Below are 143,246 nucleotides of genomic sequence, written 5' to 3'. Positions count from 1 at the left end.
ATCCTGACTTGGGCGGGGGGGCGGGGGGGGGGGAGAGTCAGCTGGCTCTCCAAGGCTAGCTGCCGTATGCGACCCTACCCAGTTTAGCTCGGATGTGGCTCGTCCGGGCGCTGCGCTGCTCTGCTACTCCCAGCCCTGCCCTTCTCCGGCCCTGGGCCTGCCACAGCGGCTACAGACTGAGTCTGGCTGCCCAGCTCCTCTGTCAGGGGTTAGGGGTCTCTGCAACATGCTCTCTAGGACCCCAACTCTTTCGAGGCTAGGGCTTTCACAGCTGCCGGCCAGAATAGCCACCTCACTCTGCATTTGGACAGAAACTTTCATAAATAAATATTCCCTAAACTGAATTTGTTTAATTTTATTCTGGTAAAAGTAAAACAAGAACAACCAAAAAAACCCCCAAAACAAAACAAAAAAACACACACAAAAAAACCGAGAAAATAAAAAGAAACGAAAAACAGAGCATGTCAGGCAGACAGCGTTCGGCTGAAACCCTCGGCATTCGATGCCTGTCTCGGAAGCTTCCGGAGACAATGGCCCGTGTCTGCTAGAACGCGAATATCCCGGGTGGGCAGGAGTAAAAGGAAGTAGCTGGGGCTAAGGTCCCTCCCGGACTAGGGGAATCCAAACACGGCTGGCCATCATCGGGATCAAACCTGGGCTCTGTGAGTGAGCTCAGCAGCCCCGGGTTCCCTGAACCTTTACAGGGGCCGAGGGAAGGGGCACCCTGTGCTCGATCTCCTCCCAAGCTAGCCTGGGAAGAGAGAGGCCTTCCCCGGGTAGGGAGGGGTGAATGGCCTAGTGGATCTCCCACCGCTTCGGCCGTATTAGTCGGACTCCAAGTCCAGAGCAGGGTTCTTTCAAGGATACTCAGGTTCTTGAGGCCCCCCGGCTCGGCAGCGGCTTCCTCCCTCTCACTTCCCCCACCCCGGACAGTTTCCCCACCTCCTTAAGCTTTCTAGGGCCCCAAATGCCGGATGGTGGTTTGGTCCAGCTCCCTGGGCGGGCAAACGCGGGTTGGTAGGGCTCTAATCTGAACAGTCGAAAAGGAGAAGCTCTTCCTGGTTTTTATTTTAAAGGGGACAATGAGGGGCGGAGTAGGAACAGTGGGAGTGAGGTTCTAAATACCACGAGGACTGCATACAGAACGAAAACTCCCCACTGCAATCTCTCTCGTTAATGCCAATACAACGAATAATAGTAGTAGTAGTAACAACAATAATAAGAAGCCCTAAAGGGCATTCCTCACAACAATCCTTTGCGATAGAATGTTCACCGACGTAAACCCCTTTTTACAGAAGAAGAAACTGAGGCCCAGTGGGGAAAAGCGATCTGATCAAATGGTCATGCAACTCGAAAAGTGCATTAGAGACGAGTTTTAAACCAAGGCTCCCAGGACAAATCTAGGATTCTTTCCATTCATACCTCTTCCTTTGTGTTCCTCCTGAACAACATCCCAGCCATCGACTCCCGTGGCCAATGTTTTTTTTTTTTAATTGACATTAGTCTTTCTTAAATCGAGTTAAGGGCCAGGGGGCCTGGAATCAAATCTCAACTGGGACATATTGTCTTTGTGACCCCAGTAGTTCAGTCATTTCACTTCCTTCACTCATTTATAAAATGAGGGGTTTAGATTTGAAAATCACTCTAAAGTCTCATCAATCAATCTCTGATCTTTTCTGAGCCGGAAGACCCGACCTTAATCATCCCCGTCCTGCTACAGAGCCCTTGGAACTGTCTGGACATTCAGGATTTGCCCAACAAACACTTGTTGAATGAATGACTTACTGGATATGTGACCTTCTGCAAGTCTTGTCCCTTATCTGGGTCTTGGTTTCCTCAACTATAAAATGTCGTGGCTGGATGTGAGGATCTCTGGTTGGCCTTGTAAATATTTGCATCATTTCTTCCTTCCCCACCCCCAACTGATGGTCAGTTTCTTAAGGAAGGTTATGCTGATTTGTCTTCACTCAAAAATGTTTTTGTTTTGTTTTAATGAACTGTCTACTATGTGGTTTAGACTCTAGAAAATGTCTTCTTCCTAGGAGAGGTTTAAAAAAAAAGAATTCATTCCTAGAGCTCTTCACAAGTCCCTTCAGATAAGCGGGAAGGTATAGTTCCCTAGCTCCACCCTCCACCTGACCGCTTGACCTGCCCAACGTCACACAGAGAGGAAGCATCAGAGCCAGATCTCAAAATCTCCTCGCTGCTGCACTGGGTTCTACAGCACTGTCTAGCTCCTGGCTTAGACATCTACCACTCCCTGTCCCCCTCCCCAGTCCTGAGCAACAGAGCACCCTTGAGCTGTCAGGAATGGACAGGACCCACCAATGATGAAAGCTGCCTGCTACATTAACACCAAATACCCGGTACCAGAAAGGGGAAAAAAACATTAAACAAGCCTCCCACCTTTGCCAAATGATGGGAATACTGAGGACAGGGCAGTAGAAGCCAAAGAGTACCTGGCCGCCTCAAGGCGGAAGACCGTCCAGCACCAGCCTCCAGGGATGGGTTTCCTAACAATTTAGCCTTGGCCCAAGAAGTCTGTTCTGGCTCTACACACACATTCTTGGGGTAATCTAGGCTTCGGAAATAACGGAACAAATAGCGGTGGGTTTACCAAAGCTTTGAAGACTCTGCAGGCCTCTGGGACTTCTACCCAGGAAGCTTTCTCTAAACCCGGGGCAATTCCAATTAGGTGAGAGTGTTACTGCCTCCTCACGCCTCCCACAGACCTTTGCCTGGACTGTTCCCTCGAATTTATCTAGCTTTCCCCCATCAGGGTGATTTGTCTTTCCCCCCCCCCCAGCTCCCCAGGGTGTAAGCTTCTCCAGGGCAGGGCCTCAATTAACATTTGTCTTTATAATTCCAGAGGCAGCACAGGAACCTGAGTGCTTAATAAACACTTCTTGAATCAGATTGAATTTTTACAAAAGAGTAAACTGAGGGAGCCTAAAGGAGGAAATGACTTGTCCAAAGTCACACAGTGAATGAATACCGAATACAGAAGCAAATGCTTCAAACTTTAACCAACAGGACCTTCCTCATTGCACCAGCACCGGCATCTGAATTCCCATACTTCCACATGGTTGTTACCACCACTATCCTTATCATACTCCTTAGCTTCTGATGAGAGCTCCCTCAGTTGCCACCTCTAAAGGGGAGCCTTCTCGTATCTTCCTAGTTGACAGTGCTCTCATACTCAATTTACCTGCAATTTAACGTTTCATTAATGCATTCTATTCCCCCATAGAATAAAAGCTCTTGGAGAACAGGGGTCTCTGCATTCTTTGAATTTTGTATGCCCATTGCCTACGTCAGTGTCACCGCTGGGAAAAAAAAAATGTCTGTTGAATTTATTTGAATCCCAACCCCGATTCATACTAGAGCAGACCCTTCCTGATCGCCAGGGTATGCCCACCCCCGAAATTGCTCTGTATAAATATTGTATTATATTGAATTGAATCGTCTGGTTCTTCCTGAGTCAGGGGCAAGAATTCCTTCTCCCCTGTTTCCTTTCCAGAACCAGGAAGTCTAGTGGTCCTTAGCACTGCCCTCCCCATCTTGGGGCGGCGGGGTTATCCTGATCCCAAAGAGCTTCTCGATCTACTTTTAACGGCTGCCCCTCCCAACACACACAGACACCGACACACCGTCCCTTCCCCCAACTCCAGTTACAAAGCGGTCAAACTCACCTGGGGCATATTTAAAGGGGCAGGCTCCTAGCTGTTGGTTCTCCACCTCTCCCCACTGCGGGGGGCGGGCCGGTAGTGGGAAAGCCTGGCCGGGGTCCTCGGTCTCCACCTCCCTCTCTGGAAGGTAATGGCAGCGGCCTACTCCAGCGCGGCCTGCCAGCCGAGGAGGGCCGGGAGGTTCCAGGAAAGATCAGGGGAAGGGAGGGAGGGAGGGAGGGAGAGAGAGGGAGCGAGAGAGAGAGAGAGAGAGAGAGAGAGAGAGAGAGAGAGAGAGAGAGAGAGAGAGAGAGAGAGAGAGAGAGAGGTCAGTCTCTCAGCTGGTTATCCACGTGTCCCCCTCCAAGCCCCAGGGATATGGACGGATATAGAAAACACGCCCCCCATTGAGCAAAATCCCGCTTCCATGGCTTGTGTATATGGGAAGGGGTCCTTTGGGGTTACTGGGCACATGGACCCCACAAAAGTTTCCAGCCCTCACCAATCAGAAACAGAAGCACCTCCCACCTTAGTGACACCCCAACCTGGACCAGCGTAGGTTAGGAGTCTCAGTGCCCTCGGAGGCCCAGAGGCCCGCGGGGCCAGCCAGGTCTAGCCAGTGCCCTCTGCTGCCCTGGCCCAGCCCGCCTCCCAGGGGCGGGTCCTTCTTTGTGTGGCCGGCTTCGAAAACTGTGTCTGCCCAGTCCAGGGCTATCTGGGGGGGGGGGGGCACCCACTACCTGGAGGCCCAGGGAAGCCCTGCCGTAGTCCCCAGAAGCCTGCTAGGTTGGGGTGGAGTTTAGGCACCAGGGGGGAGATAGGGAAAACAAGATCCCCGGGCCGAGAAAGGGGGGACTTGCTAGAGGTCCATGGGTAGAGCCGGGACTGGAGCCGAAGCAGGGCTTCTCTGCCAGCCTGGTAAGCAGAAGGAGCCCCGGAGAAGGCCGGTTTAATGTAACCAAGCACAGGCTGGGGTGGCTTGGGGGGTGTAGAGAAACAGTAGCCCTCCGAAGATTCACTGACGTCCGATTCTCAGTAAGAGAGCTACATCAGCCTAGCTCTAGGGCTGTTCTTCGCCTGAAATCAAGCCAACCCGCTTCAGACGCCGGGAGACTCAAGGAAGGCTCCCTTGCCTATCAGGACAGCGGTTGGGGGAGAGTGGGCCTCAGAGTCATTACTTGGGTTTATCCTGTCCGCCGTTCCTATGCGATGACTTAGGCAGAAATAATAACTCCCATTTATGGAGCGCTTTCAGATTTCCAAAGCGCTTTCATCAAAATACTGAGGTAAATTTCCCGATACTTCCCCTTCCCTCCCTAGCCTCTCCACTTTCGCAGTTAGGAAAATTCCCCAAACGAAAACGAAAAGAATCCTCTGAATCCCGCCACGGAGAACCCCGCCTTGGAGGCAAGGGCGTCTTCTCCTACGGTGAGAAGCGGAGAGCTGGGCTGGTGGAAGCCATTGTCCGTATTATCTGGGGCAAAAAGGGCAGGGGGGGGGGCGCTAGCCTGCTGCGGAGAGACAAGAGGGTCTTTATTTTATTGGAGGCCTAAAGGTGGCATTTCTGTGAATCAAAATCTCGGGATAATAAAGAGGATCTCCTCCCTGCACCTGTGTAGTCACTGCCTTGCAGAAAATATCTGAATAATTCTTCCCGGGTTTTCCCAAGGAGCTTATTCTCTCTGGCTCTGGATTCACAACGAATATGGGGTAGACTGGGGAAGGAAGCTCTCCTGGCCCTCGGACTCTGCCTCCGGCTCTCTCAGAATCGCCTCCAACCTCGGCCAGAGACCCCTCCCTCCGCTTGGTGTTGGTCCCGGTAGCAATCAGAGAGGATGACCCGGGAGGAAGCGGAGCCTCCCTTCACTGCGGAACAGGAATCCGGGAGAACGATCTCCCCTCACAAAGCGCTTTGTTCTTGGCCAGACTGGGGCCCAGGAGCCACCTCCCTGCACGCCCTTCCAAGAGGACTGAGAAGAGGGGAGAAAAACAAAGCATTCTCAAGCTTTCGTTTTCTTCTGAAAATGAAAATCTCCAAATTGGCAAAGAATTGGCAGCCTCTGCCAGGCAACCTAGCCGCCGCTATCTCCTGACCGCCTTCCAAGACGGATGCGGATATTTCGATCGCGGGGCCAGGGCTACCGCGAACGCCAAGCTTGGGGCGGCATGGGGTGAAGGTGATGGGAAGGAGCGGAGAAAGGTTCTCTGGCCCAGAGAGCTGGTGCATTACACTGAACCAGGGATGCCCCAGGCCGGAGCTCCAGGAAAGCAAGCAAAAAAGACGAAATGGACAAGCCCTGAAATTGACTAGCTGCAGTAAGCTGGCAAGAGCTCAGCAAAGTGAAAGGGCAGAGCAGGGCCTGTCAGGCGGGGCGGGCGGGGGTCCCGATGTCTGGGGAAGGTTTGCTGTGAAGTGTCCGCCAGACTCCGAGTAGAAAGGGTGACTGGAGAGGGGAGGGAAGCACTCCTACCTGGCCCTGGTCCCCTTCTGTCAAATCTGCCCCGCCCTAGCCCGCAGCCCAGGCCCCGCCACCCCCTCCGGAAAAGGATGAATACCAATGTACTGCCCATCCACTGGGCGTCCGACACTCCGAGCTGCCATCGGTCCCCCAGGAAACCGTGGTCGGGAATAAACCAGGAAGCCCCGAGAGGTGCCCTGGGCCCCCCGGCCCGTGCACATACCACAGGCACACACACACACACACACACACACACACACACACACACCAGCACACTGACAGACTTTGCAACCTGATTCGGAGGAGAGAACGCCCTAAATTCTAATCGGGCCAGAACCCCACACCCACGGTCTCCTACAATACCCCAGCCCCGCGGCTGAGAACACAATTGGCCCAAGCTACACAGCCACACACGGACCCACAACCCGACGGCCAGAGGACAAGCCCAGGTGGGCACACGCACACGCAACCCGACCCCTTGGCGGTGGCTACTCTTGTAGCCGGGCTGGACCCGGCCGGGCTGATCCCCCGCACACACAACCCCTGCACAGACCCACACTGCCACAATCTGGACGCACGCACACAACTAAGAAGAAGTAATAAACACCAACCACCGCCTTGCGCATTTCTGTATATTGCGTAAGAGAAAAAGGGGAAGGAAGGAAGAGGGTCTGGGAGGCGGGGGCCCGGTTGTTGGGGGGCGGGGTGGGGGGGGCGCGGCGGTTAAAACACACACACACTATCGAAAGGAAGCTGGGAGAATAGCCCGGGTGCAGATTGAGGAATAAAAGGAGGGGGTGAGGGAGAAGGGGAGGGCGGTCGGCGCGGGGGTGTCCGGGGCTCCTCATAGGAATAAAGGCACGGGTGGGCTACTCACCGTTCTGCGCGGCGGAGCCATTTTCCGGCCTATTCGCGGGTGCGCCCCCCTCCCTTGCCCGGCCTCCCTCCTAGGCGGCCCCCCCTCCCGCCCCCGCCCCCGCGCGCCGCGGCGCTGGTGGCTTTGCCACATCCACATTCGCTCTAATCCCACCTCACGTCCCCTTCCTACTTAGCATGGCGGGCGGAGCGGGCGGGCGGGCGGCCCATGTGCGCGGCCGAGATAAGGCGCCGCCGCGGGCCCGCCGGCCCCTGATAAGCGCCGCGGCCCATTACGGGCCGAATGATTCATTAGACTTTGGCAATTTCATCCAAGGGGAGCGGAAAATGATTGCAGGGCGGTGTGCGGGGCGGGGGAAAGACTGAGGAGGGGGCCCGGGCTTTTCCAGAGGCGCCCGAGGCTGGCACTCACTGGACCCCACAGCCCAGGACTCTTCGTCCTCGACCCCCGCAGTGCTCTGCGTCCAGTGCCTAGAGGCCTGGGCCGCCACCAGCAACACCAACTCTGTGCCCGCAGCCACTCCCGTTCTGAGTAAACGCAGACCCGATATCGCGTCCCTAGGGACAGTCCCTGAGCCTCAATAATTCTCTAGGACAAGGGGAAGGAGGAGCAGCAACTGGATGGACAGCGATGAATGGGCTGGGACCTCTCGGGGCTCAGCCGTGCAGGGCCTAGGCTCACTTCCCCTCCTCGGCATTTTAGATCCTGGAAGGGATGTGGCTGTGGCGGCATCCTGGGGCTAAACCACAACCCAGGAGCTTCAGAGCTTGTGGCAGCAGGGAGGTGAGGAAGCCCTGGCAACTCAGACAGACAGGGATAAGGGTGCAGCCAGGAGTCGTCTGCGAAGCGTGGGCAGTCAGGGGAAATGGCAATTCAGTGAGAGATAAGTGCTCGAAGTCCACTTCACCCCCAACCCACCCCCGAGAATTATCGGGAGGCTGCCCCAAATGTATTCCTAAACGCGAACGTTGGAGATGTAGGCGCCCAGGGAGGTGAAAGGCCAAGGCCAAGGACACAACCCTGGGACCAACAGCTAGGCTAGCTCCCGCAGAAGGGTGCGTACAAGGCAGAGGAGTCAGCTTCAGCACCAGTAGACAGAGGCGTAGACTTTTGGGAAGCTATCACCGACAATGCATCTTATTGCTGCCATGGTTGAACCCAGCCGTGGAAAGTGGCCACTGATTGGTTGGATGGTTGGTTGTCAAATTGATGGTTAAGTGGGTTGGTAGATTGGTGGGCTGGTTTATTTTGCCACAGGAGCACCTGTCTATTGAGCCACGGTGGGCCCGAACTCTGCATTAGTGCTGTCCCCACACGGACAAAAATGGTACCTTTTGAAAGGCCTGAGAGCCTATGTTAGCTTTAAAGCAAACTAGTATGTTGCATTTGCCTACAAATAGAGTTCCAGGCGGCTGAGCAGACCAGTAAGTGCAGTCCAATCCAATCCAAACTTAGTGAACCCCATCTGGGGTTTTCTTAGCAAAGAATCTGGAGTGGTTTGTCATTTTCTTCTCCAGCTCATTTAACAGATGAAGAAATTTCAGTTAAAGGTTAAGTGACTTGCCAAGGGTCACACAACTGGGAAGTGTCTGAGGCCAGATTTGAACTCATGATGCCAGACCTGGCACTTTATCCACTGCACCACCTAGCTCCCTAACCAATACAAACCAGCAAACATTTATTTAGAACCTGCTACTGAGGTGAAGGCTGGGGAATACAAAGACAAACAAAACCAGTTGCTGCCCTTTGGAAGCTCATATACTCCAAGACTGCCCCAGTCTTTCAATGAATAACCTACAGAAGTTCCACCACAAGGACTGGAGGCCTTCCCTTTGGGCCTTTCAACTTCCTGTGGGTAGCAGTGTAGCCTTGGGGTTAGCCATCCTCAGCCTTACATCTGGGCATGCCTACAGTAGAAGCAAAGTGCTGGGATATCTCATGTATAGATAAAAAGTAAGTAACTTATCAGGCCTAGCTAGGAATTTACTAAAGTTGTTTTACTAGTATATCACTGGTAAAGTGTTCTTTCAAATAGGTCTGATCACTAAACACAATGCTCTACAGTTCTTTTATGCCAACTCGACTGCCCCCTTCTCCCTGTGCCACATGTCCCACCTCTGCCTTTCTTGGTAACCTAGGCCTGTAGACTTGCAGTTAGAAAGGACCTCATTTTACAAATAAAGAAACTGAGGATCAGAAAAGTCGAGTGCCTTCATTAAGGGCTACAGGGTTCATCCCAGAGTCAGGATTTAATTCCAGGTCTCTCCTACTTCCAAGTCCAATATCTTAGTATTGCCTTGATGGAACTGCCTTGGGCAATTGAAGGGGAGCTCTCTGAAGTGTTTTGCCACACCAAAAGAACACCAGGAAAATATCAGTCATTATTAGTCCTATGAGCTGGGATGGTGCTGGACTTTTGTCTTCCTTGGCATAGGGAACTTCTGATGAGAAAAATCCTCCCATGCAGCTTTGGACCTGGGTCTTCAAGTCTCAAAAAGTTACCTGAGAGGGCAGCTAGGTGTCGCAGAGGATAGAGCACCAGCCTGGAGTCAGGAGGACATGAGTTCAAATCCAGATTCAGACACTTAACACTTACTATCTGTGTGACCCTGAGCAAGTCACTTAACCCCAATTGCCTCACCAAAAAAAAAAAAAAAAAACAAAGTTACCTGAGGCACCAAGAGAGTAAATTGCTTGCCCAGGGTCCCACAGCCAGCATATGCCAGAGGCAGGATTTGAATACAAGTCTTTCTGACCCTCCTCTAGGTTAGCTTTCTATCCACTCTGCCTCATACAGTGAATCAATATGACTATCGACAAAGGCAAATATTTGAGTGTCAGAAAATCGTGTCCTTAATTTGGGATCAAGCTTTTCCTGGTGCTGTCACACACACACACACACACACACACACACACACACACACAGTCATTTTCAAACCTGTCACCATCCCTCAGCTCCGCTCTGAGACCTGACCAAATTCTGAAAATAACAAGAACCAATAATGAGAAGTGTGGTGGTTTTAAATTAGGGAGCTGGCCACTGAGTCACAAAGACCTGGTTTCAAGTCTGGCCTCTGACACATCCTGTGTGTGTATTGCTCCTAGTAATGGATTCTTAAATGGTTGTTTATTGATTGTGTGACCTTGGAGAAGTCACTTTTTTATGTCCCAGGCAATTCTCCAAGACTATCACACAGAACAATGGTAAACTGCATTGGTAGAGAGAATTTCTTCACTGAGAATTTCCTATATCAAAGAAATTGAGTGCAGAAAAATAACAATACCCAAAATAACAATCACTTGTTTGATAATAATAGTCAGCATTTACATAGCACTTTAATGCTTACAAAACACTTTACAAATATTAAGTCATTTGAGATGTATAACAACTCTGTGAGGTAGGTGCTATTATCTATTTTGTAGATGAGAAACCTGATGCAGATAGAGATTAAGTGACTTGCCCAGCATCATACAGCTATCGAAGTATCTGAGGCCTGATTTGAACTCAAGCCTTCCTGACTCCTGGTCCAGCACTCTATCCACTGTTGCCAGATAGGGCTTCAAGAAAAACCAGGGAAATTTTGCATTTATACAATATTCTAAATGTTTCTACCTCCATTCTCTTTCTGGATCCGCACAACAGCCCTGTGTAAAGAATTAATTGTTATTTGAGGTTTTTATGCCTCAGCGAGCAACTGGCCTGGGGCTCCGCAGACCACACAATGCTCCACCCACTGGTTGCAGCCATTGCCATGGCTCTGGCACCTCACGTTATCACCACTCAAGGACGCCTACATGGGCCTGGCAAAATTATAATGATTGGAAGCCTAGTGAGGGCAATCATGTGACTGTCAGAGCAGCCATCCCATTGACTGGGGCTGTGTGGGGTTTTTCTGGGATTGGGGGAGGAGAATTGGGCATTCTAGCTGGAAGCTGGAAGGCGGACAGGAGTTCTGCTGCATATTCTCAGCTGATTCCTGGGCGGTGGTATTTTTTCAGGTTGTATAATTTCCCTTTCCCCATTTTATTTCCTTTCCCTTGATCCTACTGATCTGTTTGTGTCTTTTTTTTTAAGTTCGTTCTTGTTAAATAAATCCTGTTCTGTTTTGAGGGAGGCTGCTGGTCTCCTTCCTTGCCCCAATATTGCGGGGAGCCACTGAGCTAACACTCCCCAATTAAAAATTGGTCCCCACACCTGGAAAAGTCCTATTTATAGATGGTAAAACTGAAGCTTAAGGATTAGAACTAAATGAGTCAAGTCAAGAAGCATTTATTAAGTGCCTACTGTGTGCCAGGAACTGTGCTACGTGCTGGGGATCATAAAGCCTGCTTTTAAGGAGCTCACAGTCTGGTATAGGGAACAACATACAAACAGCTACATGCAAACCCGTTATAGAGAAGATAAATCATTAATCACCAGAGAAAAACCACTATTGTATTGAGGGAAATTGGGAAAGGCTCCTTATGGAAAGTGAGATTTTTAGCAGGGACTCAAGGGAAGTCATCAGGCAGAAAAGATGGAAAGCACTCTAGGCTTGAGGTATAATTCCAACCAAAGTGGCAGAATTTGAACTCGGGATTTGTGGCACTTAGGCGAGGCCTCTTTCCATCAAAGTTCATGTCTCGATAATTGGATCTGATATATAGGTTATAAACCACAAATAAGAGAGAGAATCCAAGAACAATGAAGCTCCCAATATCCATGAATAAACAGATTCAATCCATTTACCATCCATCTCACAATTGACTAAAAGATGTATTCCACTGTTCTCACTGTTGGTTATGAAACAGCATTCAACTTGTTAGAACAGAATGCTCCCTCACAAACTGCAGCCTTTTTACCACTCAAAAAGTCTCCGATGGCTCCACCTCCCCCATACCCTCTCATTTGTAAGCCCCACCTCCTACATTACCAAAAACAAACAAAAAAAACAACAAAAAACAAAAAAACACCATTGAGTCCATTAGTCAAGAGCTCCCTTTACTCCCTTCTCCCTCATCTCCCATCACTGAGATGACTTCCACTATTATCTCCATCTTCGCCCCTATCTCACATGAAGAGGTGGTTCTCCTTGCTAAATGCAGAATCCCATTCCATCCCATCTTCTCCAGAGAAGATGTACCCTTTATGATCTCCTCTCTCCCCATAGCTATTCCTAGGCTGCCTACAAAAATACCTATATCTCAGTCATCCTTAAAACACTCTCACTTGGGGGCAGCTAGGTGTCAAAGTGGATAAAGCACTGGCCCTGGATTCAGAAGGACCTGAGTTCAAATTTGCCTCAGACACTTGCCACTTACTAGCTGTGTGACCCTGGGCAAGTCACTTAAACCTCATTGCCCTGAAAAAACAAACAAAAACAAAAAGCCACTCTCACTTGGTCCAACCTTCTCTACTACATCTCATCCTCTCTCCCTCTCCCTTCCTCCCCCTCTCCCTCCCTCCTTTCCTTCTCCCTAAAATAAATAAATAAATAAAACACCTACAATCAGTGCCTCCGCTGTCTCCCTTCTCAGGGTCTTTGAACTTTGCAGTCTGACTTCCAACCTCATCTTTTGACTAAAACTGCACTTCCCAAAGTTACCCATTGCCAAGTCTAATGGCCTTGTCTTGATCCTCATCCTTCTTGACCCCTCTGCAGCCTCTAACGCTGTCACTCACCCTCCTCTCCCATGTATTCTCTCAGTTCTAGGTTTTCATGCCATTGCTCTCTCCTGGTTCTCCTCTTACCTATCTGTCTGCCCTCTTTCGGTCTCCTTTCCTGCATTCTCATCTAGGCCATGCTAACTAACTTTGGGAGTAGCACAAGGGTCTGCCCTTAACCTGCTCTCCTTCCTCTCTATTATTTCACTTGATCTCATCAACACCCATGGATTTAATGATCATATCTATGCTAATGATTCTCAGATCTTTTGTAGATCTCAGACCTGACCTCAATTCTGACCTCCAATCTCACACCACCAACTGCCTATTGGACATCTCAAATTCAACACGTCCAAGGCAAAATGTTCTTTTTCCCCAAAAAAGTTTCCCCTTTTCCAAGTTTCCCTATGGATGACACTACCATCTTCACAGCCACCCAACCTGTCACCCCAAATCTAACCTGCTGTTACATCTTATCATATCTACCTTCACAATGTATCTTGTATATGTCCCCTTCTCTCCACTCATATGGTTGCCATCCTAGTGCAGACACTTAGCATATTTCACCTGGACTATTGCAATAATCTACTGGCTGGTCAAGTAACTCTCCACTCTAGACCATCCCCAGCTGTCAAAGTGATCTTATTAAAAAGGACTGAGCATATCACTCTCCTACTCAGTAAAAACCAGTTTGAGAAACACCATTATCTCTAGGTCCAAATATAAATTCCTCTGGTTGCCTTTTAAAGCCTTTCACAATTTGTTCTATTCCTACCTTCTTGGTCTTCCAGGTACTCCATGTTCCAGCAACATTGGCTTTCTTGCTGTTCCTCAAAGAATAATAACAGCTAGCATTTATATAGTGCTTTAAGGGTTGCAAAGCATGCTAAAAATATAATTTAATTTAAAACTCACAACAACCTTGGGAGATGAGCGCTATTATTATCTCCACTTTATTGCGGAAGACACTGAGGCAATGGGAGGTTAAGTGACTTGCACAGGGTCACATGGCTAGGAAGTATCTGGGGCAGGATTTGAACTCAGTTCTTCCTGACTCCAGACCTAGCACTCTATTCAGTGTGCCACCTTGATCCCAACTCCAGTTCTCTGCATTTTCTATTGGCTGTCTTCCATGACTAAAATGTTTATCCTCCTCCTCTCCATCTCCTGGCTTCTCTGGCTTCCCTGGTCTCCATCAAGACTCAGTCCAGAAGTGGAGTCAAAATGGGAGAGTAGAGAGAAGTATAGCTGAGCTCCTCCAATACAAATTTTTCACAAAAATCTAGAAAACATACCAGACAAAGTCCTGATGGAAAATTTCAAGAAAAAATGAGGAGCAATTTTTCTAGTCCAGGTTGGTACAGATAGACAGAGAGGTATGCGGACCCTGATGGTGGAGTCTGACCAAGAACTTGCCACCTGGGCCAGAATGTAAAAAACAGGTTTCAAATGGCAGCTTTGTTGTTCAGGTCACAGATTCAGGGTACACTGAGGAAGGGACCTGTGCCTATGAGGTTAGGGGTGGCAGAGAGGAGTGACAGCTAGTAAGCTCTAGCTATGTACTGAGCAGAGAACAAGTTCAGAAGTAAACAATAGCTTTGTGGAGCAGAGCAAAGATTCCAATCTAGCCTCCAGCCTAGATGGAAGCCTGCAGTTGAATAATCAGGATAGGAATCCCAGACCAAAAGGAAACCTACAGTCTGAACCAGCCAAGCTTCCCAGTTAGCTGACAGTGGCTGAGCCCAGCAGGAGTCTACTGGAACTTCCAACCAGGAGCAAGCCCATAGTCATGTTCAGACTCAGACTTGGGTCAGGAACTTGAAGTGTTCCAGCAATTTGCTCTAGATCATATCATTTTAAGAGTACTGGAAGCTTTCAAGTCCCCAGCCTGTGCTGTTCCTGCAATCCTAGAATAACACAATATTCAATACTCACAAGAAAGCATAAGAATGATCCAAGAGGACAAAAGCTTAGCGCTCTCTCTCTCTCGCTCTCTCTCTCTCTCTCTCTCTCTCTCTCTCTCTCTCTCACACACACACACACACACACACACACACACACACTTCACAGAGCCTGGCCCCAACAAAAAGTAGGTTAGAAAAATGAGCAAACAAACAAAAAAATTCCACCAAAAAGAGTTATTGTGGTCATAAGGAAGGCTCAAGACACACACCCAGAAAAAGAGAACAACTCCAAAACAATTCTAAGCAAGGATTCAAAGAGGAGATAGAAAACCAGTAAGACAGCAAGCAAGAAAGAAGGAAAGAAAGGGTGATTGTTGTAAGCAAATTTGAGAACCGGATGAAGGAAAGTGAAGAATTCTGCATGGTCTGGAAAATAGGGGGCACTATCACCTTCTTTAAGTGGAGGAGAGTAATTTAGGGTGGGCTTGGAGGCTGGAAGAAAAAGAATGAGATTTGGGGCAGTCACTGTGAGGAATGAGACATGGAATCATCCCATACAAATGAAATAATCAGGACTGTTAAATTCAGAAGACAGAGGCAACCTACTGACTTAGAGTGGTCTGGAGAGACTTCCTAAAGGAAACACTTTGATCTGTGTTACCTGCTATGGTGACACACATCTGAGCTATCAGAGAGGCTAAGACTAATGGATTTCATGAGCTCATGAGTTCTGAGTTGAAGTAGAACATGCCAATTGAGGGTTTGAAAATTAGAGTTAACTAGGTAGAAGTTAATTAATCCATGAAATATCAAGAAATATTTTAAAAAATGAAAAGATGGGGTAAATAGAAGAAAATGTAATGTACCACACCACAAAAAAAAAATGACTGACCTGGAAAACAGAGCAAGGAGAGAATATTTAAGGATAATTAGACTACCTGAAAGCCATGACCAAAATTAAAAAGTCTGGGCATCATATTTCAAGAAATAACAAAAGAAAACTGCCCATATCTCTTAGAAAAAGAGGTCAAAGTGGAAATAAAACTGGCCAATACTTGAAAGAAACCCCCAAAATGAAAACTCCCAGGAATATTATAGCAGAACCCCAAAAGTTCCAGGTAAAAGAAGAACTACTGCAAGCATCCAGAAAGAACAAGTTCAAGGATTGAGGAACCACAATCAAGATCATACACAATTTAGCAGCCACCACTTAAAAGGAATGGAGAGCTTGGAATATAATATTCTAAAAGGCAAAGGATATAAGCTGCAACAAAGAATAACTTACCCAGTAAAAGTGAGTATAATGCTACAGGATGGAAAGTGAATCTTTAATGAAATAGAGGATTTCCAATCATTCCTGATAAAAAGATCAGAGCTCCATTGAAATTTTGAAGTGGAAACACAGGGCTCAAGAGAAACAAAAAGAGGTTAAAATGAGAATAATCATAAGGAACTTAACAAAGATAAACTGCTTACATTCTAAGGAAGAAAGATAGACATGTGTCTGCTCTGAACGGTATTATCATTAGAAGACAGAGAAGGAATCTAATTAAGCAGAAGACCTGAAAGTAGTTCTATTATGTCTTAATAATCTTAAAACAAAAATGGAAGGGGAGGGAGAAGGGAGAGGAATGTGAAAGAAAATTATCTCACATTTTCAGGATGTACAAGTAGAAATCTAAACAAACAAGGAAGAGGGAGAGTGGATGATACTTGAACCTCATTCTCATCTAAACTGTTTCAATGGAGGGAAGAATACATATAGAATGGAGTACAGAAATACATTTAACTCAACAGGGAAATAGGAAAGAAAGAAAGAAAAGAAGGGAGAATAAGAGGGAAGGTAGATTAAGGGAGGGATTACTCCTAAGCAAAAGAAACTCTAACTAAGGATGTGCAAAAACATTTCTAGCTCTTTTGCATTGGAAAATAATTGGAAACTGAGGATGTGCCTACCAATTGGGGAATGGCTAAACAAGTTATGGTATACAAATTCAATGGAATACTATAGTGCTCTAAGAAATGGTGGAAATGGGTTCAAAGAAACCTTGGAAGGATGATATAAACTGATGCAGAATGAAATGAGCAGAACCAGGAAAAGAATTTCTATAAAACCAGCAATATTGTAAAGTCATACTACTTTGAAAGACTTGGGAATTCTGAACAGTGTAATGACCAGCTATAATGCCAGAGGACTAATGATGAAACATGCTACCCACATCCTGATTAAGATGAAAGACTCAGAGTACAGAAACAGATAATTTTTAAATACATGATTAATGTGAAAATTGGTTTTGCTTAACTATACATATCTGTATCTCTACATATTCTAATTTGTTTTTATTTCTCAATTGATGAAAGGGTTGGAAGGGAAATGAGGCTGATTTCTGAAGAGCGAAAAAAATTACTTAAAAGGAGGACCTGAATTCAAATCTAGCTTCAGACACTTGACACTTACTAGCTGTCTGACTCTAGGCAAGTCACTTAACCCCAATTGCTTCACCAAAAAAGAAAAAAAAATGTCTAACCATAGTACTCTCTGGCTCAAGAACATTCATTCAGTGATTCTCTATTATAAATACTTCTTCCTAAAAGCTAATTAAGTCTGGCAGACTAGTTGATATCAACTGATAATCATGAGAAGGAGGAGGAAGAACACTGGTGAAAACTCATGAGGTAGCAATCACATTAAGAAAGACACCTGGGGCGGCTAGGTGGCGCAGTGGATAAAGCACCGGCCTTGGATTCAGGAGTACCTGAGTTCAAATCCGGCCTCAGACACTTGACACTTACTAGCTGTGTGACCCTGGGCAAGTCACTTAACCCCCATTGCCCCGCAAAAAAAAAAAAGACACCTGGGGGCAGCTAGGTGGCACAGTGGATAAAGCACTGGCCTGGATTAAGGATGAACTGAGTTCAAATCCGGCCTCAGATATTTGACACTAGCTGTGTGACCCTGGGCAAGTCACTTAACCCTCAGTGCCCCACAAAAAAAAGAAAGAAAAAGAAAGACATGTCCTAGCTCCTCAGGGCTAGCCCTAGACTCTGAGAAGATAAGTAGTGGCTAAACTCTGAACACCTGACTTGCCAGTAAGAATAGAAGTTTGTGAGGTTGCCTCAGAGCTTATATGTAATAGATTTTAAAGTATAGCTCCAATCTCTTCAGTAATATTGAACAAAAATTCCGTCACATATTTTTTGGCCAAGACAAACTGCCCTAGTTGTTCCTCTCTGCTATCTCCCTACCACTTAAAAACATACCTATGTCTCCTCTATCCTTAAAAAAAAAAAAAATCTCTCATTTTATCCACCCTTTCCTGCAAGCTATCATTCTATATCTTTCCTTTTTCATAGCCAAACTCCTTCAGAAGATCAGCTATTGGGGCAGCTAGGTGGGGCAGTGGGTGGAGCACTGGCCTTGGATTCAGGAGGACCTGAGTTCAAATCTGGCCTCAGACACTTAACACTTACTAGCTTGTGCGACCTTGGGCAAGTCACTCAACCCTCATTGCCCCACACACACAAAAAAAGATCATCTATTGACTTTTCTCTCATTCTACTCTTAGTTCTCTGCATTTTGGCTTTGTAGTTCTCTAAAGTTATCAATCGTCTATTAATTGTCAATTCCAGTGACCTTTTTCACTCCTCATCTCTCTGCAACTTTTCATTTCACCCTCTTCTTGTGACACTGTTCTCTCCTGGTCCTCCTCCAACCTGTCTCACTGCTCTTTCTCAGTTCCCTTTATTAGATATTCATTCAGGTCACACCTGCTAATTATGACTGTCTTTGGCCAGTTTCTCTTCTCCCTCTATACTATCTCCCTTGATATCATCAGCTCTTATGGATTCAGTTAGCTTCTCTTTGCAGATGATTCTCAGATCTATTATCCAGCCCTAATATTCCTTCTGAGTTCCTCTCTCACATCTCCAATTGCCTATTGGACATCCCCAATTGGATATCACATAGACGTTTAAAATTCAACACGTTTGAAACTTAACTCGTTCTCTTTCCCTCAAAACCCCTCCCTTTTCCCAACCTCCCTATATACTAGAGAGTATATTACTGGCCTCTCAGTAACCCAGGTTCACATCCTACATGTCTTTCTTGATTCCTCAATCCCTCCCTCACACACACCCCATTTCCAATTTGTTGCCAAGTTCTGGCATTTCTACCTTTGCAACATCTCTATGCCTCCTTCTCTCCTTTGACACTATCACCACCCTCACAGAGGTGCTCATCACCTCATGCCTGGACTATTGCAATAACTTTCTGGTTGGTCATCTTTCTGCTCCACTTCTTTCCATTTCAATATCTCCTCCACTTAGCTGATAAAAGTGTTGAAACCTAGATTTGATCATGTCATCTCTCTATTCAGTAAAGTACAGTGGCTCCCTATTACCTACAGGATCAAATAGAAATCCCTCTTTTACTTTTAAATCCCTTCATAATCTGGCTCCTTCCTAATTTTCCAGTCTTCTTATACCTTATTCCACCCCTCCCATGCACTCTGACCTAGTGATATTGACCTCTGTACCCTTCCTCACACAAGACTATCTCCCAATTGTATATTTTCAGTGACTGTCCCTCAAGCCGGAATTCTCTCCCTTCTTATCTCTGCTATCTTGAGAAACCAGAGCTCCTAGCCCCACCTCTTAATCCAGATGAAATCCAATTTGATCATTACGTGAACATTACAGAAGAACCTACTCTCCTTGCTGTGTCCAAAAGACAACATTGCTACCCTTACTATGTCATTCAGTATAAGTATGCCAGGGATACAGTTTATATGGCTAACTGACTTGAAGGAGCACAGTAATAGAGGGGGACATCCAACCCCTGCTGATGAATTCCACACATCACAAACTCCTCAAACATTTAGCCACTCCTTTAATTCTTGGAGTCTTGTTTTCAGACTATCTACTATCTGAGATACTCCTGAAGTCTTCATTCCCTATGCCATCCTATTGTAATATTCACTTCTTCCTTCCTTTTCCCACCTTTCCCCCTCTTTCCCCCTTCTTTCCCCCTTTCTCTTTTATCCTTTCCCTATCTTCTCCTCTCTCCAACTAGGGCTTCAAGAATCAGATTAAGATGACTGGGATTGGGGCAACTAGGTGGTGCAGTGGATAGAGCACCAGCCCTGGAGTCAGGAGTTCAAATCTGACCTCAGACACTTGACACTTACTAGCTGTGTGACTCTGGGCAAGTCACTTAACCCTAATTGCCTCAAAAAAAAAAAGATGACTGGGATTGTACATCCTTAAGTACAAATTTTATACGGCAGCACCTTTTGCAAATTGTCAACTTAAATATTTTTAATCTTTGGAATAAATTTTTGATACCAAAAAAAAAAAAAAAAGCAAACAGCATTAAATGACTTGCTTCCCTGGCTTCCCTGACTTTCTCTGCATTTCACCTAAATTCCTACCTTTTACACAAAGTGCCTTATCTATTTCCAATTTATCCTGTCTCTATCTTTTTTTTTTGTACAGAATTGTTTGCCTCTTGTGTCTGCCATTAAATTGTGTCCATCTGAATACCCTGAAATGTTTTTGCCTTCCTTTGCATACCCAGCAATTAGCACAGCATTTGGCTCCTAGTAGGCACTTTAATAAAGACTTGTTGACTGACTGGCTTGATTGTTCCCCTCATGCCACACTGTGTCCCATCTCCATACTTTAGCACAATTTCTGTTCCCCATGCCTGATGCACTCCCTCCTCACCTCCAACTCATAGAACCCCTAACTGATCCTTGGAGACTCAGTTCATGCTTCACCTCCTATTACATTTTCCCATATCCCTTTAGTCATTAGTGACTCAGTCTACCACCACCAGCCTTCTACATATTTATCAGTTGTATTCTACATACCCCCAGCCACAAGAGGATTATAATATGCTCCTTGAATGTAAGGATGGTTTTTATTTTCATTTCTGCCTGCCTACGACAGTAACTGTTTGCTTAATAAATACCTGCAGGCTTATTTTTAGATATCTTCCTGCAGTCACCCCCTCTTTCTCATGTATCTTCAATTTGGGCTAGATACCTCCTGTGTGTTTCCAAACATTCCCTAGTTTTCATGATTCCTTAAAAAGTGGTGCTTCCATCCTTGTCAAGTAGCAGAACCCTCTCCCATCTCTCCTGTCACTTAACTTCTTGGAAAGTTGATGATACCCAATGCCTCTGCTTCATTACCACCAATGCCTTTGCAATCCAGATTCTAACCTCGACACTGAAATTCCTCTTTCAAAAGTCCCCATTGACCTTTTGACAGTCTTTTATTTTTTTAGTTTGGTATTATAACATTTATTAAAATAATGCTATGGGGAACAGCTAGGTGGTGCAACGTATAAAGCGCTGGCCTTGGGTTCAGGAGGACCTGAGTTCAAATCCAGCCTCAGACACTTGGCACTTACTAGCTGTGCAACCCTGGGCAAGTCACTTAAGCCTCATTGCCCCACAAAACAAACAAACAAAAAATAATGCTATGGGTTAATAGAAACAGCAAAGGACCAAAGAATGAAAATGCAAGCTATGTAAAAGAAAACCCATTGTGTCTAATGTATTCATTCAGTAGTTAACTAAAAGCCAGAGAAAGACAACACTTTCAATACAATAAAGTACTGCAAAACAATTGGCAATTTTCAGTTATCACAGTTGTGGGGTTTGCATTTTATATATCCTTTTCTCAGTCAGGAAAAAATTCTTTTTTAATGTTATGTAGTATACATATAAAACAAGATAGAAAAATACATTATAAACTTGTAACAATGGCTGTAAATACATTATCTTATATGTTCCTTATAGGCAATAGGTTGGTTATGGTACATACATAGCACGAAACTTCTAAGATAATAAAGAATAGACAAAAGACACATCAGTTGTATGGTAGCAGACAAGCGACACACCCATCTATACACTCTAAAAAAAATTATAAATTGCTATAGAAAAAGGCTTAACATTACATATTTTAATAAGAAATTCAATAAAGAATGATAATACTGAGAACCAAGACATTCAGAGATTTCCAAAGTCTTTTTTCAACAGCCTTTCAAAGCCTTTTCTCAAGCCTCAGCCTCTTTGACTTTTCAGCAGAACTGACAAGTGTTAGCCATGTTAGCTACCAGATGATATCCATCAACAAATATTGATTTTTAAATATATTTTTACTTATTTTGTCCAATATTTACCAATCACATGTACAAAAATTTAACATTCATTTGCCATGCCTGACTACCAGATATAATCCATCAACAAATATTGATTTTTAAATATATTTTATTTATTTTGTCCAATATTTACCAATCACATGTACAAAAATTTTAATACTCATTTTTTAAAATCTTGAGCTCCAAATTCTCTCCCTTCCTCTTCTTCCCCACCCATTGAGAAGACTAGCAATATATATGAGATCATGCCAAACATTTCTGTATTCCCAGAGTAAGCACTTCTTATGCACCTACTCTGAGCTAAGCACTGTGCTAACAGCTGGGGATATGAAGAAAAGGGAAAAAAACCAGCTTTCAAGGAATCTATGATGGAACTAATGGTGGAGACAGGGTAAAAGCAAACAATTCTGTACAAAAAAGATAGACAATAAATGGGAGGTGATCTTTAGTACTAAGATGAAATAGGATTTGACTTTTGCTCAGATTCATTCAACGTTTCCTCGTCTCCTTAATAAGGTGGATAAGTCATAAGAATCTGTTCTAAAAAAAAAAAAGAATCTGTTCTCAACTGTGGATTCTGAATGCAGATTGACCCATACTATTTCTACTTTTTTGTTGTTTTTTCCCGTCTTTTTTGAGGTTTTTCCCTTGTGTTCTGATTCTTTTCTCACAACACGACTAATGCAGAAATGTTTAATGTGATTGTACAAATATAACCTATATCAGATTGCTTGCTGTCTTGGGGAGTGGGAGGGAAGGGAGGGAGGGAGAAAAATTTGGAACTCAAAATCTTGTAAAAACAAATGTTGAATCATTTAATCTGATTCAGTCAACACATTAATGCTATGAGTCTTGGTTTTCCCATCTATAAAGCAGACATAATAACACCTATGAGAAGCAGCATCATATAGTGGAAAGAGAGCTGTCCTCATAGTCAGGTGTTCCTGGTTCAAGTCTTATCTCTGACACATATTGCTGTGTGACCCTGGGGAAATGACTGAACTTCCAGTGCTCCCAGGCAACTCTTTAAGGCTATAATTGGCTAAGATGCCCATCAGCATTGGTTGAAGGGATGGGGGAGGGGAAGAGAGAGAGAGAGAGAGAGAGAGAGAGAGAGAGAGAGAGAGAGAGAGAGAGAGAGAGAGAGAGAGAGAGAGAAGAAGAAGAAGAAGAAGAAGAAGAAGGAGGAGGAGGAGGAGGAGGAGGAGGAGGAGGAGGAGGAGGAGGAGGAGGAGGAGGAGGAGGGAGGGGAAGTGAAGCAGGAAGTGGGGAAAGAGGACGGGTCAGGGAAGGAGACAGAGAGACAAAGAGAGAAAGTGGAGGGAGAGATAAGAGGAGAGAGAAAGCGTAGGGGTGGGGAGATAAACAGGGGGAGAGAGCAGAGAGACAGGGAGATGGGAGGGAGGAGAGAAAAGGGAAAAGACAATAAATAAAACACTTCACAAACTACAAAGTGCTGAATAAATGTCAGTTATTTTTGTTGTTAGTTATATTCCCTTCTGTTAGCTGGAGTCAAAAGATATGAATTTAAATCCTTTCTCCAATTCAGTGTAACCCGTGTGACCTTGAACAAACCACTTCACTTATCCAGGCTTCAGTTCCCACCTTTATAAAATGAGATGGTTGGATCGATGGACTCTGCAGTCCCACTCAGTTATAGATATATAAAATTCCTGCTCACTTCCCAGCTTCAAGAAAGGCCTTTATGCAAATCACCATGTGCAGACCTAATGTGTCTTCTGAGCTGCTAATGCAGCTCTCCCCCATCTCTAGCTGCCCACCTTGGATGCCACCTCTAGCACACCTCAAACAGCCCATGCTAATCTGAGCTCTTGTCTTTACCCAACATTCCACTTCTCTGCACTTCTCTCTTTTTGTCCTGTCCTGGATCTTTGACTGTTCCTGTCCCCTCGTTTCTCATCTCTCCTGTGCTATAGGTTCCTGTCCATTCCTTCTCACTACTTTGGCACCTGTCCACTCTCTTAATTCCTATAGGCATCACCTAATACAAGCCCTCATTGCCACCTACTCAGAATCCTTCATTGACCTCATAACTGGTCATTCCTCCCTCCTTCTCCCCTCCCAATCCAGTCTTCATACACATAGTCCAAATAATCTTCTTTATACACAGTTGTCATGCCCCTACTTGGCTACAAACCTTTCTATGGCTCCCTCCCTCATTCTAAATAAAAGTCAAGGTCATTAGCATAGCTTTTAAAACCCTATAGAACTTGGCACTACCCTATCTTCTCTGATTTATCTCCCACCCCTGCCCTCCAGGCACTCTATAGTTTGCCAAACTGGACAAATCTCTGTCCCCAGCACTGACCCCCACCACCAATCTGTTGAATTCCTATTTGGCCCCAGCCCTTAAAATCCAATTCCAGGGGCAGCTAGGTGGTGGATAAAGCACTGGCCCTGGATTCAGGAGGAACTGAGTTCAAATCTGATCTCAGACACTTGACACTTATTAGCTGTGTAACCCTAGACAAGTCACTTAACCCTCATTGCCCCCCCAAAATCCAATTCCGGTGGCTGCTCATCCTGGAATTTACCACAGCTGGTAATAATCTTTCCCCTCAGATCTTGATCAGTACCAGGTTTGGCCCCTTCAAGGGTTCAAATCACTTATTATTATGGATTAAAGCTACTTAGGCCAGGGGAAACACTGAAGTTGATGGAATTAGGCAGGGATCCACTGAACTGCTTCCCCTCTTTGCCTCTCTGCCCCTGCCTCTGCCCCAGGTACTCCCAAGGTCTCACACATAGGCAATGCCATTGAATATCTGTATAACAATGTCTCTTATGAGAAATCAGTCCTGTCTCTGTGTCCTTTCATCCTGGAAGGGTGGTATGACTTGGCGGAGGGGGGCGGGGAGAGATAGAGGGGAGTGAAGAGGGGAAAAGACAGGGCTGTGCTCAGCCCAGTCCTAAGTTCCTTTGTGGGTTACAGAGTCCTTCCTTTGGAAGGACGTTCACTGTCCCTCCCAAGTTACTCCCCGCACCTCCCCCCATCCCACCCCTCCCCCATCCAACTCTTCGCCCATCCCAGGTCTGTGTCCATCATTCCTCCCCCCTCAGCCCCTTCCGGGGCCCATGACAACACCTAACTCCCTCCTCACTTTCCATCGCCAGTGGAAAAAAGGAAACACCGACAGGTCCCCTGCAGAGCAGACAAAAATAGCCTCTGGGAGGGGGGAGGGGGTTGTGATGTGAGACCCAGGGGCACTCCAGGAAACATGCACCCCTCTCCTTTCTCCGCAGGACCCTGGACAGAGGTGAGGGCTGGGGGAGACAAAGGGGGATCGCCCTTCACTCATTCCCCCACCCCAACGCCTCACAGCCACTGTAAAATCTGAGGGCGTGGGTCCCCACCTACCACCACCCTTCAGCTCCTAGAACCTGCCGTCCCCAGCCCAGTCCCTCTCCCAGGTGGGCCACAGGAAGCCAGACAGGACAGGAACAGGAGAGAACGGATGGACCGGTGGGCAGCTTAACCCCGGACGTGACCCAGCTGACGGAAACGCGTCCGAGGAGGAGGGGGGGGGAACCCGAGCCCCAATTCTCCCCTTTCCTCCTCCCCTTTATCTTTCAGGCCAGCCGGAAGCGGGAGCTGTTTAGAGAGCTCTGGTCAGGGCCCCTGTCAAACCTCCCATTTATGTCCCACACCCAGTGCCCCTCCACACCTCTTCAAAAGTTGTTCTCTTTTCCTGGGAGCTGTCCCCCAAATCCTGGAAACCCCGGATCTCTCCAGGACCACGACCACCTCCCCTCCCCACCCAAACACACACACACACACACACACACACACACACACACACACACACACACACACACAAATGCCCAGTGCAGGATGATCCTGGGGCAAGGCACTATGCCTCTCAGGTCTCTGGCATGAGCCCTGTGCATATAGGGCCATCAAACCTTGGTCAGGATTCTGCTCTATGCCAGACAGTGTGCTGGGCACCTGGGCATTCAGGGACCAAGAACAGGCAGGCAGGCAGTCCTTGCCCTCAATGGAGAACACCCAACAAATGATCACAGTCTCCTGTGATGTGACAAGACATCCTGGACTGGCCTCTGAGCAACGTGAGCTCCTTGAGGGCAAAGACCATGCTTGTCTTTTGGGGATCCTCAACATTTAGTATAGTGCCTTGAACACAGCAAGTGCTTAATAAATGTTTGTTGACTAATTCATTCCACTAACTTAAAAAAAAAATAGGGGTTTTTGGGGTAGCTAGGTGGCGCAGTGGATAGAGCACCGGCCCTGGAATCAGGAAGGCCTGAGTTCAAATCCGACCTCAGACACTTAACATTTACTAACTGTGTGACCCTGGGCAAGTCACTTAACCCCAATTGCCTCACCAAAAAAAAAAAAAAAAAGAAAGAAAAATAGTGGGTTTTTTAAAAAATGTTGTTTGTCTTGTTTATTCTTGTTTAGTCATGTCCAGCTTCTCCAGGGCAAAGATACTAGAGCTGTTTGTTATTTCTTTCTCAAGCTCATTTTACAGATGAGGAAACTGAGGCAAACAGGGTGAAGTGACTTGCCCAGGGTCCCATAGCTAGTGTCTGAGGCCAAATCTGATTTAAATTTTTTTAATAGTTGTGTTTAGAATTTTATTTTGAGGCCAAATTCGAACTCAGTTCTTCCTGACTCCAGACGTGATGCTCTACCCACTACACCACCTGGTCGCCCGGGCACCACCTAGCTCTCTTTTTACATCCTCACAATATCCCCCAGTATTCCCCCTTTCTCCCTCCCTAAGAGCCATCCCATACAAGATATAGCATTTTTAAGGATTAAAAGGGGGGAGGAAAGAATAGGAAAAATCAGTATAACTGATCTATACATTGAACAAGTCTGAAAATATGTGCAATGTACAATATTTGTGGACCTCCCAGCTCCTCCAAGGAGTGGTCCACCAACAGTTATTTAAGTGCCTGTTTAGTGCAGAGCTCTCTAGTGGCCGAAGTGGAAGATGCAAACAAAGTTTAGATAAAACTGGGTCCCGCCCTCCTCAACCCCTTGTCGGTAGAAAACGGAAACATAAAATAAACTGTATGAGGAATACATAAAGAAGAGAAGAACAAATAAAGTGCCCTGGGGCAGCTAGGGAGTACAGTGGATAAAGCACTGGCCTTGGATTCAGGAGGACCTGAGTTCAAATCCAACCTCAGACACTTAACACTTACTAGCTATGTGACTCTGGGCAAGTCATTTAACCCCAATTGCCTCACCAAAAAAAAACAAACAACAACAACAACAAAAAACAAATAAAGTGCCCTGTGGGGTCTTCAGGGGAAGGTTATTACTGACCAAGAGACCAAGGCAGGCTCCCTGGAGGAGATGGCATTGAAGCTAGGCTTAAGTATATGGATAGGAATGCCACAGGCAAAGAGAGGAGAGGGTAGTATCCCAGTCCTAGCATACAGTGTGAGGAGGGGCACAGAGGAAGGAAACAAGCAGTGTTTACTACGAGCCAGGCACTTTACAAATATCCCATCCAACCCTCACAACAGCCCTGAGAGGTAAGTGCTGTTATTATTTTTTTTTTGGCAAGGCAATGAGGATTAAGTGACTCACCCAGGGTCACACAGCCTAGTAAGTGTTAAGTGTCAGGCTGGATTTAAACTTAGTTCCTCCTGACTCCAGGGCTGGTGCTCTATCCACTGTGCCACCTAGCTGCCCTGGTAAGTGCTATTATTATTCCCATTTTACAGTTAAGGAAACAGAGGCAGGCAGCTTAAGTGAATTGCCCAGGGTGGCACCCCTAGTAAAGGTCGGGCTGAATTTGAATTCAGGACTTCCTGACTCCAGGCCCAGCTCTCTATCTACTTTGCTATCTCGATGCCTTGGGAGGGCACCTTCAGGGCTCTAGATAGGATAGAGGATGTGGGTGAGGGAGCCCTGGGTGGGGAGCAGGGTGGGGAGAGCGAAGGGAGACAGGAAGACTTTCAAGGAGGCCATTGCCATAGTCCAGGCAGGTCCTTAGGAGGGTGGTGGCCTTGGGAATGGAGGAAAAGAGTGAGATCCTGTATAGGAAGCCACAAGAGCAATCTGCCCAACGAAAGCTCAATTCAAAATACCCAAAAGAAGTACATGTGCCTTTCTATATAGCTGTTGTGGGTTTGGGTTTTTTTTTTTTGGTTGGGCAATAAAAGTTAAGTGACTTGCCCAGGGTCACACAGCTAGTAAGTGTCAGGTGTCTGAGGCCGGATTTGAACTCAGGTCCTCCTGACTCCAGGGCCAGTGCTTTATGTGCCACCTAGCTACCCCCGACACATGTACTTCTATGGTGTCCTGTCCTAGGCAAAGGAAGGAGTCGGCAGATGAGGAGGGTGGTGACATGCAAAGTGATGATGTATCTGTCCAAATTAAAGATGTCCATTAGAGTTTTTTGGAGTACAAGGGTACACTTTGGCACATTTGGGCTATAGTATCAGTGGCCCTAGGTTAGAATTCTAACTTAATACCTGCTCGATTTTGGACAAGCTCCTTCACCTCCCCAGGTCTCACTCTTTTCCTTTGCTAAATGACAGGGTTGAAATGGATGATTTTTAAAGTCCTTCCTAAAGCTTATATAAGCAAATGTTGAGAACTATTTTTGCTTGTAACTGGAAAAAAATACTTTTATCAGAAAAAAATAAAAAATAAAGTCCTTCCTAGATGTATTCTTATGACTCTTCAAATGTGTCCTAATAAGGGGAAATGACCTATTTGTCCAAAAATATTTCTAGCTGCTCTTTTTGTGATGGCAAAGAATTGGAAACTGAGGGGATGCCCATCAATTGGGGAATGGCTGAACAAGTTGTGGGTGTATGAATGTAATGGAATACTATTGTACTATTCAAAATAACAAGCAGGCAGATTTCCGAAAAACCTGGAAAGACTTACATGGGTGGCAACGAATTGTGGTATAGCAATGTAATGGAATACTATTGTGCTATAAGAAATGGTGAGTGGGGCAGCTAGGTGGCGCAGTGGATAAAGCACTGGCCTTGGATTCAGGAGCACCTGAGTTCAAATCCAGCCTCAGACACTTGACACTTACTAGCTGTGTGACCCTGGGCAAGTCACTTAACCCTCATTGCCTCACAAAAAAAAAGAAAAAAGAAATGAAATGGTGAGCAAGGGGGCAGCTAGGTGGTACAGTGGATAAAGCACTGACCCTGGATTCAGGAGGACCTGAGTTCAAATCCAGCCTCAGACACTTGACACTTACTAGCTGTGTGATCCTGAGCAAGTCACTTAACCCTTATTGCCCTGCCCCCCTCCCCCAAAATGATGAGCAGGCAGATTTCAGAAAAACTTGGAAAGACTTAACATGAATTGATGCTGAGTGAAATGAGCTGAACCAAGAGAACATTATCAACAACATTGTGTGATCAACTGTGCTATACTTAGCTCTTCTCAGAAATACAATGATCAATTATGATTCAAAAAATCCCCCCCAAAAAAAATAAAAGAGAAGAGAAATACAATGATCCAAGACAATGTCAAAAGACTCATGATGGAAAATGCTCTCCTCATCTAGAAAAAGAACTATGGAACCTGAATGTAGATTGAAGCACACTATTTTCACTTATGTTGTTGCTTTTTTAGTTGTTGTTGTTTCTTCTTTCTTGTGTTTTTTCCCCTTTGTTCTGATTCTCTCACAACATGACTATTGTGGAAATATATTTGACATATTATAATGTATAACCTACATCAGATTGTTTTCTGGCTTGGGGAAGGGGGAGGGCAGGGAGTGTGGGAGAAAAATTCAGAACTCAAAATCTTACAAAAATGTATGTTGAAAACTATCTTTACATGTAATTGGAAAAATAAAATAAAATACTAAGAAAAATTTTTTTAAAAAAGAAAGACATGAACTGATGCGAAGTAAAGTGAGCAGAACCAGAACATTGTACATACAGTAACAATGTATGATGATCAACTGTGAATGATTTAATTATTCTCAGCAATACAGTGATCCAAGACAATCCCAAAGAACTCATGATAAAGCAGTTTACAGGAGTTTAAATGCAAATTGAAGCATACGATTTTTTACTTTATTTTTACATTTTTTTCTTTTGGTCTATGTCTTCTTTCACAACATGACTAATTTGGTAATATATTTTGCATGATTGAACATGGATAATCTATATCAAATTGTTTACTCTCAAAGAGAAGGGAGGGGAGGGAGGGAAAGAAGATTTAGAACTCAAAAAAATTTTAAATGAATGTTTAAAATTGTTTTTACATGTAATGGAGGGAGAATAAAATATTATTTAAAAATAAAATTAGGGGGCAGCTAGATGGCCCAGTGGTTAAAGCACCGGCCCTGGATTCAGGAGTACCTGGGTTAAAATCCGGCCTCAGACACTTGACGTTTACTAGCTGTGTGACCATGGGCAAGTCACTTAACCCCCATTGCCTGAAAAAATTAATTAATTAAATTAAATTAAATTAAAATTCACCAACTGTATTTTCAGCACCAAATAGGAGCTTCTAGGGTGGGGCCTGTTCCAACATTGATGGAATGAGCACGATAGGGGTGGCCTTAGCCAAATCCCTTCTCCCCAGTTCCTTCATCTGCCAAATAATGGGGTTCAGTCTCTAAAGTCCCTCTCAAGTCTAATGGCCTCTCTCCTAAGTTCTAACATCCCTCCCATCTTTTACATTTTTGATTTTCTATCCAAAGGCCCTTCCCACCTCTCACACTGAATATTCTATAGTTTTCTAAGTTCATTATGGGCAAGTAGTACTTAGAGAAGCTAAGAGTTGGGAAAACACCTTGGTGAGAATTAAGGCGAAATGTTTTGTCATTTATCTGCCACCACCTCTGTGTCTTTCTCCTGGCTTTCCTTCTTTTCCTGTTTCCATTTCCTGTTTCCAGTTTTTGTCTCCATTTCTTTCTCTTTGGCTTCTTCTCTTTGCTGTGTTTCGGACTGTTTCTCAGCTCCTTTCTGTCTTCACCTCCCTCCATGGTTTTCTCTTTGTAGCTTTCAGTCTCTCCAAGACATATCTATGCTTGTTACCTATCTCTGCTTTTCACCACCCAACTTGTCTGTTTCCCTCCATCTCTCTGTGTATTCCTGTTTCCTATCTCCAGGTTCTGTTTCCATCTTTATGTCTTCTCATCTCTGTCTCTCTTCCTGTCTCTCTCTATCCCTGTCTCTTATCTCTTGTCTCTGACTCCATCTCGATTTTTTTCTGTCTGTCTCCATCTTCCTCATGTCATTTCCTCTCTCTATCCCTCATCTATTTCCTTGTTCCCTTCCTATCTTGATCTGTGTGTCTTGCCTTGTGGGCTTCATTCCTCCAGGTAGTTTAGGAGCAATTATGGGCACTTCATGAGTGTTGGCAATATTTTCCTTGAAATCATGGGCAGGGCTTGTCTATGTCATCCATGCACAGAACATGGGAGAGGCAGCTGTGCAGATGCCCTGTGACTGAAGCCACAGACCACATAGGAAACTTATCTTACAGCTCATGCCTCATGCACTCACATACATTCACACACATGTGGCATTGTCCATCCTACCCTCAATTTAAAAAATGCCCTGCACACTTATACAAAGACGATAAAAAAGAAATGGTCAGATACAAAGAAAGGCAGAAAGAGACAGGGAAAGGGGAAGGGAATAAGCATCCATGTTGTGTCAGCTATGTGCCAGGTACTGTGCTAAGGACTTTATATAAATAGTCTCTCCTTTGATGCAGAATGGAAGGCAGAGAGGTAGACAAAGAAAGAAACCAAGGGAGAGACCTAAGGATAGGTAGAAAGAGCTATGGCTCTGTGGTTAAAGAAGGGAAGATGGAGAAGGGACAAGAGGGTGGTTTTTAAGCATTGGAAGGGCTGTGATGCAGAGGAGGGATGAGTTGGGTTTTGTCCAGCTCCAGGGAACAGAACCAAGAACAATGTGGCAGAGAGGCAGCAAGGTAGACCTGAGGTGGGGGGGGGGGGAGGCTGTTAGATAATGAGAGCCTTTCAAAAGTGGAATGGACCACTCCAGCAAGGGGTGAGTTCTCCATCACTGGTGGTCTTCCAGTGGTGGCTGGATGTGTACACATTGAGAGTGCTGAAAAGAGGCTCTAGGGTTAGCCACAAGTTGCACTAAATTATCTCTGAGGTCGTTCCATTGCTCAGAATTGGTGACTCTGAAAGAGACTGGAAAGCAAGACAATGACAGAGTGGGACAGAGAAAAAGAGTCAGGAAGAGAGGAAGAAAGGGGGTAGGGAGGGGAGGAGAGACAGAGGAGAGGCAGAGGAAGACAGAGAGAGACAGGTGGAAAGAGAGATACAGAGAGACACAGAGAGACAGAGACAAAGAAAGAAGAGAAAGAGAGCGAGAAAGAGAAAAGGAGAGACAGAGAGAAAGGATGGAGAGACAGAGAAGATAGACAGAAAGAAAGGAGCATGCAATATGATCTTAGAGGAGACCATCCCTCCCTCTAAGCTTAGATTACAGAGGGCATCTTGAGAAATCTTGGTGAAGGGCCGATAAGGGTTTGTCGAATAAGCTGATTACACAACCTTGGAGTCTCTGCAACTTCCTGGAGCAGCCCGGACATTGGACTAGTCAGGTGCTGGGCCAGGCTCCCTCTGGGTTCGTATCCTGGGGTGGTCTGGGTAGGGAGGAAGGTGGAGAGAGAAAGCCATATTCCAGAAAGAAGCAGCTGACCCCCCAGGAGGGTTAGTTGGAAGTAGTGGGATGGAGTCAGTCCACCAACATTTATTAAATGGCCATGACGGGCCAGGGGCCGTGCTAAACACTGGTGGAGGGGCCTCCTATTGCACAACCCCACTGCCCTCACTTTCTGCCTGAATCACAGTGACCCAAGGCTCCAACTTCACCACCTCCAGGAAGGCCTCCCAGAATAAGCCCATCCCGCCCATCTTGATCGATCTCGTGTCCCATGCCTCAGCCATCACAAAGGGTCTGAGGTGCTCTTTTATGACATCGGGGCTTAGAGTCAAGTGTGTGTATGCACACACACCCAGAATCAGTGTATATGGATCTACACATATGTGCAATGATAACCCAGGGGCACAAAGTATCTGTCTATATGTGAAAACATATATTTGTGAGCCACCTGACGTGAGCGGTTCCTTTTCTTTAACTGTATCTCCCAGAAGTGCCTGGTGCAGACACTGTATCAGTGAAAGTGATGTCAGTATGTATCCAGCCAACAAGGCAGGGGCCAGGGGAACGAGGTGTCTACCCCCCTCTCGATGGGCCACTGAACAAATCGCTTAGTTCGGAGCCTCGGTTTTCTTCCTCAGAAAATGAAGGTGTCAGACTCAATGATCTCCAGGTCCCTCCCTGATCTGCTATTCCATGTTCTGGGTTCGAAAACCTCTTCCAGCTCTGCCACATCACAATCATAGCCAGCACTTACATGGGCTTTAGGGCTTACAAAGTACTTTACAAACATCTCATTTGACCTTGTGAGGGAGATGTTCTTATTAAACCCATTTTACAGATGAGCAAACAGAGGCTGGTTGAGATTCACTGATTTGGCTAAGACCAAGCAGCTGAGTATCTGAGGCAGGATTTGACCCCAAGGTCAATGGTTCTCTAACAAGCTCCTTCCCTGCTTCCCCCTCCCCTGCCTTGACATTTCAGGTCCCAAGTATTATCACGCCCTTTGCTTCTCCAGTCTCCCTCCTCCACCTCCCAGGACTCCAGCCTCCTGACAAGCTCTGGGGAAAGGGGATCTGAAACAAATTTCTCTTACTATTCATCCCAACCCCACGTTTTCCTGTTCTTCTCTTCATTTTGGCAGACTTTTCCCTCAGCCAGGAAATGGGAAAACAGGATTTCCTTCTCGTCCTCCTCATCCCTTCTCCCTCTTTTTCCTCCCTCTTGGAGGCGGTGAGCTCCAGGCCCCTCTGGTGGTGACAGTGGGGGATGGGCAGGGATGTAGGAACACCACCAAGCTGTAACCCTAAGCAGGAGTCTAGGGTGCTGGGAAATGGGGTAACAGCAGCAGCAGCCTTCATCTGTGCCAGGCTGCTCCCTAACGGCATCCTTCCCCTCCCTCCTCTTGGCTTATCCAAATGCCACCCATCCTCTTAGTCCTATTTCTTGCCCTGGCTCCTCCAAGAAGCTCCATGAGTTACCTCCCTTTGACTTTACACATTACTAAATGTCTCCCTGGGAAGTAGAAAGAACAGTTTGTTGATCTAGAGTCAGAAAAGCCAGGGAGCCTGGGCCCTGGACCAGCCACGATCAGAGATGCCTGGAGCTGGCTAGCAGGGCCCTGGGAGATCATGTAGTTCAAACCCCACCCCCCTCATTTTACAAAGAAAACTGAAATAAATGAATCTTTGACTGGCTTCTTTCCGTGTCACCCCTGGGACCCTTCTGGGATCCTTCTCAGTCCTGTACTTATCCATGCATCCATTCTGAGCAAGTCACTTCACTTTTGTCTGCCTCAATTGTTGTTTACTTGTTTTCAGTCATGTCTGACTCTTCCTGACCCCATTTGGGGTTTTCTTGGCAGAGATCCTGGTTTGCCACGTCCTTCTCCAGCTCATTTGACAGATGAGGAAACTGAGACAAACAGGGCAAAATGACTTGCCCAGGGTCACACAGCTGCTGTTGTTGTTTGTCTTTCATTCCCGAAGAGGACCATGACATTGAGGTGATGTCATGACTTGCAGGGAATTGGATTTTAGCGAGGGAGAGCTGTGCAAGGCCACCTACCTCACTCTCTCCTCTAGAGTCGTCTGGGTCCAGTGGCCAGATACGGATCAAGATGACCGGAGATGGCCCTGGATACAGTGGGAGACCTTGGCCAAATGTCTAAAGTCAGATTTGAACTCAGGAAGTTGTGTCTTCCTGACTCCAGGACTGTCGCTCTGTGCACTATGGAGCCACCTAGGGGCCCCAATGTGCACTTAGGTTGCATTAAAAGTTTTTTTTTTTTTTTTTAAATAGAGTACTGGCCCTAGAGTCAGGAGTACCTGAGTTCAAATCCAGCCTCAGACACTTAACACTTACTAGCTGTGTGACCCTGGGCAAGTCATTTAACCCCAATTGCCTCACTAAAAAAAAAAAAAAAATTTAGGACTGAGGAACTGGTCGCCTGCCCTGGCCAGACCACATCTGAATGACTAGGTTCCAATCCGGGCAGCACAGTTCAGGAAGGACACTGATAAGCTGCAAGTGTCCAGAGGAGGGCAGCCGAGTCCTTGCCTCCATCTCATACAAGGACCAGTTGGAGGGACTGGAGATGTTCTATGTAGAGAAGAGAAGAAGACGGGGAGTCGTGATTTTGGCCTCCATGTATCTGAAGGCCTGTTGTTGTGTGGGAGGGGGGTCACACTCATTCTGCTTCCTTCCGGTGGGCACGGAAGCAGGAGCGATGGGGAGAAATCACAGATTTCACAGATTCAGACTCGCTATAAAGACAAACTGAAAAATCAGAGGTGCTCAAAAGTGCAACAGGCTGCCTCTGGAAGTGGGAGGAGGCATCACTGATGGCCCTCAGGCTGGCTGTGCTTGCTGTCGAGGCAGCCCAGAATCGGGGAAAGGGCCGGGCTCAGAGTCAGGAGGACCTGGGTTTGGAACTGGCCTTGGAGACTTAGGAACTGAATGATCCTGGGCAAGTCACTTCATCCATCTGGGCTTTGTTTTCATCCTCTGCAAAATGGGCATAACACCCACCCACCCACCGGGTTTGTTGAGAAGCTCAGACAAGGTGATTGTAAAGTACTGCGCAAACCTTGAAGTGCCACAGACATGTAAGCGATTATTGTGATTTCAAAGGATTCTCCTTCAGGTCCAGAGATGGACAAGGGGCTCAGTTCTCTTCTGGCTCAGATCATGTGGGAAGGACCACCTCCCTAGGAGGCCTTCCTTCATTCCCCGAGTTCTTTGGAAGACTTCTTTCCTGCAGGGGATTTTTTGTTTGTTTGAACTATGATTGTATTGGCATAGAGAATTCCTAGTGAGGAAACTAGGAATGCAGACCAGCAACTAAAGGGTTCTATACCCTTGTCTTACTGAGTTGGTTGTTTGGGGGCATTGAGAAGTCGGGTGACTTGTTCAGCCATTCCCCAATTGATGAGCATCCCCATAATTTCCAGTTCTTTGTCACCACAAAGAGAGCCGCTATAAATATTTTCAAATATATAGGCTCTTCCATTTTTCTGAATCATCTTAGGAAACAGTCTTCATAGTGGTATTGCTGGGTCATAGGGTGTAGGCAGCTTTATAATGCTCTGGGCATAATTCCAGATGGCTCTTCAAAATGGCTGGATCGGCTCATAATTTCACCAACAGTGACTTGCCCAGGGACATACTGCTATGTATCAGAAACAGAACTTGAACCCAGCTCTACTCTCTGAGGCTGCCTATCCTTGAGCCCTGCTAGACCGAGCGCTCCATCGAGTCAGCCAGTTGGCAGAATGCAGAGGGCCCTTGACCAGAATTCATGTCCTGCCTGGAATACTTATTGACTGTGGGCATGTAGGCAAATAAACTCGTTAGGCCTTCTCATCTGCAAAATGGGTTTAATAATCTGTATTATAAATAATACAACATCTACCTCCCACCATGGTTATTGTGAAGCCCCAATGGGTTAACATAGGTAAGTGCTTTACAAGCTTTAAAGGACTCAAGTACAATAAGTGCTAGCCATGGTTTTGGGGCATCTAAACTCTTGCAAGTCTTTTGCACATAGAAGGTACCTAATGTTGGCTGAATTGCTGAGTGGGAAAGAAGTGTGAGGCCAGGGGCCCAGGGGCCCCTCATGAAGCTCATAATCTTTAGGGAGAGATTTGCATCCCTGGAAACAAGTCCATGGTCAGAACAAGTTGGAAAGGAGTACAGACAAAATAGAATGGCGTACTCAATGATAGCCAAGCACCAAAATACATGGTACCGAGAAATGAGGAAGGGGAAGGCAGCTGATACTGACTGTGGGCTGGGGTGGGCAGCCAAGCCTTCCTAGAGTTGAGGCAAAGATCTGGATTGGAGAAGATTAGGTCGAAGGGAATTCCAAAGAAGACTGAAAAGTGGAAATGAATGGGCGGGGGGGGGGGGGTAGGGGGGGAAGAAAACAAGGAGGAAATCAGCCTGGGTAGAGGGTCTGTGTGGAGGAGAGCAATGAGAGATAAGGTTTGATAAACCCAAACTGTGAAGGACTTTGAAAGTCAGAGGGAGGCATTTGGACTTGATCTGGAGTGATATGGCAGGGCTGCTCTAGGAAGATTAGTCTGGGGCCTGTGCAGGATGAAAAGAAGGGAGAAAAGCAGCCAGGGGGGTGGGGGGTGGGGGGATGATTTCTAGAGGTCACTACAATCCAGGCACCAGGTGATAGGTTATGGGAATGGAGAGAAAGAGGTGAACACGGGAGACATTAATAGATGTCTGGGAGACGTATTGAATGTCAGCTAATTGTCGAGAGGAGATAAGGTACTGAACTTGGGCCACAGGAAGAACAGCTGTGTGGCCCTGGGTGAGAGGTGGCATCTCTCAGCTTCAGTTTCCTCATCTGTAAAATGGGGAGATTAACTACACCATTCCCCCAGGATTGTTGTGAGAATCAAATGAGACCTTTTTAAAGTCCTTTTCAGACCCGACAATGCTACATGACTGGTGGTTATTATGTAACAGACTTTGAAGATAACTCCAAGCTTTCAAGTCTCAGTGAATAAACCTGCTGGTACCACCACAAGAGATAGGGACGTTGGAAAGGCGGGAATATCCCAGAAGGAAGAGGAGTTTGATATGAGATATGTTGTGTTTTGAATTGATAATGGGATATCCAAGTGGAGATATTCCCTAAGTAGTTGAAGATGGAAGTATCAGATGGGGATGTCTCACAACTTAAAAGAAAATTGTAGTTGGACCCTTTGATAAAAAGTGAGGAATTGACTGCAATGAAATGTTCAGAGATGTCTTACGCTTAGGTGAAAAAAATCAATTTCCCAACTATCCCAAATACAAGGTAGGGGAGGTATGCTAGACAACAGTTCATCTGGGAAAAGATTGGGGGGTATGGAGGAAGACTAGTGAACAGAAAGGCCGTTGTTTCAATACTGTGATACACAGCAGTAAAAAAAAAAAAATTATTCAATTTTAGTCATTGGGATCTAGTGATCTGCAAGGTCTATGACTTAATAGCATGAGCAGCAGTTTCCCCGCCCCCCACCTTACTTTGCCCTAAAAGACTAATATTCTTTTTGGAGGGGGCTGAGGAAATGAGGGTTAAATGACTTGCCCAGGGCCACACAGCTAGTAAGTGTCAAGTGTCTGAGGGCAGATTTGAACTCAGGTCCTCCTCAATCCAGGGCCAGTGCTTTTTGTGCCACCTAGCTGCCCCAGACTAACATACTCTTAGCCACTAAAGATAGTACCAGAACTGGAAGGTGATAATCTTGCTACCCTAGTTGGGCCACATGTGGGGTCCTTTGTTCTGTCTTAGGTGCCACAGTTTAGAAAGGATGGTGATACATGGGAAAACATGCAGACATGAGTAATGTCGAGTGAATAGGCTGAGGGACATGAGAATCAGACAAAAGAGCTAGGGCTGTTTTGGCCAGCTGGGAGCCAGAGCTGGTACCAGGTACTAGAAAGGCTATTCTCTGGATGAGACTTGTTCTGTCTCTCCAGAGCCAGAGCACCTTCTCAGACACCTAGTCAGGCACGGTGCTAACTACTGGGTGTACTGAAGAGTCTAATTCAGGTACAAATTGAACTAGACAGCCACCAGGTCTTTTCCAATTCAGATTCTATGAACCATCCATTTCCATGTGTGTGATGTTTTCAGCATTGAATTTTCTTAAATAGCAAAAGGTTCTTACCCAGGCTACCTCCATGAAGAGTTGTAGACCATGGAAGTTCTCCTCAGCCACGCACACCTGCGCAGCGTCATGCTCCATCGCCAGTTCATCCTAGGAACCCTTTTCTTTCTTTTTCTTTTTTTTGTATTTTAATATTTTCCAGTTACATATAGAGGTAGTTTTCAACATGTTTTCATAAGATTTCTAGTTTCAAATTTTTCTCCCTCCCTCCCTCCCCCCCTCCCCCCCCCCTCCCCAAGAGAGCAGGTAATCTAAGTTATATATGTACAATAACACCAAACATATTTCTGCATTAGTCCTGTTATAAGAATCAGACCAAAAAGGAAAAACCTCAAAAAAGAAAAACAACAGCACCAAAAACAAAAGAACTAGCATGGTTCGATCTGCATCCATATTCCACAGTTGTTTTGGGGGTTTTTTTTCTGGATTTGGAGAGCATTTTCCATCAAGAGTCCCTTGGAACTGTCTTGGACCATTGTAGTGCTGAGAAGAATCAAGTCTATCACAGTTGATCAACACATAATGTTGATGATACTGTGTACAGTGTTCTCCTGGTTCTGCTCATCTCACTCAGCATCAGTTCACTCGAGTCCTTCCAGGTTTCTCTGAAATCTGCCTGCTCATAATTTCTTACAGCACAATAGAATTCCATTACATTCATATACCATGACTTGTTCAGCCATTCCCCAATTGATGAGGAACCCTTTTCAATTCATTGGTTTGAGGAGGGGGTTGGCAAAGAACTATGGAGGAAGGAAGCACATCAGTGTTGGACCCAGGATCAGGAAGACTTGGATTCACATCTTGCCTCTGACTCTACTAACCACATGAACACGGACAAATCTCCTGAAGATCTCTGAGACTATTTCCTCATTCATAAGATGGTAATCACACCTGGAATATCTACCACACGTAGGGGCTCAAATGAGGTCATTATTGAGAAGGCATTAGAAAAGGGGACTTTTGTTTTTTTCTGGCTACTATTTACAAGTATCTACTAAGGTGTCAGGGGGTTTTGATTTGTATTTTTGGAGGAAGCAAGTAACCGAAGTGATGAAACCATCTTAAAACACAGCTAGATGGCAAAGAAAGAGAAAGAGGAAGGAAGGAAGGAAGGAAGGAAGGAAGGAAGGAAGGAAGGAAGGAAGGAAGGAAGGAAGGAAGGAAGGAAGGAAGGAAGGAAGGAAGGAAGGAAGGAAGGAAGGAAGGAAGGAAGGAAGGAAGGAAGGAAGGAAGGAAGGAAGGAAGGAAGGAAGGAAGGAAGGAAGGAAGGAAAGCAGAAGCTGAGATTAGCTTCAAGGAAGAATTTCATATTGAGTTGTCCAAAAATAGAATGGGCTGCCTTGGAAGTGAGTGAGTTCTCTCATCACTAAATGGAGTCAAGAAGGTAGAATGATTCCTTGCTGTTTGGGTGAAGAATTATGATCCATTGGCAGAAAAGCATGCAGCATTTCCCTAAGGTTCTCACGAGCTTAGTCTCTCCTCTCTCCAACCCAAGAATCTTCAGTGGCTCACTAGTGCTTCTAGAATACAATAGTCTTCAGCTTAGGGTCTGTGAAGTCACATTAATCTCCACTTACTCCAGGTTCTAGCTAAACTGGACTGTTTGATGCCAATCAAACACACGCAGCATTTCCTCTCCTATCTTCATGCCTGGAACGGATTCCCCCTCCTCATCTCTGCCTCTTAGAACCCCTCCATCCTTCTGAGGCTCAGCTAAGGAAGCACCTCCACCTCCCAGGGAAGCCTGTCGGGACCCTCTCAGTTTGGGGTGTTCCACTTCCCCCTCGGATTCTTTTATATTTATCTGTGTAAATGATAGTCTGCATGCAGGCATTAAGCATGCATAACGAAGGACTGAGAATAAAAAGCAAGGCGGAAAAAAAAAAAAGTTCCTGCCTCCAGGGAGGTCATAGTCTAATGGGAGAGATAGTATGGAAACAATTACGTCCAACCGAGATGCGGAGTAAAGAGGAGGTGACGTCAGAGGGAAGGCGCTAGCAGGAGGCCAAGGGCATAGGGGGCTTGAACCTTCCCTAGCCCTCAGTGTGATGCAGAGTACAGGGGCTTTGTCCTTATAGCCTTGCACACAGAAAGTGCTTAATAAGTGCTGTTTAGCAACTTAGGGAGTTACACGACAGACCTAACATCCTGCCATCTCCTTCATGAAGCCTTCCCTGAAGTCTCCAGTTGAAGGCAACCTCTCCCTTTGATGTCAAAACTTTTGAGACTAAGAAAAAGGACCTAGTAAAAAAAAAAAAGACTTAATGAGCAGAACCAGGAGAACACTGTACACAGTAACAGCAACACTGGGTGATGATCAGCTGTGATGGACTTAGCTCCTCTCAGCAATACAATGATCCAAGACAATGCCAAAGGACTCATGGGAAATGCTCCCCACATCCAGAAAAAAGAACTGTGGAGTCTGAATGCAGATGGAACCATACTGTTACTACTTTTTTTGTTTTGTTTTTCTTTTTTGAGGTTTTTTCCTTGTGCTCTGATTCTTCTTTCACAACATGATTAATGCAGAAATATGTTTAATGGGATGGTACATATATAACCTATATCAGATTGCTTTCTGTCTTGGGGAAGGGGGAGGAAAGGGAGGGAGGGGAAAAAATTAGAACTCAAAATTTTATAAAAAACAAATGTTGAAAACTATATGTAACTGGAAAAAAATAAAATACTTTTAAGAAAAAAAGAAAAAGGACTTAGGTGTGACCACTCCATTTAGACAGGGAAGTTGCTGGACATAGCTGCTCCAGAGGTTGGTGGTGGTGCCTCCAAGGGAACATTTTAATCTTGTCCTCTGCCAGCCTTAGGAATGGAGGTATTCTACCAGGATTCCTCATAAGGTGGTGAGAGGGAATGGTTGGTGGTGGCCCATTACAAACTGACTTGAACCAGTCATTTCCTACAGCTGAAATGTCCTTTGATCCAAGTATTTAGCACACACGTCCTATTTAGTTGCATGATCCCCAGTCAACAGAGGGTTTTGGGGGACATGCTGATATTTAGTGCCATGCTTTGGAGGCCCCTAAGTCCCCCAGGGGATGGAGTTAGCCTTGGAAGGTCCAAGGTTCTGTCCTTTCACTGGTCAATCTTGGCACAAAAGGTTGAAGAGACTTTTTGGTGTTCGGCTGGACAGGACTGTCAAGTTATTTGCTTGTTTTTTCACCAAACTCTTTTACGGCATTTTCCAATCCTGCACAGCCCTCACTCACAAAACAGGAAACAGGTTTGTCTCAGGGCTGAGATTAAGCACAACAGGCAACTCCATTCCACTCATGTATAGTGGGAAATTCCCAGGGGCCCTTCCCAGGAAGATTTCTAAGAAGTGAGCTCAGACAAAAATCCCTCCCACAGACAGACAGTGTAAGAAGGTGCAGGAGATGGGGACCATCGCCCTCATCTCAAACATAGGGAATGATGCTCAGCTTTAATTGGTCCACATCTGTCTACCTGGCCCAACCGACGACATGTTCCTTGGAAAGGAGTCTTTACCATGGACTTGACTGAAATCCTGCACTGTCAGATCCTTGCCGGACCACAATACTCGAATTAGGAAGCTTACAGGGACCTGCAGTTATGCTGCTTTTATTTGTTTGCTCAGACTGTTTTCTCTCACAACCTAGCTAATGTGGGAATGTTTTCCATGACTACTCATGTATAACTTATTTTGAATTGTTTGAGTTCTTGTGGGTGGGAATGGAGGAAGAGAAGTTGGAACACAAAGTTTTAAAAAATTGATGTTAAAATTTGTTTTTACATATATTTTGGAAAATAAAATTCTATTAAGAGAAAAAAAATTTTAATTTTTAAAAAGGGGGGAGGGGGGGGACTATTCCTGAGGACACACTGGGTTATCAAATTCCAAGAAGGCATAGTGAAGTTTTCTTTTTTAACTGGAGAGTAGAAAAGATCTTATGAGAAAGCGGGCCTTTTCACTAACTAATTCAAAAATGCCAAATGTTCCTTAAACCAGTTTGAAGGATGTTCTTTCCCAACAAAGAGCTTCAGAAGGCAGTTTTAGCAGGTGGTCAAGGCAGACAGCCTGCATATTTTTATTAAGTTACGCAAAAATGTTCAAACACTTGAAAAACTCACTCCCAAGTCTACAAAGCACACGCACCATAAATGAATGACTGAAATAGAGTGACACATTGAAGAGATGTCACATGAGCCTCCACCAAGGAGGACCCCAGTAGTTTAACTGCCTCGATTTTTTTAACAAATGAGCATTCCAATTAAGAGGAGACAGAAAGAAGGTCCTTAAATAAAATGTATTTTCAGATAAAAAAAACAAGCGGAATTCCCCAGCTCTCCAGGGGTTAATTCTGATCCTCTTTCCTAGTCTGAGATCCCTTTATTTCATGATGCTTTCAAAGTAACTCAGGGCAGAGATGGGAATTAGCTGAGACTGAAACAACTTTAACACAAGGTGACAGTAAACAACCTTTACCAAGACATTGGATAAAATGATTTTCCTTCCCAGCATATCTGATGAAAGAAAAAGTTGGACCAAGGGCATTCAACCAAGTGAGCGTTCCCTCTCTGTCACTCTGGATGTGACTACGCAGGGCCCCTCCTCAGAAGCCAGTGCTCTGTCCCCAGCAGCTGCCACTTCCAGGGTAGTGAGACCACTGGCTCAGGCCTCTGGGCTTGAGAAGGTTCTGGAACCACCTTGGCTCCCTGATCCACCACCTACTTCATTCTCCCCAAGGGCCAGCCCTTCGGACCAGCACTCCGCCCCAACCTAGGAAAGGTTTGGCAGCTACATAAATCCCTAAAACAGTTTGGGCAGCTGCCTGAGACGACTGACATCTAAGAACGTGCCCACTGAATTCATGCTATTCATCTCTCGGAGAGTGTCAGAAGGCTGCAAGCTTTCAGGAAATACCTGAATGTCCCTTTGATTTTCCTTCTTGGGATGCTGAGTAAACTCAGGCCTGCCAGTCAGTAACTTGAATGAGGGGTTCTTCTTCAAGTCTCTCAGGATAAAGGCAGAGGAATCATTCTCAGGTGACGGTACGGCTCTTGGCTGGGCCACTTCATTTGTGATGTCTCTTAGCATAGGCATCCCAGGCTTTGGCTGCCAGTGGGCACTCACCACGTCCTGGTTGTAGCATTTAAAATCTAGAATTTCACAGCCTTTCCCAGGGCTAAACTGGTCAGGGCCAGAAGCCAAGGTCTGATCCAGTGAATGTTCACTCTTCATGTCTTCCGTCCTATTCAGAATCTCTTCCTCATCCTCACTACTGTCACTGCTTTGTATCAGTCCATACCTCTTCATATATTTTCTGGTCGCAAACGACATGTTTGGTGAGATCAAACTAAGTCCCACCATGTTTTTGTCTGTGTTGATATGGAGAAGGCTGAAGGACGAGTCCTTCAGCAGATTTTGTTTTGCTCGACTGAAGGAAAGCTGTGACAGCTGGTTTTCATTTAAGTATTTGAGAGCGATGGCATTGGCCTCCATGCTCAGATCTACCCCACTGGGGCTTATGCCACTCATGCCGACATTAGTAAAGGACATGTAGTTTAATCCAGAGATGACAGCTTCGGGACTGATGCACGCTAGCACACTGAAAGACAGAAGAACAAGCCATGATTCAGTTTGCACCTCGCACCTAAGAGAGTTGAGCGCATGGAGAAGGTTCCCCCATCTAATGCATCTCCCCTTTCACGTGTCCCCACTAAGATGTGTGTGGTGCATAAATACAATTTATCAACAGAAGCCTCGGCCTCTCCAGCCCTGGTCTCCATCACACCCTCGTGGCCAAGGGAACAATCCTCACCCACAGAAAATCCATGGAATCATTTTTCACCAAGGCTGTTAGAAGCCCACGTCAGCCCGGCCTGCTGCCTTTCCCATGGGCTGTGAACCTCCCGCCAACCTCTATCCCATTACAGGAGAATTTATGATTATCACAAGGTGGAAAATATAGGAAACTGCACCCTGAATGCCTTCTAACCTCCCTTTCACTTCCTTGAGAAAGTGAGTAGAGCCACGTGGGACAGCACTGAGAGGTTCTCTAGGCATTTCCATCTCTGTGTCCTGTTCTGCGTTTAGATCAGAATAAAATGAGAGCAATGAAGAAAGGGCTTTGGTACATCTTGTCTTCTCCTCCCCGCGAGGTAAGACCACCCCTCCCGGAAGCAGAAGGGTCTGGGAAATATGGGTTAGTTGATGCTCTGCCCCGTGGGACAGCGAATAACAGGCTGCTGGTCTCCCAATCCTCCTCTCCCAAGGGTGACTGGGTGACCAGCGATGAGCACGAGGAGCCCAGGAAGGATCAGTGCCCTTGCATCTTGGCCAGGGCTACTGGCAAAAGCTCCGAAATGATCGCCATATCTTGGCATCCCCAGTAAAAGGCATGTGGACCCCTGTCTCAGAGACAGAAAAGAGTTACCTGGCTTGATCCACTTTCTGTGCACTTCTCTTCATTTTGCTTGGGGAGTCGATGGTTACCCCAAGGTTTCTAAGCTGCTCGAGGGTGGCATGAAGGACGCTGTCCTTGTCCGGCCGGCGGGGGCCAGGTCTCTTGGTCTTCCCCTTACCCGCATTCTGGGTCCTGCTGCCACCACTGCTAGGAGTCACTGCAGGCTCGGTGTCTTTGGCAGAAGTATTATTTGACAAGTGGTTTGCTGGACCCTAATGAAAACAAAAGATTCAAAGCACAGAAAATCTCATCTCAAGAGCGTCATCAGAAAAAAAAGTAAAAAATAAAAACTAGAAACCAGTGGTGTTCACTCCTCGTGCACTCCCTTGCTCGTTCACCTGCACAGGCGGAGAGGACAAGGGGAAGTCCCAAAGAGCTGAAGGGCAGAAGCCCTTAGCAGCCCCAACCCTGAGCTGAAGCCTGGGCCCTTCTCTACCCATGTCCCTCACTTGGTGAGCGGGACATAGTAACTGACCCGGCATTTCTCCTCCTCCGATCCACAAGCAGAGCTAACAAGTGCTCCCTTAGCTCCCTGGGAAGTCAGGGCTGTGTGCTGCCCCACACATGAGTTCTCCCTGGCTTTCAATTTTGCTTAACTGGGGTCAGACTTATACAGGCCAAACTCACATTTTAGGAGCCAGCCTATGTTTCCAAGAGAGGTGGTCCCGATAACTACTATGTTCACAGGGAGCACGAGACTGAGCCCAGCCGCCTGGTGTACATTGCGGGCAATGTGAATGGTGCATGTGGCCCTCAGCACCCACAGATGGCCTGAGGAAGGCGGGGTGCTGGGTGCCAGACAAGCCTCTGAACTGTGGTTTCACCCAATGAGCAGCCCAAACCTAGGGAAGTCTGTCACCCAGTTCATGACAGACATGTGTTTACTGTCCCAAACGGGGCAGCAGTTGGGAATGCTCTTACCAATAAATCCTGGCAAAACTTCTGGTTGTCCAACAGAAGAGGCAGCAAGGGCTCCCTCACTTGGGTTGACTCAGCTTGGGGTTCACCCACTGCAGTGGCTGAGGACTGGCTGTTGGCCCCCTCTGTGGGTCCTGGCTGTAAGCTCCCGCTAATGCCTTCTCCCAACATGGGGTTTGGAAGAAACACTGGTAGGTCTGGCTCCTTTCTTCCTGCAGAGGAAACACTGAAAAGAGAGCCCCCAGCTGAGTGTCAGCAGGTCAGTGGTCTCCAGCCCCACATCCCAGCCCAGGGCAACCGTTATGGAGCTGAGGCTGCTCCCTGGGATGAGTGACCTGCTCAGATTCTCCTTCTCATAGGCCTTTGCAAGTGTGAGCACATGTACCCTAGGAAATAGTGGTCAAAGTCCTTCAGTGGGAACACAACTGGAAACATCAATCCCAGGCCACTGGCCCGAGATTTCCAGCCGGCGTCAAGCTTGGATTTCGCCCCTTGCCTCAGAGTCAATGTTAGCTCCAACATCAGGCTCAGTGCTCGGTGAAGAGCTCTGTCCCTCACAATTACATCCATTACTTTGAGGGTCCCTGCCCAAAAGGCAGAATGTAGAACATAGCTCTTCCCCAAGTTCTTTCTTCCCAAAGGAAACAAGATGGAGACTGCTCATCGCTAAGAACTCTCAGATAAATGAATGACGAAGTGGATAAGGTGTAACCACCACAGGTACCAGTCTTCTGGGGGATGCAAATAGGTGGGAGAGGAATGACCAGACATCAATAGCGTTTGACTGGACTGGAGAGTGAGACCATGAATTCTGTGAGAAACCTTGGGCAGCTCAGTGGTGCTGGACCTGGAGTCAAGAAGACTGAGTTCAAATCTTGCCTCACACACTCACTGGCTGAGTGACTCTGGGCAAGTCACTTCATCAGTCTCAGTTTCCTCATCTGTAAAATGAGGTTAATAAAAGTGCCTCCCTTAAAGGATTGCTGTGAGGATCACGCGAGATAACTCACGGAAAGTTCTTTACAAACTCTAAATGCTGCCTTTTTATCATTGGTTATTATGTTTATTATTACTAGAGTTATTATTATAGTGATTCTAATTACTCTTCCCATCTCTAGGCCTCAGTCCACATCTGACCAAGTGGATGATTGGGCACCCCACCTAGTACATGCCATTTATCTTCTTTCAAAGGCAGAATTTCATGGGATCAGAATTTTAGAAGAGGAAAGGCCTTTTTTTTTTTTTTTTGGCATGGGGCAATAAGGCTCACACAGCACTAGCTGTGCCAAGTGTCTGAGGCCAGATTTGAACTTAGGTTCTCCAGAATCCAGGGCTGGTACTTTATCTACTGTACCATCTAGCTGTCCCCAAGAAAAGAAGTCATTTTGTTAGGATCCACATGTACAAAAATATTTACAGCAGTTCTCTTTGGGGTGGCAAAGAAATGGAAATTATGGGGATGCCCATCAATTGAGAAATGGCTGAACAAGTTGTAGTAAAGGAATGTAACAGAATACTGCTATGCTATAAGAAATGATAAGCAGATGGATTTCAGAAAAACCTGGAAAGACATGAACTGATGCTGAATGAAGTGAGCAGAACCAGACACATTGTACACAGTAACAGCAACATTGTACAATAATCAATTGTGACTTAGCTCTTCTCAGCAATACAATGATCCAAGACAATTCCAAAGGACTCATGATGGAAAATTCTCTCCACATCCACAAAAAAGGATTTTGCTAATGTAAGGATTCACAGATTCATAATGGGGCATAGGAAAGGGAAATCAGGAATATTCTGACAACTCTGGCCTGTGCTTCTCCTTGTGCCATTGTCTGAAGCCAAATGGTAGGCTGGCTGGACCACTGGTCTGACCAAAAATGGATATATCACGCACGCTGAAATCTTATCTGCGATATTCAGGCTCAGCATAATTAAAAACTCAGTTGCAGAAATACCATTTCCCCACAAGGTGGCAGTGTAGCATAGTGGAGAGAAGGGAAGATTAGGAGTTGGAGAATTTGGGGTTCAAACCCTGGCTCATTCAGTCAGTAAATAAACTTACTTATGAACCCCCTACTACGTGCCAGGCTCGGCCCCCGCAGAGTTCCCAGTGAGCAGGCACGGCTCTGCGCCAACAAGCTTCAGGCTCCCCAGAGGGAAGGTCCTAGGGATCAGAAGGCTGGGGAAGGCTTCTTGAACAAAGGGAGATCTTAGCTGAGGCCTGAAGGAAGCAGAGGATGCCGGGAGGCAGAAGGTACCAGACGTGGGGGATGGCCAGAGAGGGTGCCCAGAGCTGAGAGCCAGCATGCTGGGGAGGGAGGTCACAGAGGGCTGTGAGGGCCAAGCAGGGCACTTTGGACACATGAAAAAACCCCAAGCTAGGCAGAGACACCCAGATTTACATGAGAATCAAAAGAAGCATCATCCCAGCCAGTGAGTCAAGACCGGGAAGAACTGTAGTATGATTTCTCAAGTCTGTGGTATGGATCCTTCCTGTAAAGACAACTAGGTGGTGCAGTGGATAGAGCACTGGCCCTGGATTCAGGAGGACCCGAGTTCAAAACTGGCCTCAGACACTTGCTAGCTGTGTGACCCTGGGCAAGTCACTTAACCCCAAATGCCTCACCAAAAAAAAAAAAAAAAAAGAGTTAAATGAAACTAGGAGTAGGAATTAGCAAGTTTTGTCATCCCCAAGGGGCAGCTAGGTGGCGCAGTGGATAGAGTACCAGCCCTGGAGTCAAGAGTACCTGAGTTCAAATCCGGCCTCAGACCTTAACACTTACTAGCTGTGTGACCCTGGGCAAGTCACTTAACCCCAATTGCCTCACTAAAAAAAAAAAAAAAGTTAAGTCATCCCCAAAGGAACAATGGAGCTACAGCTACGAATAATCCAGAGTCCATATTATCTTCAAGTCATCAGATGAACAAGTTCAAAGCTTCTTAAACTGTGGGTCACGACCACCCCATCTGGGGTCACATACCTGAATGTGGAGGTCACAAAAAATTTGGCAACAGTAAAAGGTTATGTGTGCCTACACCCAGGGTAGAGTCATTTCTCAGGCAAAAAGGGGTCACGGAAAAAGGGGGAAAAGTTTAAGAAGCCCTGAACTAGTTAACTTGGAGAAGAAGGCGAAAATGTCAAAAATCTGACACAAGTCCCACATGACAATGTTTAATTAGGCACTCAGCAACTAAAGCTTCCAAGTGGCACATTAAACAAACTGACCCCGTGATCCATAACTAGATCATCAAATGCAAGCATTAATGGGGGCTGGAGCATTAGTGCTCCACTTTGAACTACAAAACCCCAGCAATCAACAACGATGGAGATTTCTACTTGTCACCCATAACAAGACAAGGACAAGAAGCCCCTTCGACAATCGGGGACAGATTGTCCAAAGCTTTTTCATAACCTGGTAACAAGATACCCTTGGCATGTACAAAATGCACACTTTGACACATGACTTGGCAGACAAAAGCTAGAGTTTGAAAAGATAGAAGTCAGAGAACGAAAATATTTGACGCCTCAAGAGAATTCAAGATAAAAAAAAATTCAAAAGGTGATTCTACTGGGACAAATATTAGTCCATTTGTCCAAGCAGAGCTTCTAAAGAAAAGTGAGAAAGAAAAAGTCTCTAAAGACCATGCAAGCTCCTCTGCTGGGACAATGCAATCAATAACCAATCAGGCTTTGAGGCGTTCAGCTGGAGAAATTTACCCTCCAGAGCCTGCTTCCACATTAGGAGGAGAGAGGCCGCCCCGTGAGCCCACTGAGGGTCACTAGGGGCTCACATATCCAGGGGTCATCCATGTATACATAGCAGGGGGCGCCACAGGCATGAATGATACTACAGAGCTGGGCCGGCTCCCTCGAGAACCCCCCAAGCTGATGTGTGGGCAGCACTGGGCACACAGCTTGGATCCCCATCAGTGTATTATGCTTGCTTGGGGAAGATCAGAGTTACAGCAAGCGTGCTGCTGGAGATCAATATGGATGATGAATTGCTCCTAAGAAGTAATTAAGTGTATTCTATTAATGGGACTCCAGACCAGATTTCTAAAGTTAAAAAGCACACATGCACATAATCCAAATGGAAGAGAGCATGAGCTGACTTAGTTCCCTTTGGAAAAAGGTCTCCAGCTTATAGGATCAAATTAGTTAAGATAAATAAGGCCACTGTGAACTTTTTCCTATCCTCTGCACACATATTACGCCAAATAAGGAGAGAGCCCAGCCTTTGCCCCAGATTGCTCCTTGCTAACAGGAGGCATCTCTCGGCAGAGGTCCGTGAGATGATTAAGCTGCACTCCCCAGTGACCCGACGGGTCATATGTGCTCCTAATTGCTACAAGCAAGCATCCTCTAAAACGTGCTTTACTTATCTGCAGGGAGTCTATTACAGGGTCAAATGAAAAGAACCCAAGCCCCCTCCCCCCCATCTCTCAGCCAGGATCCTGGGGCCTGTGGGCTGCAGGCTCATGGAGGAGGGCAGCAGGCAAGGCCCACAGGGTTCTGGTCCTGGAGGCTCTGCTACTTGCTACCCACCCCTGGCTCTCAGTTTCCCCATTTGTAAGATGAGGGGGCTGACCTCAATGGTCCCAGAGTAAGACCAGGAGAGTTCCTGCCCTTCAGCCTAGGCTGCTCACCCAATTACTCTGTACAGACTGGCCTGGCAGTAAGACCCTGTTGATGGTATTGTTGACCTGGTGTCAGAGGGAACTAAGTTAGACTAACTAAGCTCCCATGGGCCTCCCCTCCCCTACAGAGTGCCTCCCTTCACCCTCTCCTCAGACACAAGCTGCCCCTCACCCTCAACAAGTAATCAGCATAAATATGTGTGGAGTGTTTAATTCGCTAAATCCTCTTGTTTCTTTCCAAACAAATGGTGTCCCTCCACTAAAGCTCCCCAAGGCTGTGCCACTCCAACACAAGCCCTGGCACATTCCCCCCAACAGGAGAGGGTACAGGTCACTCAGGGGGCCTGAGGACCAACAGATCTCTCTCAGAAGAATGTGAGAAAAGACCTGACAAGAACCTCCTGGGGCGAGCAGCTGTGCAGGGGCTGTGTCCTCTGTGGAGAGGGGACAAAGCCTTTGGAGGTTCAGCTTGGGGACTCCCTTTTCCATGAAGCTCTTCTGATTCCCCCCCACCAAAGCCAAGTCTTCCTCCCCATGCACAGCTCCCAGCTGTCCCCATGCACAGCAGGGCAGTGGAGAGAGGCTCAGTCACAGAGGCCTGGCTTGGAACCGTGTCCAGGAGCAACCTGCCTAATCTTGGTGAGCCTCAGTTTCCTCTTCTACAAAACGGGGATAATACCCTACAGGAGCTACCTCACAGAGCGACTGAATCACATGAAACAATGCACTTACAGAGCTTTGCCAAGTTTACGATGCCATCTAGATATTAGATATCATTACGCTGACCATCCCAACACATCTCTGTATGCAGCCGACCTCCTCAAAGGCCAAAAATGGTGTCCTTTCTTGTGTGTTTTAACGACTCACATTTGGGCCACGTCCTGAGCTCTCCACACAACAATGCTATGGGGCCATCTCACAGCAAGGCCAAGTCATTCAGTCACAGTCACATGATGAGGGCCCTAGCTCAGGTCTCTTTCTGGGCCCTGACTTTGGCTGACAGTGACTGAAGACTTGAATTCAGAAACTCAACAATGGCTCAGAAATGGAGGTGTCAACTGGAAAGGCAAACAGATGTGTCCCATCGGGCCTCACCTGGAGTAAGCTGAGGATGGGTGAGTCTCTTCAGCAACACGGCTGCTCTCGTCAAAACTGGGAATATCAACTGCTTTTAACAAAGACAAGCTATTTGTGTGGTCTGTCCCTTCGTTATTGATCTCCACGGACAAATGGATGTCTTCACTCAAAAGCTTGGAGTCCTCGTCATCATCCTGCTGCAGGGGAGCCGCAGGCTCATGGTTCTCACCAGGCGAGTCCCCAAACAAGCTGGCTCCTGGGAACAAAAGACCGGCATGGATGGTGCTGAGAAGGGCTTCGTGGGGGCATCGTCCTGATAAGGTCATTACATTGGGCACACAGAAGCCTTGCCAGGAAAAAACAGTGCCTTCAGGGCATTGCACCAGGGCTTTGTTTGACTAGTGATGAAGGTCACCGTTCCTCCGGCTTCAGTGCTGGCTTCTGGAGTCCTAATGTCATTGCATTATTTAAAAAGACAATGCTATGGGGCAGCTGGGTAGCGCAGTGGATAAAGCACTGGCCCTGGATTCAGGAGGACCTGAGTTCAAATCCGGCCTCAGACACTTGCCACTTACTAGCTGTGTGACCTTGGGCAAGTCACTTAACCCTCACTGTCCCGCCAAAAAAAAAAAAAAAAAAGACAATGCTGCCCCAAAGCAGGAAAGCTTGACAATCCAGTTGTGGTCGTGAGAGAAAGTTAAAGCTTGCAAATGGTGGACGTACTTTAAATATGCTTTTAACAAATTCTGATCAACTTTCAGAAAAAGTTATATCATAATAATAACTCCTCACAACCCTGGCAGGTCGGTGCGATTGTTATTTCATTTTATAGTTGAGGAAGCTGAGGCAGAGTTTAAGTGACTTGCCCAGGGTCACACAGCTAAGAAGTGCCTGAGGCTGGATATGAAGTCCAGGACGGCTCTGTCCACGCTGGTGCCTCCAGCAGCCTAGTTAACCTTCCTAAATACATTATCTTGGAAGGAGGGTATCTAGATGCCAAGCAGGCCCAAGGATGTTGAATAAGCAGGAGGCTCGTCACCAACGGCCTGTCTGGCTCAGTGCTACGTGCCCCAACAAGAATGTGCCCAGCAGCAGAGCCAGGGAAGAAGAGGAGAAGGGGCACCACCCAAGCCTCCTGGCCCTTCTAGGTTGGGGAACACACTGTCTCCCTGGAGGACTGAAGGAAGTGCTTGAGGGAGGTTGGCTGAGCCAGGCCTGTATGGGCCTGGGGCACAGAGAGCAGCCTCGGGTGAAAACAGAGGAGAGGACAGACATGAGGGGTTTTGCCAAGGATTCAGCAAGATGCCACAACTGCTTACATATGGAAGGGAAGGGAGAGGGGAGGTCCCAGCTGAACCCGAGGTCCTGGGGCAGCTGCAGTGCTCCAGAGAGGAATAACACAGTCAGCAGAAGCCTCCTTCAAGTGTGGCCTCTGACCTAGGCAGTGAGAGGTGCCCGTGGGCCAGCTAGGCCTGGGAGGAGCTGGGGGGAAAGGCTTCAGGCCTCCCGAGCCAGGACAGGCCCAGCTGAGACACTGCCCAGAAGCAGTAACCGGTGACCACCTCTGGAGTCCTAATGCCATTGGCCAGGGCAGAGAAAGACATGCGCGTGACGGGGCCGAGAAAGGAGGAGGAGCCCAAACAGGAAGAAGCAGCCTTTAAGAGGGTCAAGGCAAGAGAAGAGGAAGGATCAGTCAAGTAGGAGGGGGGAGCGCTCAGCGTTGTCAAACAGAAGCCCTCTCCCCCCTCACTACAGGCCTCTAAGACCCATCCAGGTACCCACTGTCACCCCTTACTCAAGACACTCCAAGGGCTTCTCATTTCTCCTTTCCAGTGTTCCCTCTCATCTCCAGCTTGCTTGGGCAGCTGGTGGTGCTCCAGGGGCCAGAGCGCCAGGTCTGGAGTCAGGAAGACCTGAGTTCAAATCCAGCCTCAGACACTTCCCAGCTGTATGACCCTGGGAAAGTCACATAATCCTCTTGGCCTCATCTCAGTTTCCTCATCTGTAAAATGAGCTGGAGAAGGACTCCAGTATCTCTGCAAGAAACCCCCAAATGGGGTCCCAGGGAGTCCGACAGGACTGGGATGACTGAGCAACAAGCTCTCGCTTCTCCAGAGCTGACAGCATATTGTCTCCCCCACTAGACTGAGCTCCATGAGGACATTATCTCTTCAGCACTTAGCACAGGGCCTGGCACACTGTGGGTGGTTAATAAGTGTTTGTTGGCTGACTGACCTGCTGGGGATGTTGGACAAAGGTACAGGTTGGCCGTGAGATGCCTCTTCTGACACTGCAATTCTATGATTAAGAGTGACCCAACAGGAAGGCCTTATCACCAGCCCCTGGGGCTTTGGCAGGGGGATAATGGGGTGGATTCAGGCATAGCAACAGTGTTCTTGAGAGAACAGTGCAGTCAACAAGTATTTATTAAGCACCTACTGTTACAATGAGGCTTAAGATGACACTCTGATCTGACCGTGAGGTCTAAACTTCCTCTATAAATTGTAAACTGAAAAAAACCGAAAAAACAAAACACAAGGGGGCAGCTAGGTGGCGCAGTGGATAGAGCACCGGCCCTGGAGTCAGGAGGACCTGAGTTCAAATCCGGTCTCAGACACTTAACACTTACTAGCTGTGTGACCCTGAGCAAGTCACTTAACCCCAACTGCCTCACTAAAAAACAAAACAAAACAAAACAAACAAAAAATTGTAAACTGGACTATAAGAGGTTACTCAGACAAAAGCACTCTGAGTCAGTAGTTCCGGATACAAATCCTGACATTGGTTTTTTCTGATCATTTTTACTCCATACACGGCAATCTCAACACGGTATGTTGTGCTAACAACTCAGAACGATTCTTCCAAGCCACAAGATGAGGAGTTACCTGTGCTCACAGCGATGCTCACACTCTCCTTCAGGTGCAGGCCAGAAGATGCTTGGGTCTCCATCGAAACCAACTCCACCTGCTGCTCAGCCTGCACGGAGCCATCGACACTGGCTGTCTTTGGGGAGGAGTGAAGAGACTGCGCTTCTAACAAACGCTGAATCTGTACCAAGTGAAAAAAAGACTAATTAACTGGCCATTCAGTCAACAACAAATTGGGGAGCAAGGTTACCTGAGTATGATGATTTAATATAGAAACTGAAGCCCTGAGCACTTCTCAGAGATGGGCATTTCATCCTCAGAGGGACCTGCCAGGAAACATTCATTCACCAAGAGTTCCTTCTACTCCAATGACCTGCCTGTCAATTTAATACAGTCCTATGAATTTATTGGGAACCCACTCTCTCTTCCCCCAGAATAAATTCAAGAACCAGAGAATATGATCATGTTGGGGCTCCTACAGAAGTTATATGGAGAGGCTGGAATGACAAACAATTTCATATTTTTCTTTATTTAACCCAAAGGGGAATGGTGAAAACAAGGAGTTGTCTCAGAGACAGGAAGACCCGGGTCCTTGTCCTGCATCTGCTAACTCTCAGGACCTGAGCTGGTCACCTAAGTTCCCGATGCCCCAAACAAATCCAAGTTGCAGAGAAGATGCCCATATACACTGTGGTCCTGATGGACAGTTCCCGGATCCTAGGATGGTCCAAAGGGGGAAAAAAAGATTCACCCCCAAAGGAAACGCCTCCTATTCCCCAGATACACTGATGTTGGACAACAGGTTTTAGAGCTAGGAGGAGTCTTAGAGATTGTCCAGCCCAACACCTTTATGCTAGAGGCAGACGTGGACTGAGAAGTGGCTTGCCCAAGGTCACCCCAACAAGGAGTTGGGATTGGAGCCTAGGTCATCCACCTCCAAGACAAATATTCTGTCTCCCCAAAATACTCTGATATATACAGCCCCAGTCCATTCAACTTAACAATGTTAAGTGCCTGCTGTGTGCTAAGTCATTGTGCTCTGTGCTGGGAAAACAAAGGAGGGCCTGCCCTCCAGGATCTCACTTTGGCTGGAGGATTAAGAGCACTTGAACAAGTAAATACAGTCCTTCATGACAGGGGGGGCTAGTAATGGGGGATCCCAGAATTCCAAGGGCTGGAAAGCTCCTCAGAAGCCTTCGATCTAACCCACACCTGGAAGGAATCCCCACTAGAACATGTCTGACAAGTGCTCATGCAGCCTCTGCCTGACCCCTCTGCCCCTGCCCCAGCTGCCCATCTCCTTCTGCGACGGCTCTATCTTGACATCCAGCCTAAGCTCCTCTGCAATGTCAGGAAAAGTCTGAGTAGGCCACGACCCCTGAGCTGGGCTTTTACCCCAGTCCAAGATCCAAGAGGGTCAGGTGAGGAGACATTCCAGACCGGGGGGACTCCCTGGGCAAAGAGCCAGAGACCAGAGGTAGAATGGTATCCATGAGGAACAGCCGGCAGCACCAAGACGTGCCAAATCACCAGCACTTCTTCACCAATGGGTGTGGTTCATAACACTATCATGAATTTGGTTATGGAAAGAGGACCATCATGTATTACAACTGCTTAGTGATCTGTTCTAGTGACTAAGGGACTGTTACACTGATCCATCTTAGTCATTTTTCTTTAAGTGACCAGCATATTTCTCTTTCCCAAGGTCCACAGTCACTGTACACAAGGTGAGCTGGCACATGTACTCAGGGCCTGGATGAAATCTGTGTGTTTAAGCACACTTTCTTCTATTCTTTTTTCCTCTGGCATCCTACCCCAAACCACATCTATGAGGAAAGTGTTGCCCATCTGCAGCAGAAATACCCAGGAACCACAAGCTCTCCAGTCTGGGGGAGACTCCAGAGGCCCCGGAGTCCATGCCATCCTTTGGCAATTATCCCTCCACCAGCAGCCTCCCAAGGGCCACCCAAGAGCCTCTCACCAGAAGGACACCACTGCCCCACAGTGGGGGGCAGTGGGCAGCCCACTTTGGAGCCTCTCACCAGAAGGACACCACTGACCCATGGCAGGGGGCGGGAGCAGCGGGCAGCCCACTTTAGAGCTTCTCACCAGAAGGACACCATTGCCCCACAGTGGGGGGCGGGAGCAGCGGGCAGCCCACTTTGAAACAGCCCTTGCTGTAAGCCCACGTCTACCGCCTTGTCAATTCCCACTGAAATGAGCTATGTGTCATGTGCTCAGCACAGTGCCTGGTGTACAGTAGGCACTTAAATGCTTGTTCCCTTCCTTTCCACCCATTCCTCCTGATTGTGTCCTCAGGCAGCCCTGCAAATACTAGAATACAAAGAACTTGGCATGTGCCTTGCCACTGCCCATGTTCCCCACCAGGAAGGGTGACCCTCTAGACCTGGACGTTCAGAAATCCTGCCTGTCCATCCCAGGAAGCTCAAACCACTCAGTAGCAGGACTTCCCATGGTGCAGAGCTGCCCGACCGGAAGGCACCCGAGTCTCACTGAGGCAGCTCCAGACGAGCCTCCAGTCCATCCAGCTCTCCCCCACGAGGGCAGCACTTGCCCCCTGCCCGGCTACCAGCTGTATTCCTGCCCCTCCCTCCCTTCCATCTTCTGCTCAGGGAACAATAATCCGAGAATGTGACCGTTCCTTCTGGCATGCGCACAGCGGCCCATAGCCCTCTGGGTCCCCTCACAACAACTTCCCTTGGAATGGTTGGCATCCCTCGAGGTGGTATATCTCCTAAGGGAGTGTGAGCTCCTGGAGGGCAGAGATGCCAGCACTGATACGGAGGCATTGTTAAAAGGGCAGGCAACCTTCCCGGTGCCCTCAAGCCATCTCCACAAACCACGTGCCCAAGAAGCTTGCCCGTAGCTGCCGAGCTCCTCTGCACTCTGCAGCTCATCAATGCTCTTCCTAAAACGTGGTGCCCACGACAGGGAAGAGTGCATGTCTCTGAGAGTCAACATGGAGCGAGAGCATTTGAGATGTGAAACCATCTTCAACATTTCCCCTTCAGTTGCCCAGACTCTTTCAAGCAAGGCCAGAGTTTGGTGCACCTTGGAAACAAGCACACAAGCACCGAAGGACAGCATGCGGCCCCTTTCTAGAGAAGCTAATCATAGTGACACCAAACCCACCTGAGCCTGCAGGAGCTTCAGCTGTCGGTCCTGCTCTTTCAGTAAGCGGTAGGCGTCTGGAGAGAGGCCCATCATTCCGTCATCAGCTTGCACCTTGGGGGTGGACATGCACATTGGGCAAGGCTGTGGACTGCCGGACGAGGGGGCAAGTCTGCCCACAGGGGATAGGTCTAAAGCGCTACAAGTTCCCATGCTCCCTGGCTGTCGCAAGATCCCAGGGCTGCCTGAAGAACTTGCTGGATTGTGGCACACGGCTGGACAGGCGTTCAGATGAAAGGGGTAGGCGCCATCCTGAAAAGCATTGGCCTGGCCTTCCTGAAAGGGCACGTGCTTATGGATCCCCGACCACACATTTACTGGACCGTACTGCACATGTCCATGGTGCTGACAGCAGCTGCAAACGCTGCTGGGGCAGTAAGAGGGGGCTGGGGGGGCAGGCACCTGAAGCTCCGTGGGTCTGCCAAAATTCTGGGGTGAAAGAGCAAAGCCATGGGGGAGCCACTGTGGAGAAGGGCATGCTGCGGGCAGGGCCCCTTGCCGGCCGTCTCTGTCCTGCTTTGGCTTATGCCCTGAAGCCTCAGGAGACAATGGCTTAGGAAGCCCTGGGAGAGCCGGGGGAGAGGAGCAGAGCGGCCCTGCAGGATTCCCGGGTTGGGGGCCGGTTTGTCTGGGCGGAGGCGACGGCTTTTCTCCGAGTGCCTTCCACGAAGGGGCTCCGGGGCCTGGGTGACTCGGAAGCCTCCCCAGAAGTTCCTCAGCTTCCTGTGGCCCCTCACAGTGCTGAGGGAATGAGTACATCTGTCCCGAATACTGCATAAATGAAGGGCTGGGTTTGCGATTCGCCATTTTCCTATCATTGGGCGGTGGGCTTGAGTCTGTAAAACTGCCGTCCAAAACTAGAGAGAGCTCGGGAACTGAAGGATGGATGGTAGATACCTGGGAATATAAAAGGGGGATGGGGCAGGAGGAGTGGAGACAGAATTAATCACTTTACTCAGAGACAGCAGCTAAGCTACACAGCTTCAAGGGGCCAGAGGTTAGCATGATTAAAATGAATGGCCCTTCACTGCCTGCCCTCACTCAGGACAGGATCACTGGGCACCAGGCCCACCTTCATCAAGGCCGAGACAGTGGCTGCCCGCCCCTCTGGTGGCCTCAATGCTGTCGAGAAGGCGGAAACAAAACCAGCCTCTCATTGGAGTAATTTAATCTAAATGTCATGCCAGCATCGATGCCCTTGCCCCACCGCCTTCCCCTAAAAGAACCTATCCCACTTCTCTGACTTGACCAGCTTCCAATTTTGTAGTTCTTCTAAGGGTGTTTTCCTCAAAGAACCAGATGACATGGTTAGGACAAGTATTACCATTCCCATTTTATAGATGAGGGAGCTGAGGTGCACAGAGGCTGTGACCTGTCCAAGGTCACACAAGCCTGAAGTCCTGCTTCCAAGGGGAGTGGAAGCAATGACATCAGGAGGTGATGGGGACACACCTTAAAGCATTTGCCCTTACAAAGACCTAGACCCCTCTTTAATGTCCTCTGGGCAATAACTTTCCAGAGAGGATGGCTGGCTCCAAGTGGAAGCCCAAGACCACAGCCTGGCAAGAATACCTTCTGACTCACTGGGTGAGGATTAGGGACTGGTCTTGGTGACAAATCTTCATCTTCCACGCCAGAATCGTGGTCGCTTACAGAGAGCTGCTGTCCTGGGGATACCTTCTGGGAAGCCCTGGTGGTAGGAAATGAAAAAGAACAATCAGCAATACATGGGACGTCATGTCTCCAGAGGTGAGACCAATCACACAAGCAGGGACAAATCCCCTCTGATGACCGGTCACCATAGTAGGGCAGTACTATGGGGCCTTAGTACCAGGGGTAGGACCAGGCATGTTCCAAGAACTGGAAAGAGGCCTTCCTAGACCTTCCAGAGCCTGCTAAAGAGGTCACATCAGCAAGCTCTTATTAGGCACTGACTATAGGCCAGGCACTTTGCTAGGTACATTCAAAGAAAGGCAAAAGGCAACCAACCCTTAATTTCCTGGTCAAACTGAAAGAATAGATTTAATACTAAATACTAAATGTAGTGGAAAGGACCTGGCACTTGGACTGAGACTGACATGAACCTGGGTTCGAATCCCAGCTCTAACTCATACTGGCTGTGTGACCATGGGTGAGTCACCCGACCTGTTTGAGCCTCACTCTCCTTATCCATAAAACAGAGCCATGAACCCCTACACACAAGTCTGTTGTGAGGAAAGGGCTTTGTTAACTTGAGAGCACTGTAGGAATGGGGACTGCTACAAAGTTTGGTTAAGAAGCATTCCTTGATGTGCACTCCCATAAGCAAGGCCCATTCCAAAGCAGATCGATCAGTCCGTCCATGCATCCACGACTGAGCAGTTCCTTAGTTTCTGAGGGCTAGGGTCTGAGGACACAGACACAAAGACACAGATGCCTGCCCTCAGGGAGCCTCTGTTCTATCACACGCACAGGTGTCGATGAAACACACATCAATAGCTCCAAGGTGATGGGGGCGTTTTCATCAGAAATGTTTAAGCAAATATTGGGTATTTAGGGGTTTAACTTTTCATTAGGAAATCTTAATCTCATGGTAACCAAAAAACCCTCCCTTACCTCTTCATGGCATGATTCCTGGACACTTGGTTAAAGAAGGCTGCTTCCGCACTTGGGTTTTCTGAGCTCAGTTCAAACTGGAGAGAGCTCTTCTGGGAAGGTTCAACATTCTGAAATGGAAAAGTCACAGGTGTTAGTTCAATTCTGCATCCCGAGGAAGAGAAACTCTATCATACTCACACGTCTCCTAAGTATAGGCTTTCTGGGTGGCACAGATGACTGACTGTGTGGGGCGCTGCTCCCATAAAAAGGAGACAAGGAGACAAGTGTTCCTGCTTCACCACCACCCTTGAGTGCCAGGCTTGGTCTGGCTCTGAGAAACCAAAAGTGGCCATGTACCTGCCACCCAGAAATAAGAGAAGAGAGACATCGACAGAGAGAGAGGGGGAGAGGAGACAAAGAAACTCAGAGACAGGGAGAGGAAAAGAGAGGATAGGGGAGGGGAGGAGAGGGGAGGAAGAGGAGCATGAAGAGGAGAGAGAGGACAGAGAGTATGATTTGGGAGACAGGTTAGAGGGGGTACGTGGGGATCCATACTGAGTAGACAGAGGGGGTCCAAGCCTTTTCTAAATGTACCAGTTCAGGGTAAGCAAACAGCCCTGAGCATGCCCTCCCTGAGTAGGCCAGATGAGACTCAACAGTGATGGCCCTCCTCTGCTGCCAAGGGTTATTCCCAGGATGTGTCGGTCATCTTGGCTATTTTTAGCTCCTGGTCCTGCCCTCCAGCCTCTGAAAGTAGGGGCCCAAACCTGGCCTCAGCGCTGCTTACTTTTAGATCTGACCAGAATAAAAATGAGCTTTTCTCTGACAGGAAAAGGCTCCTCGGCTCTCTTTGTCCCAGGGAAACGAAGGCCCCCAGTCTCTTCCAGATGCCCCTCTGTTCCATCCTAGGCTCCTTCTGGCCTTGATGTTCAGTGAGGCATCCGCACTGTCAGTGAACCACCTGGCACAACCTCAGGAGACTTGGGCCTTGTCTTCTGGCACTCTGGCTGCCAGACCTCTGAGACTCCCACCTGCCCTGCCACTCAGCTTTCATGAACATATTGTCCCCTCCAGTTGGAGGGTGCCCTTGCTGAGGGCAGGGCCTGTCTGGCTTTCTCTTCTTTGAAATCTCTGATGAGCTAAGTCGAGTGTTTGGCACACATTAAGAGCTTAATAAATGCTCTGTTACCCAACTTCAAGAGCAGAGGAGTTAAGGGAAAAGGGAGAAGGACTGACCCGACCTGAGTAAGCACGACCATTTCTTATCTTCAAGGAGAGGGCGGCCAACAGTGCTGAAGGCTGCACAGAAGTCAAGGAGGACCACTGGGAAGAGGCCACGGGTAACTCTGAACATGGAGGCTTCAGCTGAGTGATGGATGAGGTCAGAAGTGAGACCGCAAAGGGTTAGAGTGTATGTGTGTACACGTCTGTATACACGTGTACACTGAGCATATGTATGCACTGCATATATGAGTGTGGTGTGTCCATGTGTGTGCTGAGTGTGTGCACTGATGTGTACATGGTGTGTACTTGTGTGCACTAAGTATGTGTTGCGTGTGTGCATGTGTGTGCATTTCCTACCTTCACCTTGCCCATGAGCTCCGTGACGCCTGAATTCCTGTGCAAGTGTCCAGCCTTTTTTAAAGCCACAGCTGCTTTCGGGAAGCCTGACAACTTTAAAGTTCCCTCTCCTTCCTCAGCCTCCCAGGTCAGGTCTTGTCGTCAGTTTTCAGCCTTTGGATTTTGGGGCCGTATTTCTTTCTCGCCACTTTGCAGAATCACTATCTCTGGCGGATCTGGCCCTGTTTCCCAGGAGTCCTAGCCTTGGGTAATATTCACCACGTTCTTTTCTTGCTGAGTGACGCCAAGTCTCTCCTCTCTGTCTCTTGCTTTCCTCCCGTCCAGGGATCCGTTTGTTCCTTGTGGAAGATCACATTTCCTTTTGTGTCTCTACTTGTTCTGAGGCTTCTTTTTGCTGGACCGGGTCTGCTTGGAGTCACGCATCTCACAAGCATCAGTTCTGGACCTGGAGCTTTGGGCCTCGGCCAGCCCCTACCCCTCCTATGCTTTTGGGTGGGCCATCGACCCTGCTCAGTCCTACCTTGGGTCCCCCAGGCCTTTCACCTCCTCAGGTTGGGCCCCACGGGATCCTTGAGATTCCAAACACTGGATCTTTAGGAATTTCTAAGGCGTCTTAGGACAGTGTGTCAGGCCCTCGCCTAACCAGGCCTTGTGGCAGTAGCTGCCAGTTCCCAACAGTTCCATTACTGGTTTACATACACCCCAGGGCTCTCTCGGCAGAACCCTCCACTCTGAGAGCTCTGGGCCTTCCCCAGTGATGATAGGACCCCATGGGCTTGCTTGCTCCCGCTGGCAGGGATTTGCTAGTGGCCCCCTTTCCTATTTCCCATGGATTGCTTTCTGACTTTCTGTGCAATGTTAGGGTCCAAGAAGTCACTTGCTGCAGCTTCTCGTTGCTTTGGGGGCCAATTCCGGGTGTTTGCTAAACTAGAGATGGGGGAACTGGGCAGCCTTTCTCTGTGGGGCAGCCACCGCCATCTTGTCCACGTCTCCTAGCTGTTCTTCTATGCAGGCTCTAACCAGACAGTGCTTTGGTTGTGTGGGTTTAAATTATGCAAAGTCACACACTGACCCAAGTGAAAAAACAACCCTCAATTCCTTCAATATGAGAGAAAACATTCTAACATGTCAAAGCAGGAGAATGGCAGGCAGTAAAGGCCCACAGCCTGTCCTCCTCTTGTCCTCTCCACAGACATACATGTGTCCCAGGCCTGTTTTTTAGAAAAGCCAAGCCAAGGGTCTATGGGGAGCAGCCCCAGTGATGCTTCCTTCTGGCCTCAGCCACCTCCCTGAAGAAGCTATTAAGACTATTTTAAGTGGACATGGAGGTAACCCTTAATGGCCAAGGATACCAATATAACACCAAAGATATTTCTAAAAGGCCAAACCCTCAATTCTGGGCTGCTAACTGCTACCATAAATACTGAGTAACATGGTGACCCTGGACAAGTCACTTAACCTCATTTGGCTCAGTTTCCTCATCTGTCAAATGAGCTGGAGAAGGAAATGGCAAGCCCCTCCAGCTTCTCTGTCAAGAAAATCCTGGGGGCAGCTAGATGGCACAGTGGATAGAGCACCAGCCCTGGAGTCAGGAGGACCTGAGTTCAAATCCAGCCTCAGACACTTAACACTTACTAGCTGTGTGACCCTGAGCAAGTCACAACCCCAACTGCCTCACTAAAAAAAAAAAAAAAGAAGAAGAAGAAGAAAACCCTGACTGAACAGCAACAATGGTAAGTAACCAAACCACTTACTTTGAAAAGATGTGAGGTTTCCTTGTTAGTTAGTAGCTGAAAGCGGAGATCACTTCCCGGGCCACTTTGGAGAACACACTCATAAAACTCAGGCTCCTTGTGTGTCAGGGAATAGAGAATAATGACAAAACTCCCAGATTCGGAAAAAACCCTGCAAATGACACGCCACGGGATTAGGATGAATTTAGTACACTTAAAGCAGTTACCCAATTAAGAAGACTGATTGAACACTGTCATCAATTAAAGCTCAAAGTGGATTTTTGTCTACTTATTACATTCGTGACTGATGTACTACTCAACCAACATTATTCACTAGACCATTTAAAATATGTAAATAACAGCAACTTAAAGTTGTTTTAAATGCCCGGTCTGAAGCTTGCCTTTTTTGGCCTATTGGGCATCCATGGACATAAACACCCCAAATACCACATACCCCAAGAAAACTACCCATAATTCGAATGTTTTTCTACCTAGTAAGAACCGTGGTCTGTGAGGATGATGATGCTGAAGAAGAAATAGCATTCACGTAACTAATTACAAGTTATTCTGAATCTCCTTATTTCTAGTAACAAAGTGATTAAAAGAACATAAAAATGACTTTTAAAGCCTCTTGCAGCCTCAGCTCCTTCATCTGTAAAATGAGAGGGATTAAGCTATTTCTAAGGGCTTTCGCAGCTCCCAAATCCCACAAACTGACGAACCAAAGATCCTTCAGGCACATTTTGGGCTAAGCGGGTTAGGGGGCTTTCGCTTACACTCAACCTCATCCTATCTCTCATGGCCCTCTCCTAGCTTCCTGAAAAGCAGGGTCTCGCCCTCCCACCCCACCCAGCTGGGGTCTGAGCAGGGCAGGGGATGGGGGTACTGGCACCTCCCTTGTTCTGGGAATTCTGGCTCTTTTCTTTTTTTTTTTTTTAGTGAGGCAATTGGGGTTAAGTGACTTGCCCAGGGTCACACAGCTAAGTGTCTGAGTCTGGATTTGAACTCAGGTCCTCCTGACTCCAGGGTCAGTGCTCTATCCACTGCGCCACCTAGCTGCCCCAATTCTAGCTCTTTTCAACTGGCATCAGACCACATGAGCTTCAGTGGTTGCCTTGGTGGATCAATTGTTTACAATCAGTCTCTTAAGTCCACTAAATTCCCCAAGTTTTTCTCACACAGTTATCTGTAATGGAAGCATTTTAACTTAGGACATTTGTTTTGGGTGCTGTTTTTTTTTTTTTTCTATTTTGAGGTTTTGCATCACTGCTCTGATTTTTTCTCTTGTAACAGGGTTAATGCAGAAATAGGATTAATGTTATTATGTGTATATATATATGTGTATATATATATATATATATAGATATGTATATAGATATATAGATATAACCTATATCAGATTACCTGCTGACTAGGGGAGGGGGGAGGGAAGGGAGGAAGAAAAATCTGAAATTGTAAAGCTTGTATAAACAAAAGTTGAGAACTATCTTTACATGTAACGGAAAAAATAAAATACCTTATATGTAAAAAAAAAAAACTTAGGACATCCTCAGATGGCCTCTGTGCCACATAACAGGATACATATGAGGCAAATGTGAAATTGAATCAATGGATGCTCCTAGCAGCCGACTAAGTGCATTCCAAAAGACCATCCTGGCTATGTCCAGAAATCACTAACAGCCTGGCCTCTCAGTGTCCCCTGGCCATGGCAAATGATGGCCTCTTGGCGGGGGGAGGAACAGTTTGCAACTTAAAATGGAACCAAAAATATTAACTTAATTGGGAAAAAAAGAAGTGAATTGGAAGGTGTTGGACATGGCAAACACTGATTAACATCTCACACAAACAAAAAACCCCAAAGTGATATATCAACAGGTAGGGAGACAACTCATTCCTGAATCACTTATCTCTGTAGTTACATGGTTAACTTGTTGATAAAAACTGAGAGAAAATTAGAAAAACAAAAACAAGATGATTTTGTGTGGAACTAAAACAACTCTATCTGGAACAATTTAAATAAGTTATTGGTGCCAAAAATTAGAAAATGAATGGAAGAAAGGACATGGACATTGACCAATAATAATTTCGAATGGAGTTTAATCAGTGAAAATCAATGGTCCTGGGGCAGCTAGGTGGCGCAGTGGATAGAGCACTGGCCCTGGAGTCAGGAGTACCTGGGTTCAGTTCTGGCCTCAGACACTTGAACACTTACTAGCTGTGTGACCCTGGGCAAGTCACTCAGTCCCAATTGCCTCACCAAAAAAAAGAAAGAAAAAGAAAAAGAAAAAAAAAGGAAATCAATAGTCCAGGGGCAGCTAGGTGGCACAGTGGATAAAGCACTGGCCTTGGATTCAGGAGGACCTGAGTTCAAATCCAGCCTCAAGACACTTGACACTAGCTATATGACCCTGGGCAAGTCACTTAACCCTCACTGCTCCACAAAAAAAAAAAAAAAAAAAGAAAGAAAGAAAGAAAGAAAGAAAGAAAGAAAGAAAGAAAGAAAGAAAGAAAGAAAATCAATGGTCCACTGCAAAGAGACTAAGCATCTACAAAGTGACTAGTCAGCAAGCACGACCTCTTTGCCAACAAGCCCGCATCAAGGGCATGCTGGATGAGGGTCTGAGAAGGGCCCCTGCAGGCTTTGGCAAATGATGTTCTACAACAGACCCACCTCTTTGCCATCCCACAACTGCATGAAAGATGTGACACCTGGTTCCAATACATAAGCCAAAGCTTTAGTTACAAGAAGATCAATAACTTCTCTCCTGACTTTCTTTAACATGTTATTAATGTGTCAGATTGAAGAACAGGACAAGATGTGAATTAAGACTTTGGGTACCAGTTTTGTATGAAGGGAGCAACCCTGCTCAGGTCCAGGGTGGACCCGATTATCAAAGGTCACTTCCAATACAGATTCTGTCTATAAATATTTGGTGGTTAAAGTCAAATCTCAGGAAAAGCCTCACTTACCTTTCTTGAATTGCAGCACTGAACACATAGCGCAAGCAATACGCCCACACCCGGGGGCTATAGATGTGAGTGATGCCAGACAGCCAACTGCAAAGGGGGAAAGGAAAAAAAATGAATCCCTATAAGGCACAACAAACATTTATTATGCCCAAAGGCACTGTGCTAGGCACCTAGGGACACAAATAAGCCACAGTCCCCCTTCCTTTGTGGTGTTTACAATCAGGGAGGGGGGTGGGGGAAGGACCTCTCTCTCTCTCTCACTCACACACACTCACACACACACACACACACACACACACACACAAATACAAAAGAGTAAAAATAATTAAAAACCACACTCCTGACATATGAGGGCCCCATATCTGTCGGCCTTTACCACTCTGACTGCCTAGGGATGCATTCTTTGGTCACAGACATTCTCAAACCCCCTCCCCCACCTCACTCCCATAGCCCCAAGCCACAAAATCACAGATCCCTAAAGTAGTGAAGACCCACTGGGTCCTCAGAACAAGGAAATATTGGAACCTTATTCTGATGATGAAAGAAGGAGGGAAGATGCAGGGGGCCTGTGTCTGGAGCCCCTAATGGCCACCACCTGCAAGGACCAGAGGGGGAAGAAACTGCTAAACTAGAGAAATGGGACATTACCAGCCCAGATTTAGGTCTGACCTTGTGAATGAGTTTTAAAGCCTTCTACAGCAGATGAATGCAGGCATCAACAACTTGGAGCTGTCACAGGGGCCACCAGGGGGCGCAGCTGTGCACAGACCCCAGCCCCAAATGCCTCTTTCCAGTCCTACCTCAATCACTCTGCTCATTCCTTTGCACTCCCCCACCCTCCCCTGTGCTGACTTGAACCAGTCAAATCCTTCAGGGCAAAGATCAAGGCCCACCTTTTCTTCAAAGTTTCCTCCTCAGTTACATTCCACAGTAACTGCTACCTTTACAAAAGGCAGAGAGGCTCCCAGCTAGAACTGAGCTGGTCCTTAGTTACAGGTAGCAGTATAATAGCCATTCACTTTTCTTTTTTTTTTTTCGGGGGGGGGGGGGCAGGGCGATGAGGGTTAAGTGCCTTACCCAGGGTCACATAGCTAGTAAGTGTTAAGTGTCTAAGGCTGGATTTGAACTGAGGTTCTCCTGAATCCAGGGTTGGTGCTTTATCCACTGCACCACCTAGCTGCCCCACCATTCACTTTTCTCCATTGCATTATGGCTTACAAAGGGAGGTCTGGGGTGCAAATGTCATCCTCACTTAGGAGCTGGGTCACAGGGGCTATGGGCAAACAGGTCCAGGGGTTCACTGGTGATGCAGTCGCTCTGGAGGGACCTTGGAACTGTCTCCTCCAATGAGATTATCCAGCTCTGCTTGCTGTAACTAAGGGTAGCCCATCTACTCAGGGATGGCCAAACAAGTTACGGTCTATGAATGAGATGGAATATTATTGGGCTACAACAGAGAAACCTGGGAATTCTTGTATGAACTGACTGGGAGTAAAGTGAGCAGAACAATTCCTACATTGACTACAAGACTGTAAAAGAAAACAACTTTGAAAGCCCTAAGCTTTGATCAATTCAAGGACCCACCTTTGGCCTGGAAGGTGCAGAAGGAAAGACATATTATCAGACGTGGCCAGTATAGGAATTTGTTTTGCTTGATGATACTTAGGTATACAGGATGTTTTGGGGAGGAAGAGTTATGGAGAGAGGAGAAAAATAGTAGTGATAGTTCTCCAAAAACAAAAGAAGGGGGAAAAAGCATCATTGGAATGTCTTAAACTGTGGAGAAGGGAGCAGAAAGAAGTTCAGAAGGGGGCACAGACAAGCAGGGTAGTGTCAGAACTACCAAGTTAATTTTAATATATACTTTTTAAAAACCCAACTTGTACATAATCGATTCACAATTTCATATACAATCCTCTTTTTCTGCTCTTCCTTGTCTGGAAATGCTCATGTTTGTTGATATTTGTCTAGTTCATAATAATTTTTTAAATATTTTCAAAGGAGAGGGACTTAATATTTTAGGGACTTAAAAGACTTCATCTTTGAGAGATAAAGTTTGTGGTTGGGCCAGAATTTGAACCCATGTCCCCTGACTCCAACCTCTACACTCTTCTTCCACTGACACCACAGTTGTCTCCCCTACTTCTCTTTTCATTTTTCTCTTGGACTAGATAATAAATCAACTCAAGAGCAAAGACTGTGTCTTGTACACTCCTCTGTGTCCCTCACAGGTGCTGGCAACATGTCCTCATGAGTACTCAGTAAATCTTTCCTGAATGACTATATCCCTATGACAATGACCCGATATAAAACCCAGGATGATTAGTGAGTGACCTCTTATGGATGTCTCTCTATGGGTTTGGCATCTGATCTGTGAGAAAATTATTAACAGAGGTTTTGGGACTTCCAGGGCCCCCAAAACTACACCTACCTTGAAAGCCTTGTCCCCACCAGAAGATCTGAGCTATGACATTAGCATGACTGCCAAACTGCCCTCAAATCCAGTGAACCAATAGATTCGAGTGATGTTAGCCAATGAGCTTTTTGTTGAGGCAGTTGGGGTTAAGTGACTTGCCCAGGGTCACACAGCTAGTAAGTGTCAAGTGTCTGAGCTTGGATTTGAACTCAGGTCCTCCTGAATCCAGGACTGGTGCTCTATCCATGGCGCCACCTAGCTGCCCCATAATTTTTTTTTCTTTTTTTGCAGGGGAACTGGGGTTAAGTGATTTGCCCAGGGTCACACAGCCAGTAAGTGTCTGAGACCGGATTTGAACTCAGGTCCTCTTGAATCCAGGGCCAGTGCTTTATCCACTGTGCCACCTAGCTGCCCCCAGCCAATGAGCTTTTAACAATGTTCATGGGTGGGCTCTGCTCCTGCCCTCAGCGAGCTTGCACAGAGACCAGCTCTTTGACTTGGAAACGGGATGAGTGCAGACGCAGCCCTCTAGGATTCCCCATTTTCTCTCTTCTCTAGGCTTTCCTATCTTTTAGAGGTACATGTTCTCTCTTTACTAATATCTAACATACTTTAATAAATGCTTAATGTCCAAAATTGGTGAATTAGCCTCTAATTTCTAAATAACAAATATATTAGAAACCCCGGCTAATTTTCCCTACACTAGGGACAATAAATAGGTGACCACACATTAAATTTTAAATGTCACAGATCCAAAGAGTAACTAAAACTTTTTGGCCAGCTGTTGCTATTTGTTTCCTTTTAAATCAGTCAGAAGCACTTCTCAAATCATTATTTTGCCGCAAGTTCATCTGCTTCTTACATGTGTTTTGGCAAAAATGTTTTCCATAAATAATGCAACACTTACATTCCAACTAATGGCAGGGAATAGACCTTGGGGTCTGATTCAAGCAACAGTAACAGCTTGCGTGTTTCATCCATTGTAAGATACCTTCAAGAGAAGAACAGTTATTTCATTTTTAAACAGAAGCTACCGTGATGTGTGTACCTTTAATCGTAAAGATGCTTTACCTACTAGAGAAACTGTAGACTTCAAGAAGGGAGAGTGTAAAATACCCACCCAGCAAGGAACGATGTAAGCGGATCAGAGTCCGGACACATGTTTTCCAAGTTCTCTGATCTCTAAAGGTGATATTGTTAAATCTTATGGGATCCTGACTATGAATCCTTGGTACTTGAATTCTTTCTTTCTGGCTGTTTCCAGTCTTTTTTCTCTGAGCTCTCCTTCCAACACGCCTCATCTGTCTTCTAGCCCTAGAATATCATTCCATCTCTACAGTCCCCTTCTCCCACTTTGGGGAGGGGCCCCAGGCCAGCTGGCCTTCAGTCCTTTCCAGCAGATGCTCTCCAAGCTCTGCTTCCGACTCTTTGGCCTTTGTCACCGAGTCCCTGTGTGTGGGCCTTTTCCTCCCACTGCTCTGGGGAATTTTCATGTAGGGGCTCCTTTCAGGAATTGATCGATGGGTTCTCCCTATTTTTACTTTGTCCTGTGATTCTAACAGATCCAAACAATTTTTTCCAATGATTTCTTGAAATATAATTGTCCAGGTTTTTGGTTTTGGTCACGACTTTCAGGCAATGTAATGAATCTTAAATTATTTCTCCTTGACACTTCCTCTTCCCTCTTCCGGTGACGGACTCGACAGAAATTAAAAATGGTTCAGCGTCTGACATATTGCTGTAGGTTGTCCTACAACACAGCTTCCAACAAAACTCGGCTGTCACGAACCCCAGGTAACAGAATTATTTACCTTTATACTAAGAAAGTTGGAAAAGCACCAAAATCAGTCTGTGGTGTGTGTCTAGGAAGACTTCAAGGTATTCGTGCAGTGAGACCTAAAGTTCTTATGAGGCTATCAAAGACCAAAAAAGCATGTCAGCAGGGCTTATGGTGGCTCCATGTGTGCTAAACGTGTCCATGACAGGATCAGGCATGCTTTCCTGATTGAGGAGCAGAAAATTGTTGTGAAGGTGTTGAAGGCACAGGTACAGAGTCAAAAAAGTAAATAAAAAAGATATGTTTTTTTGAATAAAGAAAATTAAAATGTGAAAAAAAAATATTTCTCCTTGATCTGTTTCCCGGGTTATTTTTTTATATTAGATCCCTACATTTTCTTCAGTTTTTTTCTTTTAGCTTTCTTTTTTTAAAATATTTTTTTTTACCTTGTGGAATCATTAATTTCAGTTCATATCCTAATTTTCAAGGAAGCTGTGGATAGAGAGCTAGGCCTAGCATCAGACATTGAATAGCCATGTAACCCTGGGCAAGTCATTTAACCTCTCTCTGCCTTAGTTTCCTCAGCTGTAAAATGTGCTTATTAGCACAGTGCCTGGCACATAATAGGCACTTTATACTTATTCCCTTCCTTTTGCTTGGGTGTGGTTTTATACTTTTTGTGCTAACCTCTTAACTTTCCCCAGTCTTTCCTTCATAATTCTCATTTCTTTTCCAATTCTTTTTTTTTTTTGGCGAAGCAATTGGGGTTGAGTGACTTGCCTAGGGTCACACAGCTAGTAAGTGTTAAGTGTCTGAGGCCGGATTTGAACTCAGGTCCTCCTGACTCCAGGGCCGGTGCTCTATCCACTGCGCTACCTAGCTGCCCCCGTTTTCCAATTCTTTTAACATTCTTCTTGCATTCATAAAATCAATCTTCAATTCTTTTTTAAAATTCTTGTTTTACTTCTTCCAGAAATTTTAGTTGAACTTACATCCAAGCTGTGCTTTTCTTTGAGGCTTTGCTTGTAGATATTTAGAAGCCACTCTATTCCTCTAAGTTTGTATCATAGACAACACAATATCATAACAGTGGAATATATCTGGGAAAATAGGGATACTAATACACCATTAGTGGAGCTGTGAATTGGTCCAACCATTCTGGAGAACAATTAAGAATTATGCCCAAAGGGCTATAAAACTGCATATTCTCTGATCCAGCAATACCACCATTAGGTCTGTATCCCAGAGACCAAAGGAAAAGGATCCAGTTTCACCAAAAGGGCATTAATATATACTTGTTTTCTAGTAGTGTCTTCAACATTTGTCATTTTTCTTTTTTGCCAACTTTGCCAACACAACAGGTGTGAGGTAGAACTCCAGAGAGGCTTTAATTTGCACTTCTCTAATAACAGTGATTTGAAGCATTTTTTCATATGTCTTGAGAGCTTGGATTTTTTTCTGTAAACATTTGTCTGTTGTCTCTTAGACCATTTAAAAATTGGGTAATGGCTCTCATGTATCTAAATCGGTTCCTTCTTTCTATATCATGGAAATGGGGCCTTATTCATAGTTTTCCCGTTACCTGCCTCTCTTGGTTTCCCAAACAATCAGATTAACGTGGTTTAGAAATCCAGGTGACAAGGATGAGCCAGATTGACGGGGAATAGTACAAAGAGCTCCAGGCTGGAAGTGAGAGGACTCGGGTCTGAATCTCCGCTCACACCCCTGCACAATGCCGCATGGGGCTGGTCCCTTTCTGCTATGTTGGAGGAAGCTTCTCCCTCTGTAAAGAGTGGGGAGGTTCAGGGAGGGAAAGGAAGGAACAAGATGATCCCTTCCCAGTTCTGGTCTGGACTTCAAGTGTTTGTTTATGGCGTCACTCACATAAAAAGACACAAGCAGATGGTGTTCTCATCACTGCCCCTGGGGGGCTACCTAGTTCAGCAAAGTAAAGCCCAACATGGAAGTCAGCTTGGCCATTAAGATGGGTGCCCTGCAGATTTGGGCCAGGGCTGGTTTTACTCAAAGGCGTGCCAAGAGCCCACAGGCCTTGACGGACCCGCCAGCCGAGGCCAAGCACTTCTGAATACACCAATCAACAGCAGATCTCTTTGGATGCTAAGGGCTAAACGAACGAACCTGGGAATCCTTCTAGCTCTTTGGTCCATTCATCTCCCTCCCACCCTCTGAGAGGGGCCTGCCAGCACCAGATTCCAAGCTTCCTTTCACCTACAAATACTGGGTCCATGAATTCCAGAATATGAACGTTGTCTATTAGGAAGCAAATGTAATATTCTTTTACCACTCCCTGACTTTTCTTAAAGGACAAATGAAATACATAATTGTTAAAAAGCCCCAAACTCAGTATAAATTGACTTAATTTCCATTTGCCTCCTTTCACCATTGCCTGGACTACAGGGAAATTGTTCATTACTTGGGTAGCCTGTCACAATACAAACATTTCAGATGAAGATAGTTCTTACTCACCCCCACTTACAGGTCCCCTGAATTTGAGCAATATTCATGTGACTGTTCAAGTTTCTTGCCAGAGCTGTTGGAATAATGGGGAGAGGCTTCACAGGTGTGCATCGAAAAGAACTGGCTGGAGTCACTGCTGACCAGTGAAAGTCAAACTGCAGGTTGTCTAGGTGCTCCCTGGAAGTGACGTGAGCTCTCAAGGGGAGCAGCTTGCAGAGGTCCAGGGTGTCTTTGCTGCCCAAATGCTGCTGCAGAGTCTATGGGGAAAGACGCCATCAATGTCTGGTCAACATCTGCCCTGGCAGGAGTGACAAGGGCCCATTGGCCCATCGCCCTTAGGAGCTGCCTTGGCTAGGAGTGATGACTCCCAGCACGATCAGGAAGCACCCAGGGACTGGGGGCCTACCACCTCCCAATTCTCCATCATTTCTTCCTTGTAACCAAGAGACATTGCAGTTAAGAAACATTGCACTGACATCTCCCCTAGATATTCCCATTTGTGTGTCTTCCGAACTAGTCAGGCCACACCTGGAGAATCAGGTTTAGTCATGGACACCACATTTTAAGTAAGACCGATATATTGGCAGGTAGTCAGAAAAAGATGGCTCTCATTGAGAAAGATCTGGGAAAATGATGCCTGGAGAAATGAAGACTTAAGAGGGAGATAACAGCATTTTGGGGAGTTGGGGGGGGGGAAGTAATTGAGGTGAAGTGACTTGTTCAGAGTTACACAGCTACTAAGTGTCTGAGGCTGGATTTGAACTCAGGTTCTTCTAACTCCAGGTGATGGAGAAGGCTAAAAAAGGGTTAACAGATCACTTAAAACCTGAGCTCTAACTTAAGACCTGAGCTCTAACCATCTGTTAGCTAAAAGGGGTTAACAGATAACCTAAGATTTGATCAAAAGTAGACAAAAGGATTAACAAAGAAACTAAGACCTGAGTAACCAGAGGGTTACAATCAACCAGCACCATCAACAGAAGCTTAGGGAAGGTAGCCAGGGCCCATTAAGCATTAATAGCTATTAATATTCCTAGATTACAAGACACCTGGAAACTAGATCTTAAAGTAAAGAGAGATCAGAAGCACGAGACCCTTAGGGTCTGACATATTTAAGCATGTCTTTATGAACATGTGCAGAAAAGGCCAAATGTGTCTTTAGGGTCACTTTATGATGTTTAAATCCCAAAAACACAGCCCTAGGGAAGAAGATGCCCGCCTTGGAGGAAGTCTTAGGACCCCAGGAAGTCCAAATTAGGACATGAACCTTCCTAAGGAGGAGATTAAGATGAGGAGATAACCTACTTTTCTCACTATAAATGTAACCATTTTTCCTCTCCCTTACTCCTTGGGTGTTCTCCCTTTGCTTATCACAGTCTGATAAAACTTGGGAAACTGAGGCAGACTCTTGTAATTCTTTGGGATGCCTCATGATCAATTTGATCGATCAAACCCATCCCCCACTACATGGGGTCAGTGCTCTATCCACTGAGCCACCCAGCTGCCCCAATATTCTTCAAGTCCCTGAAGAGCACTCAAGTGGAACACAAGTAAGGCTTGCTCTGCGTGGTTCCCAAAGGCCGAAGCAGGATCAGTGGATACAAGTTACAGGGAAGCAGATTCTAGCTCAATATAATAATTTGCTACCTAGTGAGGTAGTGGGCTCCCCATTAATGCAACGTTCAAGCAGAGTTTTGAAGACCATTGGTCAGGGATGCTGCAAGGGGCGGGATGGGGGGGCATCCTTATACACCATAGGAGACTGCACTTGACCACTGGAGCCCCTTCGGGCTCTTTGCCTTATTTGCCACCTCCCAAATGTGCCTTCTGTTTTTCAGGCCTTCCCAGTGAAGTGGACTGGAATGTCCCCCTCCATGACAATGGCTCAGTTCCCCTCAGCCACTGAATAAGTGTGTGTCTGTCAAGCTGGAATGGAGTCCCTGCCCTGGAGAAGGCTACACTCTGGGGGAGGGAGGAATAACAACACCAACACAAACAGAAGCAGCAAGCATAGACAAAGTCACTTCCAGGAAGAAGGGCAGGCACTCTCTCATCCTTAGGGACATTACCAATGACTGAGAATACACACCTACGAAGGGCAAATTCTTACCATAGAGTTCTCCCCAGATGCCACTTGGGGACAAGTCAGAGATGGGCCATCTCCCTAAGGGCAGAGGCTCACCATCCAGCCCAGGGCCAACCCAGGAGATGGAGATCATCTCTGACACAATAACTCACTAAGCTGGAGAAGAGCTGCCATCAGCCTCAGGGAAGGGGAAGCCACACTCATGAAATCCTAGGTCCCATCTTCCCCCTGGGAAGGGAAGGGCAAGCCTCCAAAAGAGCAAGCAGCTCAGTGTGCTAGCAAGGGCACCCGTCCACCTGTGAACGTCTCCGAAATCTCCCTGGGATCTGGGGACAGCCCTGGCTGCTGTTGGAAATGGGATGCCAGCCACCCAGCTGTCCTTGCCTCAAAGGGTTAAGCTCCCATGTTACTGTTCAGGGGTCAGAGGGCCACACCCAGTACTGGAGCCTCACCCCTACCCCCAGGAGTGCTTGAGAAAATGGTTCCTAGGACATCGTTTTCAAAGCTCTGCAGTTATCAGGTTTCCCTGGTTCTTTCCAAATGAAAAGAGAGAATTTATTTGCTAGAAAACTACTTCAGAAACCAAATTCAGCCTCATCTTAAGCTGGACAGAAAGGAGTTGGGCCCAGAGCTTGTTTCCATCCAGTTTCTATTTTGGCCCTTTCTCTCGTCATTGAGATGAATCCTGTCTAATTCACGGAAGGACGCTCACCTTCAAGACCGAGCTCAAGTCTTCGGGGTCGTGGATGATCATGTCTGCAGGGCAGAGTCCCTCCGTGTTCACTGTGCATGGAATCACAAAGTCTCCGGGCAGGGGAGCGCTGGGGACTTTCCGGAGGCATCCCGGCACTTCCCGACCAGGATCAAAGCGGTCTATTTTCAGCCTCACACCCTCCTCACCTGAAGAGCCGAATATGGACAGGCAGACCCTTCATTAACAATGCACGTGCAGGCAGCATCCCCATGAGGAGCATTTATTAAGTACCTACTATGTACCGGCAGTGTGCTAAGTGTGGAGGGAGGATACAAAGAACCAAAAATGTCCCTCTCTGCCCTTCGGGAGCTCCCAGCAGACCAGAGGAAAGAACATGCAAACATTATTTAGAAACAAGATAGAGAGAAGGTACTGGGAGATAACCTTGGAGGGAAGGGGGAGAGGAGATGAAGGGAAGGGAGAGAAGGGGAGGGGAGGAGGGAGGGGGAAAAGGGGAGGGCCTCTTTCAGAAGGTGGGATTTCAGCGGATACAGGGAGGAAGCTAGGAGGTAGATTAGATACAAGGGAGGACATTTCAGGTATGGGGGTCAGCCAAGGAACCAGGAGATAGGGAGAGTAGGGAGATGCAAGATGTTCAAGGGACAGCAAAATGCCAGTGTGGCTGGATGACAGAGCACTGGGGAGAGAGTGTAATGGGTTAGAATTCCGGAAAGGTAGGGTGTTGTTATGTTCCATCATGTCACAGCATGTTTTGAAATCCAGACAGAGGATCCTAAAGGCAACAGGGAGTGCCTGGAGTTAACTGAGCATGGCACTTTAGGAAGATCATATTGGCCCCTGCAGGAAGGACCAACTGGAATGTGGAGGGACTTGAGGCAGGTGATCTACTGGTGGGATCCACCTCTGAAATAGCCCAGGCAAGAGGTGCTGAGTGCCAGCACGAGGGGGAAGAGGACCCGGGGGAAGGTGGACATGAAAACCTTGGTGACAGGCTGGATATGGGGTATGAATGGGTATGAGAGCCTGGGTGAGTGAGAGGATGAGAAGATGGACGCCCCAAGCGGTGAAAGCCAAGTCGGGGGGACAGAGGTTGGATTCCGGGGGGATGTGTTGTACTGAGGGAGGGATATGGGCCGACCGGTTTGAGATGTTTCATAGGCTAGCGCTGAAGCAATAATGGAACTGGGAATAGGCCTGGATAAATCAACCTGAGCCTCAACAGCCTTGGGAACATTGAATCTTGAGAGCTGATAAGACCCCCAAGTAAAATGCTATAGAGTAAGAAGAGAGGAAAGCTAAGGGTGGACCCTTGTGGGGTTGGGAGGATGACTTGGGTGAAAGTCCAATAAAGGAGCCTGAGGAGAAGAGAGAGGTCAGCTGGGAGAACCTGCACAGAGAAGGTCACAAACACCAAGGGAGAAGAAAACACAGAGAAGATAATCAACAGTTTCAAAGCCTGTGAAGAGGTCAGGAAGGAGAGAGAGATTGACAAAGGGCTATTAGATTTGGCAATTAAGGGACTGCTGACAACTGTGGAAAAGCAGTTTCATTTGAAACATGAGGTCAGAAGCTAGACTGAAGAGGGTGTAGGAGACAATGAGGAGAGGGAACGAAGTCACCTAGTATGGACGGCCTTCTCCAGGAGTTTGGGCACAATGGGAAGGAGAGATATGGGACGATAGCTAGCAGGGATGACAGGGCAAACACGGGCATGTTTGTAGGCCTGTAGTCAGAGAGAGACCGAAGATCAGTGAGTGAAGATGATCAGAGGGGCAATCTCCAAGAGGAATCATGATGTATCTGACAAGGAGAAGATGGTAGCCGGGAAAGGCATCTGAGTGACAAGGGGAGGAGGAGAGACAAAGGAGCTCCCAGCAAGTGGCTTCATCCTTTCGGTGAAATGAGGCAATTTTCTCAGCCAAGGCCAGGAAGGGAAGCCCTGGGAGGTGGGGTAGGGGGGTGGAAAAGGATTCCTCAGCACAGTAAGGATCCAGCTGAGAGTATGCAACATGAATCACAGGGGATCTGTCAGCAGTTTCATGGTTTTTCCATATCAACAGTAAACGAATAAGAGCCACAGCAGCAGATGGCCAAGGTGATCCACATCTGGGACAGCAGAGCTAGACTGTTTCATCCTGTGGTCAAGATGGGGAAGGGAAGAGAGTCTACCCAGAGCAGAGATGACCTGGGAAAGGCCTGAGGGGTGGAGAGCATGGAGCTCACAGCGAGGATGAGGACTGGGCTAGGGGTCATAAGGCAGAGGGGAAGCTAGAAGGATAAAGGACGAGAGCAGAGGGCTCCATCTCAGAATTCACAAACGTGGGCATGGAACTCTTGGTGGCGATGGTGAATTCAAGGGCACGAACCTCTCTGTGGGGGCTGAGGTGGGTGGAGAGTGGAAAAGCTGGGAAGTGAGCGTGTTTGAGGGAGTGTCAGTACGGAGGCCAAAGTCCCCGACAATGAGAGCAGGAGATGGGAGGGGAGAGAGCCTGTGAGCCAGCAGTCAGTCAGTCAAACCAGAACGAAGCATCACCAAAGCCCATCCAAGACACCCATTGTAGCCCAAAGTATAAAGTTGTTTTTAAGCATTACCTTCATCTATTAAGAGAGTCCCAAGCAAAAAACACGACAAATTTGGGTCATTCTGCTTAGCGTGCCGATAAGCAAGCCGCACGGCCTTCTCAGTCACCACAAGTCTGGGATTCCTGCAAAAGACTGACATGCATTGGCCATCTTGATGTTTACGTTCCTCGAGTCTGATGCTCTGAGAGCCTTTGTAGCACCTGCAGCGCTAAAAGCCAAGCAGCAAGGCCAACAGACGGGCTGCCGAGGATTCTTAGAGGGAGACGGGTGAGCTGAGAGCTTGGAGAGACAGAGGGGAGGAGGAACGGAAAAGCAGTGGCCAGAGCCTGCCCCACTTGTGTAAGGCCTCTTGATCCTGGTTTGCTCCCAATTACATGAAAGAGAACCAAAGGACAGCACTTCATACCTGTAGTAACTGAGATGTAAATACTTGACATCTCCCATCGGGGTTGGATCCCAGAGCATGCTCTTTGACGGAGGAAAGCTGAGAGGCACCATTCTGTTTGAAGTGATCCTTTTAATCAAAGTACAAATAGATGTAGGTTTGGTTAAGGCATGCTTATCTTTTTAAAGGTCCCTTTAATCTAAAGCAGAGAAAAAGGACTAAAAGATATTCTTGATGTACAAGCAAGGACTGATTCTCTGATCACTAAGATTAAACTACTGATGTCCCCTAAAATACAGGGGGTTTATAAAAGGCAGCTGAGTGGTACAGTGGGTAAAGCGCTAGGCCTGGAGTCATGAGTTCAAATCCAACCTCAGACATTTAATAGCTCTGCTAAGTGCCTGGCACATAGTTTCTCTTCCCTAATATTTTTAAACGATAACAGTCCTGAATCCCCTGAGAAACGCCTTCTGTCAGCAGGTGCAGAGAAGCATGCTGGGAGAAGGCCCGCCAAGGGCCAATCCCAGGGTGGGAAGCTCTTAGAAGAGCTCTCCAAACAGAACTTCAGAGATGCCTAAGACAAACATCTCTGATGTATTAAAGCAGACAACACTCCCAAGGATGGAAACAAAGAGGGAAGGCCACCACAAGTCAAGCTCGTGCCTGGGGCAGTAAGACTTTAGGTAGAAGTGTCCTTAGCTAACCCCATCCACGCACAGTGAGCCTCAGCCTGAAGGCCACTAAAAGTGACTTGATGAAACGGAGGCTCCTCAGAGCTCAGGGAAGATGAAGAGTCAGCCGGCCAGCTGGCATCACCAACCAAAGGGGCAAAAGACTCCTTGCTCTAACACACCTGAGAGGCCACCTCTAGCCTGCACTCAACCTCTGAAGGGAGCTAGCTGGATCTCTTGTTCTACAAATGAGTTGCTTGTGTCAGGTATAAATTGGGCTGCGCAAACAAAGATGCCCTTCCAAGAACATCTAATTAGTGCTTTAATGAGGAAGACAGAGGTTATGGGGAACAGAGGAAAACTGATCAGCCTTCTGGGGGCTTGTTTCAGCAACCCTACACCAAGAACACCTGGCACAAAGAGAATCTGAAGACACAAGCCAGCTGATCAACCTGGTCCCCAACTATTCCCACATACTGAGAAATCAAGAGACAGGTGTCTTGCCCCTCCCTCCTCTCCCATCCCATTGAAGGCCAACGGCAGAGTCCAGAAGGCCAGGGATATCTGAGCGTTCCAGGGAGCCAAAGCTGGACTCAGGTCAAGAGATTCTCAGAGCAGGGCGAGGACAGGGGCGAGGGGGAGGGGATTGCCTATCTGCATAAAGGAAAAATTGTCTTTTGTGAACACTGGGGGCTGGTCTGTGTATTCACAACGTGATTTGGATTTTTGTGTGTGTGTGTGGAACAATGAGGGTTAAGTGGCTTGCCCAGAGTCACACAGCTAGTAAGTGTCAAGTGTCTGAGGCCATATTTGAACTCAGGTCCTCCTGAATCCAGGGCTGGTGCTCTATCCACTGTGCCACCTAGTTGCCCCGATTTGGATTTTTTTAAATGACAGGAACAATTTGTCTGCATTTCCTTGACTTTCTCTCGGTCTAAATAGGTAAGAGATTGAGGCCACCCCATCCCAAGAAAGAAAAAAAGGCAGAGTCAATCCAACCCCCAACCCCCCCCCCCCCACCAGAATGCAAGGTCTACCTTCCCAAGAGACAGAGAAGACCCCCAGCCCAGCCCAGACACAGGGAGAGCTTTCAAAAAATAAACTTTCCAGACAAAGATGCCTCTTCCCCCTACCACTGAGCTAAAGATATGAATCTCAGAAATACCATGTCCCAAGTGCTCCAACTCTCCCTGAGAACAGACATAACCTGTCCCACTCTGCCATTCCCAGACCTTTATCTTCCCCAAGCTCCCCCTATAAATTTAAGGGTCCGGGAGCAGCTAGGTGGCGCAGTGGATAGAGCACCAGCCCTGGAGTCAGGAGGACCTGAGTTCAAATCCGGCCTCAGACACTTGACACTTACTAGCTGTGTGACCCTGGGCAAGTCACTTAACCCCCATTGCCCCTCGCAATAAATAAACAAATGAATGAATGAATGAATAAATGAATGAATGAATAAATAAATAAATAAGCAAGTAAGTAAGTAAGTAAGTAAATTTAAGGGTCCTCCAAAGCGGGTCCAAAGAGATGATTGGCTGGTTCCAATCCTCTCATTCGCACTGCAGCTGGGTGGAGTCTCACCTCTCCTAAGATACGTATTGCTGTGTCTTTGGTTAATATGTAATGTGGAAGGTCCATGGATAGATAGGGCCATCTGTGGTGACTATGAGGCTTGGCAAACCACACTGTGCCCTTCACTCCCCCCGCCCCCCAAAAGGAGTTTCTCTCCTTGAGGAAACCAGTAGAGATGGTCCCCACAATAGTTCTTCCTCTCCTCCTAATCTACAGTCTCTCCCTCTCCTAGCTCATTCCCTGCTGTCTACAAAGATGCCCAGGCCTCCTTCATGGCAACAAAACCCTCACTTGACTCTGCCATTCCATTAAGCCAGAGAAATTGTCTCCCCATGTTGCCTCCAATTCTGTTCCTCTCACTCACTTTCTGCTTCATTAATCAGGTGGAACTGCTCTGACTAAATGGCCAATCCAGTGGCCTTTTCTAAATTCTAGCCCTTCTTAACATTTCTGTGGCATGTGAGGCTCCTGGCCACCCTGTCTGCCTTGAAGTTCTCTCTTCTCCGGTTTTTATGACACAGATCCCTGGGTCTCCTATCTCCTTAACCATTCCCCCTCAGTCTCCTTCCCTAGAATGCCCTTAATGTGCACGTATGGGGTGCTCAGGGATGACTAGCACCTCTGGTGCCAAGCCCTTTTCAGGGTTGTTCATCCACCTTTGGTGTCCACCTAGCACCCAACTCTCACCTGTGGCTCCAAGAAGCTGCAGCATGGGCAGTGGCCACACCCAGGTAAAACCGTCCCTGAAGATGGACTGACTACACCAGGTTGAGGGTAACCAACAGGCCTCAAACCCATTGGTGAGTCACAGGGGTGTCTACCCAAAGCATGTGAAGATTTTCCTCCAAGGAATAGGTGAATGAGAACAGTGTGTTCTAAGGGCCGTGAAGGCAACTGAAGCAGATGCTTTGGAGCACTCAGAACTTGGTCAGACACCTAAGACACCAAGGTCACCCACTTCATCCCAGGCCATCGACAGCTGCTCTGACTTTTGTCTGGCCACTGGAATTCAATGACTCTGGGCAGAGAGAGTGAGGCTGATGGCTTTGTGCAACTCTGCCTCACTTAAATCCAATTCATGAGCAAGTCAAGACATCATGTCATTGGTTCTCTTCTATATGAGGGACGAACAACAACTGTGGATATGGTGCAAGGTTATATCCTGGGCCTTCTCTCACTTAGAGACTTCATCAGTTCCCATGGGTTTAATAATCAGATGACTTCCAGATGTACACATCTAGCCTTGTTTCTCTTTTGAACTCTAGCTCCATAAGCTGGTAAACATCCCAAGAAGGGCAACCAAGATGGTAAACTCTGCCCAACTCCACATGCCCAATGCATCAAGCACAAAGAGATTCCCAGACTGAACTCTGGGGAAGACTCTAGGGACACCCAATGGCAGTGAATCAGCCCAAACCCCAGCCCTGACTCTGAAAACACAAGAAACTCTCCCAATATAAGACATCCTGTTTACCCAATGTTATTTGACCTAGTACTAAACATGTCAGTGATAGTAATAAAACAAGACGAAAAAAATGAAAGGCAGAAAGATGGCTCTATGACTTACTTACGAAACCCCAGAAAAGGTGCAGGTGAATTAAGTGACACAACTGATGGCTTTTGAAAAGTAGCAAGACATAAATCAAACCGAAAACTCAACAACTCTTAACAAAATTCAGAATAACAATAACAAAATTCAAGAGAAAAGAATAAAATGGAAGCACCGATCCAAAGAATGACCAAATGCCTACAACAGTATCTGTGAGCAAACTGCACGGGAGTCCCACCGTGTCACATAAACATACCTGGGATTCATCTGGTGCCCAGAGGGGAAATACACAGGCTCCATGATAGGTCAGAACCTAAGGAAAAAACAAAAATGAGGAAACAGGAGATGCTATTTTAAAATCAGTTTTCAGTGATATATCCGCACGTGTATTCTTCCCTCACCCATGAAGCCACTATATATAACAAAGGATGGGGTGTTTTGTTTTTCTTAAAGAAAAACATCAGTAGAATCAACCAATCAATCCCCTAAATTCGATGATATGCAGTGTTCTAGACCCACAGAACAGCCCTCTTTGCAAAGGATTGGGGGGAGGTTCCTTCTCATATGGGAGAAACTATTTAAACCCTAATTGCCATTAACTAAAGAGAATTATGAGCCGTGATGTCACACAGAATGTGTGATTATTATGGCCCATTTATGGAAGTCTCATTTTATAGCCTTACTTGATAGAACCATCTCAGAAACAGGAGCTTGCTTGCCTATAGTGCTTTAAGATTTACAAAGCCCTTTCCTCACAACAAGTCAGTGAAGTGGAGAGTTGCGTGTGCTATCCCCAATTTTACAGTGTAAATCCACAATACAAGACAGAGCCCCCACACTGTAAAAATGTTGAGAACACCAAGTTAAATACTTGAATGCTAATTAACATTCAGAGTTCCAACCCCACCCGACTCCACCCACCCAATGCAGAGAGCACAGAGATTCCCAGGCTGAACTCTGGGGCAGTCTCTAGGGGTACCCCATGGCAGTGAGCCTCTGAGTCTCTTCTTCTCCTAATAAACTGCTTTTCATACCCTCAATAGGTATCCAATGCTTGCTATTGATTGATAGTAGAAGGGCACAAAGAGCCCAAGCTGTTTCACTGACAATAGGGTGTCAAGCATATCACTTGGTATCCTCAGTTAGAATAGAGCTAAGTAAGGGGGACTGTGATGGAGGTGCTAGTAGGACTGATGGCACAAGGCAATGAGGACAGGACGGCTCCGGATGACCTACATTAGGTCCTGGTCCAGTAAGAGAAGGTGATATACAACCACCTGTCCCACTCCCACCCCAAGGAGGAAGAGTCCATGGCCAAAGTCAATATGTACTGCTACAGGAGGTCATCTCCTGCAGGAAATCGAAGATTTGGTCCCTGACACTTCTTGGGCAGGGGACACACCGTCAGACATAAGCTTTAGGGACATCAATTGGCAGCTCTGTGGAAAATGGGCTGGGAAGAGAGAGAGACCACTGCTGCAGGGGCCCTGTGAGAGTTGTGGCTGAGTGAGCGAGGAGATAGAAATATTGTTGCAGTATAATGAATATGACTTGGTAACTGACTAGATACACAGGATGAGAAAGAGCAAGGACACAAGGATGGATCTGAGCTTGAGTGTGGCTGGACTGGGAGGATGGCGCTGCCCTGGACAGCATCCTAGGGAAGCTCAGAAGAGGCATGTGTTTGGGGAAAAAGAGAATGATCTAGTTTGGACATGATGAGTCTGAGGTGGATAAAGGCAATCCAAGGGGAAATGTCCAGCAGGCAGTTGGTGATGCAGGAGAAGAGAGAGATCTAGAAATCACCAGCACAGATTATAAGTAAATTCACAGCAACTGAGATCAGGGCCTTGGTGCGGTAGGAAAGTGAAGGAGGACCACAAGACCGGAGAAGTGACACAGGGAGGAAAGTAGAACAGGCTAATCCCCAGGATAAAGAACAATCAATCACTGATCTACATGGGAAAAGGGACATTGCTCAGAGGGTGTTCCCTAACCAATTCAGGGACACACATTTCTCCATCCCTAAAGGTTTAAAAAGGCTTTCCCAACAATCCAGCGGGAGAGCTATGGAAAGTATCATCAAGCTCCCATTTTGCTACAGACCACTTATATACCTCTTCTCTCGGTGACCTCATCAGCTGTGGGAGCAAGCCCCCATTGCAGTGAAGTACCGTTTGTTTTCCTTCCAAGTCATTCTTTCCCCACTACGGTCCATCCCCACTCATCTGTTAAAGCTCAAATCTGACCATACCACACCCCCCCCAACACTCAATAAAATGCAGGGGCTCCCTCTCAGTTCCAGGATCAAATATAACATCTCTATTTGTCGTTCAAAGTCCTTCACATCTGCCCCCCCCCCTTCCATTCTTCTTACACTTTATTATTCTGAGACCCCGGGACACCAGCCTTGCTCAACCTCCCCGCTCCGCGCCTTTGCACTGGCCGTCCCCCCGTGCCTGGAGTGCACGTCCCCCTCCCCACCTCGGCCCTCCGAGATTACCGCTCGTTTGCGCCGAACAGATCCGGTTACTGGCACGCCGTCTCCGCCCCCCACTTAACCGGAGAGCCCCCCGCGGGCAGGAGCCGCGTGTTTGCCTTCCTCGGTATCCCCGGCTCTGAGCCCCGGGCCCGTACACAGAAAGTAAGCTGGCTGACTGGGTCAAAGACCCACGCGGATCCACCCTTTCCCCAGGGTCTTTCCCGCCTACCTCCGCGCTGGGCGCCTGCGGCCAGCTGATCCGCTCCGTGCCGCAGTTTTCCCCTCGGTCTGCAGGGCCCCGACTCCCGGCGCCCCCGGCCCGCCCGGCGGTTGCCTCAGTCACCTGGCGGCGGCGGGGGCCCGGCGTCTACCCGTTGGCTCGGCGGGAAGCGAAGCGGCAAAGCGCGGCCGAGCCGGGCTGGAGTTTGGATTCAGCCTGTAGCTCTACTGACATTGACAAGGCGGTGGCGGCGGAGGGAGGGGCCCGATCGGACCGACCAATCAGCGCCAGAGATCGTCCCGCTTCCAGCCAATCGAGAGCCGTGGTGGCGACCGCTCTGCCCGCGCGCCCAGCCGGAGCGCTTCTTTTCCCACTCTGGGCTGCCCCCTAGGCTGTCTCTCCAAAAGAAGTCCCGCCCCCGCGCGCGGAGGCATTTTAAACTCTCGGGCTTCTGCCAACGGTCGGGGCCGCTTGGCGCGTGCGCAGAAGCGGGTTGGGGGGGAAGCAAAGGAAGCCGGAAGTTCAAGCCAGCTTGCTGTTGCCTGGGAAACGGCGTCGCGTTCTCGGAAACAGCCTAACAATCTAAAGGGGGCGGGCACTCTTCAGCGCAGGCTCAGACTATTTCCAGGGGCGGGCAATCTTCATTCCCAGATTTCCTTACAATGGCGCAGGCACTTGATAGGATGTATCTCGGCAAAGCTAACAAAGGACTTTAAATACTTTGTCTCTTTGCCCTCCCCCTTCCCCACTCCCTTCAAAAAAATAAGTTTAGAATGTTGAGCTATGGAGGAGTGAGAAGAGCTGGTGGAAAGGGCCAGGTACATTCATTAATTCAAATCCAACTAGCATAGTTTAAACCCCTACTGCATGCAAAACGGGCAAGTAAGTGACACGGTGGAAAGAGCGCTGGGCTTCCTGAGTTCAAATTCGACCCCAGACACTTACTAGTTGTGTGTCCCTGGGCAAGTCACTTAACCCTGTTTGCCTCAGTTTCCTCATCTATAAGATGGAAAAGGAAATGGCAAACCACTCCAGGACCTGTGCCAAGAAAACCGAAGAAAGGGTCATGAAGAGTCGGACATTCATTGGAGCCTCGTTTCAAATATCTGAACCTGGGCAAACCACTTGACCTCTGTGTCATCTGTAAAATGTTTGTTCTTCCAGTCCGACTCTTTGTGACCCCATTTGGGCCTTTCCTGGCAAAGATACTGTAGTGATTTGCAGTTTCCTTCTCCAGCTCACTTTACAGATGAGGAACTGAGAGTAGATTAAGCTTTATAAAAGATAGAATGGGGTTATGTCAAGGACAGGCAGAGCCCAGGCTCAAGGAAGTCCCCAAAAAAACTTTCCTCTTTCCCCCACTTCCCCTCAGAATCAATGCCTTTCTATCCACAGACACTAAAATGTAATATAATCTGCTGTTGCCTAAATGCTTGCAGTAAACTGAATTTGGCTTCAAAAGTCCTGGGTTTAGTGAGAGATAGGCATAAAGAGCCCAACCTCTGCCTACGGTTTTGGGAATTTTTCCTAACTGGTAAAGGTCTGGGGTGATTGGGAATTCTCATCTAAAACCACTTCAAGGCCAAATCCAGCTTGCTGCTTGTTTTTATAGGGGCCAATAAAACTTTATTTAAAAAAAGTAAAAACCATTCCTTGCTCTTGGGCAGTACAAAAGTAGGCAAGTAATAGTTTGCCCACCCCAATCTAATATAAATCCCTAAAGCTAAAGACAGAATCAAGTAAATTTTAGAGCCATTATATTTCTCCCAACCTTAAAACAAACTAATTATTGTAAAAGCTTGTTACAAATTGAGGCTTGTCTGCAATAAATTTTTCCTTACCTCTATTTTGTAGTTTAAATGGTGTCCTAAAATGTTAAATCATTATAACAGAGTTACATATAATTAACTATAACCAGCAGGTGTTGCTATCCTGCAAGATTCAGAGGTTAATGGTGAAAATTTGGGGCAGCTAGGTGGCACAGTGGGAAAAGCACCAGCCCTAGATTCAGGAGGATCTGAGTTCAAATCCAGCCTCAGACACTTGACACTTACAAGCTGTGTGACCCTGGGCAAGTCACTTAACCCCAATTGCCTCACACCAAAAACACAAAACCAAATGTGATTTGAGCCAGATTAAAATGTAATCAGAAAATACCTAACAAAATAAATAAAAATACAATAAAAACGGGGGCGGCTAGGTGGTGCAGTGGATAGAGCACTGGCCCTGGAGTCAGGAGTACCTGAGTTCAAATCCGGCCTTAGACACTTGACACATACTAGCTGTGTGACCCTGGGTAAGTCACTTAACCCTCATTGCCCCACAAAAAAAAATGCAATAAAACATAGATAACATTCCATTTAAAAACCAAGTTAATACTTGGCTAATAGTTAATAGAATCCTTATGGGATTCTCCATTTCTATTTGACTGATATCACTGGTGCAGACATTCTTTCTGGAGCACACATTTAATAACGCTGTTTGATTGATCTAGTCATCCTCTGGACAACCGGATTATCAATGATCTCCCAGAAATAAATACAGTATTCCAGACCAGGACTGACGAGCAGAGTTCAATGAGAATGTCCCTTTCCTATTAGAGGAAAGTTATGTCTTTTTTCTGAATCGCTACTTTGGATTTCTAATTCTCCACATTGACTAGATAGTTGGGGTTCTACCTCATATCCATCGGACTGGCAACGACGAAAATGCAGCACAGCTTCTCCCTTCCCCCCATTCCCCCAGAGGGGAAGAAGGCATAGCCTTGGGCTGTGCTACAGATGTAGGGGAAGATGTGACTCCTAAGTGATAGAATGTTGAGCACAATGCTACAGACTTGTCGCTGGGCACCTACTTAAACTGTTTCTAGACGTTCTTTACTTTTTTTAAAATAATAAACATTTTAATTTAACGTTTTGAGTTCTTAATTCTATCCCTCTTTCCCTCCCTCCCCTGCCACCTCCCTAAGGCACTAAACAATCAGATAGATGTTACCTTTATTCTTTTTTTTTTTGGTGAGGCAATTGGGGTTAAGTGACTTGCCCAGGATCACACAGCTAGTAAGGGTTAAGTGTCTGAGGCTGGATTTGAACTCAGGTCCTCCTGACTCCAGGGCCGGTGCTCTATCCACTGCACCACCTAGCCGCCCCCGGAAGTACCTTTTGATTATTTTTCTTTTCAGTTTTCAAACATTCATTTTTTTCTCCCCTTTCCATCTCCCTCCACCTACCAGAAGGAAAAAAGGCAGGAAGGAAGGGTGGAAGGAAGGGAGAGAGGGAGAAAGAAAGGAAAACAGAATCCCAGTATCATATAAGCACAGTCAAACAAAGCATATTCCCACATTGGTCATGTCCAAAAGTACTGTTCTTATTCTTCATAATAGTTCATCATTTCTCTGTCATGAGGTGAGCAGCATTCTTCTTCTTCAGCCCTCTAAATCATGGCTGATCACTCAGTGCTTGAGTCTTTCAAAATTATTCATATTTATTGTTGATGTTTATAGGATAAATTGTTCTTCTGGTTTGCTTAATTTACTCTGCATAAGTTCATTCAAGTCTTTCCCTGTCTTTTTCCTCATTTCCTACAGCACACAATAGTATTCCATCACATTCATAGACCACAACTTGTATAGTCATTCTCCAATTGAAGAGCATCCCTTTAATTTCCAGTGGTTTTTTTTTCCACCACAAAAAGAGCTGCTATGCACACATACACACACACATAGACATAGACATATACATACATATGTGTGTATTATCTTTTCCTTTTTCTTTAATTTCTTTGGGGTATAGCCCTAAGAGTGGTAAAGCCAAATCAAAAGGCATTTACTGTTTAATAATTTTCTGTGCATGATTCCAAATTGCTTTCCAAAGTGATTGGACTCATTCACAGCTCCACCAACAGTGGATCAATATCCATGTTTTCCCACACTTTGTCCCGTCCTTCCATCCATCCATCCTTCCTTCCTTCCTTCCTTCCTTCCTTCCTTCCTTCCTTCCTTCCTTCCTTCCTTCCTTCCTTCCTTCCTTCCTTCCTTCCTTTCTTTCTCTTTCTTTTCTTTTGGCCATTTTTACCAATCTGATGGATGTGAAGTTGAACCTTAGAATTGTTTTAATTTACATTTCTCTAATTATTAGTGATTGCTTTTTTTTTTTTGCATATAGCTTTAGATTGCCTGTACTTCCTGTATTCCAAATTATTGGGTGTATTGTTAAAACATTTATCAACTGGGGAATGGTTCTTATTCTTACAAATTTGAATAGGTTCACTATCTCTAGAAATGATACCTTTATCAGAGAAACCTACTGCAAAAACTTTCCCAGTTGTTCCCTTTCTAATCTTAGCTCTATTAGATTTTTTGGTGCAAAAACTTCTAAATTTTATATAATCAAAATTATCCACTTTTATATTTCATGAGCCTTTTATTGTTTGATTATTAACTTGTTTTATTATTAACTCTTTCCCTATCCACAGATCTGGTAGGTAATTTCTTCCTTGCTTCTCTAATTTGTTTATGACGTGGCTTTTTCGATTTAGGTTATTTATCCATTTGGAAGTTATCTCGGTATAAGGTTTGAGGTGTTGATCTAAATCTAATTTTTTTTCCATACTGCATACTGCTAATCCAATTTTCCCAGCAGTTTTTATCAAATAGTTCTTTTTTCCCCCAGGGCAATGAGGGTTAAGTGACTTGCCCAGGGTCACTCAGCTAGTATGTGTCAAGTTTCTGAGGCTGGATTTGAACTTAGGTCCTTCTGAATCCAGGGCTGGTGCTTTATCCACTGGGCCACGTAGCTGCCCCCTCAAATAGTTCTTGACACAGTATCTGGGGTCTTTGTGTTTATCAAACACTAGACCACCAGGCTAATTTGCTTCTGTATATAAAATACTTAATCTGTTCCACTGATCAATCTTTTTCTTTTTGTTTTTTTTTTAAACAAGAACAAAATTGTTTGGAGAATGGCTGCCTTGTAGTATATTTTGAGATCTGATACTGCAAGGGCCCCTTCATTCCTACCATTTTTTCATTATTTCCCTTGAGATTTTTGACCTTTTGTGTCCAGAAAGAATTTTGTTATTGATTCTCCTAGTTCTATAAACTAATCCTTTGGAAGTTTAATTGGTATGGCACCGAATTAGTAAATTAGTTTAGTATTATTGTCATTTTATTACATTGATATTATATTAATATTTCTCCAATTATTGAGGGCTGTCTTTGTGCTGAACCTATTGGGCCTTTAGACCAGAGATATTGGAGAGAGTGGCAGATGGATGTAATTCTAGCTCAATCCTTCTCTTGACTGTAGGAGAGATTGTTTAGTTTAGACTGTCCTGAGACTTGTCTTCCCCTTTCCCCACTTAGTGGGCTGGCAGCATAGAAAAGGCCTTTGGTTCTACTCTCCACAAAGATGGGCAATCCTTAGATAATATCTATCTATGCCACCCTCGGGCAACATCTATTTACTGAGACAATGCACATGTAAGCCTATGTGGGGACACATCTTATATAAAAAAGGGAGAATGACAGTTGTTGTAGAGATTGCAGTAAATATATACATTAATGCACTGTTGGTGGAGAATTACTGTTGTGAGTTGTTTTCTTTGACTATAAATATTTGGTACTAGGATTTGGGATATTTTCAATTTGGGTCGAGGAGGGCAAGGTGGGTTTAGAATAGGGCTTCCTTCCCCCCCCCCCCAAACAAAGAAGAGAATAATGAAGTATGACATCTTTTAAAGTTACATGTTGAATTTATTTTGTATTTTTTAAAAAGCAGGCCCTACATAGTAAAAATTCAGAGTTTCATGTACAATCCTCTTCTTCCGTTCTATAATGTATATGGAAATGTTCATTTTATTTGGCACTTAAGTTCAGAATTTTTTTTAAGTCATCATCATAATTATAGTAGTGCAAAAAGTAATAATGATGATGATAACAACAACACATATCCTTTGACCTAGCTAACTCTCCATTTTCCATCAACAGTTCTGTTATGTTTAGACTGAATGTTATGTTCTGCTTCCTTCAGGATAAGCTGATCATCTGAAATCTCATCACCTTGCTATTTGACTGTCTCTTTTATATTCAACACTCAGTTTCCTCTCCTCTGATTGGAGGGCTGGAGTATGGAATAATAAGCTCCATCCAAAGCCTTCCTTTATTGAAGGGCTCAGAATTTTCTAACTCTCCATTTTCTTTCTTCCTTTCTTTTTTTTTCTTTTTCTTTTTTAGTGAGGCAATTGGGGTTAAGTGACTTGCCCAGGGTCACACAGCTAGTAAGTGTTAAGTGTCTGAGGCCGGATTTGAACTCAGGTACTCCTGACTCCAGGGCCGGTGCTCTATCTACTGCACCACCTAGCTGCCCCCAACTCTCCATTTTCAATCAGCCGCTCTGCTTGTTTTTGACTGGAAGCATCACGCCTCCTCTTCTCACCCGGGTCCCCTTTTTCAGTTTCTTTTTGTGTGATGTCTTCCCCCATTAGACTGCAAACTCCTTGAGGACAGGGATTTTATCGTCAGCACTTAGCACAGTGCCTGGCACATGTTGTCCTTAGGTCTTTGTGACATGGGATCTTCTTGGCAAGGATAGTGGAATGGTTTGCCATTCCTTCTCCTGTTCATTTTACAGAAGAGGAAACTAAGGCCAATAGGGTGAAGTGACCTGCCCAGTTAAGAAGTGCCTGAGGCCTTAACACTTACTAGCTGTGTGACCCGGGGCAAGTCACTTAACCCCAGTTGCCTCACGGAAAAAAAAAAAAAGTGCCTGAGGCCAGATTTAAACTCAAGAATATGTATTTTCCTGATTTCAAGCCCAGTACTGTATCCACTGCACCACCCAGCTGCCCCTGGCACATAGTAAATGTTTAATAATTGTTTATTGAGTTGAACTGAATTGACCCAGTGTTTGGGACAAAAATGCCTCAGTTTACCCAAATAATTCGAGTAGACCACCAAGTCAAGAAGAAACAGATGTTAAGGGCTAAAATTCTAGCTAAACTGTCTAAAATATCTAATGAGTGGTCGCCAATAAATTATAAGCTTTAGCAAGAGTTAGACTTTTAAGCATTTATTAAGGAGAATAAGAATTTGGTACAGAGAAAAAGACCTAGATTCCTATCTATTAAAGGGAGAGCGCATTTCTAGCTCCCTTCTCCACCAGTGTCCTCAGGAAAGAGAGTGAGACCAAGCACCCGTCTCTTCCTTCCTCCTCCCACTAGCCCGCGTCACTTCCTGACTCCTGGTCTTGCCCTCAAAGACCTTCGCTTCATGGGTGGAACTCTTCTACAGTAAGTCTCCAGCAGGTGGCGTCATTCCAATCTTTACACAGATTTATTTCATTCTCATGAGAATGGGCAACCCCATGACCCCATGCCAGGGATCCCTCATGCACAGGGTGAGCTCACAATCGAACATCCAATCCTGTCTCACCCAGGGTGGGTGTTCAGCTTGTGATCAGGGTATGAATGCATGCTCAGCTATGTTTGAGAGCTGGGGGGAAAGGGGAGGGGGAAAAGGTCAAACCATGGGAGGGGTGAAACTACCCCAAACCAATCCACCCCGGTAAGGAGGGGCAAGGGGGAAGGAGGGAGTGATGGTACCAGGATCTGGTACCGGGGGAGTTAGGACTTAGGAATGCAAAACGGGAGAGGTAGTATCTGGGTGGGGCCCGCACTAGCAAGAGACATCTTCTCCTGCCTGGTATCGACAGTATAACTAACCCATAACAAGGACTGGGGTTTAGAATGTAAGCAGAGGGGGCGGGAAGGGGTACCAGGGTACATCAGGTTCAGTAAGGCAAAATATATGATTTCTATTATAATCTATGGAATAAAACATGAACAAAATGATTTGACTATAACAGGGACTGGGGGCTGGGTACTTTCCAGACCCCATCCTCAGAATCTGAACTGACTCAAGTCCACCTATCCCATACACCCAGTAATACTACTTGGCCTATACCTCAAAGAGATCAAGGAAGAGGGAAAAGAATCCATATATACAAAAATATTTATAGCAATTATTTTTATGATGACAAAGAACTGGAAACTAAATAAGTGAATGCCCATCAACTAAGGAATGGCTAAAGAAAATATTTTAATGGGACATTATTGCACCATAAGAAATGAAAAAAGTTTCTGAAAAATCTTGGTAGACATATGAATTAATGCAGACTAAAGTGAGCAGAACCTGTTTAACAATGTATACAATAACAACATTAAGGGTTTTTTTAAAATTATAAACTTTGGCATCAAATATGTGTCTTCTAAGGATATGACAATTTATATATGGTATTGTAACGATTGGAATGACGCCACCTGCTGGAGACTTACTGTAGAAGAGTTCTGCCCTTGAGGGCAAGACCAGGAGTCTTTTCTTTGGAAAAGGAAGTGACGCGGAATAGTGGGAGGAAGAAGGAAGAGACTAGCGCTCTGTCTGGCTCTTTTTTCCTGAGGATGCTGGTGGAGAGCGGGACTAGAAATGTGCTCTCCCTTTAATAGATAGATGAATGTAGGCCTTACTCTCTCTTTACCAAATTCTTATTCTCCTTAATAAATGCTTAAAAGTCTAACTCTTGCTAAAGCTTATAATTTATTGGCGACCACTCATTAAGTAGTTTAGACAGTTTAGCTAGAATTTTAGCCCTTAACAGTATAAATAGTAGAACAGAGGAGATTGTACATAAAATAGTGAATCTATATTATGTTTTCCTTCTAAAATATAAAATTCAACATGCAAATGTCAAGGCTGTTCTGTTTGTCTGGTTCTTTCTGAACTTCTATTCTCTACTATGCATTTTAAAAAATGCTTCAACCTACATGTACAAAAATATTGATAGCAGCTCTTTTTGTGGTGGAAAAGAATTGGAAATTGAGGGGATACTCACCAACTGGGGAATTATAGCATAATAGAATACCACTGTGCTATAATAAATGAACAGACAGATTTCAGAAAAACCTGGAAAGACTTAGATGAACTGATACTGAGTGAAGTGAGCAGAACCAGGACAACATTGTACCTAGTAACAAGCTACATTATGTGATGATCAGCTGTGATGGCCTTAGCTCTTCTCTGCAATACAATGATACAAGACAATTCCAAAAGACTCATGATGGAAAATGCTCTCCACATCCAGAAAAAGAACAATGGAGTCTGAATGCAGATTGAAGCATACTATTTTCACTTTTTTTTTTCATTTTTTTTTCTTATGGCTTTTCCCTTTTGTTCTGATTCTTCTTTCACAACATGACTAATGTGAAAATATGTTTGATATGATTGTAATGTATAACCTATATCAGATTGCTTGCTGGCTTTGGGAGTGGAAGCTGGGAGGGAAAGGAGGAAGGGAGAAAAATTTGGAACTCAAAATCTTACAAGATTGAACATTAAAAACTATCTTTACATATAATTAGGAAAAATACTATTAAGTGAAAAAGGAGAAAGTTATCTATTAAAAAATGTTTCAATGATGACCTTATTTCCTTTTTTCCTTTTCTTCTTTTTTTTTTTGATTGGCTATCCCTATCCCTAACCCCTCTCTCTTTGAAAAAAAAAATGGAATCCTTTGAACAAATATTTTTGATCAAGCAAGACAAATTTCCAACATTGTTCATGCAAAATAAACCTATTTTTGGATACAGCTAGTGTGAGAATCCATTTTACTTGGCTATGCATACTTGCTAAAATATTTTTTTTTTCCATTTTGGGAGAGATCAAATGGAAAGGTGGGCTTGGGATAGGGCCTCTACCCTTGCCAAAAAAAAAAATAGAGAAGAGAAAACTTGTCAGAAGAAATATGATAAAGGCAGGTCAGCTCTGAAAGTTAAATGTTGAATTTATTACATACTTTAAAAGAAAATTGAAATCTAATTTGCAATTTAATGTATAATTGCTTCCTGTTTTACAATGTACATGGAACTCCTCATTTCATTTAATATTTATTAAATTCAGAATAAAAAATATTAAATGAAAACTTCAAAAAGATGGGGGGAAAAGCCAATTCAGGGTGCCTTCTGGATTCCAATAGGAGCAGCTAACAGGAAGGTTTGAGTTAAAGCACCCAGACTGTGCTGCCCAACTTTCTGGATTTGCGTTATGACTATGGACTGGTATCAGGGCTGCCTAGGTGAGGCAGGAGCCCAGGCATATGGCCCATGCCATTGCCCAGTGAGTGAGGGCCCATGTCATAAAAAACTAATTAAACACATAAGCTACATCATGAGATTAATGAGTCAGGCACTACCACCCACAAGACAAAGTTAGGAGACAGAGGTTACCAGCTCTTCAGGAACCATAGAGGGCATGGCATTTTGCCCAAGTTCACCCTGGTATTGGGGAGAGCCCTTGCCCCCTCAATAGAATCTGAGCAGTAATGTCCTCCAGGCATTAAAGAAGTGTAAGGCTGTGCATCTAGCCCAAGTCACCTTCATCTTAGTCACAGCCTCAGGTTTGAGGGCTTCCCAGCTTTGTGACAGCTATGAATCTGATAGAGATGCCATTTTATGTCTTTGTCTACATCACTGATAAACAGTGTTCAGTAGAAAAGGGCACGGGATCCTCTAATAAGGCAGAGAATTCCCTGTCTGGGTCTAGTAGGAAACATAGCTCTTGTGGGGTCTCAGCTCTGGTGATGCCATAGCTGATGGAGGACTCATCCACTCACCTAGGTATGTTATTTCCCCTTATCCCCCTCCCCCCACTTTGTCTATTCCTAATCACAATAATTTAATTAGGGAACAGGGTCTCTATAGTGCTTCTACTCCTGAAAGGTCCTTGTCACCAGTTCCAGGCTCAGATGTAATGACTCCAAAGTCTTGATGTCTCTTTTTCCCTCTGTCACCTGGGAAGAGTGGCTTCCACTTTAGGGAACCTTCAGTTCAGGAGCTGAGAAAGCTGTGTGACCATCAGCAAGTCCCTCAATGTCTTGGAACCTCAGCTCCCCTATATATAAAATGGGAATAACAATATTTCTGTTATCTGCTCCAGACTTTGCAGACCTTCCACTGCCATAGAAATGTGGCTCCTTATTAGTTGTGATTATTATAGGACTTGGCATCATTTTTAGAGGAGTCAGCATGAGTGTGTGTGTGTGTGTGTGTGTGTGTGTGTGTGTGAGAGAGTAACTGTGCCAGCAGGGGGAGAAGTGTGCATATCACTAAGGTATGAAAACTCCTGGATGGAGGGTGTGGCCATTACTCTCCTCCCCCACAAATTTAGGAATGAAGCCTAGTCTAGTTCGGACTCCTGAATAAGGTCCTATCTATAGTAGGGGACATTATGGCTAAAGGCTGATGCGTCCAAGCAGACAAGAAAAATATGAAGTCCAGGCCATACACCCATGGCTTGGATAGCCCAGCCCGGTGCTTGTTCTGAAGGGAGTGGGTGGGCCTGTGATACAAACACAAGGAACCGTAGCTAGGCAAGGTCCATTTTGGTGGCCTTTAGACACACAGGACAATATTCACATGATGCAGCAGATTCAGCACCAGAGGACCTGTATGTGACTAAGTCCCTTCTCTGTACCTGTGGCTTGAGTGACCTTGAACAAATCATTTCTCTTCTCTGGACCTCAGTTTCCTCATTTAGACTGGGCACAGGGGGAGATTTTTTTTTTTTAATTAGACTTCTTGGTCTCAGGGATCTTTCATTCTATTGGGGGATATTGGATAGGAATATCAATCAATAGCCACAATAGAAAAGGGAGCACAGTGGGTATATGAGGACAGTACTGGGCTACTGAGGCAGCTCTGTCCCCTTCCGACACCCCTGTGAGAAAATTTTCCCTATCAGAGTACGCCCAAGTACAAACAAGGTGTGTTCAGGTTTCAGGGAGGAAAAGATCTGAACAGCTTGTGGATTCATGCCATGTCAGCTGGCACCAGGTCCCCTACTTGGAAACAGTCCAAGGGCCCTTGGCCTTCATTGCAGGGCTATCTCCATGACTGATTTCTGAACCTGCCCTGAGAGCTAAGTCTGGATCGCTCCCCAGGCTCAGCATAGGACTGACGACACTCTGCAAGGTGCTGCCTCTGTAAGTGGCTGCCAAGTCCAGCATCTTCTTCCTTTTGTCTGTTCTCTCCCCACCCGCACATGCCCTCTAGACCACCAGGGTGTGTTTCCAGGGCAGACTCACAAGAGGAAAGAGGACATATAGATTAAAAACTGGGGTATGGGGGAAAGGTGCTTAAAAGGGTGAAGAAAAGAAATTGACCTAGTGCTGAAGGAAGGGCAGTGGTCTTTAAACTTCCTAAGGAGTTCTGTACTATGGACTACCGATACTCATGAGATTTTCTCCCATAGCTGGAAGGCTTGGAGGGTTACAAAATCCTTTTCTTACAACCCTCAGAGGTACCTAGTGTAAGAATTGCTGTAGTCATTTTCCAGATGGAGAAACTTTTCTGAAAATTTAAGGGACTTACCCATAGCAGTGTGATGTGTTAAATAGCTCATGTCTCAGTCTCAACTTCCTCATATATAAAATGGGCCTCATGTATTTCTATCACTTACCCAGACTTTGCAAACCTTCTCTTGCCATAGGAATATGACTTCTTATTAGTTATGATTATTATAGGACGGCATCACTTTTAGAAGAATCAACATGAAAGAATGTGTGTGTATGTGAAATCTGTTAAGTTGAAACAAATTGCCCATCTCACACAGCTAGAAAGTGTTAAGAGTTGGGACTGAAACACAAGTCTCCTAGATGCAGGTCCAAGTGTCTTTTCAGCTATGTTGCTTCTCCGGTTTTATTTACCTACCGTTCCTCCCCCCCTCTAGGCCTCCCTGACTTATCACAATATACTTTAGTTTTCCCTCATGGCTCCCTAATGAGAACCGGGCTTCCAAACATTTCTTAACTATGTGGACTGACCTCACTGACCTGCTCAGAAGATTCTTGGTTACTTCCAAGACAATCTGAAGACCTTCTGAGTTAGCTGGCTGTCTCCCCTCTTTCCAAATGTCACTCCACTGGGGCAGCCAGGTGGTACAGTGGATAAAGCACTGGCCCTGGATTCAGGAGTACTCGAGTTCAAATCCAGCCTCAGACACTTGACAAGTACTAGCTATGTGACCTTGGGCAAGTCATTTAACCCTCATTGCCCTACAAAACCAAAACCAAATGTCATTCCACTGCTGGCTGGAGTCTTGTTTTCTCTGCTGGGCTGGGTCCAGAAGGTTGTTCCTTGTTCCTTGGGACACTGATGCTAGGCTGACTTTAAAACCTATCATGGGGTGCAGTGGATAGAGCACTAGCCCTGGAGTCAGGAGGACCTGAGTTCAAATCTGGCCTCAGACACTTAACACTTACTAGCTGTGTGACCCTGGGCAAGTCACTTAACCCCAATTGCCTCACTAAAAAAACCAAAAAAAACCCCAAAAAACAAAACCTATCATGAACCCAACTCTTAGCGTCTAGGACATAAGGTGGCTTGCTCTTTTGAGCTTTTAAAATTCCTTAGTTTCAAACTCACTTAAATGAAAGAGCAAATGCCAAGGCAAAGAATTGAGGCCTATATTCACAGGGCACACATCAGCCTCAGAAGAAGAGAGCCAAAGTCTCTCACCAGATATTGAGAACAAGGGAGGAATCAACTTAAATTGGGATCAAGGGATCCTAGATCTACCTCCATCCCTTCATTTTACAACCAAGGAAACCAAGGCCCGGGGAGCTTAAGTGACTTAGGATCTGATGGGATCAGAACTAGCAATGGAAAGGACCTCAGAGGCAATCTCAAATCTCTCCCTGATCCCTGAGGCCCAGGGAGGTTAAGCAGGTTGCCCAGGTGGTGTCAAATCTATGTCCTCTGTCTCCACCACAAGTGGTCTTTCCACTATTTACATTCTCACTACCATTATCTTTAATTATAGTCAGCAATAATAACATCCCTTTCAAAACCTCCAGGAACTGGAATGTTCCTGGTTCCTCGGTGGACACTCTGCTCATCAACACAGAGCACTACACCTCTGGGCCTTTGGAGTGGCTATGATAGCAAGAATTCAGCACCTGGTGGCGGGTCCTGGTGATCCAATCTGACAAGGAGCTGGGATACTAAGACAAAAGCTGAAGTGCATGTCCCAGGCGCTGCGCTAAGTGCAGAGAACTGTAAGTGCAAGCAGAAAGACAAGCCCTTGGGGGCAGCTAGGTGGCGCAGTGAATACAGCACTGGCCCTGGAGTCAGGAGGACCTGAGTTCAAATCCGACCTCAGACACTTTACACTTACTAGCTGTGTGACCCTGGGCAAGTCACTTAACCCTCATTGCCGTGGGGGGGGGGGGGTGGAGATTCTGGAAGGAACTAATTAACTGGAGGAAGGGGCCAGAGGGGAACTGTATACTTCCCGTATGGAAAGTCCAAGGGGGTAGAATGAACTTCCAGGGAAAAGAAGTAGCTGTAGCCTTGTAGAGAAAGTCCAGAGAGTCAGGAGTGGGGCCCACAGAGGAATATTCTTCTGTTCACCTTGGTGGGCTGATGATGGAAAGATGGACCCAGATTTTCCTGGGGCCCAGCACCAAAGCCTTCCCCAGCTGGCTAGAACCTGAAGTAAGCTGTCCCTTCAGGTGTAACCTAGGGTTACCTCCACAACACAGTCAGGACCTGATGGAAGACATTTCTTTATATGCTTCAAAACTGTCCATCTAAACGGCAACAGGATGATGATAATAGCAGCTGGTGGCAGTGCTCTACACATTCCCTTGCTTGTTCCTCACAAAAGTCTGGGAGGCAACGTATGCCAGTATGATCAGCTCCATTTTACAGATGAGAAAACCAAGGCTTTCCTTATCAACTCCCATAACATCATATGGCTAAAATGGGCCTGGGACCCAATTCTTCTGACTCCAAATGCAGCACTCTTTACATCGTCCCAATGGGCACTTAGGTGTTCTTCAGTTTATCTCGCTTACATGATTTTGCTATAAACAGTTGCCAGGTTGTTGTTGTTTTCAACGACAACTCAGCTACAATGGAAAAGCACTGAAACCAGAAAGAGGAAACCATCAAATAAAGGAAGCTGAGGGCTTGCAAAAGTTGGATAAATCAAAGCTATTTCATGGGGTTTGACTAAAATGATTCATAGAATTGGTTTTTTAACCTTTGGTAGGGAGATTCCTGGATGAGTCCCCTGTGATTACCTGGCTCCCTGAGAGGTGTTTTGAGACTTCTGGAGAGATGTATAATATACCTAACAGGGGACCACCAAAAAACCACCCTTTAATGTGTAACAAAAACTCAACAGCCAAAGTCAGACTCGATGAGAATGTGAAATATTATATTCTAAGCTGGTTGGCATGGTTGGTGACAGTGCTGCTCATATTACTGAGATCATAGATCTACCACAGCCAATATACTAGCTGCCTAGGAGTCATCTCTAAGCAGGAAATGCAGGGGGTGGATTCCTTTCCCCTCACTACCATAGAGAGAGGTGTAGAGTAAGTGCTTAATGAGTTGAGAAAGGAGAAAAGTTATTATACAGTTTGTTCAGACTCCAACAGACCTTCTCCCCATCTGACTCTGCTCTGTAGAGTACTTGTTCATAAAAGAACTTACAAACCAACTTAAATATCCTCACAAAGGTTAAGAGATGCTTCCCTGAAGTTGAGAATGGATAGAGATACAGCTCCCGGCATTAATGAACTGACAATGGTGGGAATGAAGCCCATGAAATTGATGAGAACTTATTCAGGAAGTTAGAATTTTCAGCTTTATGGAATCAGGGCTGTCTGGCAAATATTTATGGATAGGGCAGGACTGTCCCTAGGACAGTTGTAGATTTGAGGAAAAAGGATCTCATTACCTACCTACCCACCCAAAGCAAACTCCTGTCAAACCACAGGATGTTAATATCCGGTGTGCACGGAGTAACCAAGCAGTGATATGGTGGTTATTTCGGGGACACACCAAACAGGCTACGATGACTGTGCACAACAGGCAAAACTGAGTGCTGGGCATCTATTTCCCTTTCAGAATTCCCAGATAATGCTCAGTTTTCTCCCAGCAAACAGTATAGTGCTTTTTATGGCATTAAAAAAATCCTTCACAACTTTGGTTGTTCTTATCACTAGGTCGACATTGAGGATGAAAGGACTAGTTGTTATCCCCAGTAAAAGAGACGTTGGAATGTTTCTTTAACCCCTGTGCCTAGTTCTGTAACTCATTTTTTTGTGTGTTTTAGAATCGTGTTACTTAATTTCTTGTGGCTCTCTTTATACCTATCCTTCTATCTGGAGTTAGGCTTAATCAGAAAGTTCTGAATTCAAATATGTACCTCTTACTGGTCATGTGACTTACTAGCCCTCCTTTTGTATATTACACGTTTGTTCCATGAACCTAAGGTTACAGTAGTTCTCTTGGTTTCCATGTCATACTTTTGGTCCCTCAAATTATTTTTGTTGTTGAGTTCTTTTCAGTCATGTCTAACTCTTTGTGACCCCGTTTGGAGTTTTCTGGGTAGATACTAGAGCAGTTTGCCATTTCCTTTTCCAGATCATTTTACAGATGAGAAACCTGAGGCAAACAGGGTGAAGTGACTTGGCCAGGGTCACACAGCTAGTAAGTGTCTCAGAATAGATTTGAACTCAGGGAAAGGAATCTTCCTGATTCCAGGCCCCGAACTCATCCACTGTACCACCCATCTCCCTCAAGTTATAGTCCATTAGAAACCTTAGGTCTTGGGACAGATAGGTGGCGCAGTGGATGGAGCACGACCCTGGAGTCAGGAGGACCTGAGTTCAAATCCGACCTCAAACACCTAACACTTACTAGCTGTGTGACCCTGGGCAAGTCACTTAACCCCAATTGCCTCACACACACACAAAAAAAGAAACCTTAGGTCTTTTTCATATCAGAAACTTCCTAGACATGTGTCCTAGACCAGTTGTTTTGTTCTAAAAATTTGTTTGATATTACTTGCAAAGCTTAGCCTAATTTTATAGGATCAGGAAATTGCAGCAAAAGTCATTTGCCCAAGGAAAGTGAGTCAGTGGCAAACTTTGCATAACAATCAATCAAACAACAAACAGTTATATTAAATGTCTACTATCTGCTACAATTCCTGGATTTCCCCCTTCTTCTCCTAGAGAACCATCCAAATAAAGAATTAAAAAGAAAAAAAAGGAAAAGGAAAAAGAAAAAAAAATTCAGCAAAACTGATCCAATGTCAAGTGTAATTCTCCAATTATCTAAGTATTGGATTATTCTCCTTTGTTTTGCAGTATTTAGTCATAGATGTCTCCATGAATTTGCTAGATCTGGAGGCCATATTTCCTTCTGTTGTTACTGTTTTTCCTGTTGATTTATCTGCTAATGTTCAAGGTCTTTTTGTTTTGTTTTTTCCTGAAATCTTTGGTATTTTTCCCTATGACTCACTTTCTGATTCCCTCCCAATTGTGGTTTCCTTGGGGGGTTAGGTCTTTTTTTTTTTTTTTTGCAGGGCAATGAGGGTTAAGTGAATTGCCCAGGGTCACACAGCTAGTAAGTGTCAAGTGGCTGAGACCGGATTTGAACTCAGGTCCTCCTGAATCCAGGGCCAGTGCTTTATCCATTGCACCACCTAGCAGGGGATTAGGGGGTTAGGTCTTAAAGCCTCTTAATCACTTCCCACACTGGGCAATTCACAATTCACCAGCCTAAATCTCTTCCCTAAGTGACTTTTGGGTGGTCAGAATCAGCCCCACTTGGATGTTATGCTTTCTCTTAGACTTAGTGGAGTGGTCAGCAACCATCTCCTCACTCCTCCAAACAGTGTTCTGTCCTGGTGTCCTATCCTGCTCTCTCTGTTCCTTAGTTCTTTAGGTTGAGACCAGCAGTCTGGAGCTTTGAAGCATTGTTGTTACAAGGTTGTGGCCCCTGGCTCATATCCTTGGGTCTGCTAGTGCAGGCTCACTGCTGGTGGCTTGGGAGGTAGAGGAGGGGTAACAAATGAGGTCAAAGGGAACAAGTATCAGTTCATGGGTTTGGATTTTTTTTTTAAATTTCTTTTGGATTCCAGGTGTCCTACACCATGGAGACAGCAGACACTGCCTTATTTTTGACGCATAATTTGTTTTAGAGAGGTTTGAGAAGTTGGGGATCAGACAAAATGTAAACTTCATCTTGCTGCTCAGGTGAAACATTTACAAAAGTCAATGGAGGGGCAGCTAGGTGGCACAGTAGATAAAGCAGGGGCCCTGGATTCAGGAAGACCTGAGTTCAAATTTGGCTTCAGACACTTGACACACACTAGTTGTGTGACCCTGGGCAAGTCACTTAACCCTCCTTGCCCCGTTTAAAAAAAAAAAAGCCAGTGGAGAAGAATATTAACATACCACTCCATCCATCAATTACTTTTTTTTCATCCATTTACATAGGGGGAAAGAGGACACAGACTTATAGAACCATAGCAGGGAAGCCCAAACAAGAGATATTAATCAATCAATCAATTAATTAATTAATTGATTGATTTTTGTGGGGCAGTGAGGGTTAAGTGACTTGCCCAGGGTCACACAGCTAGTGTCAAGTATCTGAGGCTGGATTTGAACTCAGGTCCTCCTGAATCCAGGGCCAGTGCTTTATTCACTCAGCCACCTAGCTGCCCCTGTTAGATGTTATTTAATTAATTAATTATTATTATTTTTTTAAGCCGAAACAAGAGAAACACAAGGTTGTTGCCCAGGGTCACACAGCTATTAAATGTCTGAGGCTAGATTCAAACTCAGGAAGAGGAACCTCCCTGATTCCAGGCCTGCACTCTTATCCATTGCACCACCCTTATCCACTACAACAGCCCTGTGCCCGGCACAACTGACAATTCCAGGTGATGAACATGATACACTTTGCTGCCTTCAGGAACAGTTTGAACAACTTTATAGTGATGGGCTCCTCTCCTGGGCCTCTTTGTTCTCCTGAGTGAGAGTGCTGGGTCTCTCCTCTGCTGGGGCCACTGGACAGCTACATTCATTCTCTCAGAAAGTTTTGGGAATCTGAAGCACTTTTCTAGGTCTTTCTTCTTGGTTGGTTCCCTGTGGGGGTAGGCAGACGGATCAGTTTTTCCAGAAGCAAAATCTTTTCTTTCCCCTACTCTATTCTTGCAAGCAGTGGGTGAAAGGGACCAAATTTGTTACGCTCTTTCAAGCAGGTGGCAGTGCGAGCATTGATTCTGAATCAGTTCTTTTGGAGTCACCCTCTTAGTCCAAAGCATAGTCCCCTCAGCAGAATGATTCACTTCTATCTTGTGGTTATAAATGGAAATCCACATTCCTGCCAACTAAGCCATAACTGGGCAATATACAATTGTCTCGTAGTCACCAAATAGTTGTAGGGACCAGTGTTTCCCAGATATTAACTCAAAGTCCTCGTGACAGGCACTTGCAAACTATATGCCTTGAAAGAGGACACTTGGGACATCTTTACCCAAAGTAAGTGTATTTTCTCCATGGGGCTTTTTTTTTTTTAAAGCATTTCTCTCACGACTGTCTTTGTTTTTACCCCTTTCAATCACAAAACTGTCCACATCTGAAAGGGACAGTCCATTGTACCAGGATCTACAAAATAATTACAAAGTAATGGTAGGGGGGGGTACTAGTAGTTGGGAGAATCAGGAAGCCTTTTTGTGGAAGGTGAGGAGGAAGTGCCTTCCAAGCAGGGGAGACAGCCCCTTAGGGAGGGGAAATGCAATGATCTGTATGAAGTTCAGTAAGGCTAGTCTGCCTGGACCACAGAAGGCATAAAAGGGGGGTAAATGTATCCTAACATTGGAAAGGTAGGCTGGGGGCAGCTGAGTGGCGCAGTGGATAGAGCACCAGCCCTGGATTCAGGAGGACCTGAGTTCAAATACGGCCTCAGACACTTAACACTTACTAGCTGTGTGACCTTGGGCAAGTCACTTAACCCCAATTGCCTCACCAAAAAAAAAAAAAAGAAAGAAAAAGAAAAAGGAAAGGTAGGCTGGAATTATGCTGTTATGGGATCCAACCACTAAACTGAAAAGTCTGTATTTGATTCAGGAGGTAATAATGGCCAGTGGATTTTTGGGGGGCACTGAAATGGTCAGACCTGCGTTTTAGGAAAATGAAATCAGCAGTTTTGTAGAAGATGGACTTCAGTGGGGAAAGACCAGAGGCAGGGAGGTTCATTGGAAAGATATTGCCATAGTCCAGGCAAGATGTGATGAGGGTTAGGGTTAGCGGCTGTATGAGCGCAAAAGAAGGGACGAATGGCAGAGATGATATGGACGTGGAGATGCCTGCCAGTTCCTTTGGCACAATCTGTCTTTTCGGGTGATTCATCATTGTGCCCATGCCTGTGCTTCCCTTAACTGGTCATATCTGATCCCCTGACAAAGGTTCTTCTGTGAAACCTATTACAGTAATTAGTATGAAAGCTCCTGTGAAAAGGGCCTTTATTATAAAAGGTACATTTAGAACAGATTAGTGATAAAATGGGCTGGGCATCCATCCAGTGTCAACAGATTGCCACAGATACAGACTGGCCTCATGGCAGGGGAGAGAGCTGGAATCAGAGCCACGAGGCTTCCCCTGGCCCTGACTGGGGCAAGTCATTTAATCTCTCAATATTTCAGGCAACTCTAAAACTCTCAAAAAGTAGCAGGGGAGGCAGCTAGGTGGCGCAGTGGATAGAGCACCAGCCCTGGAGTCAGGAGTGCCTGAGTTCAAATCCTGCCTCAGACACTTAACACTTACTAGCTGTGTGACCCTGGGCAAGTCACTTAACCCCAATTGCCTCACTAAAAAAAAAAAAAAAAAAAACGTAGCAGGGAAGGAGTAGCTGAGCTTTCTTCATCTAGGAGTTCTCGACATCTATTCAATAATTAAAAAAAAAAATAAGTGCCTACTATGTGCCAGGTGCTGTGGATACAAAAAGAGGCAAAAGACAGTACCTACCCTCAAGGGCTTAAAATCTAATGGAACTGGACTGGCTTGGATTCGCTGGACCAATGAAATTACAGGCCCAGTCCGCCCCCCCTCCCCTCCCAAGAAAATGCTCCCTTCCAAGGGCCTCAGATGACATTCAAGGAATCCATCCACAAGTTCATGGTGGGCCTGACTTTCAGCATCCTGACTGCTTGCAGAAGGGCTGCCTCGAGGAAGGGGGGTAGCTCAGGGAAGGAGGTAGTTAGAGGCTGGGTGTATGGGGGTGGGGTTCAAGGAGGACTGGCACCTCTGGGGTGAGGGCTGCTCACCCACCCTTGGGGGCTGACCAGTCACCCAGTTCTCATCTGTGGCTCCAAGAAGCTGTTGCCTGGGCAGTAGCCACACCCCAGTAAAACCATCTCAGCAGATGGATTAAACCTGGCTGAGAGTAAAGACAGGCCTCAGACTGGGCAGTGAGTTAGGGGGAGTCTAGCCCAAGCATGGGAAGACATCCCCTGGAGGGATGGGCAGATGAGAGCCACTTGATCCAACAGCCAGGCAGGTGCTGGGGAGCTCTCAGATGACACCAAGGTCATCCGCTGCCTCGTGGGCCCTCACCAGTTGTCCTAACTGTTGTCCAGCCACTGGACTTCAATGACTCTGGGAGAGTGGAGCCCATGACTGTTCAGCTCTGCCACTCCAATCCAATTCACTGACACCTGTGACGTCGTTGGTCCTCTCTGGAGCCAAAGGACAAGTCAGGGGCTGAAGCAGAAGGCCACTTCCTTTGTAGTTGTCCAAAAGGGCAAGGAGAGTGCCTGGAGTCAGGAAGACTCCTCTTCCTGAGTTCAAATATAGCCTCAGGAATTTACTAGCTGTGTGACCCTGGTAAGTCACTTCACCCTGTCTTCCTCAGTTTCCCCATCTGTAAAATGAGCTGGAGAAGGAAATGGGAGACCACTCCAGTTTCTTTGCCAAGAAAACCCTAGACGGGATCAGAAACAGTCAGACACAACTGAAATAATTATTTTAAAACTTTAGGTTGTTGGTTGTAAGGTCCCTCCCAGTGCTGGCTGCTCATCCTATGTAGGAGGAAACTGAGGTCCTGAGACGAGCAGTGACTTGGCAAAGGTCACACAGCCTTTGGCTGGCAGTCCCGGGTGCTGAACGCCAATCCTGTGACTCTCAAAGGGAAGGATGGGGAGGAGTGCCGACACTGTGTGGAGGCTTGGCCGGGGAGATTTGCCCCCTCAGGACTCCTCAGGAACTGGATCGCGCCCCGCGATCCAGTTCACCTCTTCTCTTCTGTCCCGCCCCCTCTCCCTCGAGGCCCCGCCCATCGCGCGCTCTCCTCCCCTCCCTCCGGCCCCGCCCCCTGACCGCCCGCCCTCGCGCCCCTCCCCAGGCTCCTCCTCTTTCTAGGCAGCCAGAGACTCGGGACTCGGGAGTCGAGGTTTGGCGCATGCTGAGCTGCTGCCTCCGCCTCCGCGTCTCCGCGCCCGGCTTCGCGCTCCCGCTGCCCTTCCTGCTGCAGCCGCCTAGGGCCCCGGGTCCGAGCGTCCGCCGCCTGCTCCACCCGACCTTTGACTTCGGCTTCCGCCATTCTCGCCTCATGAAGCCGTTCGTCGTGTTCGTGCTGGGCGGGCCCGGCGCCGGCAAGGGCACCCAGTGCTCCCGCATTGTGCAGGTGAGAGCCGGGCCTGCCTGGGGCCTCGGGGACCCCCGAACTACGGCTCCCGGCGTGCCCCGCAGTGCCGCACCGCATCCCGAGCGTCCGGGGCTCGAGGGGCATGCCGGTACTTGTGGTCCTCCGAGGGCGGGAGAGGGAGGCCGGGACCCTTAGAGCCCAAGCCGCCCGCGGGGCATGCCGGGACTTGTGGTCTAAGGGTGGAAGAAGGGCGGCTGGGACCCTCTCCGAGAGTGCCGTGGGCCCGCGGAGCATGCCGGGACTTGTGGTGCCTAGGACCCACCGCCGCCTCCTCCGCTGGAGGGAGGGGCCTTGGAGCAGCCAAAGGTCACGGGCTTATCGCCACGTAGGGAGCGCTTGGCTGGCCTGCGGAGCCCTTTCCCCTCCCCCAGCCTCAGTTTCCCCTCCGTGCAGAGTAGCGCATGGCCTAGGTGGGCTCTAGGATCCCTCCTGGTCCTGACATTCTACGATTCTGCTTCCCTGGGCCTCAGTTTCCCCTTTAATCCTGGCGTTCTATGGGGCCTCTTCTCTGGGCCTCGGTTTCCCCTTCAGCCCCGGCAGTCTGCTCCAATCCTGGCCCAGCCCAGCTGGTCCATGGGACCTCAGTTTCCTTCTTTGTAAGACAGCAGCAGATACCCTGTACCCTGCAGCTCTGCCTTTGCCTCTGCCAGGGCGGGTTGCTCTAGGACGTCTTGGGGGTCCCTCCGGCCCGGCAGCCCCAGCGACAGGCTGGTTGCTGGTCTCAGTAGAGCATAACCCCTGCCTGACCGGAGATTCTCCCTGTCCCCTCGGAGGATCCGCCTCGGGGCTGGGTGTTGTGCCTGATCCCTGGAGATGGAGCCTTTCTGGAGGGTGGCTCCGGGGGTCTCCTCCCTGCCCCGGGTCAGGCATGCTGCGGGTGTGCGGGGCTCCTGCTCTTTGGAGGGCAGCGTGCTCACCTTGCGTTCTTGGGGTTTGAAAGCTGCTGTAAGTAGAACTCTGGATTAGAGGTCGGGACTGTGGAGGGCCAGCCTCACCCTGCCACTGATCGGCCAGTAACTTAAGTACTTGGTTATAGTCTTATCTCCTCAAGTAATTCCTAGTTACATTTTCATCTGTTTGGACTGCAGGGGACAGTTGTGCACACCTTGAGTTTGACCCTGTGATCCAACCCAACTCTTCCATTTACTACATTAATATATATTTAATAATAAAGGATCTGAGACTCGAAGACAAGAAGTGACTTGTCCAAGGTTACAGTTAGTCTGTGACAGGATTTGAACCCGTATCCTAACTCCCATCTAGTCCTCTTTTAGTGGCAGCACTTCAAGGGCCTGCTGAGCACAGGATCACAGAGTTGGAAGGGTCCTCAGCGGACAGCTGAGTCAGGATACCTGTGAGACATCCCAGACCAGGACTTGCCACATAGTGGCCATCTTTCTCTCTGAAGGGATTCATGGTAGTGGGGCTCAGAAGCAGGGTGAGCTGGAAACTGGGCAGCTCTGATTTTGGGAAGGCTTTTTCTTAAGCTCAGCCACAATCTGCCACCGAGGAGAGATGCACGAATGGGGTCAGCATTTGCTTCTGGGTGTGCGTGGGCTGACTCGCCTAGAGGCAGGCCTCCTGTGATTATGGGGAAAGATCCGAAGCCTGCCGGCCACTCTCCCCCACAGCCCTGGATGGGAGATTTGGGAGGCTGCGGTTTTCTAAAATCCTTTAGTCTTTGGCCTCTCTGCCCCACGGCCTATGCTGAATTGGGATTTGGGCTTGACTGTCAGTGATACTGTCCCGAGCTTCCTCTTGGGTTCTCTTTTCATCCAAACAAAGTTGCATTGTTCCGACTCTGAGATGAGAGAGTCACCCACAGAGACAAAGAGAGAGAAAGAGAGAGACAGACAAGAGAGAGACAGAGACAGAGAGAGAGGGTTGGTGCAGGAGTGTGCACAGGTGTGCTTTACTGGGTTAACGATCAGAGGTGGGGCTCCACAGCTGGGTTTTTAACCGCAGCCACTTTTGGTGGTTGTTGTTTTTTAATTTAAAGAAATAAAAACTAAACCCCACATGTTGACAAGGGAAGTACTATGTAAATTCCATTTTTTCTTAGCCTCTAGATAATTTTTGCCTCTTTTTTTCTTCCCCTTTTTTAAAGGGGAAGATTGGAAAAACAGCCTGATAGCCCTGACAGAATGTTACATGACTGACAGCTCACAAACATAGGTTCTAGGTGATTTTCCTGGTGCTTCAAGGCCAGGGGCAGTATTTTCTAGAGGAACCACCACTGGATTCATTTTAGATGAAGTAGGTTTCAGTTCCAGTTGGTGCCCTTTGCCAAGTATGATGCATCTCAGTTTCAGTTTCTTTCTTTGACAGGAAGAAGGTTGGGCTCTATTAGGGGTTCTTGGCCTGGGTCCACAGGCCACCCAGCTTGTGGATGGATTTCAGGGGGTCTGTGGACTTGGATGGGAAAAAAAAATGCCTTCTTTATTTTCACTGACCTCTGACTGCATTTGAGCATTTCTTTTGATATGAATTTTTAAAAATCCAAACCCAAAGCATGATTGTCGGCAGGGACCCCTTCTCAGGCTTCCCCAGACAGTTGGCCAAAGGGTTCCAGCAGGCACTGAAAGGGGAAGAGCCTTTGGCCTTGGGGATCCCAAAGGGCCTTTTAATGGGTTGAAATCCTTGAGTCTATCCATCACTTTACAAGTCCTATTAGCCCCGTCTTTGCAGATAATGAGGGAGGAGAGGTCCTTGCCTAGAGTGTGAGAGCCAGTAAAGGTCAGAGCTTGTCTCCTCTTTCTAAGTCTAGGGCTTTAAGTACACCCGACCTGCCATCCCCTGCATTTGACTGGTTTGGGATTTTAGTGATGTTTTGTTTTAATGTAGCCTACCAGGTGTGCTCCCAGAAACCTGCTAAGTGAAAAGAAAAGAAAACCCCAAGCCTAGCAGCCAGTCAGGTCTGTGCCTCCTAACCCTATACACAACCGTGCCCTTATTTTATTATTATTATTATTATTGTGTGTGGGGGGGGCAGTTGGGGGTTGTCACTTGCCCAGGATCACACAGCTAGTAAGTGTTAAGTGTCTGAGGCTGGATTTGAACTCAGGTCCTCCTGACTCCAGGGCCGGCGCTCTATCCACTGTGCCACCTAGCTGCCCCTGTACCCTTATTTTAAAAGAGAAAGGATGACTCTGCTTAGACAAGGGTTATGGAGATAGGGCAGGCGGACTCCATGGTCTGAATTTTGTGTCCATTCGGTCTTCTGTCTTCCCCTGTGGTTGTTTTCACTGAGTTTTTCCTCTTCCCTCCCTCTAACTTCAGTTCTTCTTCAGGCTGGGCTTGAGGTGTGCAGGGCAGGGGTATTAGCAGCCTTAAAACCCTCTTCGTGGGTGGGCCTGAGCTGCCTTGGATGAGACCCTGAGGTTGTTCTAAAGTTGGGGTCCAGGACTTGAGGCTGTCCACGGGCTGAAATCAGCTCCCAGGCAGTGCCTGGTGTTTGGGGAAGAGGGAGGGAGGCCTGGAACCACAGGAGTCCAGCCAGAACCACAGGCCCGGTGACTGAGGCCAACCTCGTGGGCTGTGCTGGCCTCTCCCAGGCCCCCACCCATCGGACACCAGGATCCATCCATCCGGGGCTCAGCCTACACTGGGGGGAGGGAGAGAAGACTCAGTCGCCATCGTGTTGGGGGCCCCAGCCTCCTCGGAGGCTGGGAGGCTCACACAGATGGCAGAGGGGGGATCCCCGAGCAGCAGGGAAGACTTCTTTCCCAGGAGAGCCAGCATCAGGGGAGTCCGTGGGAAACTCAGCCGATGATTCTCCTGATGTTCATCCTGTCAGTACCTGTGCCAGGCAGGAAGGGGGGTGTGGATGACTTTGGTCCAGAACAACAGTTCATTCTTGCCCCCACTTGTTACCAGAAAAAGGGGGCGACTCCCCCCAATCCCTGCGCTGAGAGCGCCCCCTTGTGGTAATGGTTGTGAGGATGGAGATTCTTTGTCAAGCGATGCCCTGGGGCTGGGGGCCGGGCCCCTCAGCAACCCCTGGAGGCCTAGGCCAGGCGTGCCCCCTTTTTCCGGCCTTCCCAGGCCCCTCCTTAAGGACATGTCAGGAAACCTCCATTTTCCTTGTTGGACCTGGACAAGCACAACCTAACTTCCTTCCCAAACGGGAAGCAATGGCTGGCCGGATTACTGGTCCAGGTTTCTGCATGGGGGGCAGGGGCGGGTCGTAATTAGCTCTTGTTGATTGATGACTTGTATGGAGATAAGTCGAACACAAATGATGATTTCCCTAAAATAACCAATAACCATCGGACAGGGAGAGCTCACTTCAGGCTGGGAAGCTCTGGGAAGGCTTCCTGCAGGAGGGGACAGCCTCCAGGCAGGGGTGAAGGCGTCCAGGACAGGAGACATTTGTGAATGGAAAGCTCAGTGTTCAGTCTCCGCATCCTCCACTGGAGGAGCAGAGGGGCCAAGGGGGGACAGCTTGGGGAGCAGGCCGGGTCACCTGGAGTGTGGAATCGGGCTTGAAGAAGGGGCTGGCAGATAAAGGCTGGAGAAGGAGGGTGGGGCCTGATGGAGGAGGCCACAGTGGTGATGAGGGAGTCCCTGTAGGCACAGCCTCTGCAGCCTCTCCTAGAACCCGGCTTCTTAAACTGTTGGTCTCCACCCCGTATGGGGTCACAGAACTGAATGCGGGGGTGGCAAAAAGTTTGGCAACAGTAAAAGGTATATGAGTATATAAAATGCCTGTTTTATATACCTATATACCCAGGGTTGAATAAAAACTTCTTGGGCCGAAAAGGGGCTGAGATTGTCAAAGGGGAAGGCCTGTCTGCCCTTTTCCCCCCGGCCTGGAGCACTTTGCCACTTCACCTGGCACTAGTACTTGCTGATATCTATCCCTGCATCTCCCAAGTGGAATGTAAGGATGTAAGGCCCTTCAGGGCTGAGATTGTGTCATTTTTCGTCTTTTCATTCCTAGCCCTGAACCTTGCAGGTGGTTACTTAACAAATATTTGTGAAATCTTATTGTGCCCTGGCACAATCACCGGTAATACTAGCCCTGGGGTGGGACAGGTTGTGGAAATGCAGAGAGAACAATCCAGACCTAAAGCTAGTCTAGATCCAATGAGATAGAGGGGCCTCCTCCTTTGTGTGTTTGCTGTCTCTCCCATAAGGCCCCTCTCCTTAATTGTAATTAGCTGATCTGCTAAACCAAGCCCAGTTAATGTGTGAATAAGAGAGGTCCCAGGCCCCCTTGCCCACATGGGGATATTTTAAGGGTGGGCCACCCAAAGAGAATGCTTGGCTGGAGATGGTGGAGGGATGTGATAGAAATCTTAGTCCAGATGGTGGTAGAAATGATGGGGAATGGGGGGTGGGTAACCCAGGTGGTAAGGGATAAAGGAGGAGCTTTGGCCATCTCCTCTTATACCTCTCTGATGTAGGGATAGCCTTCCCTACTTGGGGGGGGCGGCTAGTTAATTGGGTCATAAGCTCTTACTTTCAGTGTAATTACCATGTGAAAGCATATTTGCCCTAACATTCCAGCAGCCTTAACCTGACAACTTTGGAACATTTTCCCAGACTAAACATTTGATAAGAGCATTTAGAACTTAATAGGGACCAGGTGTGATTGACATCATGTTGGCTAGACTGACTCCTGCTGCCTGGTGAGCAGAGGCGAGCTTCACTGGAGAAGCATCATTGGCTCCCCTCGGGGGCTGGGATTGTGCTCGCTACCTCTGCCTCAGCTTTCTGGGCTTAACAGCTCATTGCGGTCTGTGCAGAGACAGCTGTGGCAGTGAGGGGAGAAAAGCAGGGAGCTCTGGCCACTTCTACTTGCTGTGTAACCCTGGGCTAGTCTCCTTTCTTACCTGAATCTCAGCTTCCTCAACCAGCAGAGAGCAATGCTGGTGCAGGGGTTTGTTTATCTTTCAGTCTTTTCTTGATATCTTTGGTTCTTGCATCACTTGCATTTCCCAAAGTATCTTTTCCCCTTCCCTCTTCTGGCTTCAATTCTTATAACAAAGAATAGAAAAGGAGAACAAACCCTCTTCTATTAACTGATCACAGTGGGTTGTTGTAATGCTTCAGTGAGTGCTTTGTAATCCAGAAAGTGCCGTAGCCAAGTGTCCCCCAGCACTTTGTGCTGAGCCTGACTGGAGACCAGGGGAGCAGTTTGATAGGAAGTCGCTGCTTGGCCGTGATCCGCAGAAGTACAGTAGAAAGGTTCAAGGTGGGCAGCTAGGTGGCGCAGTGGATAAAGCATTGGCCCTGGATTCAGGAGGATCTGAATTCAAAATCAGCCTCGGACACTTGACACTAGCTGTGTGACCCTGGGCAAGTCACTTAACTCTTATTGCCCCGCAAAAAGAAGAAAGAAAGAAAGGAAGGAAGGAAGGAAGGTTCAAAATCGACCCTTCCTGGAGGAAGTAGCATTTGGGTTGGGCTTTAAGCAGAGGGGAGGAGCCACTGTTGACAAAATCAAAGAATAACTCTTACTACTTCAGCTTTGAGCTGCTGTCTGTGAAGGGGGAGGTTCTGGGGGTGGGGCCATGGTTGTCGTGTCCTCCCTCCCCCCCCCCCAACCTTTTCACCTTTAGGATGGTGTTTGTCCAAACAAATCACAAGATGGGCTTGTGGTCCTTTGGCACCTCTGAATCACACCCTGCCGGGCAGGCCCAAAGTCCATTGTGAAGATGTGAGATATGACTGGTAGTGATGGATCTTTACCCAGTGGTGGTCATGCCTGTCTCCTGCTCAAAACCTAGGCCCTCTCTTCCAAACCATGGTGCTGGGTCTGCCTGTCCTACCTGGTGGCCCCTCAGCTCCATTTCCTACCAGAGTGGAGCCCTGGCCAGGCCATGCGCTGAGCTGGGATGTGTCCATTGCCAGGGATCCTCTTCTCAGCCATTTCTCCAGCTGAAATCTATGATGAATCATTTTGTGAGAAATAAACATTTATTGTTGTCCTGCCTTTTTATATCAGTACGTTTCCTCTCTTCTCCCCCCCTTCCGGAGTCAGTCCTCATAACAAAGGGGAAAAAAAAACCCTGCACGTCAGTTTCAGCAAACACCGCTTCACACCTTTCCTTTGAGGCTAAGCCTGCTCAGGAGGTTGGGGCCTCATTTCCATTCACTTTGTGGTTGCTGGGTGGTTGTGCTTATTTCCTTTTGCATCAATGCACATCAGCCTGCCCATGGGTCAGTCATCATGCTCATTGTTCCTTAGAGCTCCTTCCATTGCACTTATGTATTACAACTTGCTTGGCCATGCCCTAGTGACTGGATGTCTACTTTGGGTCCAGTGCTTGGCTACCACCACAAGTGCTGGATTCTTCTTCAAGGCCCAGTTCAAATAATGGCTCTATGTATGAAGTCTTCCCTGATTTCCTCCCCCATTCCCCCCCTTTTTCAAATCCAGGGCATTTCCCACTCTATCCTACCAGCTCCCTCTCCTGAGAACTCACTGTATGACCAATCTAAGCTTCACCTCCATCTTTAAAACAAGAGGGGATTGGATCAGAGCCAGGGGGTCTTCACCATTTTTGTGAACCCCTTTGGCAGGCCATCTGGTGTTGCCTGAGATTGGACCCCTTCTTGGGAGGATGTTTTCAACTGCTTAAAATAAAACACAGGATTACAAATGAGATCAGTTGAAATACATTCATCCAAATATTAAAAACGAAAACATAACTTCCAGTTTCCTAGGTCATAAAGAAGAAACCCTGGCCTGGATGCTCCCCAAAGGGAGGTAATATAGAAGATGGAGAAAGAGATGGGCTTAGGAGTCAGGGGAGCTGGGTTCCAGTCCCTTCTCCCTGGGCCTCAGTTTCCCCATCTGAAAATGAGGGGATTGGACTAGATCAGTGGTATCACTCTCATGGCAATGGGGGCCAACTAATCCATACATAAGGATCCTGCAGGCTACATGCTGGTTTAGGCTTAAAATGTAACTTTTTTTCCCCCTTGGGACAATGAGGGTTAAGTGACTTGCCCAGGGTCACACAGGTAGTAAGTGTCAAGTGTCTGAGGCTGGATTTGAACTCAGGTCCTCCTGAATCCAGGAACCCACTGTGCCACCTAGCTGCCCCCTATTGTATTTTTTTATGTCAGATATTTCCCAGTTTGATCTGGTTCTGGCCTCTCTCAGGATTGGGCCACATGGGGCCTTGTGCTTGATACCTCTGGGTTAGATTATACCTAATGTCCTTGTGACTCTCATCCTATGGACTGTTGATCATTCTGGTGAATAGTCTTCCCATGCTCAGTAAGGTCGAAGCTTCCTCTAGTGTGAATTCATCTTATTGATATTTCGGTCGCTGTAATGCCCCAGTCCCCACTGACCCTGTGGCCAGCGGCAAGGCTGGCTCTGTGGTTCAGGGGGTTAGAAAAGTTCCCTGTCTATATCTTAAGGACTGTGGAGGATCTACTAAGACAGTCTCCTTGCCTTCTTGTCAGGGTATTTATGGGGTTTTTCTGTCTTAATCCCCAGCTACATGCCTTTTTACAATAGCAAATCCATGGTTTTTTTCATTACAGGATTTTGCTTTTCTAATTGAACCATATTGGGATAATCTATCATATTTAAAAGCCTCTGGGATCAAATTCCAAGGCAGAGTTGTGAATTATTATGATTATTTTTTCAAACTAAATAACAGGTTATGCAGGCTGACCCCAGTTAAGCACTCTCTGGGCCCTGTATTAGGGACAGTAGGGATAGCGAATGTTTCTCCACATTCATTTCCATCCAGTCTGGCTCTTCAGCTCTTTCCCTTGCCCATGGCATTTTTCCCAAACGGTAAGAGAGATGGCCCAGATAGCCTGGCCAGCATTCTGCTCCAAAGCCCAAGGCCACCTGAAAATCTTGTTCTTCATGAGCCTCTCACCTTGTTACCAGGAAAGGAAAGTGCTGTCCAGAAGCCAGTTGCAAGAAAAGATCGAGTCACTTCCATTCTACTATTTCCAGATATAGGTAGGAGGAGAAGGAAACACGGATTTCCCCGTTGGGGCAGAGGAAGCTCTCCTCTTCCACTTAAGTTGGGTGATTTGTCCCCCCTCATTCGCTTACCCTCTCTTGTGACCCTCTTGGTCCCCTCTATCATCCCCCCTACTCTCAGTTACGTTCAGTCCCTCCCTGCTTATTGGTTTCTTCTTTCTTGCCTATAAACACATTGGAGTTTCCCCTATCACTAAAAAAGACCTCACTTTTTCCAGCCTCCCCTGCTAGCTAGCACTTGCTATCTCTTCTCCCTTTTGTGGCTAAATTCCTTAAGAAAGCCATTTACGCTTATTTCTTCCTCTTCTTCCCTCCTCAGCCCTCTGCCCTCTGGTTTCCGAATTCATCTTTCTACTGAAACAACTCTCTCTAAGTTGTTGAATGGACCTTCTTTCTCTAGCCCTAGTGGCCTTAGGCACTTTTTCTCTCTAGGTGTTTGTGACATGGTGTTCTTCCTGGTTGTCTTCCTTGCTGTCTTATGACTCTTCTTTGCTAGATCTTTATCCAGGTTGTTCCTGTTAACTGTGGGGACACCCCCCCCCCAAGTGTCTGACCTGGACCCTCATTTCTTTTTGCCCTGTGAGTACATCTAACTTGGTGATCCTTCCATGATTTTAATTACTGTCTCCGTGGGTATGATTCCCAGACCTATAGCCTTCATCTTTCCCCTGAATGAATCATGTATCTTCAGCTGCCTTCTGGCTATCTTGAACTGGGTTTCTCCTAGGTATCTCAAATTCAATGTTCTTTCAACTCATTCTCTTTCTCCAACAAACCTGCCTTCTTCCCAACTTCCCTTTTCCTGTCAAAGGCCTCCCCATCCTCCCAGTGTCCCCCAAATTCATCCATTACAGCCAGTCTTAGCAAATCTCATCATTTCTACCTTTGCAGTGTCTGCCACGTACATCCCCTTCTCCCACATCGACACCGCCCTTGTTCAGGGCCTCAGTCACTTTTTAACTGGTCCAGTCCGTCCTTCACTCACCTACCGAGGTGTTTGGTTTTTTTCCCTAAAATCTAGGCCTGCCCATTTCACTGTTGCTCAGCGGCCGCAGTGGTTCCTTGTTGCCTCCCAGATCACTTAGCCTGGCCCCTCCCTCCCTAGTCTTGTTCTTTACTCCCCCTTTCCCCTATGCTTTGATTCAGCTGAGCTGTACTACTTGTTGGTCCTTCAGCTGGACTCTCTAGCTAATGTCCCCCGGCACAGTGAGCAGAGGACTGGGCCTGGAGTCAGGAAGATTGGTTTTGCAGTGCAGCCTCAGATGCTCACTAACTATGTGACCCTGGCAAGTCACTGTCTGCCTCAGTTTCCTTATCTGTAAAATGTGGATCAGAACAGCACCTCCCTCCCAGGGCTATTGTGAGGATCAGATGAGATGATTTTGTTTTGTGCCAAAACTTTTTAATTTTATATAATCAAAATGAACTATTTTACATTTTATTTTATTCTCTATATCTTCCTTGATTCTAAATTCTTCCTCTGCCTATAAATCTGACAGATAAACGATTCTATATTCTCTTAATTTGCTTATGCTATCATCCTTTATGTCTAAATCATGTACCCATTTTGACCTTATTTTGGTATACAGTGTGAAATGTTGGTCTATACCTAGTTTCTGCCATATTGTTTTCCAGTTTTCCCAGCAGTTTTTGTCAAATAATGAGTTTTTGTTCCAAAAGCTTGGATCTTTGGGTATATCATATACTATCATATACTACATTACTGTAGTCATTTACTTTAGTGTAATTTCTATCTATACTATTTCACTGATCTACCTCTCTATTTCTCAGCCAGTACCAGATTGTTTTTGTTTGTTTGGTTGGTTTTTTGGCTTTTTTGGTGAGCCAATTGGGGTTAAGTGACTTGCCCAGGGTCACATAGCTAGTAAGTGTTAAGTGTCTGAGGCCACATTTGAACTCAGGTTCTCCTGAGTCCAAAGCCAGTGCTCTATCCACTGTGCCACCTAGCTGCCCCGAATTGTTTTGATAATTACTGCTTTATAATACAGTTTGAGATCTGGTACTGCTAGACCACCTTCTTTTGTATTTTTTTCATTGATTCCCATGATATGAGATCATATTTGTAAATAATGCCAAGCACAGAGTGGGTACCATGTAAATGTGAGGTGTCCTCCGTGTCAGCCATCATTTCCTGTCTCCATGTTTCTGTATGGGCTCTTCCAGGTGTTCAGTGCCCTGCCCCCTTACCTCCCTCTCTCAGTGTTCCTGACTCCCTTTGAAAGGCTACTAAAATCCCGCCTTCTGCAGACCTTTCCTGTGTTCCCGGCACTGCGGGCACCTTCCCTGTGAGATTACCTCCCATCTCCCCTGGGAATATCGCCCCTGCTTATTTCCGTGCTGCCTCGCTTATTAGAGTGTGAGCTTTTTTCAGGGGAAGGGACTGTTTCTCCCCCTTTTTCGTCTCCCCAGTATTCAGCACAGTCTGTACTCCAGAATCTGCTTGTGCCGGGATGAGAATATTTGAATATGAGCTCTCTTGTTACTTTCTTTTCCTTTCTCCCACTCATAGGCAGATGCAGGAAGTATCCAGGGTAATTCTGTTTGTTATCCGTTTGTGGTTAGGTGTGGATAGTTTGGGACTTCATGCATGGGAGGTGTGTGGATGACCCGAGGGTCCTTTTGTCCCTTTCGCTTCTGACCTAGCTATCTGGGTACATGTTTGCATGGGGTGACTTAAGCGGAGTGATATGTTTCACCCTCCAAATTACCAGGTGCTTGTGTCTCAGCCTTAGCAGGCAGCAGGGATGGTCCCACTGGAGCCCAGTGTTGGTTGTTCCTGGGCCTCCGAAATGCAGGGGGTAGCTGTGGTTGGCACACACTTTCTTGCTCTGTGTGGTCTGTTATTAGTGACACACCACAGAGGGTGTGGGCCCAGCTGAGTACTTTCCTATATTGCATCAGCCAATCTGCTTCCAGAATGGCTCATGACTCCATTTCCCAGATGAATTTGGCCACAGAGTTCTTTTTTTGGCTGGAAATATCTGGATGGAACCAATCAGGGTGTCTGGGTGTGTGGGATATCCTGGGATGAAACAGTTTAGTACATTTGGGAGAATTAGGCCTATTTTCCTATTGAAAAGTTGCCTTATGTAACATTTTTGATTCATATATAAGTTCATGTTTAATATTTCAGAATAAAAATATTGTTGGCATTGGAGTTTTCCCATGAATCCAGTTGATATCAGACGGAAATCAATAATCATATAGAGGGGGCAGCTAGGTGGCACAGTGGATAAAGCATTGGTCCTGGATTCAGGAGGACCTGAGTTCAAATCCAGCCTCAGACACTTGACACTTACTAGCTGTGTGATTCTGGGCAAGTCACTTAACCCTCATTGCTCAAAAAAAAAAAAAGAATTATATAGAACAGAATTTAAGAAACACTAGTTTATGGACATACACCTCTGTATGACCCTCTGAAAAAGGCTGGTTGAATAGGGACCAGGAAACAGGCTGTCTATTGGGAGGGGGTAGACTTTGGCTCTATAATGAACAACAGGCTGCCATGTGAGCTCTGCTCAAGAAGTGTCCATATGTCCCTATTACCTCTGTGATAAGATAGTAGCTCCTATGGAACACAGTGCTCTTAGTTTTCTAGATCAGTTTCATGTTACCTCCTTCTTCCCCTTGCCCCAGCATATGTCCCCCAAACTGGCCATACAAGATATCCCATCTCTATTGCCCACACTTTATACAGACTCTTTCCTATGCCTAGGCCTTCCAGCCTTAGCTCCAGGACCACTTCCCACTAAGGCCTTTCCTGATCTGCCCAGTTGCTAGTAGTCTCCTCACCTGGACCCAAATTGGTTTTTATTTGTTAGGGGGCAGGTATTGTCCAAATTTTTATCTTTGCATCCCTGGGGCAGCTGTGTGGCACAGTGGATAGATAGAGCACTGGCCCTGAAGTTGGGAGGACCTTAGTTCAAATCTCACTTCTAACACTTACTAGCTTTGTGACCCAGGGAAGTCACTTAACCCTGATTGCTTCAAACATCCAGGGTCATCTCCAGTCATCCTGATGGCTCTGGAGGAGAGAGTGAGGTTGGTGATTTTGCACCACCCTCCCTCACTTAAATCATGACATCACCCCAGTGTCATGGTCCTCTTTGAGGCTGAAAGACAAACAACCATCTTTGCATCCCTATTGATGGATGCTCATTTATGACTTGGCCATCTGGCAGCCTTGCCCTTCCAAAGCTAAGATCCCAGGATTAGAGGCAGTGCAGTGTCATGGGAAATGCACCGGCTCACAGCTCTGTCACTGACTAAGGCAAAGGTGCCTGAAGGCCAATGTAGGCTTGGTGCCAGCAAACCTTTCCTCGGATGAGAGCTGCCCACAAGTGGCCTGGGCTGCTTGGAAAGGAGCTGGGCTCTCCCTCCTGGGAGATGCTGGATGACCACTTGGCTGCCGTGTTATGCTGGGCGTCCCTCAGGTGCATGGGTGATTGATCCCAGGACTGGGCCATGCAGTCCTTTCCAGCTCTGACAACCCGCTGTGTCCCCTGGATCTGCCTCACAAATTGGCCTCTCTGGGGCTGTTTCAGAAGCTGTGGCCTTCTCGTCTTGTAGCCGGCACTCACAAGCCAGGTGTAACCAGGTGCTCTATAAATGCAGAGCTTTAATGTTTTCATTAGCTGGGCTCAAGTCAGCTGGTCAAGCCCAGGCCCTGCTGCAAGCTTTACATAACACTAAATTGCACCTTTTCCCTTTCTCTTCAGAAGCTCAGAACCGTTTCAGTTTTGTCTTGCAAGGAACATTTTAAAGATTGCTCAGAGTTAAGTGTTTTTCTTGCATGAAGAGCCAAACATTGCTGGGAAATGAAGTGGAGGGAGGGAGGGGGACTGTAATCTACACTCCCCACCCTCACCTTTGGAGGATGTAGTTTTAAAAATCCCATATAACCCTCTCATTGGAGTGGAAGTGGTTTGCACCAGGGCGAGTGGCTTTACTGCTTCTGAGGTTTAAGGTTAATGTGTAGATTTCCAATGAAACCGGCCTGGCCCTGAGTGATGCAGCACATTTGCATGCCCCCGAGGCAGGAAGGGCGTCCACCTAATGGGCCTGGCTGCGAATCTCTGAGCAATTGACTCTAATTCTCCCACTGGAGGCTGCTTGTTTTGTAATAATAACTTTCCTTAAATGGCTGGGGGGGGGGGGGGGTGTCCAGCACTCTGTGGGTAGAATTGGAAAGTTGGCTAGTTTGAAGCATCTGGGAACCGTGGAGCAATCACAGCCTCAAAGAAGAGTTCTCTGCTGTTTAGTTTTCAGTTGTGTCTGACACTTTGTGACCCCATTTGGGGTTTTCTTGGCAGAGATACTGGAGGGGTTTGCCATTTCTTTCTCTAGCTCATTTGACAGATGTGGAAACTGAGACAAACAGGGTGAAGTGACTTGTCCAGGGTCACACAGCTAGTAGGTATCTGAATTTGGATTAGAATTCAGGCCCTGAGTCCAGGACTGGCATTCTATCCACTGTACCACCCAGCTATCTTTCTGATGTTGGGGGGCGGGGCAGGGAAGGATCATTATGAGCCACTGGGAGAAGTTCTTCTAGAAAACTGATAGGAGGGTGGAATGGAAGGCTGGGCTGTCCTCAGGAGTGCTGGCCCTCGGCCTGGCCTATGGAAGAAGGCATGGATAATAGCCATATGTTCAAACAAGGTGGTAATCATCGGGTGCGCATCTCAGGCTGCTGCTCAGTAGATTTGAAGGAGAAAATAGAGACAGGGAACATTTGCCTGGATGTCTCTGTAAGAGTGCCGAGCCGTGAGTCGAATGCAAGCAGAGCTGGCACGTTTCATGCGGGTAGTGGCTTTGGAGGTATATTTGCACCTGACAGCCTGTGCTAGGTTTCCTCTTTGCCCTTACTGCCGATGCCTGCCCCCAGGTGTGGATGGTTCAGAGAAGGCTTGTCATTCATAGCCCGTGTGAGTGGAAGGCTGAAGGTGTGGGGGGCACCTGCCACCCAGGCCGCTCCCCAGGCTGGTGTCCCAGAAAGCTGAACAGATGGAGATATCATAAAATTGGCCACATGAGACGTGGCTGTGAGAACAGTCATGAAATAAGGGTCTTGTGCTTTTTATTTTTAATCTCAGACTATGAGAATAATATGTAAAAGATTGTTAGGTTGTGTTGTAATTTAATAACAAGGGATCAGAAAGTGAAGATGGAGCCGGTGGCCGGCAGTGTATTGAACTGATTCCTTTCCCACTGGAGGTTGAAGAGAAAGGTTGGAGCTTACGGTATTTAGAACCTGTTGTGGTTTTGTGGCCTGCTCCTGAGGCTGCTGTTAGGCCTTGTTTTCAGTTGCTAGGAGCTTTGGGGGAATGGGAACATGTTTGAGTGAAGGCTCTGTAATTCCCATCCTTGCTTTTCTCACAATCTGCTTTGGCTATCACTTGGTTGGGATGGAACATTTTAGAAACCAGTAAGTGCTGCTTAAACTCTGCTTATCATGATAAACAGCACCACTAAACCAGAGATGGCTTAAAAAACAAACAAGCCACAACTTTGGGATGGGGCACAACTTTAGCAAAGACTTGGGAGATAAAACACAAGAAAGAAAAGTTGTCAAACGTCATTTTTAGTGGGGAACTCTCGAATAAAGAAGCTTTAGAAAGGGCATAAGCAAAGACATTTTCAGTGGGTAGAAAGACCATCGTGTGGGTTTGACTCATGTGCATCAATATTTCAGGTTGTCCTCTCAGGGAGTTAAATGGAGGGCTTGTCAAAGAAGCCTGTTTTTGCTTCCTCAGTGATGCTGTTTCTATTTTTGGAGCTCATCCGGTGCCTCCACAGCAAACTGCTCTTTTTTCTCCCTCAAGAAAATCCCAACCAAATGAGACTGTAATTGCCAAAAGCCACTTGAATGCAGGCCCGTTTGGCATTCCAGCCCTCCCGTGGCAGGAAGCACACCGCAGCTGCACTAATTTCTAAATGACTAGCTGAGCTTTATAATGTATATGTTGCACGCATGGCATAACATTAGGGAGCAGGCCTTCTTGGGTGGGGGCTTGATGCGCAGGCTCTCAGTCTGCTGGCGGGGTGATGTTCGTGCCTTCATTTGGGCTTATTTATCTTAGGCCCCAGCAGCGGCCAACAGACTGGCCAAGACAGCGCCAAAACAAACATGGAAAACAATGGAGCTGCTGGAAAATCGTGTGGACCGTAGTTGCTCATGGTTGTAAAATGCTTTCAAAAGCAAAGAAATTGTGTAGCCTGAGAGTCCCAAACATCGTGTAGGCAATGGCTGGCTTGGAGAAGCTTCCAGGGGATCTGGGACCCAAGTGGGCATTTTGGAAGAGGCCAGGAAGCCCCTTGTGCCGAGGCAGAGAGTGGGGGGTGTTGTACGGATGCTGCCGGTGCTCCTCGGGGCCTCCTGGACTGAAAGCAGAAAGGCTGGGCAGCATGCAGACGGACAGAAAAGGAAGAGACCGGCCCGGCGATCCGTCGTCTCCCCCAGGGTTTGTGTCCCCACGAGCAGGTATGAGGGAGGCGCCTAATCAATGCTCACTGACTGACTGTTAAGGTTTGCAAAACACTTTATAGAGCTTACTGCTTTCCATCCTCATATCAACCCCATTAGGTAAATAGTATGGGTATTGCTATCATCATTTTACAAATGAGGAAACTGAGGCTGAGGCAGGTTGGAATAGAGCATAGAATGCCAGAGTGCAAAGGTCACAAAACATGGCGTGTCAGAGCTTGAAAGGGCCTTCGAATGCCAGGCCTAGTCCAACCCCTTCCTTCTATGGAAGGGAGCGGCGTCGCTTGCCCAAGGTGCCACGACTTCTAGTGCATCGAAGCTGTTACTGGATTCCAGCCTAACGTTTAGGCCTATGCCACCTCTCGAGCATTTGTAGAAGCCAGTAGGTGCTGAAGTCAGTCATTGATGGCCTCTAGAGTCTATCCAAGTGGGCCTCCCTCCACCTTTACAGACCCGAGTGTTGCCGCGGGGACGCTCTGGCCGCACACCCCGCAGGAAATTGTTTATTCCTGTTGAGCCTGGCTCCTCATCTGTAGGATTCCCATAGTTCGGAGGCCTTGGGGTGTGATGGGCCGGCCCTGGGGGTGGCCGTGGAGGTGTCCGGAGCTGATAGGTGTGTGACCCGGAGAGAGTCGCTTCATCCGCCAGGGCTCTAGCTTGCTCCTCTATCAGACGGGCAGAGCAGCCTCCCCCATAGCTGGAGTATTTGCTTCATTAGCAGCTATCATAATTACTTGGCCATCTCCCTAGAAGGGGTGTAGGGGAGGAGCAGGTGTTGGGGGGGGGCACATCATTTCTAAGTGATATAAATCTAAATGATTTGTTTTGAGGAAACTGAGGCCCAGAGAGCGTAAAGAAAGAGCTAGGCCTCCCTGGCCCTTGTCTTTCCTCCATACCCATATATTCTGCCTCCTGGAGAAGTGGCAGCAGGATGCCAACAGGCCCTAAGCATTTAACAGCCCCCACTTTGGGATGCTTCTGTGGGTGTTGGCTCTCTGTAGAGATGCCTGGTTGTTGGTCAGTGTAGCCTCTGAGGAAAACTAGCGTACTAGAGGACTGTTACCAGGGCCTCCCTGAGTCCATCCCTCTCTTCTCCACCCCGTGGGCCACATACCTGCCAGGTGGAAGTGCCCAAAGCACGCATCTCACCGGGGCAGTCTCTGGGTCAAGAAACATCGGTGGCTCACTGTTGCCTCTAGGACAAAGTGCCATAACCAGCTGATGCCGGTCTCTCTGTGACCATTTCACATTCCCAGCCTCCACACTACATTCCGGCCCCGCTGGCCCACTTACTGTTTCCTGGATGAAATCTAAACTCCTTTGTTTGCCATTTAAAGTCCTTCCCAGCTGGGCCTCTTCCCACCTTTCCAGTCTTCTTACACTTGACTCCCCGCCATGCACTCACTTTCTGAGCCAGTGGCACTGGCTTCCTTGTTCTTCCTTGCACACGACACTCTGTCAAAGCTGTGCCTTCTTTGAAAAATCCAATCTTCTATTTTCAATTCCCGATTCTCCACCTGCCTGCACATCGAGAAAGCAAGAAAACCAAAACCTTTTAGTTATGCGCAGTCCAGCAAAACAGATTCCCGGATTAGGCCGATCCCCAAAAGAAAATGGACTTGCACACGTATCAGCTCGGTGTCTGGAGCAGGGTCAATGTGCTAATCTGAACTGGGAAGTCTTTGAAAATGATGTCTCGTTACAGTATTGTAGCTGCCCTTGCTCCTGCTCCTGCTGCCTTTGAAGGCAAGGGTTGCTTCCTGTTTCTCTCTGTGCCCCTGGCAGCTGACACGCAGTACTGTACACAGCCAGTGCTTAATAGATTCTCATTGAACTGAGATGAACCGCATCTCCTGCCTTGCCAGGACATTTCCAGGAGTCAGAAGAGTATGAATTGATTGTAGTCATCCTGAGGCTCTGGCCCTGCTCTGGGAGCTAGCCACCACAGAGATGAGCATCAGTGTGTGGGGCCAGATGTGGCATGTCCCCAGGCTGTGAGGGATGTCGCCGTGGGCAGGGAAAGGAGGTCCCCCAGGTGTTCCTGACCCCAGACTCATCATTTCCTCCTCTCCATCCTGATGCCTCCTACCGATATTCTATGATCCTTCTCATTTTACTGATATAACCGAGGCTTCAGGTTGGCTGGTGACCTGTCCACAGTCATCCAGCCTTTCCACAGGCTCCTCCCATCTGGAATGCTGTCCGCCCTCTTCCCTGCCTCTGAGACCCCCAGCTTCCTCCAGAGTTTGGCTCATGTGCCTCTTCTTACAAGAAGCTCATTTGGGCCCCCTCCAGCTGCTAGTGCCCTGCTTTTCTGTAAGCAGCTTTTAAAACTACATGTGGTTATTCTCTAAGCAACAGGTAGAAATGGGTCAGGTTCCCAGACACTCAGGGCTAGGCTCAAACAATGCAAAAAAGTTTTCTAGCAATTCCCATCATTGGATAAAGTGTGTAATTTAAGATTCTAAATGTGGATTCTAATCTGTTCCCCCAGTTTTTGGGGAAACTGACTAAAATCACTGATAAAACCAGTTTAGGTTTTTAAGGGTTTATTGGAAAATAGAAAGAAAAAGATTGAGAACAGAATTCCAACAGCCTGGCATTCCTATCTTTCCTCAAATTTCCTGTGAAGTCCTCTGCTGCCACCACCACCATCAAGTCAGGAACCCAAAAGAGAGCGAGCTCTCCACGCAGGCTCTCTTTCTTCTTTCCTGTTTCCTCCCAGAAAAATAGGAGGCTCCTCAAGTTGATTGGCTGGTAGCCTTGATAGACAGCACCCATGAGCAAAACGTCACTTCCTGACACCAAGGAAAAGCCACATGGCCTTGCCCTCTGAGGCATTTTCCTCATGGCGGAGCTTTCCCACAGCAAGTCTCCAGTAGGTGGTATCATTCCAATCATTACAAAAGTTTTCTTGCAGGACAGAAACTTGGCTAGACCCCCTAATTGGATAGAAGAGGAACTGAATAACAGATCCATGATTGAGTCACAAGATGGAGTCAGTGTGGTTCAGTCAATTCCCACATTATTTTTTTAAGGATATGTAGATCACATAGTATGATATTTTATTTTATTTCATTTTTAAAAATTTTCTTGCAGGACAATCAGGGTTAAGTGACTTGCCCAGGGTCACATAGCTAGCTAGAATTCCCAATTATTAGAGGCATCTGTGAGCTGCCTTCTTTCATCTTATTGAGTATTCAATCTAGTATTTCCCTCGTCTCTGTTTTACTTTTGTAAGTTGTATCCAGATTCAAGTTATCTTATAAAAAATAAATTGTACTTTATGATTAAAATCTGGGAAAACAGGAAAATCCATAATGAAAATTCCAAATTAAAAAAAACAACAACAAATGAAAAACTACATGTTGTCTTTCCTTATTTGGATTTTTTTGTTCCTTGAGATTGTTTCATATTTGTCTCTGTATTCCCAGTGCTTGGCCCAGAGTAATCAGTTAATCAATGAACATTTATTAAGCACCTACTATGTCCCTGTGCTGAGTGCTAGGAATACAAAAAGGGACAAAAGCCAGTCCCTGTCCTTACGGAACTTATAGTTGGGGGAGACAGGCAAACACATATATACAAAGCAAGTGGTATACAGGATAAATAGAAATCATTAACAGAGAGAAGGCACTAGAATTAAGGGCTGTTGGGAAAACTTCCTGTAGAAGGTGGGACTTTAGTTGGAACTCGAAGGAAGCTAGGAAAGTCTGTGGTTAGCGAAGGAGGGAAGAACCCATCAGGCATGGGGGACAGGCAGAGGGAATACTGGGAGCTGAGAGGCGGGGACGCTGCGTCAGTGGGAGAAGAATGTATTGGGGTGGGTAGAAGGGGCCAGGTTATAAAGGGCCTTGTGTATCTGATCCTGGAGGAGATAGGAAGCCACCGTTAGGTTGTGGAGTCAGGATGTGATAGGATTGACCTGAACTTTAGAAAAATCACTTGGATGGCTGGTGTGGGGAGAGACATCAATAATCCGGGTGTGAGGTGATGAGAGCCTGTACTGGGGGGCGTCAGAGGAGAGAAGGGGGTGTTTGGAGAGAGGCCACAAAGGTGAAGTCATCAGGCCTGGAAACAGCTTGGATGTGGAGTGGGGGTGACTCCTAGCTTGTGAACCTGAACATGAGGGTGTTACCCTCTACAGTAATACTGAAGGTCCCAGAGAAATTCAGGGAGGTTTGATCTGAAGGACCAGCATAGGGATGGTCACTGAATCCTTGGGAGCTGATAACGTCACTAAGTAATAGAGAGGGAGAAGGGAAGAGGGCCCAGGACAGAGCCCCCAGAGACAGCTGCAGCTAGAGGGCAAGATCCAGCCAAGAAGCCTGAGGAGGCGCTGTCAGAGAGGTAGGAAGAGAACCAGGAGAGAGAGTGGAAGAGAGTGGTCAACACCGGCAAAGGCCTCAGAAGTCAAGGAGAAAGAGGTTGGAGAAAAGGAACCTCTGCGTCCAGCCCTGTCCCAGTCTTCAGCAGCAGTTACTCATTAAATAAATACTCATTATATAGTACCTTAAGCTTGATGGAGAATTTTCTTCATAAAAGCCCAGCAAAGTAGGTGCCATATGTTTTGCCATTATAATCAATCATCATAACGATTTCCCTCCATCTCACTCCCTTCCCATGACATTTACTCTATCTTCTATATAAAGGTTATGATGAACAGGATACTATCAGAAAAACCTGTAAAGACCTATGTGAACTGAAGCAGAGTGAAATGTACTGTATACAAAATAACAGCAATAGTGGGGGATGATCTGCTGGGAAGCATGTGGTTATTTTCAGCAAGGCAATGATCCAATGTAACCCTGAAGGACTTAGGAAGATTGCAGAGAAAGAACTGATAGTATCTGAAAACAGATGGAAACACATTTAAATTTTTTTTCTTTTTTTTTTTCTTTTCCTCTTTGACAATGCCTTAATCGGAAGTTTTGGGGTTTTTTGACTGTTTTCTCTCACAACTAGCTAATATGGGAATTTTTCCATGATTGCTCATGTATCACTTACTTTGAATTGCTTGAGTTCTTGTGGGTGGGGGGTGGGAATGGATGGAGGAAGAGAAGTTGGAACACTAAGTTTTAAAAAATTGATGTTAAAATTTGTTTTTACATATATTTTGGAAAATAAAATTCTATTTAAAAAAAAACAGAAAAAAAATACTCACTGAATTGAAGTAGTGAAAGATGCCAGGTGGCAGAGGGGCCCTTGTTGTGTTAGAACCGGACTGATTTCTGTTTACAAAGGCTGTTTCCTTGTTCTGCTCAGTAGGGGTGGGGGGTGGTGGTGGGGGCTGTCATGGGAATCTTCAGTAGAGGTTGGAGGAAGAAAACATTGGTGAGCCTACTGAATTAGGTTGTTCTCTTTCCTTCTAGTCCAGAGTTCTTTGTTTTTAATAGGCACTAAGGCCTTGTTGGAAAGCTCTGCTGAGTGTGCTGGTGACACAGAGTACAGGGCCAGGCCCTTGGGAGCTCACTATTGAATTAGGAAGACAGACTCCCCCACGTGAACCCCTTTGCACAAGGTAGTGCATGAAATGAGAGCCCAGCAGGGGCACGTTAAGGTTAGAAAATGGAAGTTAGGAGTTGGTACCAAGAAGGAAAGAATCCCTCTGGGCCGATGGAAGCAGCGCCTCAACCCCTAATAGAGACTCCAGATTCCAGGAAGAATGTGTTACTGTGAGTGCTTAGAGTCAAACTAACGCTCTAGGGCAGCCTCCTCATTGTATGGCTGGGAAAGTAGCCCCAAAGATGTTGGAGCAGCAGTAGGGGCAGAGATACTTGAGATCCAAACACCAGGCCTGGAGTTCCAAAGCCAGTGTTCTTTCCACTGTGCTACATTGCCTTCCTCAAGAACTCTTTCTCTTTATTTCTCTCCCTTTTTCCCTCTCTCCCCCTTCCTCCCTCCCTCTGTCCTTCCCTCTTCCTCTCCCCTCCTTTCCTGCCCTCCCCCTTTCTCTTTCCTCTTCCTTTTCTCCCTCTCCCCATATATATATATATATATATATATATATATATAATCAAATTTAGTATGAGTGTGAATTAATAATCTTCATATTTTTACCCTTGAGAGTCCATGATTCTTTGGTATGTGAATGTAACAGCTCCTTATAAATTCAGGATCCTGGTTAAGACTGGATTTTATGTGGTAACCTGTTTGTTTCTGTGTTTTTTGTTTTTTGTTGTTTTGGTGTCATGGCTTTCAGAAATACGGCTACACACACCTTTCTGCGGGAGATCTACTTCGTGCTGAGAGGAATAAGCCAGGCTCTCAGTATGGTGAGCTCATCGAAAAGTACATTCGAGAAGGGGAGATTGTGCCAGTGGAGATAACCATCAGCTTGCTAAAGAGGGTAAGGAGTGTAGATGATGTCTGATGCTTTCCAGCCAACAACCCAGAAATGAAATCCATCTTTTAACTTGGACCAACTAAAAGAAAACATCAGCGTGTGGTGTTTCTGTCTTATGGGCAGGGACCACGTTATGGAGAGCTTGTGGCATTAGACAATGAGAGGGGAAGGAATATTCTATTAACTTGGGGATTGGCTACATTAGGTCCTTACATGTGACTAGCTTCCTCTAGGTATAGGGTGGGCCAAAAGTCATGAAGAGGTCTGATGTTTGAATAACTCTTTGAAAATTGTTTTATTTATGCCCCCTCCTCTCTTTACACACACACACAATACACACACACTTATTTCCTTTATATACTATATATGATGCTATGGTATTGCAAATTAAAAACAAAAAATAAAGGAGTCATTAAATATTGAAACTCCTTCATGATGTGATATGTGTGTGTATGTGCACATATATGGGTAAATTGGGAAAAATTAAGAGGAATAAAAGAAACAGGAAAGAAGGAAAGAATGCTAGGAGGAGGAGAGAAAAGCAGAAGATATGATAGAGAATAGTAAGCTATTCATAGCTGTCCTAACTGCCCCTCAGGGACAGGCCAGTTATTTGTAGAAAAAAGTTAGAAACCCGACAACTATCCCTCATAGGTCTTGGATGGCCACTATTCAGAAACTGACATACACACAGACACAGACACAGACATATATAACTTATTCCATATGTCAGATATATCACAATCATGTATATGTGTATCACGTGTAACCACTAATCTGTACATAAGAATCCCTGCAGGATATATTTTGATTTAGTTTTAAAATATAAGATTACCTATGTGTTATTGTACTTTCATTTATTTTGTTAAATATTTCCCAGTCATTTTAAGCCAGTTTGGGTTTTGGCTGCACTTGGGAGTGTTGGGGCCAAGTGTTTGACATCTCTCAGCTGAAGCTTGGGGCAAAATCTGGTATAACATGAAATTCAGTCATAATAAATGTAAAGAAAGTCTTGTCTTTGGGTTCAGAAGTGTAACTTCACAAATCCAGGACGGGGAGGACATGGTTAGGTAGCATCATGCCCAAGGAGGGGGCCTGCAATAGGCAGTGTGCTGTGGCACTCAGAAAAACTGATGGCTCTCAGGCTACGTTATGAGAGGCAGAGCTGCCAGAAATAAGGAGGTGGGGGGCACCTAGGTGGTGCAGTAGATAGAGCATTGGCCCTGGAGTCAGGAGGACCTGAGTTCAAATCTGGCCTCAGACACTTGACACTAGCTGTGTGACCCTGGGCAAGTCACTTAACCCCAATTGCCTCACTAAATATATATTTCTTTTTATTTTTCCTTTTTAATTTTTTTTTTAGCCTCCTTCCCTCCCTGAGGAGATAAGCAATAGGTTGAAGCAGCCTTTTTAAACCTTTTCCTTTGGTTTTTGTGTGTGCTTCCTTTTGTAACATGGCTAATATGGAAATATGTTTTGCATGACTTCACATCTATAATCTATATTAGGATGCTTGCCTTCTCAACGAGGGGGGAAGGCTGGGAGGGAGGGGAGAATTTGGAACTCAAAATTTTTAAAAATTAAGATTTTTCCATGTTATTGGGGAATATTGAATGAAATAAAAAATATATATTTAGAAAAGAAGAGGGGGCAGCTAGGTGGTGCAGTGGATAAAGCACTTGTCCTGGATTCAGGAGCACCTGAGTTCAAATCCAGGCTCAGACACTTGACACTTACTAGCTGTGTGACCCTAGGCAAGTCACATAACCCTAATTGTCCTGCAAAAAAAAAAAAGAAAAAGAAAAGAAACTTACACATCAGAAAAGAAGAAGAAGCTTGCCAAACCAGAGAGCACTTGGAGGAGCACAGCCAGACCTTGAGCTCCACACATACGTCGGTCAGTTAGGAAGGCCGGAAGAAGACAAGGAAAGACTTTGGGAGTGGGGCAAAGAGGAGCCGAGAACAGCCTTCCGGAAGACTTGCAGAGTGGTCATGGGTAGGAGGGGTTAAGCTCATCTTGTTTGCTCCGGATGGCAGAACCAGGAGCCCCAGCTGGGGGAAGAAATCTGGAGGCCAGAGGAGGCTGGATGGCCGAAGCGCTGGCCAAGTGTGAGAGCTGGCCTACAGTGGGAAGGGGCCGCTTCAAGGGCTTGTTGGTTCCTCCTCTGACATGTCCAAGCAGAGGCTGGGGGACCATTGTCATAGGTGTTCTAGTGGGCGATCCTTTGAGCCATGTCCTGGACTAGAGCTCTTTGTTTTTTTGTTTTTTTTTAATAAAGTATATTTTTTTAAATTAATTTTTTTCCCGTTAACATGTAAAGATAGTTCTCAACTTTTGTTCATACAAGCTTTCCAATTTCAGATTTTTCTCCCTCCCCCCTCCCCTAGACAGCAGGTAATCTGATATAGGTTTTATATATATATATATGTATATGTTATATAATAATAATAATAATAATAAATAATATAATATATAGGTTACATTAATATAATATAAATAGGTTATATATAAAAATAATAACATTATATAATATAAATAGGTTATGTATATAAATAATAACATTAAACATATTTCTGCATTAGTCATGTTATAAGAGAAAAATCAGAGCAATGAGGAAAAACCTCAAAATAGAAAAACAACAACAACAGCACCAAAAACAAAAGAAAGAGTATGGTTCATTCAGCATCTATACTCCACAGTTCTTTTTTTTTCCCCCTGGATTTGGAGATCCTCTTCCATCACGAGTTCCCTGGAACTCTTCTGTACCATTGCATTGGCGAGAAGAATATAGTCCATCACAGTAGATCAACACACAATTTTTGTTTTTGTTTTTGTTTTTGTTTTTGGTGGGGCAATGGGGGTTAAGCGACTTGCCCAGGGTCACACAGCTAGTGTCAAGTGCCTGAGGCCGGATTTGAACTCAGGTCCTCCTGAATCCAGGGCCAGTGCTTTATCCACTGCGCCACCTAGCTGCCCCCAACACACAATGTTGATGATACTGTGTACAATGTTCTTCTGGTTTTGCTCATCTCACTCATCATCAGCTAGAGCTCTTTGTTAAAAATAATATTTTATTTTCCCACCCCTGCCCCCATTACATGTTCAAACAATTCTTAACATGGTTTTTAAGTTGAGTTCCAAATTCTGTCCCTCCTTTCACCTCTCCCTGAGACAGTAAGCCATACATGTGCAATCATGTAAAAGATTTCCATATTAGTCATTCGGTAGAAGAAGACTTGAACAAATCAAAAAATAGAATGAAAGAAAGTAAAAAGGAAGGTGAAAAGTAATGTGCCTCAATCAGTATTCAGAGTTCTTATCTGCATGCAAAGAGCATTTTCCTCATGAGTCCTTTGGGATTGTCTTGAGTCATTGTATGGCTGAGAATGGCCAAGTCATTCACAGTTCATCATACAGTGTTGCTGTTGTTGTGTACAATGTTCTCTTGGTCCCGCTCACTTCACTTTGCATCAGTTCATGTAAGTCTTTCCAGGCCTTTCTGAAATCATCCTGTTTGTCATTTCTTACAGCATAATAGTATTCCGCTATAATCATATACCACAACTTGTTCAGCCATTCCTCAACTGATGGGCATCCCCTAGATTTCCAATTCTTAGCCATCACAAAAAAAGCTGCTATAAATACTTTTGTACAAGCAGGTCTTTTTCTCTTTTGGGGGATGTTCCTGGGATATAAACCTTGCAATGGTATTGCTGGATCAAAGGGTATGCACAGTTCTATAGCTCTTTGGGCATAGTTCCAAATTACCCTTCCAGAATGGTTGGATCAGTTCACAACTCCACCAACAGTGCATTATGGACTGGGAGGTCTTTAAGGTCTCTCCCAACTCTCAAATCCTGTGATTCTGGATTAATGTCCTAATAGACCTGAGTTGTACCTTGGGAACCGATAAAGGGAACAGGTGGATTGGCCAGAGAAGAGAGAACCAGAGCTGAGCTGGAGGCTGTGGCTATGAGAATGATCCTCCTGGAGCCTCCTCATCCCCAGGAGTTCCCAGATTCAGCCTCTTAGAGAGAGGAAAGTCTCCGATCCTTAGGTGACCTCCCTGTAAGCTCTCTGGGCTCCAGGTAATTCTCTTAAAACTGTAAATTGCAGAGCAAATGCCAGTTGACATCACTGAAGGGAATTTTCCTCCTCAGGAGTCCCCCCTACCAGTGAAGTTCTAGGTCTGGCCCAACAAAAGACAGCAAGATAGACAGAGACAAGACTTTCCTGGACTATTTCAGGTTCTTAAACCCAGACTTCTGTTGAAAAGAGGGAATTAACTTGAATTTCTGAATCGGACCTCTTGGAGAGAAGAGGAGAAAACTCACATGGCTCCAGTAGCTGGAAGGGCAGCAAGGGACAGTCACAAGGTTGAGGGGCAGCCTAGACTGTTTTCATCCCGTGCTCCTGTGAGCCCTCGGCTCCCTTACAAGCACTCGAGGTAACCATATCTGTCAGATACAGGACAGTCTTTAGTTCTCTCTTCAGAAAGTCTAAAAAAGAAAAGAAAAGCACACCCCAAAAGGACTCAACATGACCATTCAAAACCACAATCCTTCCTCTCCCATGAGCCTTCCATCTACCCATCTTTGCCCTCTTCTGGATCTATGTGGTTGTCCAGACTAATAGTGCCACCTTGTGGTTGAGACTCCCCTGCAAGGGAAGCGGGCTTGGGACCAGGGAAGAGAGTCAGTCCCCTCTCCTTGGAATTAGCCCCCTCTGCCAGTGAAGTCCTGTGGCAATTGGGCCACGGGCTTCTGTGAGCTTAACGAGTATGATTGTTGGGCAGCAGAAAGGTGGCCTGTTGGGACCTACCAGAGCTGGGGCACTGCCTAAGAAGTGGCCAGCCCCTGCAGTGTGGGGAAACTCCCAAGTGAAGTACCAGAGCAGAGCTTTAATGGAAGGCCAAGGAATTACTGATGTGGTAAGCAGTTGTAACCCTTTACATGCACTCTGCTTTTTAGGAAAGCTCCAGGGGACCTAACAGAACTGCTTTGTCCTTTTTTTTTTTTTTTTTTTGGCAGGGCAATGAGGGTTACGTGACTTGCCCAAGGTCACACAGCTAATAAGTGTCAAGTGTCTGAGGCTGGATTTGAGCTCAGGTCCTTCTGAATCCAGGGCTGGTGCTTTATCCACTGCTCCACCAAGCTGTCCCCTTGTCCTGTTCTTTTGCTTTTATAACTGAAGGAGCCCAGAGGGGAAATGATGGAGCCATGAGCACACTTGTTCTGAGTGGCAGAGTTATGGCCCACTCTGTCACACTGCTCCCTCCCTTCTGAGGGCTTTTGCCTACGTTAGAGATAGCAATGTTGTCTGATCTCCTTAGTAGGGATTTATATCAAGGTGGGAGGAGAATAAAGTGTGGGTTTTAATTTAGCGAAGATGAGAGACAGACCTGATGATGGCCTCTGCATGTGTCTCAGTTAGTGGAGAGGAAGAGGAGGGCGTCCCAGTGGCTCCATGAAAGATGTTGGTGGGTACTCCTTTTCCTACACAGAACCTTCTTTTGCCTTCCTCCTTGTCGTAACTTTCCTTTGCCGAGCCTTGGAACACACGAATTTCTCTTTGTCCCCTAGGAAATGGATCAGACAATGGAATCCAATGCTCAGAAGAATAAATTCTTGATTGATGGGTTTCCACGCAATCAGGACAACCTTCAGGGCTGGAACAAGACCATGGATGGGAAAGCAGATGTAGCTTTCATTCTGTTTTTTGACTGTGATAATGAGGTAATGAGCATCCTAGCCCTCTCATGCTTAATTTGTACAGGGTCTGTAAGTCATTGGACATCAACATCAGAAGCCCACAGAAGGGCTTTCACCTGTGCCTTCAGCCTGTAAGGACAGGAGCCCTATATCTCTCTGTATGAATGTGAACACACTTCAGCATTGGCAGTGGGGCTGTTGGCCTTGCAGAATGAGAACTACCTTTCTTTTCATAGTAATCAGGGCCTAGTTATTTTTTTATGGGAATTGACACAAATGACTCAGTCTAGACGTCAAGCTGGACCACCCTTGTCTTAGCAAGCACTGGGATCAGAGCCACAGTTTCACTTTATGTGGGAGAGGGGAAGAAATGGACATTCCTGAGACACAAAAGGGACTTACCTGGCTAGCTAGAGCATTCGGAATGTTCTGATGCTCTTCTCCAGAGGTGACACCATCTAGAGATATGGGAGACAGGTGGGGTGGGGTTTTTTTTTTCCTTCCCAAGGCGACTTAGAATGCCTTTGGAAATATATTTCAGAAGTGTGTGTGTGTGTGTGTGTGTATTTTTAATTTGGAACTTAAATACCTGGATTTCCAGTAATTATTTAACTAAGGTCCTTAGTTCCATTTGATAGTTGCTCCAATATGAAGTTTGTTAAGCTCATGTCAATAGCTGGACAAGCTGAGGATTGGAAATGGTCCCTTGAAGACTCGTGGGGTGTGTACTTGGATACAAGGACAAGTGTGCCCTTGTTTGTGGTAACAGAGAATCACGGGAGACTTTGCATTATTTGAAAATACACCCCCTTCTTCTAACCCCAGACTAATCTGTTTTCACTTATTCTTCAAAGTCAACACTAGAATGTTACCACAGCTTCATAATGAAGGAATGCTTATTTGTTATTAACGAGAGATGCTTTCTTTAAGTGCAGATATGTTGGTGATTAAATATTGGGATATTTATGGTGTTATTGACAAATAAGCAAAAAGGGAACCCAAACGGAGGCATGTAATTTATACCTAATAAGTTAATAACAGGTCCTGGAGGAGCCACATTCATATAGATCTTTTTATTGCGGTTTGTAAAAGAATACCCAGGAAAAACTGAGTCATGAATGGATTCTTAGGGTGCTCTGGACTTGTTTAACCTCGTTTATATAAATTGAACCACATGCTTCAACGTCAAAGGCTTTGCTTGTTGATTAATGAATCAGACACTTGGAGCTCTGTGCAGGGAACCTCGGTTTTTGTTTTTGTTTTTTTCTTTTTTTTCCCTCTTCTTCCTTTAGAGCTGTGCAGGTTAAGAGAATGGCAGGTTTGGACTTGGCATCTCTGTCTAGTAATTGTTCCCACATTCCTTTTGACCAGATCTGCATTGAGCGCTGTCTCGAGAGGGGCAAGAGCAGTGGGAGAAGTGATGACAACCGAGAAAGCCTAGGAAAGAGGTACTGTTGTTTGTCTAACCCCGTCGGCCCGATTGGGCTTCTCGGCACTCGTCCTGGCTCTCCGTTGGGCTGGGACAGACGGGGCTGCCAGATGTCGTGCTTGTTTTGTTCAGAGGCCTGGGGAGAGGAAGAGCCCGGCCTAGAAAGGTTGGAGGCCTTGCCTGAGAATCCCCGAGTCCAGTGGCAGGGGCCCGATGAGGATGCAGTGGTGGCCACGTGGATTAGCCCACTGAGCCTCACTTAAACATGCCAGTGAAAGGGGAGATAGCTTCTCAGCATAAAATCCACTCCTTTTTCGTCTCTTACAGAATTCAGACATATCTGCAGTGCACAAAGCCTATTATTGACCTCTACGAGGAGATGGGGAAGGTCAGGAAGGTGGATGCCTCTAAATCTGTTGATGAGGTCAGTATCCAGATTCTTTGGAAAGGGGAAATGACTTCAGCCGCAGCGTGGTCTTGCCTCCTGGGCTGGGCAGGAGAGGAAGGAGTGTCTGAAGGATGAGTGTGTTTCAAATCATTGGCAACTGGGTAAAAATTGAGCTTCTCTCTGTTGAGAATGCTCTTTATGACAAGTATGTGGTTTATTATTAACTTTAACCCTTTCTTTCTAAGCTTAGGAAGATGGGTATTTGGAAACCATGAGTCTGCATGAGCTCATGAAAAGACTTGGAGCTTGGGTGGATCGGCCGCTCCTCTCTTTCTTCCCTGGCCCCACTTGGTGGAGGGGACACAGCCCCAGAGGTGCTGTGTTTTCATGATTCACCACTGCCCTCTTCCTCTTGTTCTTCATTCTAAAATCAGTGATCTCCAGCCTGTGGTCTGGAGGCCATCAGAACCCCCCCCCCCCCAAGAGGCTTCTGGCCTCGATCACAGTACCCCCTTCCCTCTTCCTTAGACTCTCTTCTGGGTCTGCAAGTCGTCTTCCTCAGAGTTGCCCGCTTGTCCTGGAGTGAGGCCAGGTCAGTGAGACTAGGCCTGTGGGAGGGAGCAGAGAAGATAAGAATCAAGAAAAGCCAGTAACCTGACTGGGAAGCTGCCAGGGATTCTGTTCTCTCATCCTGTATCCAGTAGTTGTATGTCAATCACAGGCTGATGTGTTTGTAGCTCCCTTAATTAACAGCAACCTTCAGTGTAAACCTCCAGTCAATGGGCGCAGGACCACAGACTGCCATGTTCCTGCTGGCTCTGGCCATGGAATTCTTAGGGAACATTGGGATGGTTCACTTTATACCTGCACAAAGAATAGACAAGAAAACAATCCATCTATGCAACTGAGCGGCTCCCAATGAACCTTTAAATAGGACTGATGATTTTGGGGGACATTCAGGGGTTTATAAAGTGCTTTGTTTACACCATCTCATTTGATCCACACAGCAACCCTGTAAGGCAGCTAATGTATGCATTGTCATCCCACAGAAGAGGAAAGTGAGGCACAGAGAGAAGTGAAGTGACTAGTCCAAGGCTACACAGCTAATACATAACAGACTCACAGTTAGAACTCTGACACCAGGGGGCAGCTAGGTGGCGCAGTGGATAGAGCACCGGCCCTGGAGTCAGGAGGACCTGAGTTCAAATCCGGCCTCAGACACTTAACACTTACTAGCTGTGTGACCCTGGGCAAGTCACTTAACCCCAATTGCCTCACTAAAAAAAAAAAAAAAAGAACTCTGACACCAGGGCACCGAAGTTACCTGCACCACGAAGCCAGGAGGAGAGTCTTTATCAGTGGGTGCACACGTGTCTTTCTGCACAGTGTTTGCATCATGCTTTTCAGTTCTTTGGAGATGTGTCTGCATTTGGGGGGAGGGTGGGATATGTCTCAGCTCAGCCTCTGACTTAGCTTCCTGTCTTTGGCTCCTTATCTGTAGAATCGACTCTTTCTAAATCTGAGGGTGCATTTGTGTCTGCTGCACAGTGCCCTGGTGTCCGGGTCATTGTCCCTCCAGTTTGGAGCCGACCTGGGCACCCGCATGATACTGCAGACCCCGTGTGCTTCCTCAGCAGACCATCTCACAGTACTGTACCCATTCCCCTGTAATACTCGGGTCTTTACTGCCCTTATTGTACATCGAGGACAGGCCCGAGGGGAGGGCTCCCAAGGCTCACCATCTGTGGCTGGCGTGGCCTGCCAGGCAGCACTTTCCTCTCTTGCAAATACACAGAAATATTGAAGATACACATAGAAATGTTTGCCTAGGTGTGCATTTAGTGCTTATCACATCACACTGGTGGAAGGGGCTGACACGGTCCTTGAAGAAGCCCAAGCAGGATTATACCCCTGGAGTCTGAGAGCTGGGCCCCAGAGAGCATCTAGCCCAGCAGTCCCCTCTGCTAGGTCCTCCACAAGGGGCCTCCCCTGCTGCTCCCACTCTTCCTCCAGGGCCAAGAAGGATGCGCCTCATTGCTCCTGTTGTTACTCTCCAAAGATGACAGGCCCCGCTGGAACCAGGAGCCGTGCCCCAAATCCTTCAGTGACACGGGCTGTTTCTCCTTCTCTTTTCAGGTGTTTGAAGATGTTCTGAAGATTTTCGACAAGGAAGGCTAATTTCACTCCACAAATTATGCTTGCCCCTTGCTTCGATAGCTGCTACTACCGTCTACCCTTTGTTTAAAGAAGTTTTAATCTTTTTGTCATTATGTCTCAACGGATGACTGGAAAATAGATAGGAATTAAGTGCAAAAAGTTTTTTTTTCCAGTGGTCATTTTACATGACTCTGGTAGACAGTCACTTCAGGGCCTTGCTTAGTACCAGTCCAGGCACTTAGCCAGCAGAGAAGGCCTCAGCCCATCCCTGCCCTCCTCTCCTGCTCGTACCTTGGAGCCAAAGCTTGCTCTGCGAGTCCAGACCCACTCTGCAGCAGCAGTAGCAGCACCGACAGGACGGTCCCTAATTGCTTCTCCAAGTAGCAAGTTAAAAAGTGGTTGCCACCGGCTGTGCAGATTCCCGGACCAAACGTCAGGAATCTTTTCCTGAAGTCACTGTTTGCTTTTTTTTTTTTTTTGGTAAATGAAGTGAGAAAACAAGAACCCGGATTTGTTTTCATGTTTGTTATTTAACTGACCATAAGAAATCTGGACCTCATTGGCCATCTTTGGCTCTTGGCAGTGAATAGTGGGAGAGAGGGGCATGCTCGGTGGGTGTTCCTGGACTTCAGGCCATCTTGATTCAGTCATGACCTCAGGTCACGGCAGGTGGAGGCAGGGAGGGAACAGGGCTCTTTGGACTAACTTGACCTACCTCCTCCTTGTTCAAAGGAACCTCAACAAAATTCCTTGTCAGTGACAGACCTGAAAACACACGTGCTGAGGGGGACGGGAAAAGGAGATTTTCAACAGTTTGATTTTGGAACACTTCAAAGAGATTTGGGGATTTCAGGACAATAATAAGGCCGGCTAGAGGGGGCGGACTTCTCTTAAAGTTAACTTTGAAATTTGTATGTTTTCTTGGTGGATTCATTTTTTTTCATAGTTATTTGTTTAAAAGGATTTTTCCAAAAATAATTGCACTTTGGTTTGTTCAGGAAAACAATAAATGAGTACATCTTATGCGTTTGATTCTGCCTTCTGATTTTTTTTTTATTCAGTCAGTTGTCAATGGATGGTATTGTTTTGAATTAGTGAGCCATACTTGATCGTTCCTATCAGCAGGAAGTGCCCAATGCCTCCTGCCCCTCCCCAGCCCACCCAGAATGGGCAGCTTTTTTGCAGCCACACCTTCTTGAAGCTCCCTGCTGAAGCAATCTTACCCAAACCTCCCAGTTTCTTCTTCCCTCCTCCCCTTTCAGCTGCTGCTTGTACACAGTGGACTTGACTCAAAAAACTTACAATAAGTTCTTAAAACCCTGTTTCTTTTGTTCCCCAGTATTTCTAGACACTGCCCAGCACTCTGCCCCTGCTGCCGTGGAAAGAGGTGTTTTGATTGGGAACAGTCATGAAATGTTCATGGGCTTGGTAGCGAGGTTGCTTCTTTTAGATTAATTTTGCAGCTGATAGAAAGGCCAGTCCTTTCTTTCCTCCTGGTCCCCACCTGCCAGTGCTGTGAAGTATTTCGCTCCAGGCAAGCTGGAGGGGTGTGGGAGGCTCTCAGCTTCTTAGGAGAGGGCTAATCCAGCCAATATGGCTTCCGAGTTTGAGCACCTGGTTCAGGGAACCTGTAGGGATTTCTACCCACCCACTTTCCTGTTCTTGAGTGTTCTCTGGCTTCTGAGAAGAGGCGCCTCATTTCTCTTCATCAGATGTGGCTATGTTGGGTGGTTCTTCTTCTGTTTGTGAGGAGAAAAACTTGTTGGCATCGATGGAGCCACATCTGCCTTTGCTAGTCCCATCATTCCTTTTGTTAAAGATACAGTGGCCATAAAGTTCATGGGGGGCTTGAAAATGTTCTCATTTGGAGTCTTTTTTAAATTTTTAATTTGAACAGCTCTTCGAAGAAAGCCTGGCCTATAGGAGGTACTTATTAAATGTTTATTGACTGTCATTTCTTTTTTCTTTTTTTTTTTTGGGGGGGGGGGCAGGCAATAAGGGTTAAGTGACTTGTCCAGGGTCATAAAGCTAGTGTCAGTGTCTGAGGCCAGATTTGATCTCAGGTCCTTCTGAATCCAAGGCCCATGTTTTATCCACTGTGCCACCTAGCTGCACCCCCTGACTGTCATTTCTATCTGGTGATGTTGAAGAGTGTGAATTATTTAAACAATAATTATCAATAAATGTGTGCTGCTGCCTTTGCTCATTTCTGATTTGAGATGGAAGCTCAAAGATCCAAGTCAAGCCATGGGTTCTTGTGGAGGCAGGATGGTATAAAGGGGCTGAGGAGATGATAGACCAAGGTTCTAATCCTGGCCTTTGCTAATTAGTAGTTCTGGGGTCTTGGGCAAGTTACTGCTTCTCAGTTTCTCCATCTTTAAAGTGAGGAGCGTAGGCAGAGCAGATGATTCCTAAGGGCCTTTCCCTTCTGATATTCTGTCATCCTGTGTGTGGTTTTTAAAAATTTTTAATTTTTCTCAATTACACGTAAAGATATTTTTTGAGTTCCAAATTTTTCTCCCACCCTCCCTTCCCCCTCTTGAGGCCAGCAAGCAATTTGATATATACATTACAATCATGTTCAACATATTTCCACATTAATCAGAACAAAAGGGGGAAAAACCGCAAGAAAGAATAAACAAGAACAATAACAAAAAAACAACAACAAAAGTGAAAATAGTATGTTTCAGTCTGCATTCAGACTCCATAGTTCTTTTTCTGAATGTGGAG

General features: G+C 46.5%; 3 protein-coding genes and 1 pseudogene across 4 annotated transcripts in view; 2 read left to right on the top strand and 2 right to left on the bottom strand.

Annotated features, from left to right (window-relative positions):
• Nucleotides 1-7,095, bottom strand: part of TAL1 (TAL bHLH transcription factor 1, erythroid differentiation factor) — an 18,553-nt gene extending 11,458 nt beyond the window's left edge. The window contains 2 exon segments of the mRNA XM_043963952.1: nt 3,693-3,845; nt 7,005-7,095. The gene's annotated coding sequence lies outside the window, so the exon portion shown is untranslated.
• A 35,475-nt stretch (nt 7,096-42,570) lies between these two features.
• On the bottom strand, nt 42,571-85,676 carry STIL (STIL centriolar assembly protein). Of its 2 annotated transcripts, none has more exons than XM_043964792.1 (17): nt 85,471-85,676; nt 83,016-83,072; nt 78,989-79,096; nt 78,592-78,704; nt 75,997-76,184; nt 73,208-73,455; nt 69,851-69,934; nt 66,528-66,614; nt 63,579-63,729; nt 60,262-60,371; nt 59,239-59,356; nt 57,628-58,563; nt 54,493-54,655; nt 51,626-51,863; nt 45,890-46,112; nt 44,939-45,180; nt 42,571-44,110 (listed from the first exon to the last, which is right to left on the bottom strand). In XM_043964792.1, the coding sequence occupies exons 2-17, from the start codon at nt 83,057-83,059 to the stop codon at nt 43,312-43,314; spliced, it is 3,852 nt and encodes a 1,283-aa protein (XP_043820727.1). In that variant the 5' UTR covers nt 83,060-83,072; nt 85,471-85,676; the 3' UTR covers nt 42,571-43,311. The 2 variants fall into 2 exon arrangements, with proteins under 2 accessions (XP_043820727.1, XP_043820728.1); XM_043964793.1 differs by having other exon boundaries at nt 59,251-59,356.
• LOC122726810 lies at nt 70,644-71,013 on the top strand (annotated as a pseudogene).
• A 22,035-nt stretch (nt 85,677-107,711) lies between the features above and the next one.
• CMPK1 (cytidine/uridine monophosphate kinase 1) lies at nt 107,712-141,548 on the top strand. The gene is made up of 6 exons (XM_043962665.1): nt 107,712-107,994; nt 130,687-130,833; nt 136,414-136,566; nt 137,914-137,990; nt 138,299-138,395; nt 140,496-141,548. The coding sequence occupies exons 1-6, from the start codon at nt 107,770-107,772 to the stop codon at nt 140,535-140,537; spliced, it is 741 nt and encodes a 246-aa protein (XP_043818600.1). The 5' UTR covers nt 107,712-107,769; the 3' UTR covers nt 140,538-141,548.
• The last annotated feature ends 1,698 nt before the right edge of the window (nt 141,549-143,246 follow it).

The sequence above is a fragment of the Dromiciops gliroides genome, chromosome 4 (assembly GCF_019393635.1).
Source record: "Dromiciops gliroides isolate mDroGli1 chromosome 4, mDroGli1.pri, whole genome shotgun sequence".
Lineage (NCBI taxonomy): Eukaryota > Metazoa > Chordata > Mammalia > Microbiotheria > Microbiotheriidae > Dromiciops > Dromiciops gliroides.
This window is presented reverse-complemented; position numbering and strand designations above follow the sequence as displayed.

Coding starts and splice junctions, on each gene's coding strand:
- CMPK1 (XM_043962665.1), top strand. CDS start 107,770: ATGCTGAGCTGCTGCCTCCGCCTCCGCGTCTCCGCGCCCGGCTTCGCG. Junction 107,995..130,686: donor AGTGCTCCCGCATTGTGCAG/GTGAGAGCCGGG, acceptor CATGGCTTTCAG/AAATACGGCTACACACACCT. Junction 130,834..136,413: donor CCATCAGCTTGCTAAAGAGG/GTAAGGAGTGTA, acceptor TTTGTCCCCTAG/GAAATGGATCAGACAATGGA.
- STIL (XM_043964792.1), bottom strand. CDS start 83,059: ATGGAGCCTGTGTATTTCCCCTCTGGGCACCAGATGAATCCCAG. Junction 69,935..73,207: donor CAGGGGACCTGTAAGTGGGG/GTGAGTAAGAAC, acceptor CTTCTCTTGAAG/GTATCTTACAATGGATGAAA. Junction 54,656..57,627: donor TGAAGCTCCTGCAGGCTCAG/GTGGGTTTGGTG, acceptor CACTTGGTACAG/ATTCAGCGTTTGTTAGAAGC.